The sequence below is a fragment of the Primulina eburnea genome, chromosome 14 (genome assembly GCF_022965805.1).
Source record: "Primulina eburnea isolate SZY01 chromosome 14, ASM2296580v1, whole genome shotgun sequence".
NCBI lineage: Eukaryota > Viridiplantae > Streptophyta > Magnoliopsida > Lamiales > Gesneriaceae > Primulina > Primulina eburnea.
The window spans coordinates 467,752-611,587 of record NC_133114.1 but is presented as its reverse complement, the minus strand read 5'-3'; the positions used below and the strand labels follow the sequence as shown (position 1 = coordinate 611,587).

At 34.9% G+C, this 143,836-nt stretch overlaps 14 protein-coding genes and 2 pseudogenes across 18 annotated transcripts; 10 read left to right on the top strand and 6 right to left on the bottom strand.

Moving 5' to 3' along the window:
• Positions 1–1,484: 1,484 nt before the first annotated feature.
• On the top strand, positions 1,485–3,316 carry LOC140812308 (uncharacterized). The gene is made up of 2 exons (XM_073170544.1): positions 1,485–1,693; positions 2,497–3,316. Exons 1-2 carry the CDS (start codon positions 1,546–1,548, stop codon positions 3,132–3,134), a joined length of 786 nt encoding a protein of 261 aa, XP_073026645.1. The 5' UTR covers positions 1,485–1,545; the 3' UTR covers positions 3,135–3,316.
• Positions 3,317–3,428: 112 nt separating this feature from the next.
• Positions 3,429–5,463, bottom strand: LOC140812307 (pentatricopeptide repeat-containing protein At2g20540-like). Its single transcript, XM_073170543.1, has one exon. It carries the CDS (start codon positions 5,057–5,059, stop codon positions 3,431–3,433), a length of 1,629 nt encoding a protein of 542 aa, XP_073026644.1. The 5' UTR covers positions 5,060–5,463; the 3' UTR covers positions 3,429–3,430.
• Positions 5,464–25,146: 19,683 nt separating this feature from the next.
• LOC140812572 (uncharacterized) lies at positions 25,147–26,349 on the top strand. Its single transcript, XM_073170878.1, has one exon. The coding sequence runs from the start codon at positions 25,163–25,165 to the stop codon at positions 26,165–26,167; it is 1,005 nt and encodes a 334-aa protein (XP_073026979.1). The 5' UTR covers positions 25,147–25,162; the 3' UTR covers positions 26,168–26,349.
• Positions 26,350–28,144: 1,795 nt separating this feature from the next.
• On the top strand, positions 28,145–37,267 carry LOC140811064 (uncharacterized). Its single transcript, XM_073168937.1, is given in 20 exon segments — positions 28,145–28,399; positions 28,854–29,000; positions 29,100–29,190; positions 29,557–29,675; positions 30,787–30,977; positions 31,117–31,327; positions 31,942–32,082; positions 32,084–32,183; positions 32,393–32,595; positions 32,597–32,803; positions 32,987–33,095; positions 33,248–33,435; positions 33,616–33,963; positions 34,267–34,350; positions 34,415–34,633; positions 34,758–34,997; positions 35,395–35,604; positions 35,747–36,016; positions 36,117–36,320; positions 36,832–37,267. Coding segments are annotated over 20 exon segments (3,597 nt in total). The 5' UTR covers positions 28,145–28,249; the 3' UTR covers positions 36,997–37,267.
• Positions 37,268–38,340: 1,073 nt separating this feature from the next.
• Positions 38,341–38,895, top strand: LOC140812372 (uncharacterized). The gene has a single exon (XM_073170619.1). The coding sequence runs from the start codon at positions 38,341–38,343 to the stop codon at positions 38,893–38,895; it is 555 nt and encodes a 184-aa protein (XP_073026720.1).
• Positions 38,896–41,006: 2,111 nt separating this feature from the next.
• On the bottom strand, positions 41,007–42,964 carry LOC140812388 (uncharacterized). Its single transcript, XM_073170642.1, has 2 exons — positions 42,173–42,964; positions 41,007–42,090 (listed from the first exon to the last, which is right to left on the bottom strand). The coding sequence occupies exons 1-2, from the start codon at positions 42,801–42,803 to the stop codon at positions 41,366–41,368; spliced, it is 1,356 nt and encodes a 451-aa protein (XP_073026743.1). The 5' UTR covers positions 42,804–42,964; the 3' UTR covers positions 41,007–41,365.
• Positions 42,965–43,397: 433 nt separating this feature from the next.
• On the top strand, positions 43,398–45,698 carry LOC140813144 (uncharacterized). Of its 3 annotated transcripts, none has more exons than XM_073171596.1 (2): positions 43,398–44,339; positions 45,336–45,698. In XM_073171596.1, the coding sequence occupies exon 1, from the start codon at positions 43,464–43,466 to the stop codon at positions 44,316–44,318; it is 855 nt and encodes a 284-aa protein (XP_073027697.1). In that variant the 5' UTR covers positions 43,398–43,463; the 3' UTR covers positions 44,319–44,339; positions 45,336–45,698. The 3 variants fall into 3 exon arrangements, with proteins under 3 accessions (XP_073027697.1, XP_073027698.1, XP_073027699.1); XM_073171597.1 differs by having other exon boundaries at positions 43,398–44,348; XM_073171598.1 differs by lacking the exon at positions 45,336–45,698 and adding an exon at positions 44,676–45,329.
• A 759-nt stretch (positions 45,699–46,457) lies between these two features.
• On the bottom strand, positions 46,458–49,747 carry LOC140812210 (carotenoid cleavage dioxygenase 8 homolog B, chloroplastic). The gene is made up of 6 exons (XM_073170434.1): positions 49,371–49,747; positions 48,232–48,975; positions 47,949–48,142; positions 47,132–47,321; positions 46,952–47,054; positions 46,458–46,825 (listed from the first exon to the last, which is right to left on the bottom strand). The coding sequence occupies exons 1-6, from the start codon at positions 49,677–49,679 to the stop codon at positions 46,680–46,682; spliced, it is 1,686 nt and encodes a 561-aa protein (XP_073026535.1). The 5' UTR covers positions 49,680–49,747; the 3' UTR covers positions 46,458–46,679.
• A 16,927-nt stretch (positions 49,748–66,674) lies between these two features.
• On the bottom strand, positions 66,675–67,494 carry LOC140812260 (dehydration-responsive element-binding protein 3-like). Its single transcript, XM_073170488.1, has one exon. It carries the CDS (start codon positions 67,421–67,423, stop codon positions 66,779–66,781), a length of 645 nt encoding a protein of 214 aa, XP_073026589.1. The 5' UTR covers positions 67,424–67,494; the 3' UTR covers positions 66,675–66,778.
• A 3,549-nt stretch (positions 67,495–71,043) lies between these two features.
• On the top strand, positions 71,044–72,445 carry LOC140812517 (E3 ubiquitin-protein ligase ATL42-like). The gene has a single exon (XM_073170802.1). It carries the CDS (start codon positions 71,075–71,077, stop codon positions 72,335–72,337), a length of 1,263 nt encoding a protein of 420 aa, XP_073026903.1. The 5' UTR covers positions 71,044–71,074; the 3' UTR covers positions 72,338–72,445.
• An 892-nt stretch (positions 72,446–73,337) lies between these two features.
• Positions 73,338–90,857, top strand: LOC140811510 (26S proteasome non-ATPase regulatory subunit 2 homolog A-like). The gene is made up of 25 exons (XM_073169431.1): positions 73,338–73,668; positions 73,855–73,955; positions 80,971–81,091; positions 81,190–81,249; positions 81,792–81,859; positions 82,171–82,213; positions 83,973–84,038; positions 84,227–84,265; positions 84,367–84,449; positions 84,782–84,896; positions 85,188–85,262; positions 86,102–86,260; positions 86,433–86,540; positions 86,627–86,731; positions 86,817–86,957; positions 87,077–87,181; positions 87,338–87,559; positions 87,933–88,046; positions 88,153–88,368; positions 88,501–88,560; positions 88,673–88,786; positions 88,895–88,980; positions 89,879–89,987; positions 90,085–90,263; positions 90,339–90,857. The coding sequence occupies exons 1-25, from the start codon at positions 73,540–73,542 to the stop codon at positions 90,412–90,414; spliced, it is 2,694 nt and encodes an 897-aa protein (XP_073025532.1). The 5' UTR covers positions 73,338–73,539; the 3' UTR covers positions 90,415–90,857.
• A 624-nt stretch (positions 90,858–91,481) lies between these two features.
• On the top strand, positions 91,482–94,537 carry LOC140812592 (uncharacterized; annotated as a pseudogene).
• Positions 94,538–104,516: 9,979 nt separating this feature from the next.
• LOC140812371 (uncharacterized) lies at positions 104,517–109,316 on the top strand (annotated as a pseudogene).
• Positions 109,317–110,047: 731 nt separating this feature from the next.
• LOC140811780 (aspartate aminotransferase, cytoplasmic-like) lies at positions 110,048–115,136 on the top strand. Its single transcript, XM_073169851.1, has 12 exons — positions 110,048–110,307; positions 110,492–110,563; positions 110,641–110,702; positions 110,775–110,858; positions 111,509–111,608; positions 111,715–111,835; positions 112,260–112,423; positions 112,539–112,676; positions 113,374–113,495; positions 113,679–113,773; positions 114,340–114,460; positions 114,850–115,136. Exons 1-12 carry the CDS (start codon positions 110,119–110,121, stop codon positions 114,932–114,934), a joined length of 1,353 nt encoding a protein of 450 aa, XP_073025952.1. The 5' UTR covers positions 110,048–110,118; the 3' UTR covers positions 114,935–115,136.
• A 399-nt stretch (positions 115,137–115,535) lies between these two features.
• On the bottom strand, positions 115,536–119,433 carry LOC140811891 (protein ROLLING AND ERECT LEAF 2-like). Its single transcript, XM_073170013.1, has 4 exons — positions 118,010–119,433; positions 117,434–117,612; positions 116,764–116,987; positions 115,536–116,462 (listed from the first exon to the last, which is right to left on the bottom strand). Exons 1-4 carry the CDS (start codon positions 119,064–119,066, stop codon positions 115,673–115,675), a joined length of 2,250 nt encoding a protein of 749 aa, XP_073026114.1. The 5' UTR covers positions 119,067–119,433; the 3' UTR covers positions 115,536–115,672.
• Positions 119,434–121,849: 2,416 nt separating this feature from the next.
• LOC140812437 (protein ANTI-SILENCING 1) lies at positions 121,850–143,462 on the bottom strand. 3 transcript variants are annotated; one of them, XM_073170699.1, is made up of 13 exons: positions 143,285–143,462; positions 142,319–142,708; positions 132,391–132,559; positions 131,292–132,263; positions 131,137–131,198; positions 124,442–124,468; positions 123,830–123,922; positions 123,293–123,371; positions 122,972–123,062; positions 122,546–122,654; positions 122,286–122,402; positions 122,102–122,185; positions 121,850–121,878 (listed from the first exon to the last, which is right to left on the bottom strand). In XM_073170699.1, exons 2-12 carry the CDS (start codon positions 142,667–142,669, stop codon positions 122,135–122,137), a joined length of 2,121 nt encoding a protein of 706 aa, XP_073026800.1. In that variant the 5' UTR covers positions 142,670–142,708; positions 143,285–143,462; the 3' UTR covers positions 121,850–121,878; positions 122,102–122,134. The 3 variants fall into 3 exon arrangements, with proteins under 3 accessions (XP_073026800.1, XP_073026802.1, XP_073026801.1); XM_073170701.1 differs by having other exon boundaries at positions 122,102–122,182; XM_073170700.1 differs by lacking the exon at positions 143,285–143,462 and having other exon boundaries at positions 142,319–143,229.
• Between the last annotated feature and the right edge of the window lie 374 nt (positions 143,463–143,836).

Below are 143,836 nucleotides of genomic sequence, written 5' to 3'. Positions count from 1 at the left end.
TCTGAATTATGAGTTATGTCGACTGATTGACATTGATTTTGTTTCAGATTTTGATACATATATCTGTTACCTGATTACATGCTTTATATTGTTTTATATGATTGCATGTTTCATTGATTTATACTGGGATTATATTCTCACCGGTATATCCGGCTGTTGTCTTGTCTGTATGTGTACTTGACAACAGGTGGGACAGGATCAGGGTCCAGGAGATGAGGAGAGATCGTGATTAGAGTGGAGGCTCCGGACTTGGATTAGAGATAGGGTTGAACACTTGACATTAGTTGTTAAACCTTAGTTTATTTTGAATGCATGCAGTACAGGACTCGTATTGTATTTTATACGGATATGTATATGAGTTTGATTTCACTACGTTCCGCATTTTAAAAAAAAATTTAGACCCTGTTTTTAATTGATTAATTAGTCCCAATTATGATTAAGAACTTGATTAGCGTCCGGGTCCCCACATTAATTAAATTCAAATTTGAATTAAATGAATTGATATATTCAATGTAAACAATAATTGAAGTGATCATTTATTACAGTACACACATATCAATATTCATTATAAATCTTTCTGTTTTTAGTAATGACATTTTGACGGAAAATTACTATTTTTGGCAAAAACTCTGTTTATATATATATATAGATATATATAAAGCTAAATTTTTGCGTAAAATAGTGAGTTCTTACCAAAATGACAATAAAAAAAAAGATATTATCATAAATTTCAAAATAGATGTATTACAATAAATGATTGAAAATATTTAATTTTATGTAATTTTTTATTGATATTTCTTTATAAAGATTTCTCTATTTTCTTTTTAAAAAATTCAAATGTGAATTGAAGACATTTAAAAATATAAACTTCAATTATTTTTTGTATTGATTATATCACTTTGTTCGAATTTAAATTTAATTCATTTTATATCAAATCAAATGTGATTTATGAATTAAATGTTTTTTATTTTCTTTATTCAAATTAAAACTGAATTTCATTGAAAACATTAATTACTTTTAAATTTTTATATTTATTATATCAAATCTTTTAATTTAGAATATGATTTTGTACTATTGTGATATATTTAGTTGTTATCATAATATGTATAAATAATTCACTCTGTTTTCTGCATCACGTTCAGAAAAACGAGTGCAATAATGTTCAATATCACTCTTGAGGACGCTTAAAATCTGATTAATTTATTAATACTATCTATCTACATAAGAAATAAATATATAACTAAATGTGAATTATTTTCAATTTATATTTTTTTAATTAGTTGCATCACCATTAATTTCTTTCATAGCTTATTAAAATATTGTATATTATTTGTACGTATCTCATAATTTTTTATTTATTATATTATTTTTATTTGAATATAGATCAATTAATTAATTAAAAAAAATATACAAACACCACTAGATTATATATTAAATTTTTTATATTAAATAATGTTTGGATCGACTTATGTTATGTTGAAAAAGTAGAGATCCAATGCATTAATTAATCCACCGAATAATTTGATTAATCAAACGAGGGGATCTATGGATACGGTGAGCAGCAGAGAAGCGCGGCGACGTCGTCTCTCCGATAGAGGATCCGAACGCTTGGCTCTCATCACCGGCCGTATCCAATCCCTATCTCCTGACCCCGATCTATCACCTGCTTCTGCCATCCGTTCCACGCCCTTTGGTAACACCTCAATTTGTATTTATATTGTTCAAATGTATATTCGTCATTGATTTCAGCTGGACTATGTTTCAGATTGGATTGAAATTGTGAGGTTTCTTTCTGGGTTTAACTTTTTTTAGCTGGTTTTGTTTGAAGAAGGTATTTTTCTTGATTGCATAATTGGTGATGATAAACTCTCATGCTTAGCGTAAAATGCAACGTTTATGATATGTATATCTGCTTCCTTTGTTTGATTTCCTTTCCTTTCTAGGTAGCCTAGCCCGGAAACGCATGGTTACGCAGTTTCCATCACGGTTGGTTTTTGAAAGATGTGCATCTAAATGGAATACTAGCTGTGGACACGCAAAGCGTTTAAAATAATAGCACATTCATATTATGAAATGTATGCTTGCGATAAATATTTATTTTTAAAGCATTTAGCTTAGTTAAGTTGTTTTACAAAATCATCAAGACATGCTTGAAATTGGTAGTTGATTGTAACAAAATAAGGGATATTTATGGGAAAAGATCATTTTAACATGAAGGTTTTTGTATGTTTCCAGCTGATTTCTCATAATAGTTGAAATTGGTTTGGAGAGTGATGTTGAATGGTCTTAAATTGGTAGAAAATTTTAAGGAAGTTTTTGGGATTTAGTATGGATGGTTTAACTTTAATATAATGATAGATATATAGTTTATCAATCATGTGGGGTTGACGTAATTTACGCTGAAAAATCACCACAGCAACTGCTTATTTCATGGTTTTCTGTTTCCTTGTAGTCACCATATTGTGTCGCGAGTTGGTCATTGCATTGATATTGCAGATTCTTCGGAGCGTGAAGATCCATCTCTTCTGAATCGCGACTCTGTTAGAGAACTCAGTCAGCATGACAATTGTGTTCCAGAAGCGGAACCTTTACTGCGCAATGGTGACGAAGGAAAAAGTGTTGCTTCTACTTCCACGACTTTACTCGGCCAGGAGGAACCAGTTTTTCAAGCCCCGCCATCTGTTCAAAATCCTGCAAAGGCACATCGACACGAACATCATAGCCATCATAACCCATTAACAACTGGTGAAATAATTTCTGCTATATCAGCTTCTGAGAATGTTCGAATTCGTTGTGCTGTAGCAGCTGCACTCTTAGTAATTCTCTCGTATATAGGATTTCCCATACTGGGCTGGGGTGTAATTAGGGGAACCATATTTTTCAGACCACTTTATCTGCTTTTGTTAACAAACATGTCAATTGTGATTGCACGGCTTTTGTCTGAAAAAGATGGAGCCAATGCGAGAGCGAGACAGATGAATAAAGTTACTTCTTCTAGAGAAAACGGTTTGGCTGATCAACTGGGGAGAGCTCTTGAGTCAGGGTTATTGTTGCAGAATATTTTTGGAGCACTGCTCATGGACTTCAGCATTTATGTCGTGGTGCTCGTATGTGGCCTTTCCTTGATGCAATGACTGGGCTCGTGATACTTTTGTTTGGACTGATGAAAAAGTTATACGATTTCTGTCTTGATTGACATTTATCTTTACGATCTTTTCCAGTAATAGATGTTTTTTATTTTATTTTCCTGGCTACATTTAATTCAATTCTTGTTGCATTTGCATATTAAGTGAATAATGTGAAGTCATTATATAGATTTATTTGCCAATGCTAGAAAGCAATCTGCTCAAAATCTTTCTGAAGTGCATATTCCTTCAATACATCAATCGTATCCTAGATAGAGTTCTTAGTAGTACATATATTTTGACGTTTAATGGTAGTAACAGAATATAGTTTCGATCCAGTCTTCCGTTCTGTTCTGATGCAAAGCCAACAAATCGAGTATCTGGTAGATATCTTTTAAGAATGGCTTTGAATCGTCCCCTGATACAAATTCTTGAACTGTGCTATTTATCTCAACTAGACTGCAACCTGGCGTCTTTTTCATGCTCTTACTTCTGATGAATTTTCTCATTCTTGAAACTCCATCCCACTTCCCAAGATCAGCATATATATTAGCGAGCAAGACGAGGTTTCCTGTGTCGTGTGGTTCAAGTTCTAGGAGATTCTCCACGGCTATGACTGCAATCTCAAGATTGCGATGAGTTCTGCAAGAACTTAACAAAGAACCCCATATTGCTGAATCTGGCTTCATTTTCATGCTATATATAACTTTTAGAGCTCGATCAAGATTCCCTGTTCGTCCAAGAAGATCAACCAAACAACCATAATGCTCAATTCCAGGCTCTATACGATAGTTGTTTCTCATTGTGTCGAAGTATTTCAACCCCTCATCCACCAAACCAGCATGCCCACAAGCAGACAAAATACTGACGAATGTGATCTCGTTTGGTTCAACCTTTTCTCCCTGCATCTTTAGGAACAATTCAATTGCTTCATGAGCTTTCCCGTGTTGAGCTAGCCCTGCAATCATACTGCTCCAAGAAATAACATCCCTTCTCTGCATCTCGCTAAACAACTGCCAAGCTTGGTTCACACTACCACATTTCGAGTACATTTCAATCAACGCATTACTCACACACGTCTTTTTCAAGGATCCATTTTTCTTGGCATAAAAATGAATCCATTTCCCAAGTTCTAGAGCTCCCAATTGAGCGCAAGCCGGCAAAACAGCAACCAAACTGATCCAATCAGGCTGCACACCCTCTTCCTGCATTCTTCTGAAAACATCGAGTGCTTCACTATATCCACGGATTTTCGTGTACCCTGATATCATTCCGGTCCAAGAAACAATATTCTTATTTGGCATGTCTTCAAATAACACTCTTGCTTTTCTTACCTGACCCAACTTCATGTACCCAAAAACAAGATTATTCCAAGAAATAACATCTCTTTCACTCATTTCATCAAACAATTTGTGGGCGTCCCTTATTTCATCACACTTCACGTACAAATCCAACAATGAATTCTCTGTCACATTATTACAACTCAACCCAAATTTATAAACATGCCCATGTATTTGTTTACCTAAGCAAACATCAAAAAGCCCTCCACATGACCTAATAATAAAAGGGTATGTAAATCTATCAGGAAAAACAGCATCTTCAACTCGATCAAATGAATGTCTCAGCATTTGCTTATAGACACTAATGGTCAATATATACATATGGTGGTGTGTGTATGCTCTAATCATGGCATTGTACAAGTAAACATTTGGTTCAAGAACCTGTTTAAATAGCAAACCTGCATGCCCGATCTCGCCATTTTGATCACAAATTTCTAGCATTCTTGTCACTAAGAAATTGCTTTGCATCAAGGAGAATTTCTCCATTTGAGCATGTAACCTCTTCAAGCATCTCATGCTATTGCATTTTCTTAAGATGGGCATGAACATATATTCCAAGCCTCTCACTGTCAAAACTCCTACTTCTGCCGCCATTGACACTCCTGATACCAAATTTGATATTGGAGCTCAAACGGCCAAAAAGTTGGTTTTCTCAACTTAAAATGACACCTTTGAAATTCGATCGTGGTTACAAATCTGACTGGTGGCTGGGGTGGGCTGCAATTCAAATACCCTCGCCACCATCGGACGCTCTAATGGAACATGATGATAATTCTGATTCGAATACGAAAACCATTACAGGAACGTGCTTGCATCCACCATTGGACGCTCATAAGTTATTTCTTTCATGATTTTGACAATCACTAGCCATATTTAATTCACGACACAAACCTCGTAAAAACCAATTTCAAGGAGTTGGATAGGGTATACTCTTCAGTTTTTAATTCTAAAAGATTGATGCATTAAAGAGTAATAATCAAATTTAGAGAAGTGCCTAAAACTGGTTCCATCGTGCATAGAATTGAATATCATTCTCTTTACTTGTCAGACTCGAGTCAAGCTATCTCATCAATGCTTAGTCAGCTTGTTATTTAACAAAATTTTAAGCCAAATTATCAAATATGAAATGATCTAGCTTAGGAACCGATGAGATCTTTTGTTGTTTGAGGAAACCCTCCACTTCAATTGATATTTTATTAAGAGAGTAAGTCTCTTGTAAGACGGTCTCGTGAATTTTTATCCGTGAGATGGTCTCTCGAATTTTTATCCGTGAGACGGGTCTACCACACCGATATTCACAATAAAAAGTAATACTCTTAGCATAAAAAGTAATATTTTTTCATTGATGACCCAAATAAGATATTCGCCTCACAAAATACGACCCATGAGACCGTCTCAGACAAGTTTTTGTCCTACCAAAAATACCAAAAAAAGCAGACGTGAGATAAAAAACAAAGTGTTTCACTAAGATTATAATTTAGTCGGTGGCATAAAATAATAACTCAAAGTTTGTTGATAACACAATATCGTATTGACGAGGTTTCTCGATATGGCTTCTCTTTGATGCAAGATCAATCTTTTTTTTGTCATCGTCTAATTTCAATGCAACAGATGAGCAATCTTCTTATATTTTTCTTGAATCCACAAAGGCGCGATTTTTTAAAAGAATATGGAAGCTTTTCCTCGTTCACTGAAATCTTCAAGTTCTTGGAGGGACTTGTTGGTTGATGCTATGTCCTTGTTAGATGTCATCTTTTCAGCTACCATCAAATTTTTGTAGCTCCTTCGTTTTGCTTGTCTATCTTTTTCGAGCTTTTCCAACTCTTCATGCCGTTTCTAGAAAAACATCTCCTTATGACGTTGTAGAGATTGATTTTATTTTAACTTTTTGAAAATAATGATTATTTAACTACAACCGAAATCGGGAAAACCATAAAATTTCATCAACTAACCTGACAATCAGAATCAAACACGGAACACCAAAGTGCCAATAAAAAATTGAGAATATTAGCAGAACTTCCTGACGAGAAAATTGATAAACTCGATACAAACGGTTCTCAAAGAAGATACACCCGAACAAGAACTCGCATATCACAGATGGATAGTATTAATAGCACATGCCATAGCTACTTTCAAAGGAAACTAAACACCAAGAGGCTCTACGTTATTTGATATCATAGATACATAAATAGAAATAACTTACTTTGTCTCTAAGAAGTTGTTTCCTCTCCAATCTTTCAGCAGCATCAACTGCCTCTCATTCAGCTGAAAACATGTAAACATAAAAGCCTAATAAGTAAATAACACCTAATTGAAAAGACATGCATGTTGGTCCCACATGCGGCAACTTGAGATAATAAATATGAAAATAAAGAATAAATTGAACACAGAGATTTACGTGAAAAATCCCTAAAAATTATTAGGGTAAAAATCACGAGTAAGATGAAAAAAATTCTACTATAATATTTTATGGTGTACAATCCACTCACTATGTTTCCAAAGAAAATACACACTCTCTTGATATAGGAGAACAAACACGTCATATAGTACTAAGCACTCAAATCCTATAAGGTGAGAGCAAACTTGAAGAAAAAATAATTTCAGAATAAAGGGAGGAAGCTCTATTTATAGAGCTCCCCATAAGTGTGAAACCGCATGTAGGAAATTTCTTTCATTTGTAAAGCCTGCAAAATACGACCCTGATTTTTCCTCACAATTATTTCATATTTGTCTGCCCAATTTTTTCCAATTTGCCGACCCCATCATTATTTTGCCGACATTTCTCCCACTTGATGATTTGATTGAGAATCAAACACATCTTCATGCATCCTTTCAATCTTGCCATTACATGCTGCTTACGTTTCTGCTAGGCCACTTGAGGATCTACACCATTCAAACTTTTCAATGTTCACTGACTTGATCAGAACATCATATATGTTATCATTTGTATGAATCTTCAGCATATCAAAACTTTTTTCTTCTACTATTTCCCGTACAAAGTGAAAATGGACTCCAATGTGTTTCGTCGTAGAATGAAAGACTGGATTCCTTGCGATGTGCAAGGCACTCTGACTGTCACAAGAAAAAGTAATATTCTGTTTTATGTGCCCGATTTCCTCCAATAACTTTTTAATCCATATTGCCTCCTTGCGAGCTTGAGTAGTTGTCATATATTCTACCTCCGTTGTAGATAACGCCACAACTGCTCCCTCTGCAAGTGTAAACATATAACCAGTAGTAGATTTCCTCTTATAAGGATCTCATGCATAATCTCAATCGACATAGCCAATAAGTGTAAAATCCGATCCTCCAAAATAATGCAGCATTTGAGGTATCCTTAATGTATCTAAGGATCCTCTTAACCATGCTCCAATTCTCCCGTCCAGGATTCGCCATATACCGGCTAACTGCTCCCACTACTTGAGCAATGTCCGGTCTCGTACAGATCATAGCGAATATCAAACTTTCCACTATTAATGCATATGGTACTCGAGACATCTCCATCCTCACTGCTTCACTGCTGGAATACATCTCAGAGGATAACTTGAAGTTAACAGGAAGAGGGGTCGAGATTGGCATACTATCTTGCATGTTGAAGCATTGCAAGACTTTTTCAAATAATTTTTTTGGGAAAACCAAATCTTTATGTTACTTTTGTCACGGTAAACTTGCATCCCTAGAATCTTGTTTGTTGGTACCAAGTCCTTCATATCAAATTCTCTAGCCAACTGTGTCTTCAATCCTAGACCTGATTTTTGTTGGGGCCTGCTATCAACATGTCGTTCACATACAACACAAAAATGATATAATTATCACAAAACCTCTTGAAATACGTACAAGGGTCTGCACTCAGTATGCTGTATCCAAGGCTCATGATATAAAAATCAAATCTCTTGTACCAACACATCGGCGCCTGTGTGAGATCGTACAGAGATTTGTTCAACCTGAAAACCAAGTTCTCTTTGCTAGAGTAAAAAGATCTAAGTTTTATTCTTGTCTAATGCTTCCAACTCTTCATGCTTTGCTATCATCCACAAGGATACATCCAAGCTTTGAGTAGATTCGTGGAAACTCGATGGCTCACCATCCTCTGATAATGGACAATATGCAATATTGCTTTCAGTGACATAATCTGAAAGCCAATCCGTGGTCTTCTGTCTCGGTTTGACTGTCTCACATTTGAAACCTCATACTCCATATGTTCTTGTTCTTCGTGACCTTCGTCTGTTTTATTTTTCTACCTGAAATATAGTAGTTTCTGAATTCAGTGTGTCTTTATCTCTCTTTCTTTTATCTTCCTCGAAGAAAACATCTCTGCTGATGGTAAGTCTGTGGGCAGTAGGATCGCACAAGCGAAACCCCTTAACTCCATCACCATATCCCAAGAAGATACATTTTATAGATTTCGAATCCAACTTCGATCTTTCTTGTTCATTGTATATAACGTAGGACTTCCAAATGTATGCAAATGAGAATAATCTGTCGGCTTCTCGGTCCACATTTCCATCAGAGTATTCAGATCAATCGCCATTGAATGAGAACGATTGATAATATAACAAGCGGTTTTGACTACTTCTGCCCAAAATGGCTTGTCTAAACCCGCAATCATCAACATGGACATCGAGATTTACGTGAAAAAACCCTAAAAATTATTTGGATAAAAACCACGGGTAAGATGAAAATAATTCTACTATAATTATGGTGTACAATCCACTCACTGTGTTTCCACAATGAACACACACGCTCTTAATACAGGAGAACGAACACCTTACAAATATTATAGAACTAAGCACTCAAATAAAAATGTATTGAGTTGAGACAAGATTTTGAAAATGAGATGATAGGAACGAGGGGATGGGAGCTCTCCTACGCGTATTGTGGTTGTCATAAATAAGATAGCCACAACCTACTATCTTCAAACATCTGTCAACCTACTTAATTGCATTTTCCAACCTCTGCATTTATTGGCCGACAAAAAAATAAAAAATAATAATAACAATAAATAAAAGGAGGAAAACAGGAAAGAGAATGTGTTGCTCTCAATAAGAGAGATGTATGACAAGGAGATACAAGCACCTTTTAAATCAGGCGTTCTTTCCACCTTTGTCATGTTTAACCTGTTCACAGTCTCATTTATTCGCTTATCCACTCTGGCGGTATGAACCTAAGCAAAAAAGTGACTACGGTGAGATCAATGAAGAATGATAAACTCACCATTTTAGTATTTGGGGCTTGTTTGTTTGGAACCACCCTACCCCGTCATTTCAGGGAAATTTTTTGCATTTAGTCTTTATTTCGGCTTAAATTGAAGATAATGTAAATTTTAAAGTGTATGAGAGTTGTCTTTATTTTGAAAAAAAAAATTACACTTACAATTTCCAAATTCGTCTGCCAGCATAAATTTTTTTAATACATGAGTGTAAGAAACCCCGATTTGTTAATTGAGATTTGGATTACAAGAAAATTTTAATTTTGTCTAGGATTGAAAGAAAGATATCATAATTGCAAATCGTAGAAACAAGACATTAACTATTTTGTATCAAGACTTTGAAACAAGTTACATGCATCTTTCAAAAAAAAAAAAACAAGTTACATGCATCAATGTATTTGAATCAATTGTGAATTACAGAAAGATATACACCATATGCGAGAGATGTGAGCTTGTCTGAATTTATGATAGAGGTGTGAAACAGTCTAGACCTTGTCGAATTACCCGTCAAAGCGAAAATACAGATGGTGATGGCTTAAGAATGATTTAGACGATCGTTAGACCGTTTGAACTTTTCGAGCCATCCAAATACATAATTTTTTTCCTTAGAAATTCTAAGAAAGTGAAATGGGCCATGTTGGGTTTTGGCCCAATTTCTTCTCAAGCCCATTACCTTACCCTACTGTTCCTTCCCTTATTTGAATGTGGGCTGTAGGGCTTTAAATAAGTGAGACGCTCCTTCATTTCTTAAGTCAGCAGCCGCACGTTTTCTTCCCCCGACAGAGAGTGAGCAGCCGACTTCTCGAGAGAAAAAAGAACGAGAGACCTTGCTTCTTGTGCGTCTTCCTCGGTGACTGAGTGTCCTCGGTGTTCTCTCTGTTTTGTGTTCCTTTCTCTCTCGTTTGTTCTCTTGACAGCAAGGGAACGAATTCTCTTTGTGTGTGTGTAACCCGCTGGCCTGAGAGATTTGAGCAGTGAGAGTATTGAGAAACCTTCGTGGTCTTCGCCTTGGTTTACTTGAAAGCGGACCGGTTACGGTGGCCGGAAACGCAACGGAAGCATAAATTTCGAAAAATAGCATAGAAATTTTCGGCCACCTTGATTATTTGTGCAATATTTACAAAAATCAAAAACATGCATAGGATGTTTTTGAATTTTACCTATCAACTTTAAGAAGTTGATGATGGCTCCAACTTAGTTGCAAGCAACTAAGCTCTTCTTGGCAAGATAAGTCTACAAGCTTCCTTCCTCCAAAAATCAAGCCCACCACTTAACAAGGTAAATCCCCTCAAGTTTTGCACTAGAAAAACTTGAGGATTTTTCAAAGAGAAATGATTTTTGCTCTCCAAAATGAAGAACAAAACTTGAAAAATGAGAGAGAAAAATTGATGAATATTTCGGCCAAGTGAGATTGTAAGGGGGAGTGGGAGACTAGCCTAGGTATTGGGAAAAAGTTGTCTCTCAAAAGCAACAAAAAGTTGCATGCCTAGTCTTCCAACCCTTCACCTCCCCAAAGCATGCAAACCCTAGAATGACATGCATATAATATGGTTTTTAATCACATTAAAAACCATGGACTAAATTTTAATTATCTCAAACACATTTGAGATAAATTAAATATTACTTGAATTTACTCAAGTCCCACTAGTTTAAATAATTATTTTTAATTGAGCTCTACAAGACTCAATATTATTTAATTAATTCAACACTTGAATTAATTTAATTATTTTAGACTCTACTAGGTCCACTAGTGTTTAATTAATTCAACATTTGAATTAATTTAATTTAGTCCCCAATAATGTTTATGAAAATCACAATTTTCAACTACATTATTTACTTGGCCAAATTTTAATATTAGGAACACTTCCATAAATTAAAATTTATATTTCTCTCTTAGAAGTCATACTTCTATTTTTCTTCACGCTTATAAACACATTTATAAGCCGTTCAACACATTGAACTATTTTACTTCTCTTCGGGATTTACAAAGCAAGTACTTGTGTGGCCCTCAATGGTTCATTGATACAACTAGCCGTGGGTTCACATCTCAATGTGATTCGGACTAAACATGTCCTTATTCGAGCATACCCCAATTGCTCCATTCTTACTTATCAACTCCTTAATAGTAAGAACGTCAGAACTCAAGTCTGATAGTACCCAACCAATCACGTTAAACGCCTAGCAGCATCGCTTACGTGATTCCCTAGGTATCACATGATAGTGCCTGCAAGAACCATTCAATTATGGTTAGCGTACAGTACGGTCCCTTCAACTCATATATCCCGACCGATTCGACAACTATTGGTCTATCGAGAGTTGTCAATGAATCGATACTATGTGTCATGTTGTGGTTGCATCGATGGTGTAATCTATGAAACCCCTTTCATAACTACCACCATACTCTGATCAGAGATTTCAACCCACACATACATGAAAAACACACAGGATATCCATACCCGTAGGTAAGCGGTGAATCCCCGGCTACAATGCATCGACTCCTATATGTTTCGCCGTAACACCCAACCTTGCCACCTGATGACCCCATAAGAGTCGGTAAACAAGTCAAAGTGAAACGCTAGCATATAGAGTCTCAATGTTGTCCCGGGTCATAAGGACTAATGGTGTACAACCATAAACTAGGACTTTTCCACTCGATAAGTGAGAACCACTTGGAAAGTCCTTTATAGAGGGTTGTTCAGTGCACTCTACAAGGAGCACCTATCTGCATGTTCGGACATCACAATGTCCCCTACCAATGAAACATGGTACTCACATCGCAGATACTAGTCTCTAACTCGAGCGGCCTATATCCTTCTTAGTGGCGGCTGAATCGACTAGGAACCGTTTAGAATATACAGTATTACAAATATGAGTTTCATGATACTCATCATATGAGCATCTCATATTCTTTCTACTATTTGTATATTCAAGGGCTTTATCTATGCAGCTAGCATGGGTATACAGATAAAGATTTGCCAAAATAATAATTTCAAATATTATTAAAATAAAGACTGCTTATTCATAGAGTTTCATTGTGAACACTCGGCCAACACTTGGCTCGACGGGCACCTACTCTAACATTACTGTGATATTGGAGAGGCCATAATCAGTTCGTCTGAGCCCGGTTTTTATCCTAACACATTATAGTATATTGTTTCTTGTTGCACTGAGATTTTGCAGGTAGTCCAGCGAGGAGATAGAGGAAGATACAGCATCACAGGTGTGGGCTCCCAACAGTGGTATCAGAGCCATTGGTTGCTGCCGCTGCCCGCCCTGCTGCCCGCTGCCCGCTGCCCGCCCGCTGCCCGCCGTGCCCCTTGCTGCCCGCCGCACCGTCGTCTTCGGTTCGTTGGAATTTGAAACTCTTACTTAGAGTTTCGCTATGGTATATTGGCTGGAACCTCTTTTACTGCATTTAGTAGCGTAACCGCTTGCCGCGGATTTATGTGCTAGGATTTGCTGCTGGTAGAACTCTAGGTTTTATGTGCTTGTTGTGTTTCCATTTTCGTGGCGAAAAGTTGCTTCCGCTGTGTTCGCTTTGATCTTGGTGATTTAAATTTTCTCTGTGTGAAAATTTGTTGTTTTTTGATCAACTGTTGTGTTTTTTGAAAATGTCTACGACTGGATATCATCTCGAACCTTTTAACGGAAAAACGGATTTTTCAATATGGCAGCAGAAAATGAAAGGTATTTTGGTACAACAAAGAGTTTTCAAAGCGATAGACTTGTCATATTCTGCTGCTGAAACTCCTGAAAAAATTGCTGAAATAGATGAGTTTGCTTATTCGTCTATAATTTTGAACTTGTCTGACTATGTGCTAAGAAAAGTTGGTAAACTTAAATCGGCTAAGGAACTCTGGGAAAAATTAGAAGAACTTTATACTGAAACTTCGTTGCCTAGTAAATTGTTTTTGCTTGAGAAATTTTTCCGGTTCAAACTTGATTTAAATAAGGACATCGATGAAAACCTTGATGTGTTTACCAAATTAGTGCAAGACATTAAGCAAACAGGAGATAAGAATATTGATGATTACACCCCTATTGTTCTTTTAAATGCCATACCTGATTCTTACAGTGATGTTAAATCTGCTATTAAGTATGGTAGAGATCAGGTAAGTTTAGAGACTGTCGTGAACGGCCTGAAAAGCAAAGAGATAGATTTAAAAACAAATAAGGGTGGTAATAATTCTGGTGAGGTTATGTTTGTTAGAGGAAGGTCTCAACATAGATTTCAAAATCAAAAACCTTCAAACAACCATAACCAAGCGTTCGTTAAAAATAAAGGTAAGAGTAAGGCGAGATCCAAGTCAAGACCCAAGAATAGAAAATGCTATAATTGTGGTGAAACTGGTCATTACATTAAAGAGTGTTCTAGGCCTAAGCAAAACCAAAATCAAAACCAAAACTTTAAAAATCAGCATGATGACCATGCAAATATGGCTTCTGGTAGTGAAAACATGGGTGATATTTTTATGGTGACTGAGGTATGTGATGTGTCTATGGTGAATTCTGTGCATTCAAGTTCTTTGTGTGAAAATGAATGGCTAGTTGATTCTGCATGCACTTTCCACATGTCCCCATTTAAAAATCTGTTTTCTAGTTATAAAGAAGTGAATCATGGGTCTGTTTCTATGGCAAATGAAAAATTGTGTCAAGTTGCTGGTCTTGGTGATGTATCACTGAAATTTGATTCTGGTTATGTGTTAACTTTGAAAAATGTAAGGCATGTTCCCGATTTATGTCATAATTTGATTTCTTGTGCTGCATTGGAAGATGATGATTTACAGGGTAGGTGGGGAAATGGGGTTATGAAAATTATGAAAGGGTCTTTAGTGATTTTCAAAGCTGCTAAAAAGAGAAACTTGTATGTTTGTCATGCTGAATGTGAATCTTATGTGCAAAATTCTGTGAATGTTGTCTTAAGTGACAAAACTGATTTGTGGAACAAAAGATTAGGTCACATGAGTTCTAAAGGTCTTGAAATTTTGCACAAAGATGGTTATTTTGGTAGTGATAAATTGTCTTGTATGCCATTTTGTGATTCTTGTGTTCTTGGCAAACAGTCACGAGTTAAATTTCCAAATTCCCCTATTCCCAAACACTCTGTCACTTCTGAAATACTTGAGTATTTGCATGCTGATGTGTGGGGTCCTGCTAGTGTGCCAACACATTGTGGAAATCAATATTTTCTATCTGTTATCGATGATTTTTCAAGAAAATTTGGGTGTTTTTAATGAAAAACAAATCTGATGTGTTTGAGAAGTTTAAAAACTGGAAAAACTTGATTGAAAATCAAACAGGTAAGAAAATTAAAATTCTAAGAACTGATAATGGTCTTGAATTTTGTAATCGATTGTTTGACAATTTGTGTGCTGAATCTGGTATTCAAAGACATAGGACAGTCCCTTATACGCCTCAGCAAAATGGTGTAGCTGAGCGTATGAATAGAACTTTACTTGAAAGGGTGAGGTGCATGCTTGCTAGTTCTGGTCTTTCAAAAAAGTTTTGGGGTGAAGCTGTTTGTACTGCTGCTTATTTGATAAATAGGTCTCCTTATGTGCCTTTGAATGGTAAGTGTCCAGAATCTATGTGGTCTGGTACACAAATTAATTTTTCAAATTTGAAAGTTTTTGGTTGTTCTGCTTTTGTGCATCAGAAAAATGACAAACTTGAACCTAGATCTGTGAAATGTGTTTTTCTTGGCTATCCTGATGGGGTTAAGGGTTATAGATTATGGGTAAGGGATCAACCTGGTTTTAAAGTGTTAATCAGTAGGGATGTTGTTTTCAATGAGTCTGAATTTCCCTGTTTATCAGTTCCTTTACCTACTCCTGAACCTGCCACTGCTCCAAACAAGGTGGAGCATTTACTTGGTCCAAGTCATGATTCTGAAAATGTGCAGAATGTTCCTGATGTGAATATTTTACCTGAAAATCTGTCTGACTCTGTTTTTGATAATCAAGTTGATGCTGATGTGCATGAAGAAATTGCTGAAAATATTCCTGAAACTGATCTTAGTGATTTGAATGATTATCAATTGGCTAGGGATAGATCTAAAAGAAATATTAGGCAGCCACAACATTTTGATGATTTTCATATGACTTCTCATGCATTTAGTGTGTTTGAGTCGATTGATAATGTTGAACCTAAGTCATATGAAGAAGCTTTAAAATCTGAAAATTCTGTGCAATGGTTAAATGCGATGAATGAAGAAATTAATTCGCTGCATGTTAACAACACTTGGATTCTTGTACCTAAACTTGAAAATTGTTTTGTTGTGGACTGTAAGTGGTTATTTAAGGTCAAGAATGAATGTGAATCTGTCAGATTTAAAGCTAGGTTAGTGGCTAAGGGATTTACTCAAAAGGAAGGGATAGATTATACTGAAATATTTGCTCCGGTTGTAAAGTTTTCTACTGTGCGAATTATGCTTGCCCTTGTTGCTCAGTTTGATTGGGAGTTGAAACAATTAGATGTTAAAACTGCTTTTTTAAATGGTGAACTTGATGAAAAATTTTTTATGAGGCAACCTGATTGTTTTGTTGATTCTAAGTATTCTGATCATGTTTGTTTGCTGAAGAAATCTTTGTATGGATTGAAGCAATCTCCTAGGCAATGGAACAAAAAGTTTGATGAATGCATGCTCTCTATGAATTTTACTAGAAGTAATTATGATCATTGCTTGTATTTCAAACAAAATGCTAAAGTTCATGTTTTCTTGCTTATCTATGTGGGTGATATGCTATTGATTAGTTCTTGTGTGAAAACTATTGATCATGTCAAAAATTGCTTAAGTGCTAAATTTGATATGAAATTCTTAGGAGATGCTAAACGTATTCTTGGCATGAACATTTATAGAGATAGAAAACGTTCTGTCATTTTGTTGAATCAGGATACTTATGTTAAGAAAGTTTTGAGTAAATTTTCTATGTTAAATGCAAAACCAGTCAATGTGCCTTTAGCTGGTCATTTTGTTCTAAGGAAAGAGCAATCCCCTAAAACTGATTTTGATGTTAAAAACATGAAGAATGTGCCATATTCAAATGCTATAGGTTCTGTCATGTATTTAATGGTTAGCACGAGGCCTGATATTGCATATTCTGTGAGTTGTTTGAGTCGGTATATGTCTAATCCCGGTGTTTACCATTGGCAAGCTGTCAAATGGCTTTTGAGATATCTGAATGGTTCTGTGAAATATGGTTTAAAATTTTCAAAATCTGATGTTGGTGTTAAATTGGTTGGATATGTGGATTCTAACTATGCACATGATAGGGACAATAGAAAATCAACAACTTTTTATGTGTTTACATTGTGTGGTGCTTGTATTAGCTGGAAATCTCAATTACAACACATAGTTGCTCTTTCAACCACTGAATCTGAGTATGTTGCTGTCACTGAAGCTTTAAAAGAAGCTATTTGGTTGAAATGTTTATTTCTGAAATTGGTTTTCTTGAAGGTGAAGTTGTAGTATTTTCTGATAGTCAGTCTGGTATACAATTGTGTAAGAATCCTGTTTTTCGTGATAGAACTAAACACATTGATGTTAGATTCCACTACATTCGTGATGTGGTTGCTAAAGGCATAGTTTATCTTGAAAAAATCCCTTCTCAATTTAATCCTGCTGATATGGGAACTAAGTGTTTGTCTGTTGAAAAATTTATATCTTGCCTAAAAATTTTAAACTTTGATACTTCTGATTGATGTGTTCTGTTTCTGTTCTGTAGTGTAGCTTACTTAGTGTTTGCTACATATTGGTACTTGTACTAACTTTGTGTTTTCAGCAAGTGGGGCAATGATGATGACTGTAGGTGACTCTCCTGTCCAGTGAACCGGTGTTGGGCCAAAAGGTGGAGAAATGTTGGGTTTTGGCCCAATTTCTTCTCCAGCCCATTACCTTACCCTACTGTTCCTTCCCTTATTTGAATGTGGGCTGTAGGGCTTTAAATAAGTGAGACGCTCCTTCATTTCTTAAGTCAGCAGCCGCACGTTTTCTTCCCCCGACAGAGAGTGAGCAGCCGACTTCTTGAGAGAAAAAAGAACGAGACACCTTGCTTCGTGTGCGTCTTCCTCGGTGACTGAGTGTCCTCGGTGTTCTCTCTGTTTTGTGTTCCTTTCTCTCTCGTTTGTTCTCTTGACAGCAAGGGAACGAATTCTCTCTGTGTGTGTGTAACCCGCTGGCCTGAGAGATTTGAGCAGTGAGAGTATTGGGAAACCTTTGTGGTCTTCGCCTTGGTTTACTGTGATATTGGAGAGGCCATAATCAGTTCGTCTGAGCCCGGTTTTTTATCCTAACACATTATAGTATATTGTTTCTTGTTGCACTGAGATTTTGCAGGTAGTCCAGCGAGGAGATAGAGGAAGATACGGCATCACAGGTGTGGGCTCCCAACAGGCCAAATGCACACAAATTAACCATCACTCGTTATTTCTTCGAAATTTTACATCAACTACCTTAGTTGACCAGCTCATACACTATTGTCTATTCATGTCTAATTTTTAGAAAAATAACTTATAATCTAAAAAAAACTCCAACGTCTGAAGATAAAATCTCTAAAAAAGATGGAGTTTGTGATAAAAGAAGAAAAATGATGGGATATGTACAGAATTGTTGAAAAAAATAAATAAATAAATTATTAAAGGATGTTGATCGAGAAGGCAGATAAGAATTTCGAGGGAAGTTTAAATATGGAAAGAATGATGAAATTCAATTAAAAAAATGAGATTTGGAGATGATAATACGTTTTATCGAATAATTATATAGTTTTCTCATTTTTTAGTCCTTTATCTTTTATTGTAATCATAGTCGTAACCTAACATTATAAACTTATAAAGATCTATTGACAAAGTCAAAATCGTCCAACATTTAGTGGAGAAGGGTATGAATGACAAGCCTATAGAATGTTCATGAGAGATTGAGTGAAAGAGATATGAGCGATACACTTGAGAGCAACCTTGAATTGAAATACAATTGAGAAACACACAACACATGTTTCATTGTCCTGATCAATCCTAGTTAAGGTTTCGAGTTGAAAAGTTGCAGTGAAGGAAAAATTCTTTAATTTTTAAAGCATTTTTCTATCAATCGAGTATGATGAGTTTTTGTTTGTGGACTTGGGCTAGATTGTGTCATGTGTTGAGATGAGATTTGAATAAATTTTTCTGAATTTTGCTCAAGGAACGATCAAAAACTGAAGTGTGAAAAGTTTGATAAGCACAAAAAATATTGTCGTTTTGCACTTCATATTTCATCGTTTTTGTATTTATTTGGCATTTTTGCATCCTAATTTTTCGGTTATTCATTGAATTACTTTTTGTCGTGTAGCGTTGACGAAAATACGAAAAAATGAAAATAATTGATAGAAAAGTCAACAAATAGATGCCACATAATTGAAACCCCTGAGAAAAACCCGAAAAGTTGGATAAATGATCAAAGAAGAACCCACGTGGACATGCATTGGCTTGGAAATGTAGTATGGCATGTGGAATTCATTGTCCAACCCACTCGAGCACCCATGTCCCCCTCGTTGGTCATTCAACATGCGCGCAAACTATGAAAATAAATCATATTTTTGGATTCTATCTTTTTTAAATTCGATTTTCTTCCTTCCAAAGAGATTATGACTTAATATCTACATGTTTTGGAGGATTTTTGTGGGGAATATAAATAGAAAAACCCAAGAACATGGAGACTTTTGGATAACACGCCAATGTTGATGGTTAGAGCAAAAGGAGAAGAAGAGGATGAGGCACAACTTCAAACGTCATTCACACTGATATCTTTCAATCTTTCTCTTCTTGAATATTATTTTCATGGATTTAAAGATTAATTTATTTTCTTGTTTTGAATTGATGGAGTAAATTATTTTTGAGTGAGACCACGATAGGGCCGAGACGAGATTATGTTTGATATTTGGTATTGATTCAATGACGAACTTATTTATTTCAGCATCTAATTATTGATTGATATTTGTTTATCGTTGCATGTGAATTATCTGACCAATTATTTGCCTATTTGTTGTTTGATATCAAACTGAAATGCTATAGATTGAAGTTTAGCCTCACAATATCCTTCAAAATGTGGTTAAACCGACTTTAGTGCAGTTTTAGTACTTAACAACTGAGATTTCGTAACTCTTAATGCATTTTTGTTTAACTAAATTCAAATAGAAATATTTGTACGATTGAATGAAAATATATTTATTAATTCTATAAATAGATTAATAAATAATTTAGGTAATTTCATCATAATTATGTAAGACTTTGAATAAGTGATTGAGTTAACAATACAAAGTCTTGAAGATATAAATAAATATTGTTAAAAAAAATAATATGTTATTGAGTTATAACACGCGTCACATAGTTGAGCCAGTTACCGTTATGTGCTTTAGTCATATTGCTTGAATTTGATTTATTTTCGAATTAATCTCATCTCTTTAATTTAATTTTTTTATATTTCATTAGTAGTTTAGTTCAACTAAAATATTATTTTGGTAATCTCGATCACTCACTTTTATTGATTTGTCTAGATTAACTTTAATAATAAATAATCTGTAATTAAATATCAGCCTTTGTGAAAACGACACTAGTTCTAAATCCAGTTTATTATAATTTGACATAATGAACTTGCTAATACCAACCGATTTCGACGTTCAACGATGAAACAATTTAATATTTATTCCTTGACTCAAAGAAATTCCAATATTGTACTATCAATCAGTCAATCACACTATAAAAACACATAATAACAATGAGAAAAATGCCTGTTATTCTAGTTGTAGATACACCCAATTTTGGCCAACTACCAAATGAGCCAAAATCATCTAAAATTTTTGCCATTATGGAAGTCAAGTATGAACTCCCTCATATTCATATTTGTCTCTTTTCAAGATGTAACGTTTTATTCTCATTTGTCTGATATTTGATAGATATATCATTCAAATTACAAATTATAACATCAGACTAAATCTTTTATTTAAGGTAACTTTGTTATACAAGAGTTATTGCCATACACGCACTTTGGTCATTTCTACATCTATAATATCATGCACTTCTCATTGTTATATTCATTAACTCATTACTTACTTAAATCATATAATATTTGTGCTATTAAATTTACTTTCTGGACTGACTGAAACATCGTAGAGACTACGTCGAAAATACTTTTGGTTCCCTCTAACATTTGTTCGTCCACGCAAGGTTCATCTCGGCACTATCTCATTAATAGGTTTTGCTAGGTCCACGTTCAGCTCGGATCATTCATTATCGACCACTATTCAAGATAATTTTTGCTCATCCGACTTAACCTAAGGTACATGAAACTTTTAGTATCATCAGATACAATTTTTTTTTTCAAAAAAATGTGGTGTGTGGTCATTTTCTTAGAAAACCGTGCTTTAGTCTTGGGATGAATAAAAAGTATGAGATTTTCGTTTTGCATTTTAAGTCCATATTGTTGTGGCTTATTGTTTCAATGAAGCTAAATTGTTTATGAAAATGATGGCTCAATTGAAAAATCTACTCCAAGACAACATGAAATCCATCCAAAGAGACAATTTTTTTTAAATTCAAATCGGCAAACCCACCTAACCCGACTTATCTTCTTATATTATACTAAACTTGTTTATAAAAATAATACACGGATTTCATTTTTATTTATATAGTTGTTGACTCAACTAAGAAAGGAAAATCTTTCAAATTTGATATATACAAATTACAAAGCATTATATATACATATTATTATATATGTGTGTGTTTGTGGAAAAATTATACTTTTGGTCCTATATATTTGCCAATTTGAGATTTTGGTTATCAATGTTGCCAAATTTCAGTCTTAGTTTGTTATATTTATTTTTCCCTCACAATGGTTTTTTTTTCGACGTGATAGCGATGTGGGGTTGATGTGGTGCAAGCACGACACTGACGTGTACAATGTCATGTTAGTATTACTGATGAAAATTACCGAAATCACTCTAAGAAATGAAAGATACAATATTAAAATTAAAATATGATAATATATGTGATCTTAATAGTAAATAAATAAATATTAGAAATAAATATGCGGTTTCCTTATTTTCAAATATAGTGATTAATTAATTTTTTAGGGGGTAATTAAAATTTTTTGCCTTCAACTTAAAATATATCGAAATTTTATGTGTATTTTACTTAAGATCTAAATTATAACTTTTTTTTCATTTTTTTTAATATCGTGACACGAAAATTTATATTAGTTATTATATAGCCCAATCATGAATTTTTTGTTGATGTCACGAATACGTACACTCGTCATGTGATTATTTCACACAGAATCGGAAAACAACTGGTTAAGGTGAGTTTTGGGTTTTACTTGGAAAGTTGAAACAAACGAATAAATACAATGCAAAGAAGACAAATTCAAGCAAAAATCAATGACAATCACATCACCACAAGTCAAATACTTTTTAGGGATAACAAAATTTACTATAATTTTTAAAAACTGTTGACGTTTAGTTTCAAAGCTATTATTATTATATTATTGAAAGGAGAAACCTATTATCTCACATTTTTTAAAAAAAAAAAGTGAATTAGAATTACTATATTTTAAAGATTTACTAATTGTCCTAAAGTGGCAAAAATAAACAATTTTTTTGTCCTAATGCTTTTGGTTGTTTGGAGCGTATAAGGTTTCATGTGCTCGATCCCCTTTGATTCTTATAATGCAATAAGTCGTTTGGATATCTCAGTAACGTCTCTTGTCCAAAATTCAAAATTTACAAGATGCTAGCTAGCTCTTATTTAATATTTTTGTTAGTTATTCCACGTTGGTTGGATAAAATACATGAAATTTGCATATATGAGTTTGGACAATCTTCCCTCCATTGAGTTAACTTTTGGTGTTGAGTTATGTTAAAATTCTAATATTAATTTCCAAATATATATATTGGCAGTTAAGATTGTTACAAATATATATATATATATATATATATATATATATATATATATATATATATATATGTGATCAAAAATCATCTAAAATTAAGTGAATAATTCTTTAAATGAAGTATATGTACATGAAATTTGAACTAATTGTATGTATACATCATTTCATTGTAACGGAGTGATATGTGACTGAAGCTTGGTTTGGAAATCGAGGGCAGATTAATTGTCACGTAGCATTTGGTGTGTTATTATGTATTGTATACGTACTGGAACTCATACTTTGAAATTCACAGCAAGTTTACAGGTACGACTTCTTGTGTCTCCGCTTTCTTGGAACCTTCTAAAGCTTCAAGATGCCTTTTTCTTTTCCCTTCTGCAAATTCAATTAAAACGAGGTGGATATATATTATATTTATACTCCCGTAAGAGTCGGGTCATGGATAATCTGAGATATTAAATGGATTCTCAAAACAGGGTCAATATACAGAGTGCTTTCTTTAGCAGCCGGGCAGGGAGATGCCCGGACTCTACTCCCCGGGCAACCAGAAGCCCGGGCTCTCATGTAAACTCTCAGGCGATTTCTACTCGGGCTACTTCGATAACAGTGTCGCATTCAAGTGCTATCTTATCTGTCAGAACTACACGGGTTTGACGTGTCAGAGAAGCTATCAAATGTAGGGTTGCTTGACAGGAAGTCAACATCAAAAGCTATGAGTTGTAGGTGTACGCGCAAATCGAGGTAATCCTTGATTTTCTTTCCTTTAAATAGCAGATATATTTCTCAATTAATGATTCTGAAAAAATTTGCACTCTCAAGCACTCACATATATCCTCACATATATTGCTCGTGTTCTTCATCTTCAACATGTTGACTTAAGCATCGGAGTGACCACGTCGGACACTCTTCTAGCACTCATTCACGAGTTCTTTTCTTGTTTGCAGGTATTATCGAAGCCATGATCTTTACTCAAATTTCCTAAACACTAAATTATTATTATTATCATGGTCGCCCAAATATCATCATATATGTACTCACAACTTGGTTAAATTCAGCTACCTCTGGAGGGATTGTGAAGAATACAATGATCGCGTTTTAACTAAAATATTTTAAAACTATATTAGATATAGATTTTTGATGATATCTTAATTTACTCTCATTTACAAAATAATAGGAAATTATGTATAATGCCTATACATCCTATCTAATTTTGTGGAAAATTAATTGATTAAATATGATTTTGTGTGTGTTAATGTTTGGTTGCATTTGGAATATAGAATAAGACGAATGCGTACCGACATCGTTTGGTTGAGATAATACGCCGCTGCACACGGAGCTTCAAGCCTTGATACTCTCCTCCACCCACGCACAAATACAAGAATATTTATTATTCGAGTAAATATATATATTTTTTAGCTATAAATATTGTTCGAAGTAGAAATTTAAAGTTATTCATCATAAATATCAATTCCCTAATATGTTTTTTTTTTAAGAAAAAACTAAATTAAAGCATGGGAAATATATTCTATTATATTATTATTGCATTAATGTCAATCGGGAGATCGAGGTTTATATTAAATAATATGTAGATATATTATTGTCAGCTGTTTTTTTTTTTTTTATATTAAGAAATTTAGTAAACCTTAAAATTCCATTCCCAAATTTTGAGAAAATTTAAAACAATGCTTGAAACGTGAATGTCGGAATAAGTTCATGTATGTGGTCTTATATTGATTTAATGTTCATGTCACGTGATTGTTACTATATATATTATTTGGGTTGGCCTTGGAATATTTAAAAGTATATAGATATAAACTTGTCCAGGGCCCTGATTATTCAAACGCCGAGACAGAGATATTCAATAGGAGAGCGTCGATATAAATTCCACTGATAATGATCAAAACCACAAAATTTATGATAAAGTAATTATTATATATGAGCCTCTGAATTGGTGGAGTAGGCTGTGAACACTTAATTAATTATTATTAGTTCGATTTTTCCTACCAGTATGTTTTACAAAGTTTGTCAAGTGCTATTTATCTGGGGCAAAAACTTGTGTGAGACGGTCTTACGGGTCGTATTTGTAAGACATATCTCTTATTTGGGTTGTCCATGAAAAAATAGTATTTTTCATACTAAGAGTATTACTTTTTATTGTGAATATGGGTAGAGTTGACTCATCTCACAGATTAAGATTCGTGAGACGATCTCACATGAGACACATTCTTTATCTGGATAGTATGATTTACAATGTACTGTTTCGTCTTAAGATTTTACCTTGATATGCATCGTATAATAACGACGGTTGGTTCTATTGGCATCGTATGAATGGTAGAATAATAATTTGTGTATAATAAAATTTTAAACTTGGAAAACATGAAGTGGTAGATACGTAAATTACATAAATAAAATCAATTGGTCAATCAAGATTATAAATTTAATTAATAAGAAAGAATATCTAGAGACATATACACAAGACGAGCGTAGACAATTAATTCTTGTGACGTACGGAGGCTGACCCAAAGTTCCCCCCCTATATATATACAAGTTTAAATGCATGCAAAAATTCAAAACCATGGAAAATCATAATTTGATCCTCAAAATTTCTCGTTTGTTTTCTTCTTCTTTTTCTTCTTGCCACTTGAGAACACTGCCAGATGTTGCAGATTGCTCTGTTTCCATCCCCAAAACTAGCGATAGTAGTGTGAGTAAAATTTCTCATGATGAAAATGACCACTCTTCTTTCTTGAAAAAACACAAAAATCCTGGGAAATTTAACGGGATCTTGGTTTCAAAGCATGGTTCTTCCGATGCGGAAGGAAGGAAATGTCCTCCGGTTACGCCTGTTTCAATGACGGCGTCTCTGAAAGAATCTAAAAGGTTTCAAGAATGGAAGAAGATTAATCTTTGTAACCTGCAGCAGAGCTCTTCGTCTAATAGTGGGTGGTTTAGCAGCGGCGAAGAAAAGTTCCCGGAAACAGATGCTTTGTTCAGCTTGTCTTCTTGTTCCGGCGACTCTATTCGTCGGAAAGCTTTCCGGGGAACAAGGTGGGAGGAGATGAAAAGCATCGATGAACTGGGAGAACGCAGCTTCCGATCTTCACTGTCCTCGTCTAATAGAGTCGTCGGTGGAGTTATTACCCACAGTGCGCCGCTGCCTGCGCCACCAAAAACCACTAAAACTCGCCGGAAACCAGGAAGAAAGACCACAGTGAAAAAAACCCACCAGCCAGAAACTGAACTGGGATTTGGTCACACAATGTCAACCCATCTCTACTACGACGAAGATTATGTTTCTTCTGGTCGCCGTAAAACGACCAAGCCTCGCCGGAAAACTGCCCAGTCGAGTAAAAACCCACCTTCGATGATCGAGGAGAGTCTGGCGGTAGAGAAGAAGTCGAGAGATCCCCGTGGAGATTTCAGGGCATCAATGGTGGATATGATATTGGAGAAACAATTGTTTGGAGCCGAAGATTTGGAGAAACTTTTGAGTTGTTTCTTGAATTTGAATGCAGTTCGCTACCATGGGATTATTTTTGAAGTTTTCTCTGAGATTTGTGAAGCGTTATTTACTTATTAAGTGTTTCTTTCAATAATAATGTGTGTATGTATCAATTAATTCCTCTTGGTTTTAGTTCATTCGCCCATTATGGACTCACTACAAAATATTTGTACTGCGCGCCTGCAATTTCATTTGACCAAAAACATGTGTGAGACGGTCTCATGAGTCATATTTATGAGACGAATCTCTTATTTGAGTCATCCATTGAAAAATATTACTTTTTATGCTAAGAGTATTACTTTTTATTGTGAATATGAGTAGGGTTGAGCCGTATCACAAATTAAGATCCGTGAGACGGTCTCATATGAGACCCACTCTTTCATTTGTAATTTGCAAGACACAAATTTTATTTGCAACATTTAGTAGTAAACGTTCAAAACTAAAATCTTGCTAAGTAAACGCAAACCGGAGAATGAGAAGAACTGCTGAAAATACGCGAAACCATCTTAGTATAAGTAAGACGAGTTTGGATACAAAATCTATAACTTAAAAAACCTCTTAATGAATTTCATATTTTAAAGTGTTTCTAATGAAAAATAAAATAGTTGGTCTCATGTGAGACCGTCTCACGGATACTAATCTGTGAGACGGGGCAACCCTACTCATATTCACAATAAAAAGTAATACTCTTATCATAAAAAATTATACTTTTTCATGGATGATCCAAATAAGAGATCCGTCTCACAAATTCGACCCGTGAGACCATCTCACACAAGTTTTTACCAAAATAAAAAATGATTTTTGTCGATCGGATACATATAAAGAATTTATTTTTATTTTAAATTGAAGTAGAAACATAACCAAATTATAGCTTCTACAAAATCACTTAAATAACTAATTTTTAAAAGTGATCAAACCATAATTTTTAAGGTAAAAATTTATGTGAGACGGGTTCACGGGTCGTATTCGTGAGACGGATCTCTTATTTGGGCTATCCATGAAAAAATATTGTTTTTTATGCTAAGAGTATTACTTTTTATTGTGAATAAGGTTAGGGTCGACCCGTCTCACGGATTAAAATCCGTGAGACGGTCTCAACCCACTCAATTTTTAAATGCTTGTGTCCGTTGACTTGTCCAACCAAAACATACCTGTAATTAGTCCAAGGACGGAGTGTATGGTATATTGATTAGAGTAACTAATAATAGATTTAGCGTTAAAAGAAATAACTAATCTACTTTTAAAAAAACACATAAATATTGTTTAATAAATAATAACAAAACCATGAAAATGTTTTGTTTGCCTATTAATATAGTAAATGCTTAATATCGTCCCTTGAAACATATATATTTTTATTATATAAAATAAAATATAATTACCGTTTTGCATAATATTTATGTGGTGCACATGTGCCAGATGTAAACATGCGCCAACTTATGTGAAAACGATAAATTCTAACTTCTAAAAATCAAAACGGCTATAGGTACTAAACTCGATCGTTCTAAAGAAATACAAACTTCAAAACAAAGAAAACTACGATAAATTGAATGATAAACTTTTGACATTATTTATATTTTTAATAAATTGTACAAATTACAAGATACAAAATATAATAAAGAAATATACTAAGATCTGAACAAAAATAACTTGAACTGTTGAAATCTGGAATAAAAAACTTGAAAAGTGTTTGAACTACGACTAAGATTTCTGCAGAGAGTTGCTAGAATTTATGTGAGATGTGTGTTATTGTTTTCCTCATTTCAGTGGACTTGCTATTTTCTTCAAATATTCAAGTCAGTTCCCGAGTCTTTCCATTATTTTATGGTCTCCATGACGATATTTTGCATATTTCTTTTTGGACTTGGACTTGGACTTGGACATGACCAATTTTAAGACTAATTAAAATATACCCCAACAATTATATTTTGTAAAATAAATTGCAAATAATAAGTTGATTTACTTTGGACAAGTATTTCAATGGGTTTACTTAAAATATTGGGCCGGGCTTATTGGGTTATTATCTATAACTAGATGATAGTGGGCTTTGGGCTCATTTGATGTATTCCTTTGCGCCTCCTCAACAGTTAAGTGTCGTCAGTTCCACATCCGCCGTCGAACTAGAGTACGCGCGGCGGCGAGGTTTCTAATCGAATTGCCATCATGGCGAAAGAAAATGATACGAGCAGCGGTCAGGGGCACAAATCTCACAGGTCTCGAAAGTCGGGAGCCTCTGCCAAGAAAAACTTTAAATCAAAGCCAAATACAGGAGAAGGCTTAACAAAGGAGCAGAAGAAGATTAACAATCCTAAGGTTCGAGTTCAAATTTTTTACCTTTCTTTTATGTGCTTCGACTTTGATGTATTGTTCTTTAGAGTTAAGTTGTCTTTATATGCTTTAGTGAAGCACGCTTTTTTAACTTCGTTAAAATTTATCTGGTGAAGCCTTGTAGTTTGAGTGAATTTTGGGTGGTTCTTACCTTTAGCTTGATCTGGCTTGCAAAATACTCCTACATGGAACCGGTTGACACAGTTTTTATTAATTTAGATACGTTGCAACCAATGGAAAATCGTGGTTTCACGTTTAAAAAGTTGTGTAATGTAGGACAAATACCTGAGACTATATTTCTAAAAATTTCAGCGCATGAAGATTTGAAAATATATTCACTGTATCCCATTTTTAGTCGCATCGTGCGTTTAAGTCATCAGTACTGCTCGACTGATGCATGCATGATTAATTAGAGTTATATGGATGGTTTTTGTTTTAGGCATTTGCATTCACGTCATCTGTGAAAGCAAAGCGACTGCAATCAAGAGCTACAGAGAAGGAGCAGCGGAAGCTTCATGTTCCCACAATCGATCGGTCCACAGGGGAGCCTGCTCCTTTTGTTGTTGTAGTCCAGGGACCTCCTCAGGTTTCCGTGCATAATATTATTTTGTTTCTTGGTAATGTACATGCATAATTTTTGTTGCCTTGAATTTTTGAAACTGAGAAGTTTCGGATTTTTCTATAGGTGGGGAAGTCATTGCTGATTAAGTGTCTCGTAAAACATTACACGAAGCATAACTTACCTGAAGTTCGAGGTCCAATAACGATTGTATCAGGTTGAGTTTGATTGTCATGTCTACTCTCTTCCAGATTTATTGTCATAAGAGTTTCTCAGGAGTTGAAACATGGAAAATTAAAGATGCAGAAAAGTTTAGGGTGAAATTTATTGTTACCATTCGAGTAAAAGGAGTAGGTCTCAAGATTTGGGTGGCAACATCTCTTTCCTCTGGAAAAAGGATTACATGCCTAACATTTTTAATGTTTGCTAACTTATGAAGTTATGAAAGCATAGATTCTCTTATTTTGGTTTCTGATTGAATTTATAAAACTAAAACAGACCTGCTTTTTAGATTTCAATGCCTTTTCCATTGATGTTAGGATTAGTGTTTTTTGACTGGATAACCAGTGGATTTGTGGTTTAGGTAAGCAAAGACGACTGCAGTTCGTGGAGTGTCCAAATGATATCAATGGGATGATAGATTGTGCCAAATTTGCTGATTTAGCTCTACTCCTCATCGATGGAAGCTATGGCTTTGAGATGGTAAGCTTTAATATTTTGGCCTTTTTTCTGTTGATTTTTTCTAAGTATTTGGAGAATAGTTCTTGCCTCTTGTTTTATGAGAGCTCATAGCAATTCCAGTGCCACAGTTCCTCATTAGGTTTGGAACCATAGTTATGAAAGACGTGCTTTTTCTCGCCTCTTGAAATCGTTATTTTTTTGCCGGTTATTGATGGGGTATTTACTTATATACAAATAACCCTAGCCCAGTCAATTATTGGAATCCCAATTAACTTGAGGCCATACCATTTGATTATTAAAAACTCAACATGCATGAGCCGCAGTTCTATGTTTCTCTCAGATTTTGACTGCTACACTCTGCTCTCCCAATTCAGCCCATCCTCATCCCAGCCTACTTTTTCTTTTTTTTGTTGCAATCAATTAGAGCTTCTCTATTTCTTTTAATTCTAGCAATATACTTATTTTTACCCTAATTTAAAAATAATTTATCATCCTCTAACGCCTACTCTTGCCAATAAAATTGTTGAATTCTGAATATTTTATTTACATTATTGATTATTATTCAATATTTTGTGAAATATGTTTTTATTTATGTAATATTTAGTCAAAATCTGCATTATATATGTGACTTATAAAAATTTATACTAAATACGCTTCACTTCAATAAAGTGTGCGCCTCAGGCTGCAGGACACCCTAGATCTTTAATATGCCTTGCGCCTTAAATAACTATGTGTGTAACACAAAACAAAGTGGATAGTTTGCAGACGTGCATAGATATTCTTAATTCATTACTTTGTCATCCAATGGATTAAGACTAGGCATTGTGTTTTTTTGGGTCAAAAAGAGTAAATTGTTTGAAATCACAGTTCAGAAGTTAAACATGAAAGAATTCTGGACTGTCATAGGTACAACAAGATAATGGCCAAATAGAAGGATAAGTTTGTATGTGACTTAACATGAGAAAAAAATGAATGTGCAATCTGTATATCTAGTCAAAGAATTGGCAAGATTCAGTATCATCTGCCATATATTATTTATTTTAAGGTATGTTGGGATTCCTCTTTCCGGTTAAAAGATTCACAGCAAATGATTTTTTCCCATTTCCTGCTCTGGGTCTACCTGTGTTTTCAGGAAACCTTTGAGTTCCTCAACATATTGCAAAATCATGGATTCCCAAGGGTGATGGGTGTTCTTACGCATCTCGACAAATTCAAGGATGTAAAGAAACTTAAGAAAACAAAGCAACGTTTGAAGCATCGATTCTGGACTGAGATATATGATGGTGCCAAATTATTCTACTTATCTGGTCTTATTCATGGAAAGTAAGTTGTGTGCTGTTTATTTTAGCTGTCATAGGATTTATTTATTTCGCCTATCTGGTCTCATTCATGGAAACTGTAAATGTCTCATTCATGGAAACTGTAAATTTAAGTAGTTCTGCATTGCCTTGGTTTCGAACAGGTACACAAACCGTGAAGTACATAATTTGGCGAGGTTTATTTCTGTTATGAAATTCCCCCCTTTATCTTGGAGAGTTTCTCATCCTTACATTTTAGTAGATCGTTTTGAAGATGTTACTTCTCCAGAGAAAGTGCGCATGGATAACAAATGTGACAGAAACATTACCTTATATGGGTACTTACGTGGATGCAATTTGAAGAAGGGAACAAAGGTACATGATCTGGACATTTCAGGCGGCAAGTTTCCTTTGTGTCAGACTGTAAATTTACCCTTGAGTACCTACTTTATTATATGATTTGCAGTTTAATGCCTGTTGTCAAAGCCTCTCCAAAAACCTTTTACTCGGCCCAAGCTAATGTGTGAGACATCGGCAGTCAATATGTGCCGTGATTTCTATAACTTGTGTCTGATGCCCGAGTCTCTGACTTTTTCATTAGCTCAGCTAGAAAATCAGGCAACAGTTTTTGCATTGTGATAGAACCAAAAGTAAAATTTCCATCCATTTTGCAATAAATGAAATTCATCGCCTTTCTAAGATTTACTGGATGTAGTTTGTCAGGGGCTTTTTTAATTTATGGTTTCTGGATTGTAGACCTCTGTTGTGGTTTACTTGCATTAACAGGGTCAAGTGCTTTGACGAAATCTACCATTTATTCTGATTTCTCTTCCAATGATGAACCGTATCATTTCTAATTTGACTACAATTTGCACAACACTCCCTTGTTTCTGCGACTTTATATCTCCATTCTTGTGTCACAAACATATAATTTTCCTCTGCACGTTATTCATATAACTGCATTTTGACTAATCTACATTGTACCACAGGTCCATATTGCCGGCGTTGGTGATTTCCCTTCGGTTGGATATACTTCATTAGCTGATCCTTGTCCTCTGCCCTCAGCTGCCAAAAAGAAGGGATTGCGTGACAAGGAAAAGCTATTTTATGCTCCTATGTGTGGTCTGGGTAGATCTCCTTTATGACAAAGATGCTGTCTACATAAATATAAATGACCACTTCGTGCAGTTTTCTAATAATGATGGAGCTAGTACTGGAATGATGCACAAAGGTTTACACTTTGTCTAGCATTATGCATTATCCCCCTTATCATTTGACTGTATGTGGAATTTGGATTGTCATAGGTTGTGCATTGCATTGTACTTGGTGCAAGGTTTCTCAAATTTGTCTGAATTTCATCTTTCTTGGTCCTTTTTGTTATCTTTAAACACCAATTTTATGCGTGACTTTGTTTTCTAAAATATGGCCTTTCTCTTCCAGGAAAAGAGCGTGATGTCGGGGTTGAATTGGTTAAATCATTGCAGAACACTAAATATTCTGTTGACGAGAAGCTGGAAAAGAGCTTCATATCTCTTTTTAAACCTAATTTATTATTAGAAGCACAAAGTGACTTACCTGATCTGGGAGAACCGATAGATCAACATATGCTAGATGACAACGATGACTCGGATGAAGAAAGTGACTGGAAAGGATGTAGATGCTCTTGATTCTTCCGAGAGAGAGACAACTATTCAAAAGAACTCATCCACAGAAGCCACGGATGATAGTTCTGATGAGGAGAACCTTTTTGCATCCGAGAACAAGCCTCCGATTGAGAAGATTGATACTTGCGAGGGAAGGGTGAGGAGAAAAGCTATATTTGAAAATGACATAGATATTGATCATTTGAAGGTATTTATTTGACAAATATCTCATTCTACGCTTGTGCATTTTTAGATATCTTTATATTTATGCCTTATCATGTAGTGGTTGTGGGTGGCCGTATCATATTTCTAACTGTTACTTTTGGAAAGAACACTTCCATTTTAGAAATGAAATGCACACCAATTTTTGTTGATGATACCTTCTACCCAGGATTCTGAGGAAGATGAGCAAGATCCTAGCAATGAAGATGAGACAGAAAATGAAAACGATGAAAATGTATATTCTGATTCTGATTTTTCAGCGGATGAAGAAGATCATGGTAAAGAATTCATCTTTTCTCTCAAAGTTTCCTGATTCCGACAAAGTAACAATATGCACCATAAGCAGTTTTTTTCTCGCTCTCTATCAATAGGGTCCTGATAGTTTGAGAAAGATTATGTTTCTTCCGTACTAATTTTGGTTGCTTTGCAGAAGAGATGGGAAATATTTCAAAATGGAAGGAATCCTTGGCAGAGAGAACCTCCTTGAGACAGAACATCAATCTTATGCAGCTGGTGTATGGGAAACCTGCTTCAAAATCTTTAAATGATATTCCAGACTGCATTGATGAGGAAAGTGAGGACGATGAATTCTTTAAGCCGAAAGCGGAAGGAAACAAGGTTTGCCCCTGAATACTGTTGACTCGATCTCCCTCTCATGTGCACACTAACGTGTTTGCTTGCATGTGTGATATCCTCATTTACGTAATAAAATGGCCTTAGTCGGGTTCATTATCGATGTTGATGCAACTCATATTTTTCATTTCATGTTGTAATCTCTCCATCATTGATTATTTGCAGAAGTTGAAGGAACGAACTGATGTGAATGATGTTGATATTGATGATTGCTCGAAGTTCTTAAATACAACAAGCCAAAAGAATTGGAAGAGTGAAGATCTAATTGCAAGCATTCGCGATCGTTTTGTCACAGGAGACTGGTCAAAAGCATCCTTGAGAAATCAAATCTCGGAAACTACCAATGATTGTGATGATGCTGTCTTTGGTGAATTTGAAGACTTGGAAACAGGTCAGAAATTCAATAGTCATCATGCAGATAATCGAGATGGTGCTGACAAGGATGAAAACTCAGCAGCTGAGGAGCGGAAGCTGAAAAAACTTGCACTTCGTGCCAAATTTGATGCTCGATATCCTTCTCTGATGATGTTACTGTTTTTTTGTTTTTGGGAGCGGTAACTGATGACAGGGTTGCGCATTTCAAGTGTTAGTGTGTTGCGTGTTCTTTTTTGTGACGTGTCATGTGTCTCTGGTTGTTGGTTTGCTTTGTCGATTCCTCTTGAAATTTTGGTGACCACTACCTGGCATGAAAATGAGTATTAAATGGGCATATAACTGTATTGAAATGTTGATATTGTTTGGCCATCTCTTACAAATTTTCACAGCATCCAGTGTGCCTATGTTGAGCTTTTGTGCCCTTAATTTTAGTTCACATATGATGGTGCTGAGTTTTCAGATGATGACAGTAAGGAGACCAAGTCAGACCATGGTCAAAGTAATGGAAGTGGCTTCTTTGATAAGGTAATATTTCTGGTACTAATATTCATGAGCTATATGAAATAATGAATTGAATTCATTTATGCAGTTGAAGGAGGAGATTGAACTTCGAAAGCAAGTTAACATGGCCGAACTTAACGAACTTGATGATATAACCCGCACTGAGATAGAGGGTTACAGAACTGGGACTTATCTTAGACTGGAAGTTCATGGTGTTCCCTGTGAGATGGTTGAAAATTTTGATCCATGTCATCCTGTTCTTGTTGGTGGACTTGCCCTTGGAGAGGAAAATGTTGGATATATGCAGGTTCAGAACTGTGCTGAACACATTATTTTTCCTATGTTTTATTTGATGCTGTTGCCCATTTGGTTACCTTTTATCTTCTTCGAGTTATAACACCATTAATTCTTTGTTTTTTTCCTCTCCGAAGGCACGGATAAAGCGTCATAGATGGCACAAGAAAGTGTTGAAGACTAGAGATCCGATTATTGTTTCTATTGGATGGAGACGCTATCAAACCATACCCATTTATGCGATTGAGGACAGTAATGGTCGCCACCGCATGCTCAAATACACTCCTGAGCATATGCATTGTCTTGCCATGTTTTGGGGCCCACTTGCACCGCCACACGCTGGGGTGGTAGCAGTACAAAATTTATCAAATAATCAGGTAGTATGAATATTTTACTTCACTGTGCTAAGACGAAATCATTTAAATTCTAGTGTTATTGTGAAGCAAACGAAGAACTAGATTAGTGAGATGCTGTGTTAACTGTTAAATTGGATGGATGATATGTGGGAGGAGTGACTTGCCTAGTAACTTACAATGGTGAATCCTCCCAGTGGTTTGTCCAAATTTTAATCAGTCTGGAGACGAAATTATCTTTCTTTATCCTACAACACGGACACCGGAAAGTTTTATTTTTCCCCAAAAAGAAGTGTGCTTTTTTTACCCATTTTATTTCTTATAATGGACAAGTTTTGTTTGCTTATGTTTGGAAACTTTTTTTTTCCTCTAAAAACCTAGTAAACATTTTTCCCTTGCAATATCTTTCTGTATGCTTCAGTCAGCATTCAGGATCACAGCTACCGCCACAATCCAGGAATTCAACCATGCTAGTAAGATTGTGAAGAAGATCAAGCTCGTTGGTTATGCCTGCAAGATCTTCAAGAAAACTGCTTTTATTGGAGATATGTTCACTTCCGATCTCGAAATAGCCAGGTTTGAAGGCGCTGCCATACGCACGGTTAGTGGAATCCGTGGGCAAGTAAAGAAGGTATCTCCAACTTTCTTATCAAGATTTTTGACTGAAGAAAACTAACTGTTATCTGTAATTTTTTTGCTTAGATTATGGTTTCATTTCATTTTCTGCGCCCTTATTTTAAATGATATTTTCTTTTACCACATTGCGTATTTAGGCTGCAAAAGAAGAGATTGCTAACAAGTTCAAAAAGAAAGGTGGATTTGCAAAAGAAGCAATCGCTAGATGCACTTTTGAGGATAAAATCAAAATGGGCGATATTGTTTTTTTACGTGCTTGGACTCAGGTTGATGTTCCTGAATTTTACAACCCTTTGACAACAGCATTACTGCCTCGTGATCAAACCTGGCAAGGAATGAAAACTGTTGCTGAACTAAGAAGGGAACAGAACCTTCCAACTCCAGTCAACAAGGATTCACTATACAAGGTAATTGAAAACATATGGGCTTCTAAGTCTGTCCAATCCGTTTGAGTGTGTTTTTTTTCCTTTATTGACGCGAGTTTTTCTTACCTACGTGCCTACACAGCCAATTGAAAGAAAACCTAGGAAGTTCAATCCATTGGTTATACCCAAGTCATTACAGGCAGCTCTACCATTTGCATCGAAGCCTAAGGTCACACCCTCTCGTAAGCGACCACTGCTTGAAAAGAGACGAGCTGTTGTTATGGAGCCTCATGAGCGAAGAGTGCATGCTCTTGTTCAACATCTTCAACTCATCAGGAGTGAAAAGGTATGGATGTTCCTTCAATCAAAATCGAAGTCTCACAACTGATTTGGTACCTGTTTTTTTAGTAGACTAGCTTTCATATTGATTCTGACGTTGGGGAAGATCCAGGATTTTTGGCTCGAGGAAACGGAGAGCTTGGGGGATAATTTTATATTTGTGTAGCAAAACCTTAAGTTTTCAAAAATTTACAGAATAGATTTGAAATGATCACCTCCACTCGTCCTGCTTGATTCTAATATTTGTTGTCTGCAACATAAATTGAGTTGAAACAAATACGGGGAACCCGGAAAAATAAAGATTTTTTTGCCAGTACACATTTCCTCGCCCATGGATTCAACTTAGAATATATTAAAAAATTAACGAGGCCTCTACTGATCTAGTTAGTTTGTGTCACAAACAGAGGTTGCTTTTTCTCTCGACACTTTTTTTAGGTGTCATCATTAGCATCCAAGCGGATCAAATTTAGCTCTGTCGTACATCTTTATGCGACACTTTTAACTTTTGTTTCCTGTAGATAAAAAAACGTAAATTCAAGGAAGAAGCCAAGAGGAAGGTGCAAGAAGTGGAGCGCGCAAAGGAAGAACAACTGTCAAGGAAGCGACAGAGGGAGGAAAGAAGAGGAAGGTACCGAGAGCAGGATAAAACAAAGAAGAGAATGCGCAGAAATTCCGAGTCATGATTTTGAAGTTCCATTTTCTTCACCTGGCGGCGCGTCGGGCTCATATACAGCTACCCAAAAAATGGTCCCTTGTTTTATCCAATTTGGTATACATTAGTGAGCGGATGTGACGAACTAAGTTGCAGACTCAAATTTTGGGTGATTTTTTGTAAGATTAAAATTTTAGTTCTCAAAACATCTAAATTTTTAAGTTTGTATCGTTGGTTGCTTGGTGCAATTTTTGTAAAAGAATATACTACCCATTTGCACGAAAGGTGCTCAGTTCTTTCTAGTTATAGCAAATACAAAATGCAAGTAGAACATGATATGATGAACAATTGCCTAAAAATAAAAATATATAACCAGTTTGTGATTTTGATACTGTATCAGCTCAATTTTCAGCTTTAGTTATCTATCAAAATAAATTAACAGATTAGGATTCTAAGGCACCGTTTTGCTTGTAAATGACATGATGAAAGATATATAATACAAGGATGATAAATCAGTATATTTGGATAAAACGATGTTGTATGCACTAGTCCTTCCAAGAATCTGAGTTAAACATAAAACAATATAAATATGAATAATCAAACTAAATACATTACAAGTCCCCAACCGGGATTACAACACATGAGTTGAGTACAAAGCTGCAGTAGTGATACATAAAAAAACTTGCTATCTGTGCAATGCATCGATTCATCATCACTGATTAACAAACATAAAAGCCACGTACTACTCTCTTTCAGCTCAAGTCCAAGATTCATGTGAATTGATTTGATGCTTCGTAACTTAATTATATACACATATATATATGTATCGATCCTTTTTCTAATATATTGTTGGGCTTTGATTGCTTTCTCGTGATGGCGTTTGGTGTTTGCATTTGTTTACACAAGAAAAGTAAATATTTTTTTTTAAAAAAAGAAAGAAAACAAGAATTTGATGTCATGTCATGTACTTTTTCATCAAAGGTTTGTGTTCATGGATGCAACATGCATGATTTCCCGTGAATAAACAAAACTATCACAATTCAAAGAATCCATCAACTTATTTGCATGTCAGTGAGAGTACATAAAATTTTCGGACATGAAACTCTTGAGCATAAAAAAACACGAAAATTGATTGTTGTATACATTGATTCTGATTGACATTCACAGAAACATATAAACAAAGTAGTTCATATTTTGTGTGAGTTGCAATATATAAAATTGAAGAGAGAATTTTATTTTTCTTAGTAGTGTTTAATTTGATGGAGAGTAATTTATGACTAAAACAAACAAAATAATTGAGTCCAAACTCCTATTGTCCACACACTCTAATCCCTATAAATTAAGAGCACCATCTCCACATTCAAACAATCTCATAATGGCCCCTCATAGGGATATCACATTTGGTGAAAACTTCACAACAAACAACGTGGTTACTCAAAAATCCTCCAGCTTCTCGATGGAAACCTTACGTCGAACTTTGTCGGACATTTCATTCGAACTCATAAACCAAGAAACCTTAAACTCAAACACAAGCAAGGACAACCTATCATCCATATCGGAGGTAGAGGATGCCAAGTGCGAGGGCTGCGGTATGTGCGAGGAGTGCACTCCCGAGTACGTGAAAAGGGTGCGTGAAAAGTTCTCCGGGATCATGGTTTGTGGGCTTTGCTCAGAGGCTGTGAAAGAAGAGATGGAAAAGAATGGCGGGAAACTAGAGGAGGCTTTGCGTGCCCATGTCTACACTTGTGCAAGGTTCAATCGACTCGGCAGGGCATACCCTGTGCTTTGCCAAGCTGAAGCCATGAGAGAGATGTTCAAGAAGAACAGGGCCAAATCTCTTGGCCCTAGGGACAAGAGTTCTACATCACAGAACAAAAGTGGCATCACTAGGAGCTCCAGTTGTATTCCGGATTATTACAATGGAAACTAACATTTAACATTATCTTTAGATTACTGATTTTGTGTAGATTATTAACAGGATATGCTACTACTATCTGTAGTTGTATGATAGTGCTAAATCTCTAGATATATCTTTTCTTTATTCATTTACACAGGCCTTTCACCAACTTCTGGTTTATATGTTATTTCATGATGGAATTGAGATCTCAGGCTTATCTGATCTGGATTTTATTAAGGTTGGAACTTGGACCTAACTCAATCTCAAAAAGCTAGTTTAATGAGAAGGATTGTCCAAGTCTATATATGCAACTCTCATGTTATTTATCCAACCAATTAGTTGTCCAAGTTCCAATCTTTACATATTTCGAATCAAATTTTTTTATTATGATATGCTATGTATTGGTAGAATTAGAAACTAGAAACCATTTTGTCATTATTCTCGTACCAAAACTCTGCCAATTTTGGGCCAAGATACTTTCACACAACCAACTTTCATCCTCCAATGTGTTTTTTGATGACTTTTTTTTTTTTTTCTCTTGCTATTTTTATCTTCTTGGTGTTGGGTCAAGAGAGAGAGATAGCATGTGTGCTGTTGAGTGAGAAGACTTAATTTTTTCTTTTGTTTCTCTATTATTATTATTTTCAATATTTGCTTCCTATCTTTTCCTTGTAGCAATCCATGTGTGTAGATTTAGACCATGATTAATTAAACTTAATATTATTTAACATGTAATATGAATTAGAAAAGGCTACTTTTCATTCACACTTATAATATAGAAGAGACTTTCATTTTACCAAAAATTATAGCCGGTGACAACGGTATAATTTAAATCTTTTATATTGTACATCATCGCACACACATTTCAATTGGTTTACTCAACATGGACAATTATTGCACTCAATAATATCTCTCCCAATAACTACACTTCTTGCAATCAATAAGAATAGAACGTTGATGGGCAGACGGATGCTTCGGTTGCTAGTTTATGAGTATCATACAAAGCCTCCTATACTGTTCTATACTCTTTAGCTTAGGATTTTCCTCGACTTCATTTCCCATATGATCTTGTACCACTCCACTCTTTGTTTTTTTCAAATACTCTGAAAATTTTTTTTTGGTCCATCACATCACACACTTTCACAACACAATAGTCCAATAATCTCAAATTTCCAACGGCTACATGAAATCATTTTCTTCTTGAAATTAAATGTCATTCTCCATTCTTCGTCATTATCAATTGACCCAACAACTTATTGAAACGATGGTTGAGTTTAATTTCTATGTTTCATATAAACAGTTGCGACCAACTCAAACTCTATGAAATATATTAAAGATAGTGGGGCTATAAATCTCAAAAAGTCCAACGTAAAATTGGGAGAACTTTCAAGCTTTACTCTTGGTAATTTTTGGCGCGTCTCAAATTCACACATGACACCTCAGCTCAACTTGATCACTTTGTTCCGAAGTCTCCGCTCTTGTCTGTCTAGGATTTGTGTGGGTCTTTCCTTATATGACAGATCTGGAGTCAATCTACAACGGCCCGTAGCTCAGAACATTCGAAGGATTAGCTAAGTACTTCCTCAACATCGAGACATGGAACACATTGTGTACTCCGACCAGATTCGGTGGAAGGACAACACGATAAGCTAGTGTCTAAACTCTGTCAAGAATCTCAAACGGTCCAATAAACCTCGGACTCAGCTTGCCTCTTTTCCCAAATCTCATAACACCCTTCATAGTTGCTATCGTTACAAAAACATGATCTTCCACGGCAAATTCTAGATCTCTCCTTCTCTATCAGCATAGCTCTTTACTCTGTGCGGTCTTCATCCTGTCTTGGATCTTGACCACCACATCTGCAGTCTGCTGAACAATCTTTGGACCAAGTTCTGCTCTTTCACCGAATAAATCCCAATGAATACCTCACATTTGAAGAGTTTAGAAAATTGTGTTATATCTAAGTCGGGTTTCATACAACTCTTGGTATCAGAATTGACGCTCTCACTAAATTGTGTGTTCCTCATACCAAGCGTGAAAGTGTTCTTCATGTAACAAGCTGTTCATTTCTCGAGGTTGTATGTTTTTTTCTTATAGGTATAGTTTTAATAACAGTTCCTTAGCACTTATACGAATGTCTAGAATATGAATTTCAGACTATAACGTTGGATTAGTCGTATTTTTTCTATTAAGAAATCGAAATATTATTTAATCCCATTATCTTTGGTTTGGTCCAACAACTTGCAATTTGTCATTCCTTCATTTAATCATTTTAATCCCATTTGTGTAATTCTGGAAAATTTGAAATGGACGAAGGTAACTGTAGCCTAATATTTCTTGGAGTGATTTGCATCTATTTGTTTAACTCGGGAACTTGACTTTCACTATTTGAATAATTTAGATTTGATTGAAGCTTAATTATTTTATGATCAAATCAGACACGTACTTGTATCAGTCAGTATAATTTCACATAATACTTGATCAACAAATTTCTGGGACAATTCTATTTTGCAGACTTATAATCTTTCCAATGACTTTCTTGTGTCCCATATTTGAATCTTGCAGCAGCACAGTCCGTGGAGAACACACTCGAACAGCCAAATTCCCTGTCTCCGCCCAAAACCGGCATGTCGATTCCCATCTTAACTCTGCTTACATAGTTGCTTGCGTATGTTTGGCCCAAAACTCCCGTCACGTCCCCGCTCAAGGAGTAAAATTTGAATCCCAGGTCCAGATGAGCAAAGCAATCGTCGTCTGTGATGTTGTATTTGTGAATCTGTGATTCTTGCTTCGTGATAGGCACGACTGTGGCTTTGATCCGGAAGTTGCCTTCAACTTCGATTACAGCTGCATTTGTGATCCGGGTTCGTGTGATTCTGATGCCAGGTGCTGAGTTTGGTTGCCACTTCACGCCCTCTCCTTCGGTTATATAAACGGGTTGCCCATCGAATGAGAGATCTAACCGGTCTTTAGTGTTGTCCCATGTCGCTGTCTTTTTGGCCCCTACGTAGATTCGATGGTTTTCGAATAGAATTCCGAGGGACTGGACCCATGTGAAGTCCCTTCCCATTTTGATGTTTCTTCTGCCGATGAAATGTGCGTTGATGTGTAGGTTGGTGTCCGAAACTAGGCAGAAGTCTTTGTCCTTTTTTCCATGGAAGTAGAACGTTAATCCATCGGCACCGATGAATCTTGGGTCTTGACACACGGCTCCAGGCATATTGCACTCTGTTTAGAAGAAAAGAAAGAAAAAAGGTTATCATACTTCTGAGAAGTTGAACCATTTGGTATTTGTATTCTTTAAACTCACCGCACACGGGGCTGCAAGTGACACAATTAACCTCACAACGATCAGGACACGCGGCTGGACAACGGTGTTCTTCTTTGCAGTCTGGGAATAACTTGCTTTTGCAACGGACCCTCTTCCCACCTGCAGCCTCCGAGCTGTCTGGTGGTGGTGGGATGTTGGGAGTAGGTGGCAATGGGGTGGAAATTACCGGCGGTGGTGGAGGTGAGCTACTAGTCACAACTGGTGGTGGTGGTGGTGATGAGATTGGTGTGGTTACCGGTGGTGGTGGGCTAGGAGTCACAACTGGTGGTGGTGGCGGAGGTGGGCAAACTGCTTGGCAGGCAGCACAGTTAGCCACACAAGTCTCAGGACAAGAAGCTGGGCACAACAAGTTCTTGCATTTTTTGGGCCCGTCCACACACTTGACCTTACTAGGCTTGGGCGGCGGCGGCGGGAGACAAACTGGTTGGCATGAACGGCACTCGACTGCGCAGTCTCGTGGACACGAATCGGGACAGAAAAGATCTTCCCTTCGTGCACATTGCGGGTATAACTTGTTCTCCTTACACTTGACCTTCTTGTTATTGGGAGCCGGCGCCCCCTCTATGACGATCACCGAAAATACGAGGGCAAGTAGAAACAATCGCGCCATGAACTTGAATGATCTCTTTGCTCAACATTTGTTATACATAGTCAGTTTTTATAGAGTTGTGGCTTTGAATGTTAAAGTCACGTAAGCATGAATCTAGCTGATTCATTGTGAGGTTTCACATTGGCTTTCCTTAAAAATGCCGAAGTCAACCCTCTTTGCTTCAACCATGAATTAATTAGCTGTATAATTATGGACACCCAGACTCCATTAGAGTTTCATTTAATATAATTTTATCTAGTCTTCTTTTTAAGAAAAAGAACAACTTTAAGTGCATTGTAATCAAAAGCAAACAAGTCTAACTTATGCATGCAACTCCAATGATTCACGTATATCAAAAGCAAACAGGTCTAACTTATGCAAGATATAATTTTTTTTCCCAATGAGTCGAATTTTTAACATAATTAATTAGATTATCATGTTTCTTTAAATATAAAAATGATTCAGGTAATTATTGTTCTGAAACCATATTTGGGTTTTTGGTTTAAGACTGCAAATTACGAAATTTTAATTCGTTAAAAATATTTGTACAAAGAAATTAAGAATAATGACAATAAATACATTATTTATTAGTTAGAGTAAAAAATGACTATTCAAGAACTCAAGCAGAGCGATTCTACTAGCCCAAAACCTCGTTTCTCAGTGACTAGCAGAGCTGCTGCAATGTCGATGTCCAAGAGTTCAAAAATGCTTCAATACATAAATTATCGCATGCGCGTCACGATACAAGACGGCCGTCAGCTGGTGGGGAAATTTATGGCGTTTGATCGGCACATGAATCTCGTTCTTGGTGATTGCGAAGAGTTTCGTAAACTTCCCCCGACTAAGGGATCCAAGGAAGAGCGCGAAGACCGTCGTACGCTTGGCCTCGTGCTTCTCCGTGGTGAAGAAGTCATTGCACTTCAAGTCGAGGGCCCTCCGCCACCCGACGAGTCTCGCGTTAAGTCAAACGCGCCTAATGCTGTTTCTGGCCCTGGAATTGGGCGTGCTGCTGGCAGAGGTGTTTCTACGGGACCGTTGATGCAAGCTCAGCCCGGACTTGCTGGGCCCGTTAGGGGCGTTGGTGGACCAGCTCCCGGGATGATGCAACCCCAGATTTCACGCCCGCCGCAGATTTCTATGCCGCCGATGTCTTACCCACCACAGCCTCCGGTGGTGCGCCCCCCTACTGTGCCTCCCCCAGGCGGGTTTCCTCTGAGGCCGGGGATGCCAGGGATGCCGGGGGCACCTATGCCACCTCCTCCGCAATTCAGGCCTGGTGGAGCACCAGGCCAGTTTGCTCCACCTCCACAGTTTGGACAGAGGCCTCCAATGATGCCGCTCCCTCAGATGATGAGGGGCCCTCCGCCACTGCAGGGACCACCAAGACCTGGGATGCCTGGAGCTCCGCCTTCTGGGCAGCAGCCTCCAAGACCTGGAATGCCACCTCCTCCGGGTGGGCAGGTTCCTATGTTTGGTCCCCCGAGGCATGGAATGCCCCCTCCCCCAAATGCCCCGCCACAGAATCAGCAGCAGTGATGGCAGTTGTGATTTCCTCGGGTGAGTGAAGTTTTCCAAATGTCTTGAGAATGCTGCGTCCAAATTGATTGTTCTTGAAATCGTGTTACTTGTTTGTTTAATGTTTGAATTGGGGGGCAATTTGACTTTGGGTCGGTTTTATAAAATTGCTTCATTTGGGCTACATATGAAATCAGCTATCTATCACAAAGCTGCAACCTATGTCTCCATTAACATCGTCAAACTATGAAATGAAATTTGGTCGTTCTTTTCACCTCTTACCGTATAAATTTAACACAGAATCCGGTGCCTTCATTTACTTGCTTTAGTATTGTATTTCTAGTTTGACAAGTCATTTGTCGTTGGACTCATTACCAGAGCCGGACTCAGGCGCAGTGAAAATGACAATGTATTCCTCAAATCCAGACGTGGGGAAAGTATTAACCCTGGAAATGAAAGAAATTTCAAGAGTTCCATTTTCCAGTAATTAATGTGTTCAGCGCTGCTCAAAAGTTGGTTGAAGATGGTGATTGAATTTTAGTCTCCTTGAGAAAAATTGTGCTCTTTATTAAGAGATGATAATGTGTCTCCTTGAGCTTTCCACGATACAAATTTATTCAAATTTTTTTCATCTATCACATATCAATTCTCTAGTCTTCTCCCGGTTTCCATGATTTCCCATTAGCTACACCTACCCTTCTCCCACATACTAAGAAAAATATGAAATATCAATAATTAAAAAAAGTGCATTCCTAGAAGTATCAAGATATATTGTTATTTTTCAATGGTTGATTTGATCTATTATTATCATTTTTTTGTTCAAGATCATCTGTGTTATTATGTATGAACCTGCATCGTCCCATAGCTGCATCCGTCATTGTTGTAGTGTAAACACAAGTATATGTGCTGGTATGAATTGATGTCGTCGTTCTGATGTAAATGCATCAAGCTGCTTTATTGTGTCACTTCCTTTTAATCTAGCACCGATGTCAGCAGTTTCAGTTTTGCTGTGATTTTATTGGATGGCTTGTATATTAGGTTCATTCTGATCGACCGCATCATGGACATCTGAAAGGTTGATCTCATATTCTCCCAGAGGCTTTCTTGAGTTTGGTGGTTCGAGTTCCGTAAAGATTTTCAGGCGAAGCATTACCATGGGTAGTTTGGACCTGTTATGGTTTGTAATTTGTACTAATGAGATTATTTGTTTTTTGAAGTATGGGTCTCCTCTGATGCGGACTTTCACAGTATAACAATCAAAATAGATTTCCTTCTGCTGGATTTGAACTGTGATACTGTTTGTTTACATGGATGATGGGTGCAGATACCTAAAATTTACCTTCCATCACTGACCACATGTTCTCACGCTATTTACAGGTGATATGTTATGGTTTTTTCTTACGGATGAAATTAGTCTATTTGATAATGCAGCTAATGTGTTGCCTTACCAGGACATTGTAGGAGACAAATTGTCGTTTCCTGTATAAGTAGATGCATACGTAGAAGTTCCATCCACAAGTAGGTATTCATATACTCAAACAAATGTTTGGACATGCAAAATTATGTCCACCTTGTGATTAATCTGTCCTAAGATTCATAATATTCCAGTTGCTCTATATATCCTATTAGTGTTTTAATTTTAATGATCTGTATTTGTCGTAGAATTTGTATATATGGGAAGAAAGGTTTCTTGTTGCAAAATATTTCTAGACCCCAATTGACCAAGTGCTACATGGCTGCCAAAACAAACACTTGGGACTCCCTGCTATGCCCCTCAAGTTGTATCCTTCTTTTATAGGTCCCCGCATTCGTTTCATACATTTTACTTCTTGAATGCCCCGGAACAGAAGTGGTATTTGTAGGATCCAGTGATTGATGTTATAAGTATTATAACGTTGCTAATTAGATCTTTTAAAATGTATGTAGTATGACTCGAGAATCATATTTTGATTATTGTGCTTTACTAGTCATTAAAACCCTTGCGCATATTAACAACAAATCTCTCTGTTTTCCTGTATTTCGTTTATCTCTATCTCATCGATGAAATCTTTATCACAGACATGGAAAAGGGGGGGTGGGGGGGAGGTGGGGGGGGAGAGGAAGATTGCTATCGTAAACATGAAATTTACGTACAACAAAATATTCCTAGGAGAAGATATGGAACAATTGCTGCCTGGTGCCTATACTGCATTGCGTTTGACCCTTCTTACATCTTAGTATTTATGATGACGGCACCGATGTTTGGAACGACTTACATATGGAACTTACGTACATATCGATCAACGTGGTAAAATTTAATAAACTGTGATTCGAACTACAAACACATGGATGAACGAGACACAATAAGCATAATATGCCACGAGTATTTTTCCAAGTTCATTCTCATGTCTTCGGAACCCAACATCCATGCAGTCCATATGGAAGACCGTACGGGAATTTTGCTCGGGCGATTTCTTCAAATGTTGATCCATCGAGTAGTAAAGCATATCCTTCCCCGTTTTTGTCGCTGATCATTGAGATGACGACTCCTATTCGGGACACGTTTAACAGTTTTTGTCATAAGAATTCGGCCGAATGTTATTTCAAGATATATTCATATACTCGAATGAATGTGTCAAAAACACGAAGAATGCACAAAACAGGATTTGTCTCACCATCATCTTCCTCTGTCGCGCCGGGCCGTGCTACAAAGAAAGGTTCAGAGGGTATGGAACCCTCGTCGAGCCAGTTCTTTGCCTTCTTCTCCACCAAGTCAATCTGAATATCGCAAAAATGAGCTAATATCCAGAGGAAATATAATCTGTAGCATGCCATTGTGAAATAAAAAACCTGACCTTTGTAAGAGTGTTGGGGAAGTTGCAAGGTCTTTGAGCACCACAAGCATATGCATATCTATATTTCTTGCCCAAATAATTAGGATTTATACTGCACATATCCATTCCTTTCCCATGTTCATTTGGTTCTAAAGCTGCCTCTAGACTTCCATATGGGCTTCCATCCATCGGAATTCTGAATCTTCCAACCCTATTCAAACCAATTAATTTATATTAATCAATATCATGTTACTTTATATTTTTTGAAATTCTTATTTTTGAATATTATAATAGTGTAAAAGCAAATAGACATCAAGAACGAAGAAATATTAGATTAAAAAAAATTTGTAATTTTTATAATTTCGATTAAGTTATCGAATTAAATACGTACACGTAACGTCTTCTTAATCACTTGCATTACATAATAGTAAAGTACCCCATGCATGCAGGGAGATTACGTATGGGGTCAGCAAATCCAATAGCCCCCGTCGCTTTCACCGTTGATATTTTGCATCGAAAGTGGTGGCCTCTTTAATCAATTTTTTCATTATTAGTCCATTAACTTATTAATTAACGGGACGAATCTATGCCGGCCATTTACCCCATTCTATTTTATTTTATATATATGTAAGCAATTTTGTATTATTACTTTCCAATTTTATAATATATATTATGTAACATAACTTGAAAAAAATACCAAGTAATTGTACTGAAGCCTAACTTTGACTAATTAGCTAGATGATCGAAATCCAAGAAGTCAATCCAACTTAAGTTACCAATTAAAAATATATATGCACACGTTCTTGGGAAATATATATAACGTTCATTTAAATATTACCTTGCGTCAGGTAGGACATCTTGGCCGGAAAAGGATCGGAGATTTTGTAGGACGAGCTTCTGCAAGATGGTCGCATCGGCGTTGTGTTCGCAGCAATCGGCGATGACGGCCGTCACTCTCCCTTCTTCGTCTTTCTCTTCGTATGCGTTTATGAAATGGAATGTCACGAACAGTGGAACTTCTACACTTGCCACCTTCATTTCAAATTATTCATTAAATTCTATCAAAATGTGTAAAAATTTATTAATTTCTTTTATATAATTAAAAGACGAAAGGTACTCACAATCTTGGCACTAGCCTTGCACATAACATGCATGTAAGCTTTGGACTTGGGATGCCACTCGAACTTGAAGAGTGGCGCTGGCTCCGCCTTAAGCAAATTCTGCGCACAATACCTCAGCGGCATCTCTGGCACCACCACGTAATGCTCGGTGACGGGGAAAGAATGAACCCAACCAGGTGCTGGCCCGCCCCGACAGCTGACCCGACCGATAACCCGCCTTTCGTTTGTACCCCGATCCATCCTCACCACCAAGTACCCGGGATTTATCAAGTCAGGCAACAGCGTCAAGAATTCGGTATCTGTAACAATGGGATGTGCCGAATGAATCAACCCCCCCAAATTGTCACTGTATTCAAATTTCCCGATTGTATCCAATGAATCTGGATCAATGACGATGGACCCTTTAATGGTTTCTGTCAGGCAAACGACCCGCCCATCTCCGAGTTTCACGACGCCGGTGTTGGCGTTATCAGTCAAAGAAGCGCCAGAGAAGAGTTTTGCGAGGTCCCCTATGTAGGATAAGAAGTTGTCCGATTTCGGGACTTCGGAGAATTCGCGGTAGCAGAGTTTGTTGCTTTTTTTGGCGGCTTTGTAGGCGTCCGACTCGATCTGGCGGTGGCCCATGATGAGACGGCCGTTTTCGAAATGGAGGCGGACGAGGGTAGCATAGCCGTCGAAGAGGTGGCGGAAGTCGTAGTCTCCGATGTGCCATAGCCCGGGGCCGTTCCTTAGGTATGTTCCACTCTGCATGGATCAAACATAATAATTGTTATAATAACAATTAATTAATTTAATCATTGCGATATAAAATATTGTTCTACTATTAGTTATAGATTTGGCTTTACATGCATAAAATAAATTAAATTGGAATCAGCCATCCCATGTAATCTTCGCCTACCCTTGTTCTTTAAAGAGATTGATCACGTATATTATTATTACAAATTAAGTTATCTTTTTTTTTTTTCATTTTTTGCTTAAAAAATATAAAGAAATATATATTATCTATACTTATACATAAAATTTTAAATTTTAAATGAAATAAATAGCAATAGATAACTGGTGCTTCGAAACAAGAGAGATTAAATACGCATTAAAACTTAATTTTTAAAGAAATTTATATATTATTTCCTTTTAATTACCAGCCATAACGGGATTTCTCCTTGAACGTCAAGCTCTCCTTCCCATCTCTCCTGCTGTACGCTTCTCCATGCAACAAGCTTCTGATCATTTCCCCAAACTTTCTCCGTCGAAGGGGCGACTGCCGGAGGTTTTGTCGCGACATTCGTAACAGTTAAGCTCCGATGTTTAACTAATTTCATCGTTTTCTCAGAAACTGCAACTGTTTTCTTGAAAGTGGATTCATCGTTTATCAGATAGGATTTGTTCGAAACCTGATTTTTTGTCGAATAATAATGCGAATTGATGGTAGATATTACAAGGGAAGCCATTGATTTTAGGAGTTGAAAGGAGGTGCTGTGCGTGAAAGAATCTCTTTTTTCTTGTGAGGAACGATGGAGGTTCGAATCACATATATATATAGGTGGTGGGCTAGATTTTTACAATATAGCCAATTCGAGTTATAATAAAATGGGAAAATAAATTGTTTCCTTTTCCATTTTTGCCTATTTTGATCGAAACGTCGGATGAGTCTGCAATTGTCGATACAACATAAATAATTCTAAATATCATGTCAGCACTTCGTGAAAATTTGCCTAAAAGCCAAAAAAAAAAAAGAGAGAAGCATAGCTATTGTAAAACAAAAACAAAATTTAAACGCTTGCAAAACCCTAACACAAGGCAGACAAAAACTTATGTGAGACAGTCTCACGGGTCGTATTTTGTGAGACAGATCTCTCATTTGGGTCATCCATGAAAAAATATTATTTTTATGCTAAGAGTATCACTTTTATTGTGAATATCGGTAGGATTGACCTGTCTCACAGATAAAGATCTGTGAGACCGTCTCACAAGATACCTATTCCACGAGGTAAGTAAATGGACAAAAAGTTGTTTTTCCTAATAAATTACCCTGATTAACTAAAATTTGGAAGTCTTTTTCGTACTCAAATGTGACAAATAATTAAATATTTTGGTTTAAGAGACTGACCATTCCAACCAAAATCATAGGCTAATTTAGTGATAGAGTTATTTTTTTGTGTAACATGAAAACATATACATGTAAATATTTATGTACATAATCTTATAAATATAAATAAAAATTAAATTAAATTAAATTAAATTAAAACTTTTTATTTTAGTATAGGTTTAGATATTTATGATTCAAAACTTAGAGTAGAAGGATGCGTGGTGGAATCTGGATTGGTGGAATTCCATGATACTAGAAGACAGACTAATATTAATCCTGCTGAGTGGGCAATTTAATAAAATTAAATTAAACGTGAGATCCAAAAAATAAAAAAATATAAAAAAAATGGCACCTTCCTAAAAAATGGATCCTTTAATCACAATGGGTATTTTTCCCTATCAAGGTTGACACTTTGTATGACTTTAGGTTACCTTTTTCAGTTATATTTCTTTACAATTCAAATTTTTAAAAATATTTCAAGTATATTGTGCAATGACAATTGAGGAAAATATGATATTTCGTACAAATTCATGGTTTATTATAATATTTTTTTTATGCAGGAGTTGTATTATAAGTAGTTTAAAGATTTTGCAAAGTTGGTGAGATATGTTACTTTTATGTGAAAATTACAATTTTACTATTATATATTTTTATGATATTGTTGGACCCAATTCTTCAAGCTTGGATAAAATTGAAAGGTCATTGAGTTAGAGTCCACGAAGTTTGAAGAGTTGGTTGGTTTAAAGCACCGGTGTTCAAGGAAGTTGACTCACGATCCATGATTGATGATCGTGGAAGGTGGTTGAAACTGCTCGGAGGATTTGAAAAAAAAAAACAGCAGCAATTATTAGAAGAGAAGAACAAAATTCATCCAAAAGCTTCAACAAAGTTTCTGCAAATTTTCTTAATTAGTTGTTCGTTCATTTCCAATAGTTGAATTCCTTTGGTTTTTCACCACAACATTATAGTTTTCTTGTAAAAATGTGGTTCAAATTAATAAAAACATAATTAAATTTGATGATGTTCATAGATCTTTTTTACAATTTTCTCTATGTTCATCAACCAAATTCTTAGTTTATAATTTGTGCAAACAGATATATCTTATGAAGTAGTAAAAAATAAATTAATTTTTGTAATTTGAGAATTCTATTTTTAGTACTATAAAATTAATCAATGACATCAAAGTTAGTTGCAGTAGACCACTCCACTTTAATAATATGATAAAGTAAGTATAAATATAATAATAGAGTGTAAATAACATTTGTAGCCTAAATAGAGTGTAAATAACATTTTATCCCGGGAAATTTTGTTATTTCAAAAGGAATTTAAAATAAAAGTTTAAAAGTAATAGAAAAAATAATATATTTTAAAATATTCGCCCTGTTGAAGATTTGCCCTGCTGATGCGGGCATCAACTTGTAGAATATACCCTTTGTCTTAAAATTTTGTTTAATCAAACTTGAGTTTTTGCGTACATGAAGTAAATATTATTATTTTAAAACTATATTTAAAATTTTTGAGAGAAAAAAAAAATCCCAGCTTCCATGCCTCGGATGTCATTTTATGAGATATTGTATTTTTATTTATTTATTGTATGTTAAATATTTCTTGAACATATTATTGCCTAAAGGTTGATTAAGATTCGCACATTCAACTTCCATGTCAAGTTCCAAAACAGCTCCAGCTTAAACATTATTTTTTTTTCAGGGAAATTGGGGGACATGATCGCCGGTATAAGAAAAGTAAAACTGATCTTTAAGATTATGAGACAACACTAACAGATGGACAGACATATCCCAAAACTCATGGAACTAATAGTTTAACTCATTAGCATCCAAGTATGTGCAATATGCGGTGTTAAGAGTATAAAGAAATAAAGTTGTCTCTGTTGGTATGATATTCTTTTGATTTGGGAAATCTCGGGATAGAAATGGGTGAACCAAATGGCTAGTAGAAAAATAGTCGAGGCAAGAGTTTGACTCTTTTTCCTTAAAACGATATTGCCCCGCCCCGATGCTTACGGTTGTTGGCAATTCGTTTCCCAAGATACAACGACTACGGCTTTAAAATAGTAGCACTACAAATTTCAAAGCCACACGAACTTGAGATGTTTAGAACGCTATCAAGATGGTATGCAAACTTTCTAATTTCGAATTCTAAGCGTTAAACTTAAAAATCCAATTCCAAGAGTTTATATCTTGCAAAACTTGGATTTAAGCGCAAATGCTTAAAAAACTCAAAACTAGAAGACAACTCTCAAATTTAATCCCAAAGTTCGAATTAAGCGTATAAGCTTAGAAAATTCAAACTCAAGATTTTATATCTTGAAAGTTTGAACTTTAAGCGCTAGTGCTTAAAATTCGCATAAAGAATTAAACTTGAGAGAGAAGGAGAAGAAGAGAAAATGAGCAATGAATGCAAATAAGAGATGTGCTATTTATAGAAAATGAAAAACCTCCATTAAGTGATGCACCACTTCATATCATTGAATCAAAACCAATCTTGGCCATTCGGCCAAGACCAAATAGGCGCCTCTTGAAAGAGGCGCCACATTCACTGAATCACACGGCCAAATATGGCCGTGTGATTCCAATTTTTTATTTTTATAAAATAAATTATATATATATATATATATATATATTATATAATATTACAATATAATAATATATTATAATATAATAATATATTATATATTATAATAATATATATGTATATATATAATCCTTTCGATTCAATCTTTTCATTCGATAAAATTTGAACTCAATTAATTTCTCATTCACCCTTATTGGTAATCGAGAAATATTTCCGTTCGCTACGTAGCTCGTTCGAATTATTTTATCGATTCTAAATGAGTACAAAACTCATTTTTCTAACAATCCCCCACATGAATGAAAATTAATGCATGTGACTATGCTGACTCGACAAATAGCGTTCTAGCAAAATATTATTGCATTAGGATAGGTAGCTTTTGGCTTTGAACCTTCCTTAGTAAGATATAATCGGATTTACTTGGCAATTAGTGGACGTGATGCCTTGAACTATTCGCCGTTTTGTGTAAACCAAGACAATTATATTCACACAATAACATTTCTAACATTTCATTATGTTCTCACTGTTGGGTCCATTTCGGCCATTGACACCGCTTGGTTACGCGAGTGCTTTCCATATTTGAAGCGGCCACACTTCGCACTTACGCCGGTGATCTCCTAGGAGAGTATCCCACTATACTCCAACATACGTATTAGTATATCTTAGGAATCATTAAAGGTAAAACCTAGCCTCATACCCCTTTGTGGGTAACACCACTTATCATAGGAATAGGTAGGAGTTTTCTCCAAGGTGTTTCTACCAATCTTGTAATTTAGTTGTCCCTTTTGAACCTAGATCTTGGGATCTCCAGTCAACTAGGTTGGGTATCCACTACAAGATTTAATTTTGGGGTTTTAATCCCATTCCTCTTGATAGACAATTCATTTGATCTCTCGGTATACCTTTTGTAAGTGGATCCGCTAGATTCTCTTTTGATTTTACATAATCAATGGAGATAATGCCATTAGAGATCAATTGTCGTATGGTATTATGTCTACGACGGATGTGTCTAGACTTACCATTATATATAGTGTTTTGTGCCCTTCCAATTGCTGATTGACTATCACAATGGATTATTATTGAGGACACTGGCTTATTCCAACAAGGGATTTCTTCTAAGAAATTTCGAAGCCACTCGGCTTCTTCTCCAGCTTTGTCTAAAGCTATAAATTCTGATTCCATTGTGGATCGAGCAATGCATGTTTGCTTAGAAGACTTCCATGATATAGCCCCACCACCAATGGTAAATACGTAACCACTTGTGGATTTTGAATCATTTGTGTCAGATATCCAATTTGCGTCACTATAACCTTCTAGGACCGCGGGATATCTCGTATATTGTAATCCATAGTTTAAGGTGTATCTTAAATATTTAAGTACCCTTATTAATGCCTTCCAATGATCATTGCTAGGATTACTTGTAAATCTGCTGAGTTTGTTTACAGCATAAGCAATATCTGGACGAGTGCAGTTCATGAGATACATCAGACTGCCTATGATCTTCGAATACTCTAATTGAGATATGGGTTCACCTTTATTTTTGGAAAGATGCAAACTTGGATCTACAGGTGTTTTGATCAAGGACATATCATTCGCATTATATTTTTCCAATATTTTCTCAATATAGTGAGATTGCGACAAAACACGTCCTTCCGATGTTTTGGTGACTTTTATTCCCAAAATGACATCTACTTCTCCCATATCTTTCATATCGAAGTTTTTTGTTAACATCTTCTTAGTATTCTTGATGATATTGATATTGCTTCCCACAATTAACATATCATCGACGTACAAGCATACCATCACATATGCTTCAGGTGTGCCTTTGATGTAAATACATTTATCACACTCGTTAATTTTGAAGCCATTTGACAACATAGTTTTGTCAAATTTTTCATGCCATTGTTTTGGCGCTTGTTTAAGCCCATATAATGACTTAACGAGTCTACACACTTTTTTCTCTTGTCCAAGAACTATATACCCTTCGGGTTGTTCCATATATATTTCTTCCTCAAGTTCCCCATTGAGGAATGCCGTTTTCACATCCATTTGATGTATTTCTAGATTATGTAATGCCGCAATTGCTATCAATACACGAATAGATGTTATTCTCGTCACTGGCGAGTATGTATCAAAATAATCAAGACCTTCCATTTGTCTATATCCTTTGGCTACTAATCTAGCCTTATATTTTTCAATAGATCCATCGGTCTTGTATTTTCTTTTAAGAATCCACTTGCATCCTAATGGTTTATTTCCCGGAGGAAGGTCAACCAATTCCCATGTATGATTTTGCAAGATAGATTCTATCTCACTGTTCATTGCCTCCTTCCAAAAGGGGGCTTCAGGACTTGATAGTGCTTCACTAACTGTCCTTGGTTCATTTTCCAACATATAAGTTAGAAAATCAGGGCCAAAGGTCTTTGCTGTTTTAGCCCTCTTACTACGTCGTGGTTCTTGTTGTTCTTCTTGAACTCCACCGCTCGTAGTTTCATAAGTCCTTTTTCGAGAACTTATTTCCTTATTTTCTTTACAAGGAAATGTTGTTTCAAAGAAGACAGCATTCCTTGATTCAATAATTGTTCCTTCATGCACATCGCTTATTTCAGATTTATGTACCAAAAATCGATATGCACTACTATTATTTGCGTATCCAATAAATATGCAATCTACTGTCTTTGGTCCAATTTTTACTTGTTTTGGTTTTGGCACTTCAACTTTTGCCAAACACCCCCACACTTTTAAATATTTGTAGGAAGGCTTGTGGCCTTTCCATAATTCATAAGGAGTTTCGTCCTTAACTTTGTGTGGTATTTTATTAAGAATGTAGTTGGCTGAAAGGATTGCTTCCCCCCACAAGTTTTGGGGTAATCCTGAACTCAATAACATTGCGTTCATCATTTCTTTAAGAGTGCGATTTTTCCTTTCAGCAACACCATTTGATTGTGGTGAATATGGTGCAGTAGTTTGATGAATAATGCCACTTTCGCAACAAAATTCGTCAAATGGTGCTCCATATTCTCCACCTCTATCACTACGAATAATTTTTATTCGTTTAGTCAATTGGTTTTCAACCTCATTCTTATAGTGTTTAAACACTTCGAGAGCCTCATCTTTGCTATGTAGCAAATAGACATAACAATACCTTGTGCAATCATCAATGAAAGTAATGAAATACTTTTTTCCTCCTCTAGTTTGCACAAACTTCAAATCACATAAATCAGTGTGAATTAACTCTAGAGGAGTTGTATTTCTTTCCACGGATGGAAACGAGGCCTTTTTAAATTTTGCCTCAACACAAATCTCACATTTGTGTTTTTTGTTTATGTCAATTGAAGGCAATAAATTTAAATTTACTAGCTTACGTAGTGAATTATAACTTACATGACCCAAACGATCATGCCATAAATCACACGACTCAACCAAGTAAATTAAATTGGTACTTTTATTGCTTTCAATGGTACGAAGTACATTCATCGCATTCAGTTTGAAAAGGCTCTTTTCTAGATAGCCTTTTCCTACAAACATATCATTCTTAGATAGTACAAATTTGCTAGAATGAAACACTAGTCTAAATCCAGCCTTGACAAGTGCTGATCCCGACACAAGATTCTTTCGAATATCCGGAACATGTAGCACATCAATAAGAGTTAGTTCTTTGCCGGATGTCATCTTGAGCACCACTTTTCCAAGTCCCACGATTTTTGACGTAGTAGAGTTACCCATGAAGAGTTGTCGTCCACTAATCGGGGTATAGGTAGAGAACATCTCCTTTTCGGCACAAACATGCCTTGTTGCTCCTGTATCAATGAACCATTCTTTTGGATTGTCCACTAGATTGGATTCAAACACAACAGCAGAAAGCATGAGATCCGTCATGTCATTTGACAATTTCTCATCTTCGGTGATGTTCACTTGGTCCCTTGACTTCTTTTGATTACCTCGGCAATCTCGTGCCAAATGGTTAGGCTTGCCACAATTGTAACAATTGCCTTTAAACTTTTTGGTCTTTCCTTTCTTTGGACCATTTCCTTGGTGCTTTCTTTTCTTGCTAGCATTTTGTTCCACCAAATTTGCTCTCGCCTCAAAGTTGCTCTTTCCGGCCTTCCTTTCGGATGCCCTGTTGTCCTCCTCAATTCTTAGGCGCACAATCAAGTCTTCAAGATTCATCTCTTTGCGTTTATGCTTGAGATAATTCTTAAAATCTTTCCACATAGGAGGCAACTTTTCAATCATGGCCGCCACTTGGAATGAATCACTAAGAGTCATTCCTTCCGAATGAATTTCTTGCAGAATTACTTGTAACTCTTGCACTTGGGCCATAATTGATTTGGAATCAATCATCTTGAAATCCAAGAATCGTCCGACAATGAATTTCTTCAAGCCGGCATCCTCGGATCTATACTTCTTGTCAAGTGACTCCCACAATTCTTTTGATGTTTTCACTTGACAATACACGTTGTATAGTGCATTGTCTAGTCCATTCAAAATATAGTTTTTGCATAGGAAGTCGCTATGATTCCATGCATCAACGGCTGCCCTCTTTTGAGTATCTTGTTCTCCTTCATCAACAGTAGGTGGATCTTCTTTGAGGAATTTCGCCAAAGCTAAGGTGGTCAAGTAGAAGAGCATTTTTTGTTGCCACCGCTTGAAATCAACACCATGGAACTTTTCAGGTTTTTCTCCATGATGGACAGTTGGAGGAGTCGTTGTACTTGTTGAGGCCATTTTAGTTCAAATATCGTTTTAAGATTGTTGGTATGATATTCTTTTGATTTGGGAAATCTCGGGATAGAAATAGGTGAACCAAATGGCTAGTAGAAAAATAGTCGAGGCAAGAGTTTGACTCTTTTTCCTTAAAACGATATTGCCCCGCCCCGATGCTTACGGTTGTTGGCAATTCGTTTCCCAAGATACAACGACTACGGCTTTAAAATAGTAGCACTACAAATTTCAAAGCCACACGAACTTGAGATGTTTAGAACGCTATCAAGATGGTATGCAAACTTTCTAATTTCGAATTCTAAGCGTTAAACTTAAAAATCCAATTCCAAGAGTTTATATCTTGCAAAACTTGGATTTAAGCGCAAATGCTTAAAAAACTCAAAACTAGAAGACAACTCTCAAATTTAATCCCAAAGTTCGAATTAAGCGTATAAGCTTAGAAAATTCAAACTCAAGATTTTATATCTTGAAAGTTTGAACTTTAAGCGCTAGTGCTTAAAATTCGCATAAAGAATTAAACTTGAGAGAGAAGGAGAAGAAGAGAAAATGAGCAATGAATGCAAATAAGAGATGTGCTATTTATAGAAAATGAAAAGCCTCCATTAAGTGATGCACCACTTCATATCATTGAATCAAAACCAATCTTGGCCATTCGGCCAAGACCAAATAGGCGCCTCTTGAAAGAGGCGCCACATTCACTGAATCACACGGCCAAATATGGCCGTGTGATTCCAATTTTTTATTTTTATAAAATAAATTATATATATATATATATATATATATATATATATATTATATAATATTACAATATAATAATATATTATAATATAATAATATATTATATATTATAATAATATATATGTATATATATAATCCTTTCGATTCAATCTTTTCATTCGATAAAATTTGAACTCAATTAATTTCTCATTCACCCTTATTGGTAATCGAGAAATATTTCCGTTCGCTACGTAGCTCGTTCGAATTATTTTATCGATTCTAAATGAGTACAAAACTCATTTTTCTAACAGTCTCTTGGCTGATAGCTATAGTTTTTTACCTGATGATAAGCACTTTGATCCTAACAATTGGTATCGGAGCGAGGTCATGAGTTCAAGTCTCTTAAAAATCTTATTTATATAAGGGAATGTTAAGTTAAACGTGCATAAGTGGGAGTAGTACTGAGATAAGCGAGCTAATGAGAATTTCTAAATCTTGTTAATGATATATATTTACAGCTACACTATAGACATCTTTATCAACAAAAATTAAAGTTCGGGAACTTTCACTTTCTTCTTACCTGCCCATGATCATATTTCAACTATAGGATTTTACTACATTCCAAAATTAATAATTTTTAAAAATGTCCAATTTTGAAGTTGACGAATTATCATAAATTAATCTATTTAATTACTTGTCTTACGTTCATGCCTTCATTTTTTTTGTGGGATTGAATGTTACGTTTCGTTTTACATGGTTTAATGTTATTTAAATCTTCGATTTTTTTGCAAGTACTTCTTCTGCTATTCATAATCGAATAGACTGATGGATCAAAAAAAATTACTACTTGCCCAAAAATATAGATATGTTTTGTTTGGTCTAATGAAATACATATATGTAAATTAAAAGGAAATTTTATATTTTTGGTCTTGTAATTCATACTTTTTTCGTTTTTTGTCCTGTTAAAAATAAATTTTCATGTTTAGTCATTTGCATTTTTTTTTGTTATGGTAGAGATGTATTGTGTTTTTAGTGTTGTTAATTTTTTTCATTTTTGATTATATTAACGATGAATTTGCAATTATAAACTTGTGTGTTTTTTCATTTTTGGTCTTTTTTAACTCGAATCATTCATGTTTCCTTTCAAATAATATTAAAAAAATCACAATGCATGCATGTTTCCTTCCAAAAATCCATGTTAGGATCCATATCCGTAAAAGAAAGACCAAAAATGAAAAACAAGAATGTAAAGTATAGGACTAAAAATGAAAATTCATCGTTAACGAGACCAAAAATGAAAAACATGTAAGTTACCCGACTAAAAATACAAATAGATCGTTAACATGACCCAAAAAAAAACATGTAAGTTAAAATATTAAAAATGAAAATCACATTTAACATAAACAAAAATAAAAAAATGTACAAATTACATAACTAAATATATATTATCCCTGAATTAAAGTATTCTACGTAGTATAATAACATAACACAATAAGCTGCAAATGCGTATGACTATTACTTTTTGTATATTTCTTGGCTAATAATTTTTGAATATAAAACCTGGTTTATATTGAGAAAGTCCCTTCAAGATGGAAAAATTGGCTTAAATTGATATCAACTTAGCTATTAACCAAACAAAAATTTGTTCCTAATTGCGTGCATCGACTTATATGAAATTTGACTCGTTAATACTAACCACCCTGATGCTTAAGTTATGATGTAATTATTTACCGATATGTTTGAACTTTGCTACCACTGACATTAAGTAACAACAAACATTTGTGCGTATTAGGATTATGCGATTTTTTCTAATAATTCCGAGCTTAATCTTTTTTGATATTTAAAATTATAAAAAATATTATATTTTTTATGTGATATTACATAATAATGGGTTCATTTTATGTTCAAAGAAATGATGATGATGATGACCATTTTCCTCAAGGACATGATGGGGGCTTTCCAATTCTCTAATATTTCTTTTTTCCAAGTCCATACCCCTTTTGAAAAGTGGTTTAACAAGAATCTTACAAATAATAATAATATTATTGTTGTTAATTTTAATATATAAGATTTATTATTATATATAATAATATCGGGCCTGTAATATTGATAAAGTTAAAGTCGTGTCTGCCACCATAATATATTTCTATATACTATATATTCTTTTTTCGTCAGTTTCATGAATCTAAATTTCACTATCATGAACGATCAATTATTTGACTGTAATGAAATTGGATATGACTAATAAAATATTGTTTCATTTAGGTAATTCGTATATTGAATTTGATGATCTTTATTCGTTCCAAGTATAATTTCGAAAAATTGTTCACTCACGTTTACATACTCCACAAACTCAACGATTTGTTTGATTATGAAACATACCATGAAATTTTGATAAAAAAAACAAGTGATGTCATGGATGATTGGGAGCAAAGGAAAAGACTACACGTTGATGGAGCTAATTCCTTAACTATTTTGTGGGCTATCTAAATAATTGTAAATGTGCGACGTTAGTGTGAAACTGCACAAGTATCGCACTGACGTCAAGTCAATGTGACATTGAAAACAAAAGACCAAGTTTTCACACACACACAAACGAAAATAACAAATTAAAACTGAAATTTGACAATATCAAGAACCATGATCTCAAAACCACATATTTACTTGTAAATTGCCCTGAAATTTTAAATTACTTCTTTTAGACATATTGGAAGAACTAATTGAAATTAATGTTACAAACCAAAAAAAAAAAACTATTTACTAAGTAGATAAAAATTGTGTGGTAAAAATAAATGATTTCTTGTGGTTATTAATTTGAATAAATGCCCAAACTTTGAAAGTGGATGCTCTAGTTTAATCCACTAGCTACTTCAAGTTTATTTATTGTGATTGTGGGAAATGAAATGGGAAACCATCATTCAATTTAACTAAGGGAAAAAAAACAATAGTAAGTCACAATTACGACTCCACTCGCATTAAAGTGCTCGAATGTCATTACATATATATATGGTGATCGTGGACTTCCAATACACTTTATATTTTCACACCCATGAATTATACTATTCGTATTTTTTATAATTATAAAATTACCCTTTTATTTATTATTAATTTTTTTATAATTTGCTTCTTCAAAATAAATTTTTGATAAATTATGCATTATTAAGTACTCTTCTTGATTGCTGGTCGTTTAGATTAAATTTTGAGATCCGCTCTAGTTGATAAATATTCGATTTCTCATATTAATTCGATAATTTTTTATAGAACGATAAACAATATATTATTAACAATTAATTATATATATTAAAAAAAAATAGGACGAATGTCAAAATATAATTCCTAGGGTCATGTCGTCGAGTGCAATGGGGGGAGAGAATCATCACTATGACTTGTGTCCTTTCATGTTTCATGGATTCCCACAAATATAAAACAGAGTTGCGATTTATTAATCTCATTTTGTGGCAGACAAAATTAGGCCGCCCGTTTCTCTCCACACAAGGCAATGTTATACGCAACTTTATTTATTACGTTTCTGAAGAATATTTAGGTATCCTATTATTAAAAAACATTTAATAAGAAGATATGGAACATTATTTACAAAATTATGAAGGGAAGGGAATTATGGTAATGAAACAACAATTTGTATCTATTTAATAAATATGTGTTTTTTGTGAGACGGTCTCACTGAATCTGATATTGTTAAGATCAAAGATTGATTTAGAATAAGTGAATAAATAGTCTCAACGATTTTGAAAATAGTTTGGTTGGGTTAGTAACACGTGAAATAGAATTTTTGTTAGTTGGGTATCAGTAAGTTAACCGTTTATTATTACAGCCAAAATAGGCTAACTGAAACTGTTTGAACATAAAATGACTTAAGGTTCAAATTAGTTGAACTATCACATGAATGTAAAAATAGATAGGATGACTGAAATGTAAATGACACAAGTTTGTATCTGAATGTTCAGAGAATTCAACACTCCTACATCACCCATTTTTCCTTGTGGGATGAGTGCACTAAATGACTTGATAATTCCAACAATTTAAAATGACCAATTTTAATAGGGATTATCATTGTCTAACAAAAACTCTTAGTAAATTTACTCTTTAATCAAATGAGAAGTAAAATTTCTTACTCACAATTACAAGTATTTCACAAAGAGATCTGAGCACAAATTCGTTTTTAAATGATCAGATTACAAACTAACAACATGTGCTTGCTTCAATCGGTTGGGTTCTCAAAGAATATTTTGGACTTAGAATAAGGATTTTTCGGAGATAGCTTAAAGCTAGTTTAACTTATGTATTTATACTCTTTGCTTGGAACGGTCGTATTTTTGAATCTTGTATCCATTTCAAAATACAGACGTTGTTGTCGTCATGTTATCATCTTTTTTGACAGATCGCATACTTCGGATAGCGCGCATGGACTTTGACAGATAGTATACTTCGGGCATTGGCAAACAAGTGACATGTTGTATATAAACACATTAAGAATATAATTTAATTAAAAATTAGAAAATTTATTATACTTTTATTTTTTTTATAAAAACATTATTTTAAGATTTTAATATAAATATATAATTTTTATTGTTGGATAAAATAGTACATTTTTTATTTTCCAAAATTTTATACATCCCAATACCTTAAATATTTTTGTAAAAAGATTTAAAAGTTAATTATATTAAAATTTTATGTTCCTCTACTAAAGTTTGAGATAAAATTTTTGTTTTTTTTTTTTTTTTTTTGCTTTATATATACAAAAACATGGAAAATTTTTAAATTATTAAATTATCATTTATTTTTTAGAATAAAATATTTAGTTGTTGATGTAGAAAAGTTTCGGATTTAGATCTTCTAAGATAAATCAAGATTTTGATATTAAAAAAAATTAGTTGTAAGGGTAAATATGTATAACAGTAAACTAATTAGATGAGGTATAGTGTTGGTAACATTTTTGGAGTGTTATTATATTTGATACTAACAATGCAACTCGAAGCTAGTCCAAATGTTATAGAGTAGGTTTTTTGTGAGACGGTCTCATGAATCTTTATTTGTGAGACGAGTCAATCGTACCGATATTCACAATAAAAAAAGAATACTCTTAGTACAAAAAGTAATATTTTTTCATGGATGATCCAAATAAGATATATATTTCACAAAATACGACTCGTGAGACAGCCTCACACAAGTTTTGTCAATGTTATACTTCAATTGCTTTTTAGCATAGATAATTATCGTACCGACTTATCAACGATAAAGAAGTTATGGCCGATAGCATATAAATATCATTCTATAATTCTTGTGGCTTCGTTGTCGAAGCAAATCCAGTCAGTTAACTTGTATATATTTTTACGACACTATCTCACTATATTAAACGTGAGATTAACTTTTAATAAGTTAAACTACTGTTTGGTTTGTTGAATGAGATAAATGAACAACATATAATTAGAATGATAAGAAATAAAAGACGAAGAAAAACAATATATCGTGGTAAATGTGCAACAGTATTGACCGAAATATTCTTCTATTGTGGTAGAATTACAACATCACCCGTACTTTTCCATCTCCATCAACGAGTCACTCGATTTCAGCATTTTTTTCCCTTAAGTTCCAGTGTGTGTGTGTGTGTGTGTGTGTGTGTGTGTATTTCTTATGGGAGAGATTTTAAACCAATTTGTTTGGGCTTTTTAAAGAAATCCTCTACACATCTTGGGCAAATGTTGCCTTTAAAAAACTGGGCCGTCGACTGGGGTGGCCCATTACATGCGAAGCACTAAAATTGATCTCCACATAAACGTCCTTGGAGTTTTGTTTGCAATCGCAAGAACAATTTATCGAGTTAGGGAGCAATCCCGTCGAACGCCACTCTTAGAAATAATTTGATCTCAAATTCGAGTTATAAAATGTCAGTCTCAAATCCATAAAGTTGGATTGTATTCTTACAAAACTACATTTCCCTTTGTTTTTTTATTGAGGAAAAATTAGTTATAACCAGGTTTGAACCTAAAACATCGTCCCAAAATTGAGGCTTTGCATCAACTTAACTTTAAGTCATCATCATTTCAAAAAAAAAAAAACTTTAAGTCATCACGGAAACCATCTTTCAAATTGATTTTTTTTAAAAAAATCCAATTGTTATTACACACACACAAACATATATATAAAATAAAACTCACGGGTCGTATTTGTGAGATGTATATCTTATTTGGGTCATTTATGAAAAAAATATTATTTTTTATGATAATAGTATTACTTTTTATTGTGAATATGTGTAGGGTTGACACGTCTCACAGATTAATATCTGTGAGACGTTCTTACATGAGACTGACTCTAAAATAAAAAGTAGGTCAAATCTTGATTATTTTTAGTCGATCATATTCAAATCTTGATTACATTCCATCAATGCATGCCCCATTCTCTATTTTGCGATTTAATGTTTTTTTTAAAATATCTCAGAAATCATTTTAATTATTTATGTTAAAAAGTAATAGATTTCAAGCCTTTTAATAAATCAAACATGAATTTATTAAACTTTTTGAAGTTAAATAATTTATTTAAATTTTGGGATTATATATATTATCTCCAATGATTTTTATTAAGATTTATAGTAAATATTTGTCAAAATATATAGTTTGGATTGTTATATGTCGTCACTTGTTCAATATATTAAATGATAAAATCGAGTTAATTAAAAATTCATCTCCAACTTTGGTGGTTCTTAATCTCTCATACGAATGGACAAATGCAAGAATTTATACTTCAAAAAAGAAATTAAAGGGCGACTCCAAACTATTCTTTTATAATCAGATTTAATTAATATGATCAATCATATAAACGAATACTTTTTTTAGCTATCTTTTTTCCAACGAAAAAATCGATTGTGAAATAAATAAGACCAAATTAAATGTATTTCCTAATATGTAAACATAAAAACAAATAGAGAAGATTATGGAAGATTCCCATTCTTCTTTCCAATCATTACGAATGTATATTTTAATATATGTGTGTGGACTCATCATAAATTAATCCAAGAATATTAAAAATAACTTCTCAAAAAGTGCATAAATCTAAAATTCAGAATCTTTACGTATTATGTGTGTATATATAATATGATACAAATTTGAGGGTTAAGAAAAATGACTCTATAATAGTAATAGTAATTATAAAAATATCAAGTAAAATAAAAAAAATACCTTTGCCCTCGTAGGACAGTTTGTCCCTTGCAGATTCCCCCAACTCCCAATATTAAAGCAATTAATTAATTAATCCCCACCATAACTAGAAAATGACATTGGAGTCAAAATCATTGCATGCAACTATCTATATTAACCATTTTCCTAAATTACCCTAAATATACATGCTTTAATTTGTTCCCATATCTTACTAACATTATCTTGACATTATATATATATATGATATCTATTTCAAATGAATAATCACGTTTTTACTTGGAGGTTGCAAACAGTCACTCCTAGGAATGTAAACAAACTAAACCAAGCTCAAGCTCGATTTTGAGCTCGACAACTTAATCAAACAAAGCTCAAACCTAAGCGTATTCGGCTCGTGAGCTCGCAAACATGTTTGTTAATAGGCTCGCGAGCTCGAACTCGGCTCGTTTAGGTGGCTCGTAAGCTCGAACTTGACTCATTTGTTGATTTGACAAATAAAAATATTAGTACTAATAAAATTTAAACTTTTATGTCTAATATAAAATTAGTTCATAGATATATTTAATTTTAACAAGCTCGAATCAAGCTCAAATTCGAGCTCAATTGTATGCTTTACGAGCTCGAAAACGAGTCGGGCTCAAGTCAGGCTTGTTAAATATGATAAACGAGCTATTAATAAACCAAGCTCGAGCTCGGCTTGATTAAAATGATAAACGAGCTTTTAACGAGTCGAACTCGAGCTTTTTACAAGTTTAGTAATTTCAAGATAAGTCGAATTCTAGCCTGATGATAAAAGCTCGAATAAAGCTCGAGCTCCATCAATCTTAAACGAGTCAAAATCAAGCCAGATGATAAAAGCTCGAATCAAGCTCGAGTTCGAGCTTGAGCTTGAATTAATGTTAAACGAGCCAAGCTCAAGCCTAATATTGTTCGGCTTGGTTTGGATCATTTACATCCCTAGTCACTCCGTATCTAAATGAGTGCGCGGGGGTTGTACACTTAGATTCGGGTTAATATATAAATTTCAATATCATTAAATCACGTAAATATAACTCATTTTCATGAAAATTTACATATATGTATTGATGTAAGGACTAACATTTAATCATAATCATAGAGGGAGAAATATTTCGTATGTAACATAGAATAATTTTGTTCCATTCATTCATGAAAGCTCATAGTTTAATTTATTGAGAACTAACATTTTGAAGAAAAATTAAACCCAACAAACTATACAAGACAGCAACTACATTCATCACGATCAGTAGTAGTTCCACGTCAAATTTTCGAAAAATTCGACGTCTTCGCCACCGCCGTACCACGGGGGAGGAGGGTCGACCAGCCAACCATCCACCACCGAGTTATCTACGTGAACAAACTCATTCTTAAGTTCTAGTAGCGACGGTCCCAGGCTCGGTAGCTCAACAAGCTCGCTCAATTCTGTTGTTAGATCCGTGGCGGAAGAAGAAGGAATGCAGGAGGATGAAGATAACAGATCGAATTCCTCCATGGCCGCCGCCTTCACGGCGGCAGCCTGGACGTCCCTTGGGCTGAGAGACACCGGTCGTGGCAGAACTGCCATTAGTTCAGGAAAATTGAGCACTGCAGAGTTACCCTTTATGCTCAACGCCGCCACGTCGTGCGCACGTGCAGCCATTTCGGGGGTGGAGAAAGTCCCCAGCCATATGCGCGATTTCTTGCGGGGCTCCCGTATTTCAGACACCCATTTTCCCCAGTTTCTCATCCGAACACCCCGAAAAACCGGGTGCCTGGTTCTGGTGGTGGGCTCGCGGCTTCTCTTGGCCCCGTTCACGGCGGAGCTATTAGTACGTTGAGCTGGATTCGGCCCCGTCGGGGAGGAGTTGGAGCTTGTATCTGATTCCGAAATTTGATTTTCACTGCTCATTCTTGAAATCAGGTACTACAACACTATCTATATATCCAGTACAACGGTTTACATGGAAAATGTGAAATATAATTAGTCTTGAAAATGTTATGTATATATAAATTGACAAAAATTTGTGTGAGACGGTCTCACAGATCGTATTTGTGAGACGGATCTCTTATTTGTGTCATCCATGAAAAAATATTACTTTTTATGCTAAGAGTATTACTTTTTATTGTGAATATGAGTAGGGTTGACCGATCTCACAGATTAAGATTGAAAAGTCTCACATGAGACTCATTCAAATAAATATCACAAGTCTTTTATTTGGTCATCCATGAAAAAATATTACTTTTAATGCTAAGAGTATTACTTTTTTATTGTGAATATGAGTAGGATTGACCCGTCTCACAGATTAAGATTGAAAAGTATCACATGAGACTCATTCAAATAAATATCACAAGCGTTGATCATATCTAAAATAGAATTTATTTACCCTAATTTTAATCATCTCCACAAATAACTATTAAAAAAAGAAATTTAATCTTATATCTAACTCACTATCATAAATATAATTATTATTAATTAATTGATAGATCAATTTAGATTATTCAAATATAATATTTAAGTGTATGGATTTATCTATTTTAGATTATTCAAATATATTAATATTAAGTACTGTATGGATTTATCTATATTTGAAAAATAATATATATGCATAAATGGCATTAATAGCAGGGTAGTCTCGTTGAAAATTCTTCCATGGACTGTGTTTGTGTTGTTGGTCCCGGATTTCAGGTTCCATACCTGAATGAATTAGAATAATAATTATTTTAAATGATTTTTTTTCCATGTGTCATATTAATTATTTATATCTTATTTTAAATGATTTTTTTTTCCATGTGTCATATTAATTATTTATATCTGATATATATTTTGAAAACCACAAAAAATTATTCTCTATTTACAAGTTTAAATGGTTCCTATGAAGAAATGGTTATATTGAAATTTAAATAATAATATACGTGTAATCACATTACTTACAACTATTTCATACGAGAATTTGGGTCACTTTATAAAAAAAAATAACACAGATAAATTAATCAAGACAATAAAATTTACATTATTGGAAGCGTTCTTACATTAATTATTGCAAAACATTTGATACTAATATTTTAACTAATATAACATAAAACCAAATGTGAAATTAAATTATTACAGGCGACTACTATTTTCTTCCTGATGCAATTATTGCAAATATCAAGTAAAATTTACTAATGTCATATAAAATCTTGTTTTCAATATTGGTTTCTTTATTTTTCTAGATTACAATATTGTCATATACCCCCGAAATCCACGGAAAACGTTCGATCTTTGTTACTTGGTTGGGTTTTTATTCATTGAGCTAACTGCATGCATGTTGGGATATACAATTTTGATATCCTGCACACCTACCGTGCACACTTTTGTGAGCACCGATGAGGTGTCAATCACCTATTGGATGTGATGAAATATAGAAAAATTACGCATCAAATAGGTGATTGACACCTCATCGGTGCTCACAAAGGTGTGTACGGTGGGTGTGCAAGATATCAAAACTATATATATATATATATATATATATATATATATATATATATAGTTTTGATATCCTTTTCATTCATCGTGCTCATTTTTGTGCATACTAATGAGATATCATTATATATTGGATATGATGAAGCATATTCATCTAATAGATTAGCGACACTTGAGTATGAAATTGGGGTACGGTGAATGTACTATATATATATATATATATATATATATATATATATATATATATATATATATATATATATATATATATATATATATGCTAATTGAGTAATTATTGTGAGGATAACTTAATTTATCTAACAATAATTCTTCTTGTTTGTTTCATTTCTTTGTATATGTTTCTTCCACTAGCATTGTTGGTACCAAAGAGACTTTTCTAAAATAAAAAATAAGGCAAAAATTTTGGTGAGAGGGTCTCACGGATCGTATTTGTCAGACGTATATCTTATCTGGGTCATACATGAAAAAGTATTACTTTTTATGCTAAGAGAATTACTTTTTATTGTAAATATCGATAGGGTTGACCCGTCTCACAGACTAAGATCCGTGAGACGGTCTCACATGAGACCTACTCTAAAAATAATAGTAGAATTTGAAATTGTTAATTAATTAATTATTAGCTAAAAAAAACTTTTAAGCTATCCCCCAAATTATTTATAATTATCATTGGATTAGAAAAAGAACTTTTAAGTTATCCCCCAAATTATTTATAATCATCATTGGATAAAATCGATCTCTGTAGACAAGAGATCGCATTATATGTCAAATCCTATTACCAAACAACTGTTGGCCCCTACCCCTTATTTATTTCTGAATGAAATAAATCGCTTGTCAATTGTCATTAACCCAGGAATTTTTTATTTTTTAAAAAAGGCAGAAAAAACTTATTTCTTTGGATAAAATAATAGAAATTGAATTCCCGACCAACTTTTTTGTTCTCAAAATTTTAAAACAACTTTTCAATTTAAAATTTTCCAAATCTATTTTTTTCAACCAATATGTATGTTTTCATGTATATCCTATAACCCTAATGAATTAAATAAGCTTCAATAAAATTATGACATAATAATTTTTCCTGGTCCACTGCTTTGGACTTGACTCCTCAAATTTTTTAAGAATGAATAACCGGTGATCGTAAAAAATATAAATCCAACCCTGAATATTTCTTTGTAATGTCAAAAAAGCCATTTTTTTAATCACAATATTCGTAATTATGTCAAAATTTTATATTTGATTAATTAGTTTACATATTTATATCTTTAATTATATGTTATTTTTTAGGCAAAAACTTGTGGGGGACGGTCTTACGGGTCGTATTTTGTGAGACATATATCTTATTTGGGTAATCCATGAAAAATTATTACTTTTTATGCGAATAATATTATTTTTTATTGTGAATATCGGTAGAGTTGACCCGTATCACAGATAAAAATTCGTGAGACCGTCTCACAAGATACCTACTCTATTTTTTATTTATAAAACAATACCCAATCATATATATAGCTAGTTATTATTATTATTATTATTATTATTATTATTTTATCAATTACTTTAGTTTTTTACAAGTAAATTCTTGATTGATTAAAAAAAAATTGACTGGAGTGCGCATGCAAGGGCGGGCCCGGTCTAAAGCAAGTAGCGATTTAATTAAAGGGTCAAATCCGCGGCTGGCCTTGTTTTTAATACTTTATATGATCAAATGTAGGCATCGTTGAAAACAGATAAAACTTTGTTATATGCTGTCAAATAATCCAAATTTTTATATATGTCACACTTTTTGGCTTCATGTTTCAAGCACATTTCAACCTGAAAACTCCTCCAAGATGCTCTTTCAATTAAACTAAGTTCTTGACTCAAAGACACAAACAAAATTCCAGAGGGGAAACCAAGTTTAATTCATTATCCATACACTAGCTGTTCTAAAAATTATATCTTAGTTTTTGTTTTTTTTAAGACAATAACTCGTCCTCAATTCATTATATTTCTTTGTTTTCAATAATGGACCACTCTATTTGATCTTTGTATCAACAATAAATACGTACAAGACACACGAGTAAGTTTCTTGAAGTCAAATGAATGGATATTTCAAGAAACATGGTCATCATTCTATTCATTTTCACGACTGTTAGAGCTCAAACAACATCGAATCAGGGCGATATGAATCCGCTCCATCCGAGCCTAGCAGTGGTACTGGTTGTTCTATCTATCATGTTCGGTGTGACTTTTATCATAGTAGCCTACGCCAAGTTCTGCCACAGGCACGCGCCATATCCTGTAAACCAAATCCAGGATCCACCAAGGGTAGTAAGATCAATGTCTCGTTTTTCGGGTGTCGATAGGACGATAATCGAGTCTCTCCCATTTTTCAGATTTTCTTCACTAAAGGGATCAAAAGAAGGCCTGGAATGTGTCGTCTGTCTGTCGAGCTTCGAAGATTGTGAAATTCTTCGTCTGCTGCCAAAATGTCGCCACGCATTCCATATGAACTGTATCGACAAATGGCTCGAAAAACACTCTAGCTGCCCTCTTTGTAGGTATAGATTTGATGTTGAAGACCTCAAATACTTTACATACACAAACAGCTTCAGAAACCAGCAAACTAATCATTCATCAGAAGAGCAGCAAAATCTTGAATTCTATATCCAAAGGGAGGAGAATCCTCTTCAAGGAAATTCGTCGAGATTCAACTTGGCCACCACATTTCAGAAACTTTCCAGATTAAAAGGAGAAGAACCCTCGATTCGAAAACTGGAAGCTGATCGAAATGTTCGCAGATTTCAGCACAAGATCATAATATCAGACGTGCTCCAGAAAAGCCGGTGGAGCGAAGTTAACTCATCAGACCTGATGTCCTTGAGTTCTGATATGCTTAATGCTTTTTCGAGTAAACGTTTCTCGACAGCAGGAACGAGCAGAGACAGTTTTAACAAAGAAACTTTATCGAAAGAACAAAAGTTGAAGATTAAAGACGACATCGAAAGGAAGCGAATGTATGAATCCATGATGATCAGTACTAGAACTGGAAATGTTGTATCCGACCATCCAAGCTGTAGCTCTCTTTGTGCTGGAAATGTTGAGTTAGATGAACATTGTGGAGTTTCAAGATTGCTGGATTCGGATCAAAGGAGATCGATGTCAGATATGACAAATATTTCGAGATTTGCGGAATTTGGTATCAAAAACAGCAGCGTGAATGGAGCGTCAACACATGGAAACGTAGAAAAGAATGACAGGATTAAGAGGCTCTGGCTACCTATAGCAAGACGTACGATTCAACGGTTCGCGAGTCAAGAAAAGAACTTGTTAGATACTCACAATCTAGGACCAGATCATGTTTGAATTCATTGAAGTTCATAGAACAAGTATCTTCCTATTACACTGTAATTTTTTTGTCAATAAGCTTAAATTTAGTAAAAAAATTCTTTGAGAGGGGCATGTAACTCACTATATGGCATCATCCTAAGATATATATATTTTTTTGTCAATAAGCTTATATTTAGTAAGATTTTTTGTGATGTGCATGACTTGGTATCGATCTCGGTCGCGAGAGCTGGCGAGAGCGCGAACTCGAGTTCGGTCAGTGCGTTGCACCTTGCTCACCTTCGGTTAACTTTGACATGATTGATTTGATCATAGTAATTACTAGCATTATACAATTGTATATAAAGAAGGTTTCATAATTGGATTGATTTTCCAATGCAGAACAAGTTCCTTCTCCTCCCTTCATTAACGGTCTTTTATTTACCAAATTCATTAATTAATTTCTCATTCATCTGAAATCAGTTTTGAGCAATCAATATTGTAAAATTATATACTTGAAATTTAGATTTCAATTTTCAAATCAGTTTCAACTTTTATAAGAGAATATGTCCGATTAATTTTTAAAGTTAATATAACTAAGAACCCATTTTTCCAATAATCATCATCAAAGTAAAAAAATGCATGAATCATGGGGACATGTCCTTTAAATTCGGGTATTATATTCCATGTATCATGATTCACCATGTTTCTCAAACAAATATAACTTAATGAATAACCTTTATATTTATTGGGGGTCCAACTTTAGTAATATTCACCATCAATTTTTAGAAAAAATTATAGTAGATCTCCTTAAGTTGTATCTTGAGGAGCTTCTTGATCAATAATTGTTTCTTATTCGCATTTTATGGATATAATTGGACAATGTTTTTTTAGAAAATGAAATATATAGAGAAAAAATGGGTCAAGTATAAATCAATTTGAATATGGTCCATGTTAACTGTTATAGACTGCAGGGCTCGAAAAGTTAAAAACACTTACTGTCGGGTAGCCCAATATATTTGGGCCACGTAGAAGCCCATTGCGCAGAAGAGATGTTCTTGCTTGGGGAAAGGGAAACCTTAGCTACGCCTCAATATTGAATCCCTCTAATCGGTTCAAACTTATTTAACTGCTCCATAATCATATCCTAGATTTCGGGTTTTTGGTGTGAATTTCGTTTCCAATACAAGAAATCTTTTCACCACTACTCGGTTCCAGAGTTTTTGTTGTAGGCATTATAGATGGCACCAGCTGAGCCAAACAACGGTAGCGGCGGCGTCGCTGGCGATGGAGTCACTAAGGATCAAGCTTCAGTGAAGGCGCCTTCAAAAGACCCAAAAAAGAAGGATGAGAAGAAAGACGAAGATCTGGTGAGTGCCAAAATTAATTTAAACATTATAATTTTGTTGCCAGTTAGCTGGGAAACTTTAATTTTCCAAGTTAATTGGAAGTTATGTATGTAGTAGCATAGTTGTTCATTTGAATGTATATTTCTTGTGTATTTGTCTGTTATCATGGAATTGGTGCACCTTTTATTTGCCACTTTTGTGTTGTAGTCGGAGGAGGACTTGGCTTTGAAGCAGCAGTTGGAGTTGTACGTGGAGAGGGTGCAAGACTCTGATCCCGGACTGCAGAAAGTTGCTCTGGAGAGCATGAGGTTTGTAGTATTTCCATGTTAAATTATATTTTCCAATGAAAGACAGCATGCTATTTGGGTCTGCTGGAGATTATTTCTTTGTCTATGAGGCCATTTTCGTTGTGATGGAAAATGGCAACTGATAAATGGTTGTCATTTGGGTACATGATTTTGGTTTCAATGCCCGCAAGATTACCTGGTACCTTGGCATCAATTCCCTGCACTTTAATCTCACGATGGTTATTAAATTATGGTGTTTGATATCACTGAGTTTATTGCCGAGGCTGAAAAGCTGAGAAAATACTTGTTTACTTAGTACCTTTTTTCCTGGGAGATGAATGGAGTTCTGAATCTGGTGAGCGAATGGAACATTTTGGGTTTCTGATCCTTGTGGGAAACAAATAATGTAAGCTTGTATAAACTGAGGTTGCACGTGATAACATGATGACCAGATGCATAAGGTATTTGAAAAATGCTACTACTACTACTACTTTTGGGGGAAAATGATTTGTTGTTGAGAAACAGAGAGCACATGAATCTGTTGAAATATGGCTTTCTTAATGGACTTAATTGGTTGGCTTTTCTTCTATTGAACAAAGACTAGGATTTGAGTTAGAAATTGCCGAGTTGCTGACTACTTAATTGTTGCAACTTACATAGATTTTGTTAGACCAAGGACTCGAAATAAGATGATTTGAATTATCCCAAGATTAATTAATTATGTGACAAGTGAAATGTGAAAAATCCAAAATGTCACTGAATGTCTGGTTTTATTGAAGAGTGGCATATTTTTTGAAGAGTGGTATAAGTTCATGAAGAAACTTAAAGGATTAAAAGTTCAGGTATACAAATGGAACAAAGAGGTCTTTGGGATGTGGATGTGAAATACGCCGAGTTAGTTAAAAAAATTATACAGTTGGACGAGCTAGAGACATGGGGGAATTGGTCGGATGTTTTTACTGAGGAAAGAAGGGTAGTGAGGTGAGAAGTGGAAGAAATGTTTTTTAGAAAGGTTTCAAATGGAAAGTGAAAAAGCAGAAGTGAGATGACCGAGGGAAGGGGACCAAAACTCGAAGTTTTTTCACGCCTTACTAAATAATCGAAGGAATAGATCACTGGTAGATAAATTGGAATTGGGAGATGGGTCTGTGGATACGAAGGTTTGTCGGATTGAAGAGTCTATAATCAATTGTTATAGAAATCTTTATAAGAAACTGGATGGTGGGGGTGGGGGTTCGACGGGCTTGAGTGGAGCCCTATAAGTAGGGTGGATGCATAGGAGTTGGAGATTCCGTTTTCAAAGGAAGTAATTATAAAAGCGGTGTTTGATAGCAATGGACCGATGGCTCCAGGGCGGGACTGGTTTACATTGGCTTTTTTATCGAAGTTGTTGGGATACACAGTCAAAGATGATTTAGTGAAGGTGTTTAGCAAATTCTTTGAAGGAGGCGTGGTCAATGAGATTACCAATACGACTTACATTTGACTAATCCCTAAGAAACAAGATGTGGTCAAGATTAGTCTGATAACGAACTTGTATAAGATTTTGGCTAAGGTCGTAATGTATAGGTTGAATATAGTCTTGAGCGAAACGATAGTGGATAATCAATGTGCATTTATACAAGGGAGACATATTCTAGACTGTTGTCTTATAGCTAATGAAATAGTATTAGGAGTGTAGACGAAAGAAGAAGAAAATGGTGGATATTCAAAGTTGTTCTTGAAAAGGCGTACGATAATGTGTATTGGAGATTTTTGGATTTTGTGCTACAAAAGAAAGGTTTTTGTGCTAGACGGAGAAAGTAGATAAATGGATAAAGGGTTGCATATCGAATGTATCTTTTTTGATATTTATTTATGGAAGGCCACAAGGTAAAATAAAAGGGAGAGAGGTCTTAGGCAAGGGGATCCATTATCTTTTTTGCTATTTAATCTTGTGATTGATGGATTGGGGTGGTTGGTGGATAGGGCTAAGGCTGCGAATGAAGTCAAGGGGTTGGAAGTTGGTAGAGATAAATAGAGATATCTCACATCCAATTTGCGGATGACACTTTATTTTTTATTAAATCTAAGATGCATTTGCATTGTTTGGTGGAGATACTTAACTCTTTTAGCAAAAGTCAAGACTGAAGATTAACTTGGAAAAAAGTGTTTTGTTGGGATTAAATTGTTCGGAGATGGAAGTGGAAGAGGGGTTGGCTTCAAAGATTGAGTGTAAAAATGAGGAGTGTCCAATTAAATATCTGGAGGTACCGTTGGGAGGTAATTCTCGTAATTATGACTTTTGGGAACCTGTGGTATCTAAGATGTCAAAGAAACTAGCAAGCTGAAAAAAAAAACGTTTTTCTCAAGGGAGAGACCGATTAACCTTGATAGCGGCAGTGTTGAGTGGGATGCCAATGTATTTCATGTCTCTATTTAAAGTACCATTAGGTGTGGTTGATAGTATGGAAAAGATTATGAGGGATTCTCTGTGGGACAGAGCCGACAAGAAGGTGCATTGCCATTTGGTTGCTTGGGATCAAATTTGCTAACCAAAAAATGAGGGTGGTTGGAATGGGGAATATTTGCTTGAGGAATAAGACTCAGGGAAATGGTGGTGGAGATGTTACGTGGAGAAGGAACCTTTGTGGAAAAAAGTTATTTAGAGCATTTATAGATTGTAAGATAATGGTTGGGACATGAGGTTGGCAAGGAATATGAATTTTAGAAATCCCTTGAAATTTATCGCTCGATCTTATCTGGATTTTCATCTTTTAGTTAGGGCGGTGTTCAAAGTAGAGAATATAATTCGTTTTTGGGAGGATATTTGGTGGGGGGTTTCGTCGTTCAAAGATCTCTTTTCATCTCTTTTCCAGATCTCATCGAGTTATAACAAACCTATCAGCAGTTTCATTAGTGAGGTGGACCTTCTGGTTAATTCCACCTATGCCTGGGATCTTCGGTTCAAAAGGGCTTTGAATGAGGTTGAAATTGATGAGTTGAATAATTTGTTAGGGATTTTAGAAACTGTTCATTCGGAGTTGGGTAAGGCGGATTTTAGGGTTTGGTTGGGGGACTCTTTAAGGTCTTTTTCTGTCAAATCCTTTTAAGAGTCTTTTTTTCCGGTCACTAATTTTCATAATTTCCCTTATTTTTATAATATCTGGAGAGAACCTATCCCACATGAGGTTCAAGTTTTCTTGTGGGCTAGCTTTGGGAAAATTGCCGACTTGCGATTCTTTGCCAAAATGATGGCTTAACTGTGCATTATGTCTAAACTGATGTACACTTTGCGGAACAAAGAGCATAATCAAGATCACCTAATTTTGCATTGTTTGTTTACGAGTGGAACTTGGAACATAGTATTGCAAGAATCGGGTATGAATTGGATATTTCAAAGAGCGGCACACGATATGTTTCTTTTGGACCTGAGATTACCTAACAGATGGAAATGTCGGACCTTTTGGAATGTGGTATACCATTGCTTATTTTGGTCAATCTATTTGGAGCGGAACAAAAGAATTTCCAACGATGTAGTAGAGTCTATAGAAAAGATTGGGAAAAAAATCAGATTTACGGTTGCTAGTTGAACGAGAAAGATGCAGAGTTTAATCTCAGATCTAGTCAATGATTAGAAATTTTTATGTTATTGACGATAGCGTATTCTTTCTTGTATTGTGCTTTTGCGGATATCTTATCCGCCTCCCTTTACTCTGTTTTCCTATTTTAATATAATTTTGTTTCATACAAAAAAAATCACCGAGACTCACCGCATTCATGATTACCTAGAAACTGTGTTGATGCATTATGCCCCAACATCCGAATTTTTTCAAGCAAATTGTCCATCCTAGTAGTATTTTATAAAAAATTGTTGGAAATGTATTATTTGGATCCAGACATACTGTTCCAATTTAATTGAACTTAACGTAATTCTCGTAATTACGGTTGGATTTTGATGTGATTTTTTCCTTATAGATTTAGAAGTTTTTCGTTTATGTTAGGACTTGTAGTATAGTAACTTGCACATAAAGAACATAGATAATATACACTTCTACTAAATTTCGCTACTTTGATCTATTTTGCGCACCTACAACTCTTATTTCAGTTTCTAACTGGCCTTCTGTCCCATTTTTTGCTCGTCCTATATATTGGAACATGCCTTATTAGTCTCAACTGGGTATAAGAAGTAGAGGTGTACAATCGGTTATAACCGAACCGAAATGAACAAAACTGAACAAACCGATTTTTTCGATCAACCGAACTGACCGATTTTAGCCATTATAACGATTAAACCGGTGACCGAAACAACCGTTTTTTATTTTTTAAAAACTAGATTTTTCAATTTTTTTGCGTCGTCTAATTTTTTATCGAATTCCGACAATCAGTTATTTCTCAAAGTTGAAATGAAACTTGAAAAATAGATTGCTTGAATGTATATGCCCACCATCAAAGTTTTAACTAAAAAACCCCAACAAAAAAAAAAGTCACAATGAAAGTCAAGCCCAAACTCTTATAATTTAATTTTTTTAATATATATAAATCTATACCGGTTTAATCAGTTTAATCAAATTTTCAAATTCAAAATCGAAACCGAACCGATTAAACCAATGTTTTTGGAAAAAAAGCCTATCGACCTATCCACTCTCACCTCTACTCTTCAATTTGGTGATAGATGTTCTGGGACGAATTGTCAACAAAGCCAAAGTTAAAGGATTCGAAGTAGGTAGAAATAATGAACATATAACTCACCTACAGTTTGCAGATGACACTATATTTTTTGCAAATTCAAGACAGCATTTGTTGGAAATTATAGACCTTCTGAAATTCTTTTGCATGCTCTCGGGTCTCAAGATTAACATGGAAAAAAGTATGGTTGTGGGTTTGCTCATTGATGACGAGGAAACAGATGCAATGGCTTGTAACATTGGGTGTAAGAAAGGTACCTTCCCAATTAAATATTTAGGACTGCCGTTGGGAGGCAATCCATTGAAAATGGAATTTTGGGATCCAGTGATATCGAATATGAAAAGAAGACTAGCCAACTGGAAAAAATCTTTTTTATCTAGGGGGGGGGGGGAGACTTACATTGATCAAGGATGTTTTGAGTGCATTGCCGTCTTACTTTATGTCCATTTTCAAAGTTCCGCATAACGTGGAGATTATTATGGAAAGATTGATGAGAAACTTCTTGTGGGATGGACCGGATGGTGAGAAGCATTGTCATGTGGTGGGATGGGAACAAGTGTGCAAACCGATGGTGAATGGGGGTCTGGGAGTGGGAAATATTCGACTCAGAAATAAATCGCTTCTCGGCAAGTGGTGGTGGAGAGCTTCGGTGGATAGGATGGTTATGTGGAAGAGAGTTATTACTAGTATTTTCGGTACTCATGACAATGGATGGGACTTGGGGCTAGCTGGGATCTCTACTTTCAAAAGTCCATGGAAAGGAATTTCTAAATCGTTCCCGGCTTTCAATCGACTGGTTAAGGGGGTGCTTAAGGAGGGGAATTTTATTCGGTTTCGGGAAGATAAGTGGGTGGGAGGGGCTCCTTTCTGTATTCACTTTCCTTCATTGTTTGCCATTTCGAGTCTTAAAAATAAATCAGTTTCAAACTTTGTCGAGACTGTCATTAGGGATGGGATAAGTGATCAGCGTTGGGACTTAAGATTTAGGAGAAATCTGAGTGTAGAAGAAGAGAGTGAGTTTACCGAGTTGTTAGGTGTCTTACATAATGTTCACTTAGAGATGGGGGTAGATGATTATAAAAATTGGTTGGGGGACTCCTCGGGGATATTTTCGGTCAAATCTTTCTATGCATCCTTTTTCAATTCCAGTGATCCTTTTCCTACGTCATACTATTTGAATATCTGGAAAGTACCTGTCCCGCCAAGGGTGCAAGTATTCTCGTGGATTGTGGCGTTGGAAAAACTTCAAACATGCGATATGATACAAAGAAGATGGCCAACATGTGTCTTACGCCCTCTTTGGTGTTGTCTATGCCGTTGTGCTGAAGAGAATCAACATCATTTTCTCATTCACTGTCATTACAGTATACAGATTTGGACTAAGGCGTTCAAGGAATTGAAAATGGTGTGGGTAATGCCGGCAAAGTCTAAAGAGATGTACAAAGTCGAACCAAGCTTACATAATGGAAGGAAAAATCTTCGGTTCTGGTATACTATCGTCCATTGCATTTTTTGGTCGATTTGGATGGAAAGGAATAACAGAGTATTCGAAGACAAGGAGGAGACGGTTGAAGAGCTATGGGTTAGAATCAAATTCAGAGTGGCAAGTTGGGCGAATTTACAGAAAGATTATAAACACCTAAGTGTCTCGGAGCTATATAGGGATTGGAATTTTATTTTCGATTAAAAACTGTGTTTTAGGGGTTCGAAGTTTTTTTGTAAGCATTTCGTTCAGCGGATATCTTATCCGCCTAATGTATTGTAAGCTTCAATATTTTAATAAAATATGTTTCTTATAAAAAAAAAAAAAAAAGATTATGGTCAAAAAGTCATTTGGTGGTGAATCTCGGTATTCTTAAGGCTGAAAATCTTATGCAATGCTTGGATGGTTTATGAGTAAATTTTTGCAGAATTTTCGAAATCTTTCCAGAACATTGAAATAAATCAACCCGAAATTTGGAGTTTATAAATTTGGTCAAGTATGAATCAACGTCCTAAACTCTAACAACCTGTATTCACATGACTTTTATGGGTTGGATTTCTTTCTGTTATGATGATTGTTGAGTTGTTTATTTTAGATCAACTGTAAACATAGTAATTTTTTTTCATAATTAACCAATTTTAGATCGACTGTAAACATAGTAATTTTTTTTTTCAAATATGGATAATTATGCATGATTTTTGGTTTATATCAAACCTATCATTAAAAAATACTAAAAATTTTAGCCTATTTCATAAAATTTTTGAGGATTAGCCACTTCCACTTCCACTTCCACTTCCACTTCCACTTCTTAACATTGGAATAAAGTATGTTGTGCTAATTGATGACATGATCTCTCCGGTGGTTGATGTATGTTTTTCACTTTAGGCAAGAAATTCGTACTGCAACAAGTTCTATGACTTCAGTTCCAAAGCCCTTGAAGTTCTTACGTCCTCATTATGGAACTCTACAAGCACATTATGAGAAAATGGCAGACTCTGACCTCAAGGTGAAAAATATCAGGCCATTATTCCATTATCATATGGTATCAAACTATCAGAGTGTCAACTTCTCTGATTTAGAAATTTTTTAAATTATTTTGTGCAGAAACTCCTTGCAGATATACTCTCTGTTTTGGCCTTGACAATGTCCCCTGAAGGAGAGAGGGTACACTTTCTCAACCCACTGCATTAGCATAGGTTTTTTAGTTTTTTTCACAGTATCACAGTTATTGTCTTATTAGATATGCAGCTTTACTTTTTTCTATGCAATTTTGTGAAACATTGAATGAAAAAAACAAAACAAAAGAGTTCATTTCAGGTGATTACAGTTATGACTTGATATTTTGTACATTTACATTAACCTCTTATAAACTAATTTATTCAGCTATCAATTATTTGTTGCACATCCAACCAGACTTTAAGTTCTTCAAAACAATTATCATTGAATTTCTTTCCAAATTAATCCACACAGTGAAGCAGTTTTGTTTCTTTGCAAATATCTGCATTTGTTTCTTCTCCATGAAATAACAGCCTTCTTCATCGAGTATCTGAGGACAGATCTCCTCCGTACAATATGAAGTCTAAATTAGTTTTATTCTTATAAGTATTATAATTGGGTTTGGATGCGGAATAGTGTACTGGAGTCTAAGTTTGTGTTTTGTGTGTACAATATGATGACCTTTTAAGTGCAAATGCCGAAAATTGCAGGCGAGCTTGAAATACAGATTGTTAGGGTCGGACGGTGATATTGGTTCATGGGGTCATGAGTATGTCAGGTGAGAATCCCTATCCATTTAGTCCTATTGGTTGGTAACCTGTGACATTAAAAAAGTACTCCTTCACTAGGCAACCTTCACATATCTTGTTTATTTCTCGTGTGTTCCTCATTCTTGCTGTCCTATTTATTTCATTCATTGGTGTGCATATTGTATCAAGGTGAAACATGACTAATCGGGGAAATTTTGTGCATCTCATGATGATTTTTTTTTTTCTATTTTATGTTTTAGCCAGTTGAGTTCTTACAACATTGTTTGAAGAATTTATAATTATTTTTAATTATTTTGGTATCGATGCCATGCTAATGCAGGAATTTGGCTGGAGAAATTGCTCTAGAGTATGGAAAACGGCAGGTTAGACCGTTTATGGGACTTTTCACTCTTAAACGCATGCAAATGCTCAGAGTACTTGCAAATTTTGATTGATTGTTCTAGTATTATTTTCCGCCTTTATGTATTTTGATACATTGTATTTCTACTACTCAATCCTGAACAGTTACTGTGCTTGATAATTGAATTGATTCAATTGAAACCAACTTAATTTGGTTTGTTTTAAATTCTCTATGTTGATTTAGGTGTTCTGACACTGAGAATTCTGTTTTAATCGAGGTTGTAATAAGAATCTCAACTTGTTATAGTTTGTTCGAATTTTTTCTTTATCGAACTTTGAATGTTTTCCATTCGAATGTTGACATCATCAAGTTGATAAAAGGCAATAATTTTGGTAATTTTTGGTAGTGCTCTGAGAAAATGTATTTTGGGAGTTTGCAGTGGAGAATGTAACGAGTGACTATTTTTTATTTTTGGTATTAAACATTTTTTCTAGTAGATGTCATGCCATTAAAATTTGGCATCGGGCCCTCGTGTGAAAAGTCTAAAAAGCATAAAATTCCCATAAAAAATATTTATAGGCTACCGTATCCTCATTTTATTTTTTAAAATCGAGCACATTTAATGCCCGTGTTAAAAAAAACTCGAGCACATTTACCCAATTTCTATGGGTTTTTATGTCTGCTTTTTTAAAAGCACATGGTTTTAAATAATTAAGTTTTTAAAGGGGTTTTTTACTTTTTTGAATTTTTATTGGGGTGCTGAGTTTTTCCTTAAAATTTGTTGGGTAGCTTATAAAAAAATTGTTGGGTTATAGCTAGTCACTTCAGTCATACACTATGGAATATAAGGAATTTTAAAGTTTTGAATATAAACTGAGTTTTCAATAAAATATAATAATAGAGTATTTTCAGGCCATGAAAATCAATTAAGAATAATGGTTATGTTGAAAAATATAAAAATAAGATAAAAGTATTTAGTCGGGAGATTGTATTGGAGAACGTGATATATGTTTGTTTTTGTTTTTGGTAGAGTGGAAATTGTCTTTGAAAACATTATCACGAATAGCCTCTGTTTTTCAACTTCAATGAATTAAATGCACAGCCTTTATATGTTTTTGTTTCGGTAGAATGGAAACGTTCTTGAAAAACATTATATCACGAATAGCCTGTCTTTCAGCTCCATTTAATACAGCCTTTTTATATAAAATCATTGTGAGAAATAGCCGTGGAAATCATTGTAGGAGGAAAGTAGTGGTCGAATAATTCCGTTTCTTTTCTGCATTACTTTACAGCCTGATATGTAATTAATTCATGTTATCTTTCTTACAAAACAACACATAAAAAACTTATCTAGCCTTCTAGAAGTATAAACTATTTATTTAACTTTTAATAATTAGAAGCTTAGAGTAACCTACGGGTATAAAATGATCTAAATTCGAAAATTATCAGTTGTAAAAATATGATGAAGGTTTTTATTATAGATAGAAATGCTGAGCGTGACGTTCAGAGGAGGATTTTGTGGTGACTCAGGATTCTGTCATGGACGTCGTGATTTGGATTAATGAACTAGATGAAGTGTGGGATAATGTTAGTAGTAATAATAGTGTACAAAACAAAACCAAAAAATAAAAAATATATCAAATCTGAATGCAACAACACCTTTTATTACAAAGCAGAAAAGAGATTAAAGTTTGTTACAAGGAGTCAAGGATCTTGTCGGTTGGTTTCTTTGGATTATATGGATGTCTGAACAAGTTTCTTTGCTGCGTGATCAATTTCAGGGTGAAGAAACCTCAATAGATGATTTAATGGACCTGGTTGTGCAAATTGTTGCCTTCCATATGAAGGTACGATCGTTGTCGTGTACTGTTATTTGTTTAATATTAAGGTAGAGCAGTTAATAGTCTTCTTTGATATATGTAATTATTACCTTCTGTCTACACTGTAAGCAGTAAGTTTTTAATTCAAGTTGTGTATATCTTCTTTTATTCTTAGAATAAAGTTTTTGGATTGGTTTTGTTCATGTCTTTTGCAGCATAATGCTGAGCCCGAGGCAGTTGATCTTTTGATGGAGGTATTATTGCCGATCCTTAAATGTATTTATTCTGTCATGAAGAATTTAGTGACCATCACAAAAACAGAGAACAAATTTTTCTATTCCTCTTTTTTATCCAGGTTGAAGACCTTGATCTGTTAGTTGAGCATGTGGACAGCACAAATTATAAAAGGACCTGCCTATACCTTACTAGTTCGGCAAAGTAAGTGGATGTTTGAGCGTATTTTAGATTTGTGTCACTCTATTGGCGGCCATTTGCATTGAATAGCTACCTCTTTCATTGATCACAAGCCTCTTCTGTTACCCTTTTGCTGTTTCCATGGGTATATGAGACCAAAAACTTAACCGGGAGTTCTATATTAAATTTTAGATTGATGGAGTGTTCTAGTTGATTTGGTCTGGCTTGATCTGTTGGCTATTGAAATTGATATTGAAAGTGACAATTTTTTATTGCGCTCCTCGTTGTTTTGGTGGTCAAGTTTGTCATTTATATTGCAGCTTTACATGTTTTGTTGCTGTATATAAAAAATTCAGGTATCTTCCTGGACCAGATGACATGTTGGTTCTGGATATCGCACACACTATCTACATGAAATTTGAAGAATATCCCAGAGCCCTGCAGATTGCTCTGTACCTTGACAATATGCAGGTTTGTATTTAGTGTGATTATGGTATTCTTACTTCAGGACTTCTAATCGAGGAAACTTTGGATGGAAGTTTGTGGTGTGAGATTGTATATCATGTATCAGATGTGAAATCATAGATCCAAGAATAATATACGTGCCTTGTTTACTTGACAAAACTTTATATTTAGGGACAACTTTTTTTAAAGGCCCACTGTGTATATTTTTAAAATCAAAAGACACGGTGGGTCTATTGGGCATACTTTCCTCTTATGATGTTTATTCCTCTAATATTATGTCTGGGTTTTCTTTTGCAGTATGTGAAACAACTCTACACAACTTGTAACGATCTTAAGAAAAAGCGGCAGTTTTGCTTTATACTTGCTCGGCATGTAAGTCATCTGCATTTTTTCTTGCAGTTACTTCGTCGTCAACCTTTCTTTTCTTTTCGTTGTGTATCCTTCATTTCTGTCTCTGTTTACTTTGTTCCTGCTTATATTTTTAAGGTTTTGGGTGTGTATTTTGGGTGGTAATTGTTTTTACTTTGTATTCTGCTGCACTGCAGAACAGTTAACGGTTGAACTAGAGGTCTATATGATAGCTCTCAGAGTTGAAAGGGTTATTGTCACTAAAGCATATGTAGTCGTATTCTAAATCTTAGAATAATATTATATCCGACACTTGGTGAAGGAATTACTTACTTTCCTCATATGGCTGAACCACTGTGAGAATGTGCATAATCTTCCGATTTTGAGCTTTGGTTGAGATTTAATTGTTGGTTACAATCTGCTGTTGCATTTTTTGTATTGCTATTTGGCATTCTCCTTAATGCTCACGCCTCTCATGTTAAATAGGATGACTGTGTGTGTCTGTGGGTGGTTAAATAAATAATGGATAAGCGAAAGCGAAAGCGAAAAATAATATATGTAAACCAGTATATGATATTTTTCGTCTTTTATTAAGAAAGTTTGCACTTAAATATTTGTTATAAATCTGTCTCCACACATTATTAAACTGATTGTATAGAAGGCTTAGAGCATTCCTTTGAGTTTTGGAATTGAGGAAAACAAGTGGAATTGCATTTTGGTTCTTGTGACCTGTGGGAAAATGTCATCCAGCCCATTTTAGACAGGGCAGTAGATGGAAATATAAATCGATCAATCTTTTATGTTACATTGGTGCTCTCGGTCCTTGTAGATTTATTGGTGCTCACTCTCTTGTTCTTATGCAGGGAATTACATTTGAACTTGATGAAGAAATGTGTGCTGACGATGAAGAAAGAGAAGCCTTGCAAGAAATCATTAATAACTCAAAGTTAAATGAAGGTTATCTTGCACTTGCGCGTGATATTGAAGTCATGGAGCCCAAATCTCCGGATGATATATACAAGGTCTGTCTGGTCTTTGATGTGTCACTTTTTTTCACTATCTTTGAGGTTCTTGCCTCTTGCATATTTTTTATCACCCTTGCTGGTAATGTGTATTTTTCCCGTGTTCCTTACAAGCATGATAAAAAATAAAAAGTTCATTGTCTTGATTTTAATATTTTTCGTGGATCTATAGGCACATTTGCTTGACGGCCGAGGTAGTGGTGGGGGAACTGTTGATTCTGCCAGGCAGAACTTGGCTGCAACATTTGTCAATGCATTTGTAAATGCTGGCTTTGGTCAGGTATGCCATTGGTATAAATAATTTTTCTACCAGGAAAAAGTCAAGGTCATCTCTCTACTTAAAGTGGTGTCATTATATTCGTGCAGGATAAGTTGATGACACCTTCATCGGAAACATCAAGTGGTGGTTCTTCAACGAGTTGGCTCTTCAAAAATAAAGAACATGGAAAAGCCAGTGCTGCAGCTAGTCTGGTGTGTACTTTTCCTATTTGTCTATGTTTATTCTGTTTATTGATTTTCTACTAGCTAGAAGGTCATTACATCTGAACCTTTGCAGGGCATGATTTTACTCTGGGATGTTGATTCTGGGCTTGCTCAACTTGATAAATATTTTCATAGCACTGACACTCATGTCATTGCTGGAGCATTACTAGGAGTTGGGATTGTGAATTGTAATGTCCAGAATGATTGTGATCCTGTAAGTTCCAGTTTCATACCCGTGGGATTATTGTGCATCTACTGACACATAAAATTCGTTTGTTCGATTATAATGTGGGCTTGTTACTTTCCTAACCTCTAATATATTTGTACTCTCAGGCATTGGCTCTTTTGGCTGAATACATTGATAAAGAAGATTCTTCTACCAGAATAGGTGCAATTATGGGCCTTGGTCTTGCATATGCAGGATCTCAGAATGAGCAAGTGAGTTCGTTCAGAACCATAAAACAGCAGTTCAAGATTTTTATAACTTGATCTGTGAAATTTGATCTCTCTTGTTTTTGCATCCTCCCATCCTTGGAACAAAATTCGGTCTGTGATGCATTACATTTTAGTTCTAATTAGCTTTGCAACTTCCAGATTCGCAGTAAACTAACTCCCATACTTGGAGATTCAAAGGATTCTCTCGATGTGATTGCATTTACTGCAATATCGCTAGGCTTGGTGTATGTGGGTTCTTGTAACGAAGAGGTTGCACAGGCAATCATATTTGCATTGATGGATCGAAGTGAGTCAGAATTGGGGGAGCCCCTCACTCGCCTCTTGTCCCTCGGTCTCGGTCTTCTGTACCTTGGAAAGCAGGTAAGAGATACTCCTGAATGTGGCTCAAAATCAATTGACACTTAATTTACATCAAGTTATTAGACAATTCGGTATCTAATAAACCTCAATAAGAGTACAGTTTATTCGTAATTTTCTTGTATGGAGCCATTGGGTGTAATGGTAGCATAAAAATTCCCATCAAATGCAGCATAAAATCAAGCCATTGCAACCATTGTTGGAATTGGATCTGACACGCTTGTGCTCCTTAGTTAAAGTTTTTAATTTGCTCAAACATTTATTTCATGTTTGATTGGGATGAGCTCTCACAAGCACACTGTAAAAAGAAGCTGGATAAATTTGTTTGCTTTTAATGCTCAGGCTAGATTGTTTTTCTTTCTCTTCTGTATGACAGGAAAGTGTGGAAGCTACGGCTGAGGTTTCAAAGACTTTCAACGAAAAAATTAGAAAACATTGTGACATGACTCTGCTTTCTTGTGCTTATGCTGGAACTGGGAATGTTCTCAAGGTAATAAACCCTTGTTGCGCATAAAGGCATTTTAGTGTGTCAGTTTTGGTGGTTCTTACCATTTTACTGTGTCAATTTTGATTCTTATTACCTTTTCCCATTATAGGTGCAACACTTCCTTGGTCAGTGTGCACTTCATCTTGAGAAGGGTGAATCATACCAAGGACCAGCTGTTCTTGGAATTGCTATGGTAGCAATGGCAGAGGATCTGGGACTTGAGATGGCCATTCGGTCATTGGAGCATCTCTTGCAGTATGGGGAGCAGAATATTAGAAGAGCTGTTCCTTTGGCTCTAGGTCTCCTCTGCGTATCAAATCCAAAGGTACTTTTTTCTTTCTTTTCTCTTGTTCTTTATCCTGTTTCTTTTCTTTTCCTTTTTTTTTAAATCAAAATTCTTAAAAACCCCTTCATTCGTGCCTATTAATTTTTGGGGTCCCTTTGGTGGTCTGATCAGGTCAATGTCATGGACACATTAAGCAGGCTTAGTCATGATGCAGACACAGAAGTTGCAATGGTAGTTTGATACTTAAGCCGACGAGTTTTTGGTTGATTTTTTGTCATAATCATTGTTGTGCATTTCATGGTTTGGACTTTGGTACTCAGTGTATACTTCTTGAACTATGTAGGCGGCCATTATTTCCTTGGGATTGATTGGTGCCGGTACCAATAATGCAAGAATTGCTGGGATGCTTCGTAATTTGTCAAGTTATTATTACAAAGATGCCAGTCTTCTTTTCTGTGTAGGGCCCATGTTGACCATTCTTGCATCTTGATGCATTTTTTATGCTTATTCAAATGTTGGTTATTTTTGCATGAGTCAAAAATTATCTGCATTCCTAATTGTGCAGGTGCGGATCGCTCAAGGTCTTGTCCATATGGGCAAAGGGTTGTTAACACTTTCACCCTACCATTCTGAAAGATTTTTGCTATCCCCGTAAGTTTTCTAGACTTCAACTCCTATTTGTAAAGAAAAAACGTATCTATGGTATTTGATGGCAGTTTTCATATTTTACTTGATGTTGGACTCATCCATTATTTTCTAAAAATTTAAAGCCATATGCGGTCTAAATAATGATCATGCTTTGAAAATTTTCTTAATTTTTTACGTGGACCATGCTTGAAAATTATCGTAGAACTTTTGTATGGTGCAGCTGAGATAGTGGGGGTAATTTAACTAGTGTAATGATGACCATTTTTTGTTTATTTGAACGTAGAGAAGTGCAACTTGTTTCGACACGTGCTTTACGTCATTGCCATGATACTTCTACTTTTTATCATATTGTCGTGATGTTCACATGGTTGCCATTGTTTCTATCCTTTGATTTTGGGTGAAGTACGAGTAGTGAAGTCATTGTCATATATGTGGAGCTGGGGAAACGCTTTCTTACAATTTCCTGCTGCCTGTTCAATATTTAGGGTCTGCTCTATACATCACTTGATAACCAATTATTCTCCTTGACCATTTGCAATAGAATTTTATGTATGATGATTACAAGGCCTAAAAAATCTGGGTGGTGGTGATTGCTTTTTTAGAGTGAATTTCAAATCCATTTTTTTTATCAAGTTAAACAATTTCAATATTAATTCTGGTTGATCCAAGATTATTTCTCAAATCAAATCCTCAGTCCAAGCTCAGCCTCAAGAGGCATTACGGTTTATTCGTATTTGACTATCTGTATATTTTCATTCTAATATGATGAAGCACTACGATTTTATTGAAGGATTTTGCTTGGCTTTTACTGCATTATATTTTATGAAATCTTGAGCAGCCCCACCCCCGCCCCTTCCTCGCAAGTCACACCCACACTCACTCTTCTTTTTCCTCCTTCCAGTACTGCCCTGGCGGGACTCGTGACTATGCTGCATGCATGTCTTGACATGAAAGCTATCATCTTGGGGAAATATCATTATGTTCTTTACTTCCTTGTTCTGGCTATGCAGGTGTGACATTGCTCCATCTCTTGTTCTGTTTGTTATTCTCCTTCCCATTATATTTGTTATGTGAATGCCCTTCTGTAATAAAAACGTCTGTCTGCAGCCAAGGATGCTGATGACAGTGGATGAAAACCTTAAACCTCTGTCAGTGCCTGTTCGTGTTGGCCAGGCTGTCGATGTTGTTGGTCAAGCAGGTCGGCCCAAGACCATAACGGGTTTCCAAACTCACTCAACTCCTGTTCTTCTATCTGCTGGTGATAGGGCAGAACTTGCAACTGAGAAGTAAGATATGTGCTCTAATGCTGGTGTTCACAGTTCAATCTTCAATCGCATGCTAACACACGATGGTTTTTGCAGATATATACCTCTTTCGCCAATTCTCGAAGGATTTGTCATCTTAAAAGAGAACCCCGAGTACAAAGATGAAAATTGATACTGGTATGGAAGTGTTTGCAAACAAGTCTTACGAAGAACCTGGGGCTTGTGATAAACACGTAAATTGAAAGCCAAATCGATCAAGAATCATGCATCAGCGAAGATGGCAAGGACACTTTCTTTATTTCAGTTTTCTTCAGATTTGCATCTATGGTGGGTGCTTGACCGGACTTGTTGTAAACATTGTTAATCTGGTGACCTGTTATTTTCGGTAAATTACAACTGCCGCAAAATCATGGATGATAGTTATGACGTGATATCATCTTAACAAAGAGGTTCGGCGGATGAGATTCATTTGCAGCAGCTCACCTCTTTGTTTCGTGGAAAAAGGTTCCTAGGAAGGATTGCTAGGATTTGGTGTTCATTCATTTGACTTCACCTTTTTCGATGATAATGATATTTAATTTCCAAATGTGAAGGAAAATATATTAATAATTTGTGTGACAAGCTAAAGCCCGAACAAGATGATGTGGGTTTGTTTCAAAGTATGAAAACATGTCTTATAATAAATCTTGAATTTGATTTCCAAAGCGGCTAAACTTTATATTGTCTCGAGTGAATTAAAATACCCTCATTTTTACCAGTTTTGGTCATTCCTCTCAATTATTATTAATTCATATTTAAATATAATTTTTCTGTAATTTCTTATAAAATCGTCGGAAACCCGCTTGTGTTCCTTATGCGAGACTAGATAATTGTAATATTTCCTTTAAATATAACATTCTATTGCATCTTTTACTAAAAACAAAAATACACTTTGCAATTGGGCAAAAATTTGTGTGAGGCGGTCTCACGGATCGAATTTGTGAGACGGGTCTCTTATTTGAGTCATTCATGAAAAAGTATAATTTTTTATGCTAAAAATATTACTTTTTATTGTAAATATGTGTAGGGTTGATCCGTCTCACATATTAATATTCGTGAGACGGTCTCACGTGAGACCCAAGAGACTCTTGCAATAGAATGTATTGTCTACATATTTTAACTAATATAATAATTTATTGTTCCCATATTCAATTGTCCATTGAATATTTTATTATTTGATTTCTTGTCACGCAATTTAATTACACTTGCTAAATATGCCGTTAACCGCCCAGCTCAAAATCCCATTTCCAGCAATTCTTCAAACCCTAAGCTAGCTCTGCTTCTGAAATAAGCAGAAACACGAGAAAAATCATCTTATAATAATGAGCGGAATCCCGCACAATTGAGATGGCGATAATTGGAGATGCGTTGCGTCAGGCGTTCATGCCGAAGCACGAGTATCAGAGCCTACGTGAGGAGGAAAAGGCGTGGCACAACCTCCAGAAGCCGTTGATTTTGATTTCAGTGACCTTAATTTCTCTTGCTATTTTTATTTCCTCTGCTATTAGCTTGAGCATCGTGTTTCCCGCTGATAATTTGCGGCGGCCTTTCTGCCGTGACCTAAGGATACAGCCGTTGTCGATTAATTTCACCGCGCAGATAGCTGCATCTGGAGTTGATAGAGGTGGAGTAGAGTCTGATCTTCTACCCGGAGCATTTGTTTTGACGGATCAGGAGACGGTTGATTATTACTGGATGGTTGTATTTTTACCTTCTGCTATGGTTTTTGCTGCTTCGTCGGTTTACTTGATTGCAGGTTAGTGAAGCGTATGATCTCAGTGAAACAAACTCTTTATCAATGCTTCGATCAAATGCATCTTGGTAATCTTTGTGCTATGCATCTGCTTGGGAATCGTTCATATTTCATGTGTTATTTTTTGTGGAACGAATTGTGGCCGGCATCTGTTGAATTATGCATCTCGATTATATATGTCAGTTTATTGATAAAAGGGGAATATTAATTGATTAATTTTGCCATTTGTGAGATCAAGCTGAATGAGGACAGTGATTTGAGCGTATATAGACAACTTGGAATTTGTGAAGCAAATCATTTTATTATCTTGCATCCAACTTATAAGCAATCTGGTAATTAGCTTTCCACAGAACCATGTCATGTTCATGCCTTGTATTCGAAGAAGCTCAACTTTGCATAGCTTCACTCTGTACACACTTAGAAGAACAACATTTCATTTTATGTACATCAGGTACATTTGTTTCATTATTTTCCATTTATTTGATTTTTTGGAGTGGAAGACAAGGGAAAAAATGGCATTTAGGTAACATACTGCATGTGGCACTGTAAGATAGAGTTATATGGGAAGAATATAGAAATGTAGGTTTTGTTAGATGGAGTAACGACCATACAAGTGCAATGTCTGGTTTACGATTTGTATTTATCATGGTGTTTTTTATTTGAACTGTAACGTAAATCAATTGTTGTACAGGAATTATTGTTGCTTATAATGCTCCCATGAGACATGGATGCTTGAAAGTGGTTGAGAACAATTACTGTGCTTCTAGAAGAGGTTCGGATATTAGTGTGTTTAACATTTTTGTGCGGCATGCAGTTTAAATTTATAACCTATGTATAATATGTGAAAACATTCAAATTATACTGAAGCTTAAGAGGACGGTTGGTGATTGCCCTGGCCCCCTTTCTCCCCGACTTGGGTATGGTGCATGCTTGGGTTCTCTTTATGGTTATGGATTACTTCAGAGTGAGAACAGCAATTTTTCACCAGCTTTAGGTGCATGTGATTTTTTAATCCAAAATTATGTGTGTATTCTTATTGTATATCTTTTTTAATAGTGGATATTTTAGTCCTCGACTTTTGAAGGTTGAAGTTGTTTTTGCCATAATCAAACTATTATTAAAGAATGATCCAAATCTTTATTTGGAATATTTTTCCTAGTATTTCTATGGATGTGCTGTTCTGCCCTGAACAAGAAGTACTACTGTCTGTTTGAGCTTGTCATATGCAACTTAAAGCTGTGGTTGGTCCAATGCAGATGCTATAGAAACCCTGCTGTTTTCTGGTCAAATAGTATTCAATTTGCGGAAAGAAAATTGCTAAGAGTGGAAACAGATGTGTTAGAAGCGCATGTCAAAGAGGTGCCAAGACTCATTGTAAAACATAAATCAATAAATAAGAATCTGTCATTTATGCTTGAACTTGATTGAAGGAAAAAAAGATAATGAAAATTCTTGTGTTACTAGTGGTTTGTGAATGTCAAGGTGTGTGAAGCATAGCTTTGTTTTTTATGCCAGGATTTCATGTAGAAGAATTCCCATTTCATTAGTGCAGTCTTGGGTATCCATGCATGTCCCTCTGCTTGTGATTTGTGGTTTTCAGATTTCAAAGAATGTGTTTTCATTGGCATTTATTGTTTAGTCTATTTTCAAAATGCTTTCTTTCCAATTTCAAGCTATCATCAGAAAGTACCTCGTCTGACATTGGTATAGGAAATCATATCAGCTATAATTTTGTTGCATGGCTGAGGCTATATTTTCAAATAAAAATTGTGCAGTGTCTTCCTTTGCTTTCCAAACGAGATTCACTGACCAAATTTTTTTCTGTTCTTTTCCATTTACAGGTGGAGTGCGATGTCTATCAATCCTAAACATTGCATTTACCATCATTTTTGGCCCTTCTTGCTCTATTTCTCGGTTCAACACTTCTCACACTCGGTAGCAGCTGCTCAGTTGCATTGTTTTGGTGCTATGAAATAACCACATGGGGCTTGGCTGTTCTCCATGGAGGAGCCGCCTTCTTCCTCAGAAGAAAAGCAGCAACAATTCTTGATGAAAGTGACTTTGCTGGGAGGAACAGCGGGCTTGAAATGCTCGAAGCAGACCCAATAGAATTCACCCCAGATGTTGAGAGACGTGTAAATGATGGTTTTAAAACGTGGATGGGTCCGTCTTTCCTGTCCTCTGATGAGGAGGACGAGCCTGATGATGGTATCGAAGTTCCAACCATGACTCGAACAAACTCCAGTCGTCAAAAAGTGTGAAACTTGTTGATGTTAGGTGCATCGCTCACACCTTGGATGTATTGTCCAACTGTCACACAAGCATCGAGTTCGATTCAACTGACAAAATTAGGTGCCAGCTTGTGTTGATGCATTTACACGATTTGTAGAGTCGTGGTGCTTTGGCGTCGAGTTTTGTACCAACGTAGGAGCAGTTTATGTTTTACTAAGATGTAGTCACGAGTTGTACATTTTTCTTCCAATTCATATATTACATACATACAAATTAATATATATATATATATATATATATATATATATATATATATATATATATATATATATATATATATGCACACACTAGAAAGATGCACGTGCGTTGAACGTGTGATAATAACGAAACCGAGTTTTTTTAAGACAATAAAACAATTTTTTTTTATAACTAATTATATTATATGATATGTTGAATTCATACAAATAAGACAAAAAATATAAAAAGTAAATAAATAAAAAGTGAAATGAGTACTTTAAAAAATTAAACTGAGTGTTGATAACACAATGAGAAATATCCTAACGTCTCCGTTATTTGGTCGTCATAGAAGCATTGTTTGTTTTTTTCATGAAGTAAGTCGCTTAATTTGTTTTGTATACTCCTTAAGAAACTCGTCGTCCTTAAATTCTATATTAGTGTCGTGTGATTCACTTTTATCGGGAATGTTTCTCTTCGAAGATGTGGATGCGTAGCTCTTTGATCCTTCTTTGCTTGCATTATTTAGCTTTCTTAACGATCTCTGTTTTTTTGTTTGGATATTTTGGAGTGAATCCGGCGTGGTTTTTGAACACTTTCAGCAATTATTGAAACCATGTATGTCTTCACTGTTTCTGACAGTCCTATCCAATTTTAACAGAAATATATGGCCCTCTATGTTGGGAGTGATGATATCATCGATGTCCTGTACCATATGTGAGATTTATAAACATTAGATTATATGCTTGCAATGATATGATGAGGTAAAAATGTTTTTTTCTTTCCGATAAGCAGTAAATGTAATTTATACGTATTTTTTCCTATTTTTGCGGGTTTTGATGTATTATTCAATAGGACTGCCAATGAACAATGTGACAATTTCTCCGAACATAGTTACTTGTGCAATTTCAGTTCCATTTTCAATCAATACAATAAGTTTATACCTGATAGTGTATATAATAGGCGCATCATTGTATGTAGTCATCAGGATATATTTAACAAAGATCGAAAGTAGAGTTAATTAAAACCTTGGAACTATTTCAATGGGTATATTTGTACAGTCAAGGCAAGACATTCCACTTGTTGTTTTGTGGCTGATTTTTTACAATGGTTGCACGCATCATAAAACAAAGATGAGTTGTTTTCGATCTTCTTTATTGTTCCCTGAACACAGTAGTAGTTGTTCTAAAAAAACAGAGAGAGCAGATTTAGTTATTTTGTTCATATATTTTTTTATGATATTTTATATTTTCATGCATAATATTTCGAGAGCACAAAGTTGATATAAGTGAACAAGGATCATCATAAATGTTGAAGAATGAATGAAAGTATGTAGAATTGTGGTTCTTATTCTTGGTGTTTTAAAATGTAATTTAAATAGTTAAAAGAGAATTGATAAATGCAACTATACTAATAATGAGATAGACCAAGTCAGTAGCTTAATTTCCCCGCTGCTTCGCATAAACTCGTCAACATAATTTTATTCTTTATGTGCAATAATGTAGTCGTAGTGTTTGTTGATTCCATAGTTAAGCTATACGAAGTGGTTAATATGATGTAATGATTCCGAAACAAAGAATACCTCAGTCAGCGTGTTCTTTTTTTTGCCGAGTTGTTCTAGAGTTACTTTGACTGCTTCCACAAACTTTTTCTTGGTCCAAAGTTCATTCACTCCATGTATAGTGTCAGTCGTGTGCAACCTGATATTTATATCCCGTTATGTTTTAACATAAATCAAGACCGGGAATATGTCACACGACACGCGAAAGAATCGTTTCTTTTAGATTCATATGTTAGCTCGGGGCAAAAGTTTCTGAACTTGAAACATAGCTACAAATAGATGCAATGCTTCACGATGAAGAGATACTAAAAGTGATCTTACCATTCGGTAAGTTAAACTGTTCTGGAGCATTGTTGATTGAGTATAACGTATGTTGTTGGTGTAGATTTCAATTGAGAAACATCTAACATCGAAAGCAGAAATGAGAGTTATAATTTGTAAGCACGATAAAACAATAAAGAGAGTCTATGGGTAGTATAACTATTGTGTGTTTGCATTCTGAGGTTGCATATAGCCGCAATAGGTGAACGAGCCTCATATTTTTTCATCAATTGGCCTTCATTGACAGCTAAATCATCTCATATTCCAATATCTATAGTTTCGTACCTGTTGGAAAATATAACAATTAAAAGTGTGCACCAGAAAATGGGTAAAGTACAGTAGCAAAGAAAATGATTTTTGTATATGTATTTAGTCATTGTTTATCATGAATAACCGTTCATTCATGAGGACGATTTCTCTTAGATGACCAATTGTTCCAGTCTTCGGTCTCGTGAAATTACGAAGTGGTCGAACGTTTTTGACAAAACCAATTATAAATGCAAAGTTATCACAGAGTTGATTAAGCATTTTTTGAAAACATTTTGAAATAATTTTCGAAGATGAATCTTACGTTGGTCTTCATTTGCATTAAGTTTAGGAGTGATTTCATTAAATCTCTTGAAGTTGATATCCATTGGCATCGTTGGCTTGAAATTCAGTAATCACAGACCTTGTTTGGACAGTAAGTTCGAAGCTCTGGTTGACATTAACATAGTTGGGGTTTATTTCTTCACAAGTGGATTACAAATCAAGTAGGTTTTATTGGTGTGCAACAAGGTCTTAAATTGGAAAATCACATTCGAGAACACAATAGCGTACGTAAATCATATTCCCCTACAAATGTACAGAAAGCAACGGTAACACACATAAATGATAAAGTACGGTTACTATAAATATATTTGAAGATGATGTTGATTTCAGTTAAGCGAAGCGATAAAAAAATTTGTGAAGACGGTTCTTTTTTGATATAGGTGACGATATTACGATGCGTGGTCGAAATAAGATATAAATTACATACATTCTTGTCAATGAGTATCAACTTTCTAATTCTTATGGAAACTTTATTTTTTTTGAGTTTCATAGCCTTGTCGAAGAACGAGAGCTTCGATGACGACATCCGATTGGTTCTTCTTAATATCTTTAATCATGACCACGTTGTGTGTAGCGATATGAGTTTCTTGGTTGTGTGCAAAGATGTTGGGTTTGTTCATGTCAGATTAAATTGGATGTTTGCAATGCTTCGAATGGGATGTTATAATTGGTGCCAACTTGTAATTGCTATTTATATGTAGCAGTGTTTACACAAACAACAATGGTTAATCAATTCCACAAAATAAATTAGCATAAATGTTTTAAATATGTAAAGAAACATTTTCTACATAACGGTATCAAGTGTATGTAATATATTTTTTTAATAATAGTTGGGACCGTCAAATTTCAATTATTGAGTAACTGTTGTATACAATATTCAAAAGGGCAATTTTTTTAAGTAAAGCTCATTCATTGTTTGGTTTTGCATCAAGGTGTCCCATTATTTTTGTTACTGTTTTGAATATGTACCATTCTTCTGCATAAGTAACATTTATATATAGGATGTGAATAAAAATTACATTGAAGTAGAGATTATGCATATTTTATTTAAAAATTAGTATCAAATATAGGTTTTAAAAGAAGCCTTTAAAAAAATGAAAAGGTAAAAAAAGTGACATGATTGTAGGCAAGTAATCGAGATGAGCGGAACTAAAGTTTATAATGTTTGAATTTGACTCATTTATAATGGTGCTGAGGTCAAACTTTGTTTTAAGAATATATCATGGCTCAATCTTTTATTTTTAATTCCATAAAATATATTATTTTTTAAAAAAATTGAGAGTAAATTTTATTCCAAAATAAAATTTAATTTTTCTTTAAAAATTAATAATTCATGAAAAAATAATATGTACTTATTAATAATATTTAAGGAAATTAAAGATATACAGGTAAATTCACATAATTTATGTTATTTATGGATGCTAATTTACTCAAGCAAAAAATATAAATTAGCACAAAAACTCATGCGAGGTTGTTTTACTGGTCAATTTTTTGAAACATGTTTCCTATCTGACTCGAATAATGAAAAAACATTATTTTCACTCCGAAAATGGACTAGGTCGACCTATCTCAGGGATATATATCCATGATAACAGCTCACAGAAGAATTACAAAAAAAAATAGAGCACTATAAAATTTTGAACATAGTGTATATTACATTTTCATTCGATTTATTCTAAATTCAATAATTAATGGAAAAAAGAAATCAAACATGACATATCAACTTTCTAATTCGTATGGAACCTTTATTTGTTTGGGTTTCATAGCCTTGTCAAAGAACGAGAGCTTCGATGACGATATCCGATTGGTTTTCCTTAAGATCTTTAATCATGACAACGTTGGATATACAGGTAAATTCACATAATTTATGTTATTCATGGATGTTAATTTACTCAATCAAAAAATATAAATTAGCACAAAAACTCATGTGAGGTTGTTTTACTGGTCAATTTTTTGAAACATGTTTCCTATCTGACTCGAATAATGAAAAAACATTATTTTCACTCCGAAAATGGACTGGGTCGACCTATCTCAGGGATATATATCGATGATAACAGTTCACAAAGACTTACAAAAAAAAATAGAGCACTATAAAATTTTGAACAAAGTGTATATTACATTTTCATTCGATTTATTCTAAATTCAATAATTAATGGAAAAAAAAATCAAACATAACATATCAACTTTCTAATTCTTATGGAACCTTTATTTGTTTGGGTTTCCTAGCCTTGTCAAAGAACAAGAGCTTCGATGACGACATCCGATTGGTTTTCCTTAAGATCTTTAATCATGACAATGTTGGGTGTAGCTATATGAGTTTCTTGGTTGTGTGCAAAGATGCTGGGTTTGTCCATGTCTGATTAAATTGGATGTTTGCAATGCTTCGAATGAGATGCTGTAATTGGTGCCAACTTGTAATTGCTATTTATATGTAGCAGTGTTTACACAAACAACAATGGTTAATCAATTCCACGTAATAAAGTAGCAAAAATGTTTTAATTATGTAAAAAAAACATTTTCTACATAACGGTATCAAGTGTATGTAATATATAATTTTTTGATAGTTGGGATCATCTAATTCCAATTATTGAGTAACTGTTGTATACAATATTCCAAAGGGCAATGTTTTTAAGTAAACCTCATTCATTGTTTGGTTTTGTATCCAGGTGTCCCATTATTTTTGTTTACTGTTTTGAATATATATCATTCTTCTGCATAAGTAACATTTATATATATGATGTGAATAAACATTTTATTGAAGTAGTGATTATTCATATTTTATTTTAAAATTAGTATCAAATATAGGTTTTAAAAGAAGCCTTTAAAAAATGAAAAGGTAAAAAAAAAGCGACATGATTGTAGGCAAGTAAACGAGAGAGCGGAACCGAAGTTTAGAATATTTGAGTTTGACTCATTTATAATGGTGCTGAGGTCAAACTTTGTTTTAAGAATATATCATGGCTCAATCTTTTATTTTTAATTCCATTAAATATATTATTTTAAAAAAAAATAGACAGTAAATTGTATTCCAAAATAAAATTTAATTTTTCTTTAAAAATTAATAATTCATGAAAAAATAATGCGTACTTATTAATAATATTTAACGAAAATAAGGATATACACGTAAATTCACATAATTTATGTTATTCATGGATGTTAATTAACTCAAGCATATATATAAATTAGCACAAAAACTCATGTGAGGTTGTTTTACTGGTCAATTTTGTGAAACATGTTTTCTATCTGACTCGAATAATGAAAAAACATTATTTTCACTCCGAAAATGGACCGAGTCAACCTATCTCAGGGATATATATCCATGATAACAACTCACAGAAGACTTACAAAAAAATAAAAAAATAGAGCACTATAAAATTTTGAACATAGTGTATATTTCATTTTCATTCGATTTATTTTAAATTCAATAATTAATGGAAAAAAAAATCAAACGTGACATATCAACTTTCTAATTCTTATGGAACCTTTTCATAGGCCTTGTCGAAGAACGAGAGCTTCGATGACGACATCCGATTGGTTTTTCTTAATATCTTTAATCATGACAACGTTGAGTGTAGCTATATGAGTTTCTTGGTTGTGTGCAAAGATGTTGGGTTTGTCCATGTTAAATTAAATTGGATGTTTGCAATGCTTCGAATGGGATGCTGTAATTGTTGCCAACTTGTAATTGATATTTATATGTAGCAGTGTTTACACAAACAACAATGGTTAATCAATTCCATGAAATAAGTAGCATAAATGTTTTAATTATGTACAGAAACATTTTCTACATAACGGTATCAAGTGTATGTAATATATATTTTTTTTAATAGTTGGGACCATATAATTCCAATTATTGAGTAACTATTGCATACAATATTCTAAAGAGCAATGTTTTTTAGTAAACCTCGTTCATTGTTTGGTTTTGCATCCAGGTGTCCATTGTTTTTGTTTACTCTTTTGAATATATAACATTCTTCTGCATAAGTAACATTTACATATATGATGTGAATAAACATTTTATTGAAGTAGTGATTATGCATATTTTATTTTAAAATTAGTGTAAAATATAGGTTTTAAAAAAAGCCTTTAAAAAATGAAAAGGTAAAAAAAAAAAGCGACGTGATTGTAGGCAAGTAAACGAGAGAGCGGAACCGAAGTTTAGAATGTTTGAGTTTGACTCATTTATAATGATACTGAGGTCAAATTTTGTTTCAAGAATATATCATGGCTCAGTTTTTTATTTTTAGTTCATTAGATATATTTTTTTTCAAAAAATGGAGAGTAAATTGTACTCCAAAATAAAATTTAATTTTTCTTTAAAAATTAATAATTCATGAATAAAAATAATATGAACTTATCAATAATAATTAACGAAAATAAGGATATACACGTAAATTCACATAATTTATGTTATTCATGGACGTTAATTTACTCAAGCAAAAAATATAAATTAGCACAAAATCTCATGTGAGGTTGTTTTACTGATCAATTTTGTGAAACATGTTTTCTATCTGATTCGAATAATGAAAAAACATTATTTTCACTCCAAAAATGGACCGGGTCAACCTATCTCAGGGATATATATCCATGATAATAGCTAACAGAAGACTTACAAAAAAAAAAAAATAGAGCACTATAAAATTTTGAACTTAGTGTATATTTCATTTTCATTCGATTTATTTTAAATTCAATAATTAATGGAAAAAAGAAATCAAACGTGACATATCAACTTTCTAATTCTTATGGAACCTTTATTTGTTTGGGTTTCATAGCCTTGTCGAAGAACGAGAGCTTCGATGATGACATCCAATTGGTTTTTCTTAATATCTATAATCATGACAACGTTGTGTGTAGCTATATGAGTTTCTTGGTTGTGTGTAAAGATGTTGGGTTTGTCCATGTCTGATTAAATTGGATGTTTGCAATGCTTCGGATGGGATGTTGTAATTGGTGCCAACTTGTAAATGCTATTTATATGTAGCAGTGTTTACACAAACAACAATGGTTAATCAATTCCACGAAATAAAGTAGCATAAATGTTTTAATTATGTAAAGAAACATTTTCTACACAACGGTATCAAGTGTATGTAATATATATTTTTTTTGATAGTTGGGACCATCTAATTCCAATTATTGAGTAACTATTGTATGCAATATTTCAAAGGGCAATGTTTTTAAGTAAACCTCATTCATTGTTTGGTTTTGAATCCAGGTGTCCCATTATTTTTGTTTACTGTTTTGAATATATATCATTCTTCTGCATAAGTAACATTTATATATATGATGTGAATAAAAATTTTATTGAAGTAGAGATTATGCATATTTTATTTTAAAATTAGTATCAAATATATGTTTTAAAAGAAGCCTTTAAAAAAATGAAAAGGTAAAAAAAAAGCGATATGATTGTAGGCAAGTAAACGAGATGAGCGGAACCGAAGTTTAGAATATTTGAGTTTGACTCATTTATAATGGTGCTGAGGTCAAATTTTGTTTTAAGAATATATCATGGCTCAATTTTTTATTTTTAATTCCATTAAATATATTATTTTTTAAAAAAAATGGAGAGTAAATTGTATTCCAAAATAAAATTTAATTTTTCTTTAAAAATTAATAATTCATGAAAAAATAATATGTACTTATTAATAATATTTAACGAAAATAAGGATATACACGTAAATTCACATAATTTAGGTTATTCATGGATGTTAATTTACTTAAGCAAAAAATATAAATTAGCATAAAAACTCATGTTATTTCACTGGTCAATTTTGTGAAACATATTCCTTATCTGACTCGAATAATGAAAAAAACATTATTTTCACTCCGAAAATAGATCATGTCAACCTATCTCAGGGATATATATCCATGATATCAGCTCACAGTAGACCTACAAAAAAAATAAAAAATAGAGAATTATAAAATTTTGAACATAGTGTATATTTCATTTTCATTCGATTTATTCTAAATTCATTAATAAATGGAAAAAAGAAATCAAACGTGACATATTTAAATTCATAATTAATAAGAGTGTCAAAGTAAAATCACATTAGAAATGACTTATTTATATATAAAATAAAATAAATTATATATAATTTCATCTTTTTAAACAGTACACATTCCTAAAAATTATTTCTCTCCATTATAAAAAAAAAATCTCTTTATTTTCGTGGAAAGGACTATGGTATATGATAAATAAGTTTGGCTATAAGTTTTATCATTGGAATTCAAAATAATGTCGAGGCGAATTATTTCTGAAATCAATCGAAATTTACATACACGTCATGAGTAAAATATTTGAGATAAATGAAGTCATCGAATCAATTAAATTCGACAAGAGTGAGTATCATGTCATGAGTGATCCAAATAAGAGATCCGTCTCACAAATACGACCCGTGAGATCGTCTCACACAAGTTTTTGTCATTGGACAAAACTCAGTTTTGAAACAGAAAATCATTTCTTCTTCAAAAAAAGGAAATCATCAATATATATTATATTGAATTAAATAAAAAAATTAATAAACTAGATATGTGCTGTTAATAGGGAAGATTTAATTAATTAACCTCCATTTGACTCCTGATTTGAAATATAACCTTCTCATTTTAATACATATATTTTTTACTATTTTACCCTTTTAAAACAACTTTTCTTTAACCAATATATCTTCAAATTCATCTAAATCATAAATTGTCAACAAATATCACTTTACGTAGAAACAAAATTTACGTAGAAACAAAATTTCCAACTTTCTCTAACACTGCAGCCTTCCCAGCCATTCACCAATAACACAACGTTGTAGACTAATATGTACATTTTCTTCTTTACAGTCTGCAGACGTGAGGTCTGTTTCTTTCTTTTTTAAATGAAGAACTGATTATTAATGTATTTAATTACTTTGAAAAATATACACAATAAAAAGATGTCTTGTCTTGAGTTATGCATTCAATATTTTCTTAGCGTGGACCATGCATTTAAAATAAAAGGACAATGTCAATACTTACTGCATCATAATATTTAGAATTTATCAGTAAACAATAATATATATCAAAACTTATCATCCCCAAGTTTGAGACTAAGTTTCGAGTTTGAGACTCAATTGTAATAAATCTCTTCTCCAACTCAAAAAAATATTGCAAAAATCCTAAAAATAACCAGCAACATCCAACAGTAAAAATATTATCTTTGTTATGCCTATACGAACTTTAGCATCATTACCAAAATTGAGTCTACCCCTACCCCTGTATGCATGTGTTAAGAAGTATTCATTTAAAGGGAATTATATTGATTTCAATTATTTACTTTAATTTGTCTCTTGTATCCAAATTCCTAAATCCATGCATTATCATTTATGAATGTTTAATCTCCTTTTTTAAAACTTATGTACTCTTCATGTGATTAATGAATAAAAGAAATGGAGGGAAAAATAGATTGCCAAAAACAATTCATAGTAGAGACATAAAAGCGAGAATGATTTTGATAACAAACATTTTTTTGAATACAGAGGAGAATGATTAAATATTGTAGGAAGATATGAAAGCACGATTAATGGAGTGGGGTGGGAAGGTGGAAAAAATTAAGATTTTGGGTTAGGTTAGTTGGGCTTTAGAAGGCCAGGGCAAATTTGGAAAAATTAGGATTAGATTTCTAATTGAGGGTTAATTATCAAAGATTAAGGTAAAGAAGGTCAAAAATCAAAAGAAACTGGGAAAGAAGGTTATATATCTAATAGTCCCGCACGAGGAAGATGGATGTTTCAACAAAAAATGGATAAAAGTGAGTTTCAATTAAAAATGAGGTCAATTAAATAATTTGACGACCATTGAAAAGTTAGAACATGTAAATGAGTTTTTTCAAAGAGAGAAAATATACCCGATTATGTACCCGATTCGGTGAAGTCTTTCGTGGTTCATATGTACCGCCACATAAGGGAGAAGAACGTCTACGAGATCCACCAGATGTACGAGAATTCCTTTCAGAGCATCAGCGACCGCTTCTTCAAGGATTCTCCTCGGCCTTCCGTTGATGACGTCGCTCCCTATGTTGATAACGACCATGTCTTTTGCTTGCTTTATCGCGAGATGTGCTTTCGTCATTTGTACGCTAGGCTTTCGCCTACGCTCAAGCAGCGTATTGATTCCTGGGATAACTATTGCTGCAGCCTCTTTCAGGTTTGAGAAATTCATGTTTTATTGATATGTTCTTTTTCAGGAATTATTTATCATTTTTCATTCAGTTTTGCAAGCGCCACCTTTACGTGAGAGTGTTCGATTATTAAAATTTTCCTGGGCTAGCTTATGTAGCGTTTGTGAAGTTATCCAGTTTGAGCTTTATATAGTGTTGTAGACTAGAGCGTGGTCACTAGCTATATTGACGGTTTGTTGTGAAGAATTAGCTACAGACGAAATATTCCTATTCCTTGAAGTGAATATATGATCATTCAGCCAAGCTTCACGGGCCCAAGCCACGATAAACGTCTTCTTTAATGTGAGTGGTCCATCGAATTGAAGCTCTCTTCTTAGTTGTGGTTTTAATCTAGTGATAACAAGCCAAATCAACTTGTTCTTAAACGCCTACGACCTAATTCATCATATTCTCAAACATAGATTGAAATTCAGAAACCATACTGATTTGGCTAAGTTTGGTCAGTTACCTTCATATTCCTCGCATTCACTGTTAAATTGATATTCGAGTAGTTTCAATCCAGTGTTGTATTTTTATCCCAACTGGTCGTCTCTTGGAGCAGTATGCCCAATCATTAATCTTCTGAGTTAGAAATAACCAAATCATTTTCCAATTGCAAATCCTCAAACATAATTCCAAGAGATTGAGGTCCAAAAGTTGAGGCTTAGGAGAATTGTCATTTGATTTTCCAGACTTGTGGATGGCCATATCTGATACCATTGTTCATGTAATTGTCTTTTAACAAATTGTCATATTGCTGAACTTTTTTGGTCTGGCCAAGAAGGATTAGGTCACCAGACTCTAACAATGCAAGTGGGATTGGGAGAATTATGTGAATGGTGAATGAGCGTGTGCTCTTCTTAGTTTTTACAACTGCAGACTGCTAATATGATGTGTTGGTACCGGTTGAAGCATGGTGTAGAAATCCTTGAGATTTCTGAGGTATACTTGACAGCTTGAGCAATGCGGCATCGAATGCCACTTCTCTGCATAGTTACCAAAAGTTCATAAAACATATACCGAGACTCAAGGTGCAGTCCTTGTGCCTGGGGCATGGATAGGAGCAGGCCTTTAATTAGGCGTGTACCTTGTCCTGAAGTTCATGTCTTGGTGTGCCTTAAATGCGAGAGGTTCATTTTAAGTGCACCTCAAATGAAAGAATGTTTAATTTTAGTAAGATCTAAGTACCAGTTATTTGTATTTATTTGTACACAAGTAAACAAGTGTTAGATGATATACAACATAATATCTTAAAACATCTAAATTCCAAAATGCTGTTCTTTAATATGCCTTAGTTCATTAAAGCCACCACCTTGAATTGCGCTTTAGCTTAGGTCCATTGAGACGTGTACTTATGTGCGCCTTGAATAACTATCATTCTCAACTTTCAATAGATTAAATAAATTTCCCGCACTTGTTATTTGGGGAGAGTTCTGTATATTTTAGGGAATCTACACAGGACAATCGGATGAGATGATTGAGATTTGGCTGTGATGATACTCATGCATAAGTCGCAAAGAGTGATTCTTTTTGGTTAGTGAGGGGGGTTTTGTTTGACTTACAGTGTCAGGTGCACTGTGAAGCCTTGATTGATAATTTTTTCAATTGTTTTTTTTTTAAGAAATGTGGATTGGCTGAGTCCACATTGATTATGGAGTATGAATCGATGGTGATATAAGCCTCGCTTTTCAGCAGTGTAGGGATTTTGTGTTGACTGATTTTGACTTATTTTATTATAATTATAATTATTAAAATTGGAAGTATGTATTTGTCATTGTTTGCAGGTTGTGTTGCATGGAGTAGTGAATATGCAACTGCCAAATCAGTGGTTGTGGGACATGGTGGATGAATTTGCGTACCAGTTTCAGTCGTTTTGTCAATATCACGCCAAGATGAAGAACAAGACCGAGCAAGAGATTTCACTTCTGAGACAACATGATCAGGTTTGTTGAAGTAGACGATTATGTATTTGGGCAGTGTCTGTGTCTGTATGTGAAAGTTTTCCTGAAAAGGTACTACTTTTAACAGATTTTTTTGTTCGATCATTGAAAGAAAGATGGACCTAATTAAACTAATTATAAGAAATGAATCTCTTATGTTCTTGTTCTGGTTGTCTATGCATAACATTTAATCCAACTAGGATCCTGAGAAAACCATCTCTTAATGTTGTTTCATGTTTTGCCTCTTAGGCTTGGAATGTTTATGGCGTCCTCAATTATTTACAAGCCCTCGAGGAGAAGTCTATGATCATTCAAATCCTGGAGCAGGAGAAGCAAGGGCTTGAACAGTTTACTGCTACTGATGGATATGACTACAGTGGTGGTAGTAATGTCTTGAAGGTGTTGGATATTTTAGTATGATAGGTCTACTTAGAGTCCATTGTTTACCGGGTGATTATCATACCGGCCTGAAGCGTGTACTTCCAATTGACACAAGTCAACAAGGCGTGTACACCAGTGTAATCGGAAGCCACAATAGCTACTATATATCATTATGGATTTGCAAATCTTATGCTAAGAAGGTTGGTTTCTCTGTATTCACCTCTATGCATCTAGCTTTGTGATGACATCGGTTCCCAATAAATTTTAATAAATGATTCTGACGCAGAACTAGTTTAACTAGTTTTTATTTTCAGATTTTATTTGCTTTAGAAGTAGTAATTTAATACCTTAGGAGACTTGGCATTTCAATCGTGTTAGGACTAGTATGTTTTAATGAGGACTCGTAACGTGTATTAGATTAGGACTAGGATTAGTATTCTATATAATTTAGTTACTCGTATTCAAACATTCGGGTTCAGCATTAATAATATTTCAGATTCATGTTGTTTTTTCTCTCTCAATTGAGTATCTGCACCAGTTTCTTAATATTTCATCCTATAAGATAGTTTTTGATTGTTTGCCATCATGGTTCAGATTTTGATTTCTATCTATTTGTTCCATTATCTGGAGTCATATTGTTGAATTCTCTGTAATCCATCCTAATACATACCCCATTCGATTCTTAACAGATATGTGGAGGCAATTCGAGAGTTCAATAAAATACTTATTTACATTTTCAAGACTAAGCAATATCACCAAAAATCTCCTCAGTATGATCAGATTTTGAAGAAGACGAGCAGATGTATGCCTTGCTTGCCATTTCACTTTCTCTTTGCCCTCTGGTTAAGCTTGTCGAGTAGACCGTGAACTCCCAATTGCGGGAGAAGTACGGTGAGAAAATGTGGATGCAGAGGTTTGATGATGATGGATTTGCTCTATATGATGAGCTCTTCTCTTATGCATGCCCAAAGTTCATTACTCCCTCTGCTCCGAGATATGAGGATCCTCTAGTTAATTACAACCAGGTTTGAGATCTTCTTCTAAATATACTCTACTCAAGTGGCTTTTACTAATCTGGCATGACAGCCGTTTTCCCATTTTTCTTTAATCAACACATTTTTATCGCCTTTACATTGCTTCTGGCCCCGTGAACTACTTGTAATATTCTTTTTGTTTTTCTTTGGCCCGTAAATTACCTCAATTCCTCTACTTTATCACGTTCAGAAATGTTTTTTGTAATTTTGTATCACCGTCATTATCACATTATTTTTAATTAAGTATCTCAAGAATTGTGCCTCTTTTATGCTTGGCTGTTGAAAATTTGACGGTAATTGATGGTGATACGTGCTTCAATTTTTTCTATAGGCTACAGTTGAAGTTATTTCTTTATGAAGTGAAGCAGTAACAGCTATTGTCAGGGGTCCGAACTTTCTTGAAAGTGTACTCCACAATATCCCTTGGAAAACTCGCAACTTACATGGATGTAGATGAACCTACTTTAAGGTCAGATTCTGCATTTATTCCAATTGAGAAGCGTGAAATTTGATTCTTATCTATTCCTCAACCGACGTGGCTACAAGGTTTTTAGATTTTGAATAGTCAGACTTTAAATGGAGGAGGCAATAATTTCATCGGGAGACGTGCCGTGTCGGTGTGGCCACCTCGTCTCTTATCCTTCAATGAATGTAAAAAACTAATGTGAAACGATCTCACGGATCGTATTTGTGAGACAGATTTGTCAAGGCACGCTGTGATCCGAACGTTGCAAATATTGTCCAATTTTCTTTACATTTACGTCCCCGTGATATAATCTGTTATTTTTGTTTTGATTTGATCTGTTATTTTTGTTTTTTTCCTGCAGCTTGAAGGGTCGATGAATGATGTTGGCGGGATAAAACTGGAGTGAGCGTTCTAAGTTTTGTTCTAGTGCGATTTTGTAGATGTATGTCTGGTAGAAATTCATTCGGATATGTGTCATCATTGTTTGAGAAGCGTGAAACTTGATTGTCTTATCTATTCCTCAACCGACGTAGCTACAAGGTTTTTACAAAGGGGAAATTTTTGAATAGTCAAACTTTAAATGAAGGAGGCAATAATTTCCTTGGGAGACGTGCCGTACTCGTTTCTTATGATCAACCGTAATAACTACATAAAATAGATATAATAATAATTGGAATCTGGACAATTATCATAACAAAAAAATCATTGACAGATCTTAAAAATATAAAATATCATATTATAGTTATAAAAAATGAAATCATATCGTATTTTATTCCAAATGTTAATATTCATTTAGTTGATGTTAGTTAAATTTATTTACAAAAATTTGTGTGAGATAGTTCTCACATATCAATTTTGTGAGACAAATACTCTATTTTAGTGAACCACAAATAAATATTTTTTTTATGTAAAAATATTATTTTTTATTATAAATATATGCAAGATTGATTGGTGCCACTGAATAAAGATAGACTTACTCGTATTTATTTGGGAAAACAGGAAATAATTTAAGATGTTAAATAAATAGTGCCACGTCACGGAGAGAAATGTTTACATGTATGGTGAAGCGGAGGCAGTTTGCATGCGCGCCTGGCGTAATTTAGCACAAAGGAAAAGGCAGAATATTCGTCTTTTTGATTAGTATCATGCACAAGGGCCACATTGCACCATCACCCGCTGATCGGAGGCTAACTACTTTGGCTGGACATCTCCAAAGCTCTCCTATGGACTCCGCCAACCAATCCATCGACGTTTCGCCGACTTCTGGATTCTCCGGCGGTCAGAGTTCTGTCTTTCACAACGTTGTTCAAGCTCCCGAAGATCCTATTCTCGGAGTAACTCTCTATGTTTTGGAAATCTGCATGATCTGTTCGATTCTTTATAATAAATAATAATAATAATTATTTTTTAAAATTATCAATGATTGATGTTTTAAGATGTTGATCAGATCTGATAGCATGTTACGAATGCTTTGTTCCACTCAGTTTTAAACTTTCTTAACCAATTTTGAGTATAAAGGTGACTGTTGCGTACAATAAAGACCCTAGCCCGGTGAAATTGAATTTGGGAGTCGGTGCATATCGGACAGAGGTGAATTGCTCGGTCTTCAATTATATATAAATACTGATTTCATTAGCGCGGATCTTAACTTGATCGTGTAATCACAGGAAGGAAAACCTCTTGTTTTGAATGTTGTTAGAAAAGCAGAGCAAATGCTAGTCAATGACAGGTATATGTCGTAGTTTTGTGTTTGGAGATTTCAGGATTGTTGAATGCGGGGATAAGTTCAATTCTGACGCAGCTCTCGTGTAAAGGAGTATCTCCCCATTGTTGGACTAGCAGATTTCAATAAACTGAGTGCAAAGCTCATTCTTGGTTCTGACAGGTAATCTGTGTATTAAACTCTGCAATGACTGTCTGCTTGTTTATCCATGAAGGCTTCAAAGTTTGATTCAACCAGGTTTGACGATAATAATAGAGCATTGGTTTCTTTTACTAGCACTTTTGTAGCCTATGGTAGCATCGAGTGTTTTTTTTGTAAACAATACTGTCGAATAGAAATACCATATCTACTTTCGTTCTTCTCGTGAATCCTAGATGTTATGTTGAATGCATAATTACGTCAAAACGACATACCTTATCAACTGATTTTTCCCTTTAGGTATCACATTTTATCTTTTACTAGCTATCATGGAAATGCCGTGTCTCTCCGAAGAAATAACATTTATAGATTAATGCAAGAGGAGTGTTAACAATATAAATGCCCTTGATTTGTTGTCTTATCACCAGATTTATTCCATTCGTGTTGCTTTACCCAACTCCTGTTCAGTCCATAGCTTCTTGCTCCAATCTGGCTTGCTTAAACTTGATGTTGGCCACTCTTATCCTTCATTGTATCACTATACTTGTTCTTTCTAGTTGTGAGCTGAACCTTATTGGCCACTGATAGCTTTCTGTCCTTGATTGGGTTGCCTTCTGTTTGACTTGTAAAATAGTAGATCTTTGTGAATCACTTCTTTGTGTTCTTGCAAGTAGTCCTGCTATTCGAGAAAACAGGGTCACAACTGTTCAGTGCTTATCTGGTACTGGCTCGCTGAGGGTTGGTGGTGAATTTTTGGCACGGCACTATCATCAAGTGAGTTTAAATCCTTTAGGTTTAGCTCTACTTAAACCTTTCTCTCCTCTTTACTTGTGGCAATATGGATTTAGTCATCATTTCGCCATTGCCCACGTGTTTGCAGCGTACCATATATATTCCAGTGCCAACATGGGGAAACCACCCCAAAGTTTTTGGTTTGGCTGGATTATCTGTAAAGACTTATCGCTACTATGATCCTGCAACTCGTGGACTTGATTTCCAAGGTTTGAAAATATTCTCTTATAATTAAATGTACTGCTTTTGCACTTTGGGATCGAGTTTGGCTGCCATATTTTACTTTGCGTCCTTACTTTGTGGAAGACTCTGTTAAACTGATATTTACCCTGCAGGTATCTACTAAGTGTGGCTCCTGTTCAGTAACACAAAACATGCATTAAAATGTGTCGAATAAACTTTTTGTTGCAGTGTTTTTTAGTTGAAAACTGCCTCGGATAGTGTTCTAGGTAGTGGGTTTCTATGAATACATGGCCATATATCTCCGTTTATTAATGTTAAACTGTAGCATCGTTTGTTTACTGTTTCATTGACTTAGAAATGCATATGCTCATAAATGCTTTACCACATGGATCTCTTGTTTGTTTGGATGATATCTAGGGACTAAGATATGTAGGTTTGTGAAAACAACAGGCTTGGTAGAAGACCTTGGATCTGCTCCTTCCGGATCCATTGTGCTTCTGCATGCATGTGCTCATAATCCAACAGGAGTTGATCCTACTACCCAACAGTGGGAGCAGATTAGAAATTTGATGAGATCAAAGGCATTGCTGCCTTTCTTTGATAGTGCTTATCAGGTGATTGAACTGTCATGCATGGAATTTGAAATTATATTTATAGTATCTAAATTTGAGTCAGACTGCTCTGTAGTATCAATTCGCACATGCATTAATTTAAATTTCTTTGATTTAGGGTTTTGCAAGTGGAAACTTGGATTCAGATGCTCAGTCTGTTCGGATGTTTGTAGCAGATGGGGGTGAATGTCTTGTGGCTCAAAGTTATGCTAAAAACTTGGGCCTCTATGGGGAGCGTGTTGGTGCCCTAAGCATTGTAAGTTCGAAAGACAATGACATCGGTAGCAGATTTGATTTAGTTGTGATCACACACTTTATTGAATATTTTAACATTAAAAAATGTGTCATATGCGGTCTTCCCCAATCTTCTTGTTGCTAGTGATTTTAAAAGTCCATACTAATCAAAGAAAGAGGCAAATGACTTGATTTTTCTCACGTAATCATCTGACCATGGCATCATTCAAATGTTAAATTTGTGAGAACTGATCAATTCATTCTCGCTATGTTCGACAGCATCTCCATTTTATTTCAAGTATTACTGGAAAAACACTGATCTCCTTTGTCAGTGAGAAACCTATTTTTTTAGGTTGCTCTTTTATGCTGCTAATGTGTCCTTGATTGATGCTGAATATTGTATTGCTACATGAAATTAATAAAGTATAGTAAGGATTCATTTCATCCTCAGCGTTGTCTGTTTTTCTTTTTATTTTTTTTCTTTAAAGATCTGTTTTCAATTAGTATTGATGCATGTATAAGATGTTCAAGAAAATTCAACACTGGAGTGGAGTGGAGAAAATAGTCCAAAATTAGCATTTCTAGGAGGCTTCAAGCACCAATATCTGTGTAGGTTCATAATATAAACTAAACAATTAGCACCATATCTGCATATTCGAGGTGGTCAAGTATAGTAAACATAAGTGCGGAGGTATTATTATTCTAGAAAATTTTTCCAGGTTTGCAGAACTGCGGATGTGGCAGGTAGGGTGGAGTCTCAATTGAAGCTGGTGATCAGGCCAATGTATTCAAACCCACCCATTCACGGCGCATCAATTGTGGGAACGATCCTCAAGGACAGGTATGAAATGTTGTGGTTTACTGTTGTAACATATGCGATGTACCACAAATGTTTTGAGCCCTTGGGTATTAAAATGGAGAATTATACATATTTCACATGATATGAAAAGAATGTCAAAAAATATATGTACCTGGACCGTGGATGTCTTTACTAATATAAGGTCACTGATTTACGAACCTGCAGCTCTATGTTTCAAGAGTGGACAAATGAGCTGAAAGCGATGGCTGATCGTATTATTAGCATGCGCCACCTGCTTCTAGATGCTTTACATGCTAGAGGTATTTAAGATTTAATTCTTTGTGCTTTTTTTTTATCTTTTCTCCACACAGGAGCCCCCACACTTGTTATCAGTTGCACTTCTCATCTTTTACTGTGTCTGAGCATTTCTTAATGTGTGAACAACTATATGGCAATCGATAGCACCCGCAAACCATCACATTTAGAAATGCATGCCTATTTTGGATTCTTTCTGTCATTATATGATTCTATTATGTCAAATCTTGTGAGTAGAGCCAATCATTTAGGTATCCATGGCATAAGTCTCCCTTGTCTAAATTTGTAGCTGTAACGTCTATTTTATGACATGGAAAATTAGATGAGGAGGATCACTTGCATCTTTTGTGATATTCGGCTTCGCTTTCATGTGGCTTTTAACTTCCCGTTACAATCACCAAATCAACCCAGGCTTTCTGCTAGGAAAAATGCTAATTAGTTATTGAAGAGGATAAAAGTCTAAATATTGCTTCTCTTTGCGTATTGGTGATTCACCAATTGCACTATTTCTCATATTTAGAAGATGTTTTGTATTGATATTAATTTGGCACGTTCCATCTCATGCTGGCAGATACACCTGGTGACTGGAGTCACATTATCAAGCAAATTGGGATGTTTACATTCACTGGACTTAATTCAGAGCAAGTAGCCTTCATGAGAAAAGAATACCACATATACATGACATCCGATGGGTAAAAATTATTTATTGGATATTTCCGGCTACTCGATATTGTATTCTGCTACCCTTGTCTAACCCCCCCGATCACACACACAGCATTTCTAATCTAGTGTTACTCCCTGCACTGTCCATTACTCTAGATGCTCATGGGACGTGTCTGGTAAAAATTTAGTGTAGTGGAGGACCCCAGGAGCATTGTGTAACATGATAAAATTCTGTTTAAAATCGGTGCTCGTCATTGACTATGTCATGTATCTGTTTGTGAAGTGTCCTGAGGTTCGCTGTATTCTCCATCTCAATGAAAATCCAGTATAACCAACAAATAATAAATTCTGATACGATACTACGCATATGTGAAACTCAGTGCATCAGGATAATCTATTAATCTTGTTAATTGTGCAGGCGAATTAGCATGGCTGGGCTGAGTACGAAGACCGTGCCACATCTTGCAGATGCAATGCATGCTGCCGTCACAAAAATGGGCTGACCGTATTACAACCATTTCTTTATTGTTGTAGACTAATACTCATACGAAATAAGTTGCTTGGTCTTAGCGAGTACTTGGAAACAGAAATTTTATGTTATCCATATTCGCCATTCATATGAATGTGGTGGTTTGATATGTACTCTGTACTCGTCACCGGAGTTTGAATCTGTTGGAAATAAGAGTATCATTAGAATTATCAAAACTTGAGTGGAGCTCAGATATGTTTTTAGGTTTAATCATAGCTTAAATAATTATATTTCATGACTCGAGATGTTTAATATATTTATTAGTTTTTTAAAAAAATTCCCTTAGATGAAGAATCAATCTTGAACATATTATTCGAGTTATTTCTTAATAGAGAGAGATAAAGTTGAAACCAAATTAATTCAAGTTCCAATGCTCTGTGTGATTCTATTTCCTCGGCCTCGTTGATATTCTATAGGCTGGTTATGAACCGATACTATAAGCCGCAATTCTGTGAATCAACAATTAATTCACGAACAAAACTCACGCAGCATACGTATAGGCGTGTGGTCCTAAGGAGAATTAGCTTTGTAAAAACTTAAAAAAATAAAAATCAATAGACTATGCTAGTTACAAGTTTGCACATTAAAAGACGATGAGCCTAAATACGCCACATAAATAAGTCTGCAATCAAAACACAATCCCAGTTACCATCAATGAAAGACAACAAGACTCCAAACTTAAATCTCCTACAAAAAGATCACACAGGGCTGATCATTTGACATGCTGAGACTCCGTAATCAATCTCAGTCTCTCATAAGCATCGTAGCATGCATGAGCATAGTCGTACAGGGCCCGAAAAAGCTCAGGTAACCTGATTTTCAAGCTCCCGACCGACTTTTCCCTCACTTGAAGACAGTGCTTTTGATGGTCTTCCATTTCATCTTCCATCTTCTTCTTCAAGCTTTCCACCACAAATTGCCTCTCAGAAACAGGGTCTTTTGCACCTGTTTCTATAGCTTTAACCGTGTCTTCCTCTGGCGGTGTCCTGCGTAGCATGTATTTTTGATGCCATTCATCGTAGGCTTGTTTTTTCCGAAAATACTCTTTTCGAGTTTCTTCATACTTGTCCTTAAGCTTCATTTCCTCTTCTTGGTGGATAAAGATGGTCTTTACAACTGCTGCAAAGGAGGAAATTGCATTTTTCGCAATTTCATCAGGGAGTTTTTCGAGGAGGTCCTGCCAGGCATGGAGTAGTGGTTGGATAGGAGGATTTTGAGTTCTAGGAGGCGATGAGATTTTTTCTTTCAAGCTACTCTCGATTGGTATGAGGTTTAACTTCAACCAGCTGTTGAGAGAACTGATGTATTGTCTTTGATTGGTTACGAGTTTTTCAAACTGTGAATGCCATTCGTCCACCACCGTTGAAAGCTGTTTGGTTCGCTCATGATGGTGTTTGCTTGTTTCAATGTGGACCCCAGAAACATCGAGGAATTTGAGATCTGTAACAATCTTGAGCTGACTATCATGATGTGAGCACATGGATTCCCACATATTTGTCATCCTTCAAGAGTTAAAAGATAATTGATTTTAAGAAAATAGGTAATATACATCTCAACAGAACAAAATCTCACGGTTTTGTATCATAACACGGCCTAAACTAGTCCAAATAGTTAATTATTTGGAGAAAAAACATAAAAAATAAAAACCAAAGGAAAATATCAGCCAAGAACACATGATGCAGCACAGCAAACTAAAATCCCATAGAAATACTACTTGTTTATTAAAAAGTGAGCTATATAGGCAACAAGAAATTGAATCAGAAATATGAATTCATAAGTATAAGAGAAGATGAAGGAACTTACCCACGAATAAGACCGATGAGCTTTGGATGCAACTGTTTGTCGCGAATATCATTCACTTCAGAGACAGTTGAATCCAAGGATTGCATGTCGACTATGTAACGAGTGTGCAAATGGCTGACAGCGGCTTTTGCTTTCTCGAGTTGTTCAGAACTAGCTTTCCGTTTTTTCAGTTTGTTTAGAACAGCAACTTTTCGCTGATACTCGAGTTTTATAAGCTCACCAGCCTATCAGCGGATAGGAAAAATAAATCACAAGCGGTATCTCAATTTCACAAAATATGCAGTTAACAATCAGAGCAGAACAACATATAAACGACCCGGAGCTTGCATTCATCATAAGGATAAAAGAATTTGGACAGTTGGGGACTTGGGGTGACCTCAGTGGATTTGGGAGGGTAAAACTTGCAATTTTAGAAAGATTTTACATAAAATTTAAACCTTTTCATCCAACAAAGGAATGCATAACAAATAAAAGGGATATTTTTTTCATCCCTGGATAAATTGCAAAAACATTTCTACACATACAGTACTGGAAAAGAGATGTGAATTGATCAAGGCCTAAAGGTAGTTAAAGTCAACTTCAATTGTAACTAACTAATAAAAACAAAATGGAAAAAAGAGATCATGGATGACATTCAAATACATATATCGTCGGAGAGTTATCAATGCACCTTGACTTCTTCATAGAGTTTTTTCTCCCATGCGAGCAATTTATCTAAAACAGTGGCATGTGTCTCATAATCTTCAGCATCGACATTATCCTTTGTTCCCTCACTACTATTGTCCGCACCTTTGAAAGATTTATTCCATGTTATAACTTGCATGACTCTCGCAGCATGGTCAATGTGCCCTGAAAGATAAGAGTGACAATATCTGTCAACTTCAAGACAGTAAAATCTGATCATTATATCATGCCACGACTAAACAAAGATATTCTTCACAAATCTTAACAAGTCTTTCAAATTCAACAGAGACTTGACAACATGGTATTTGTTTTTTAATAGCTTTAAACTACATTCAAGTTACAAAGGTTTAAGTTTTCACAAATCCAAGTGTTTGGGTTCATGATTCAAGCTAAGGCCTTCAATAAAGGTAACTCGAATTTTTCAAACAAGTCTCCCCTCTGTGTATAGTTCAAGCATCAAACTGCCTCTGTGAATAAATAAAACCGATCCAGGCATATTATAATTGAACATGACTAATAACAAGCAAGAATTGGAGCCAATGTTACGAAATTCTATCATCACCTCGATTGTCTGCAAAATTTGAATGATAATGCAATCGGGTGGCCTCCAACATCTTCGATACCTCCTGTGCACTTTGAGAAGCCTTGAGGAAATGGTCATCAATATCACTCAAAACTTTCAGCAAATCCACACTGTTAGTATTTCCCACCAACTTTCCAACACCAAATCCAACTTTATTAATTCCCGGTGGCGCTGTTTTTGAGTGCAAAAAGTGCTTCTCCATTGGCACACTTACCGGTGTCTCGTCCGGTGTCTTGAACTCTTCAATCCTCTCAGATCCCACTTGCTTTTCCGGAGTCTTGAACTCCACCGTCCCTCCAATACTATTGAAATTGATATTTCCGCTGTGGTTGCCACTTCTCTCTTCCATGTAACCTCGCTCTTCATCTTCATCTTCAACCTCATCCAATGGCTGTTGAGGCATATTGTCCATAAAGAAATAATCCCAAGCCATTCCTTTAATCTCCGGCGGAGTCATTTGATTGGGAGTTCTCGTCGGAGTTTCCGATCCCACCTCCACGACCTCTTTCTTCGTCCTACGAAACCTTCCTTTGTCTTCTTCCTCCTCTTCTTCTTCATAAATATCACTCTCATCAATGGAAATCCTCTTCATTTTCCCCTTCTTCTTCTCCATCTTTGACACCACAGCTGGCATAGTAACAGAACGCTGAAGGGGTGTGATGGGTGAAAAGCTTGGAAGGGGCGGAGGAGGGGGAGGAAGGGTTGTTTCCACCGGAGGAGGGGGTGGTGGCGGAGGATGGTCGGAGGAGGAGGGCTCCTGTTGCACCACAGCCTCCGGACGAGGTGGCGGCACCTCTCCTTGTGCATAATCGCTCAAGGCGGCACCAGTATCTTTAAGGGACACAGAGAAACCAGAATGAGCTGAAGCGAAAGCATTTCTCAAGACCACAGCTTCTTTCATCAAATTTCTCCTCTCTTTGCACCTCGAAACAGACTCCTCATTGTCGATTTTCGACTGAGCACATCCCATTTCGTTCCTCCCTCTGTCTAATCCAAGCTCAAAACAAATAGGGTATCGCGGATTAATTTCGCTCATACAAGATAAGTATACTCTCACACAACCACAAACAAAAAGCACAAATCACACAGAAGCGGTCATTTCTTCGCGTAAAGATTGAATCTTTCTTGATTATTCCACCAAGGGTAGGAGGATTTAGTAAATGGGACTGAAGCAAAGCACTAAAAAATGAAAGCAAAAAACAACTCTAGGAAACTCCGACTATATTTTGCAAGAGATACATTCGCTCCAAATTTACAATTATTTTCTTCCTTTAACGAATTCCTTTTGACAAAGGGTGGATGAAGAAATGATGAATGCTGAGGAGGAAAGGAGAAACAGACAAAATGTCACGTAGAGAGAGAGAAAGAGAGAGTTTTCTGCGGTTTCATTCACCCAGTTACGTACAATTCCTACTGATTTGATTTGGGGAACCACTTAAATCAGGAAAATCGCGTTTATTATGTTTTTCGAAAAAGGAGGGAGCAACGGTCACATTTTTCGAGGTGGAACGGCGTCGTCCTGATCGTTTAAGGGACAACTTGCTTCAACGAACGAGTTTAAAATTTCTCCATACTAACTTATTTTAAATCTATTTTTAGGTTCTCCAATATTTATCCAGATTTCATAGTTTTATTTTTTTAAAATCTTAAGTCTCTATGTTGCATTATCAAAGTATCTTTATCGATTAATTGATCTCAATCGACTGAGTGGAGTATTAACAAAAACTGATTATTAAATTTTTATTTACAATTAAAAATTTAATTATCAGTTTTCTAAAAGTTGTAAACACTCTCTAAGTCTATCGAATTTTGTTATATCAATGGATTTTAGATTTTTCACTCAAATTCTTAAATTCTTGCTTGGATTATCAGTAATTATTGATATCGAGATTTTATAATGGTTATTTTGTGTTATCAACTTTCTCGATTAAATCTCTCTATGGATTGATATATTAATTGATTTTAGATGTATTCCTATAAGAATTCTACACTTTTGCTTGGATGACCAATAATTACTGAAATTTTACTCTTTTTTAGACTAAAATTTTACAATTCATCGCGCCTCATTTGATTCATGGAGTAAATCAATATTCAGGATATATAAAGAAAATTATTTTGCGAAATTTATTTATCTAATATTAACATGGCAAAAACTTGTGTGAGACGGTCTCACGGGTTGTATTTGTGAGACGGACCTCTTATTTGGGTCATCCATGAAAAAGTATTACTTTTTATGCTAAAAGTATTACTTTTTATTGTGAATATCCATAGGGTTGACCCGTCTCACAGATTAAGATCCGTGAGACGGTCTCACATGAGACCTACTCTATTAACATAAGCTAACTTTACTATAATCAAAGATAACTATTTCAATATAATTGCAATGCGTCGTTTAAATTATCACATAAATTGTTTAAAACACGACATATTTTTAAAGGCAAAAACTTGTGTGAGACGGTCTCACGGGTCGTATTCGTGAGACGGATATCTTATTTGGGTTATCCATGAAAAAATATTATTTTTTATGCTAAGAGTATTATTTGTTATTGTGAATATAAATAGGGTTGACCCGTATCACAGATTAAGATCCGGGAGACGGTCTCACATGAAACCCACTCATTTTTAAATTATCACGAGTCTTTTTTAAAAAATCTTTTTAACCATAGATAAAATTGAGAAGAAAAAATAAAGTAAAATTGACTTTTTAAAAGAAGTGTATTTTGATCTCTCAAAGTGAAGACATTGAGATTGACAACTAATTGTGTCAAATTAAAACTATGATGAAAATAGTTATAAAATATTTTGAAATGATATTCAAATCTCTCACTTTTCTAAAATCAAATAACTAAAAAGTTGTCTCTTTTGCAATTTTAAAGTCAAATTTCTATTACATCAAAAGGGAAAGAAGGGACCAGCAACTAAAGGCGAGGATTAGGTAAAATGGAAGATTTAGCTTTATTAATTAAAATTAAATGGTCGATTACTTGTTGTAGCTCACCTGCCAAAAAAAAAAAATATCAAGTTTAGCACGCGATGTTTAATTTAAAAACAAATTTGAGAATCCTCTCCCCAACTAAATAAATTAATTATGCTATGCCCGTATATCAAAATTTTAATAGTTATTCACTTATTTTCCTTGAAAACAATAAATAAAAACTACATCAGAGATAAAATGTAGAAACATTTGAATCCACTAAATTTTGGTAGACCGTAATTGCAAATCCCTCACCAGGAGAATCATATTTAAAATCTTCGTCGGACTTGCGACACTGGAAACAAATTGAGTGGTGCTGCTTGTATGTTATAATATGAATTATATCGAATAAACTGATGCGGATTTGATCGGACATCTTGTGCCACACGTAGAAGATTCATAGCATTATCAAACTAAGAACTACATGACATGTAAAATTAAACTATACAGATAAAATTCCTAAAGATAAAATCAAAATGCCAAGGAATATATCGATCGAAGTGCTATGGACTTCAGGACTCGGATAAATACTAGAGTACCTAATCTTTTGATTGCTCCCATGCATGAATCATATTGTATCTGTATTTTTGTCTATGTCCAGAAAACATGCAACATGGATGATAAATTGAGTACTTGTTGAATCTCTAATAGTACGGGCAATAACTCCATTTTCCAAAATGCAACTCTTTTGCAAACCTTGAGATATTGCAGAACGAGTTAACAATTACATAGAATCTACCAATATCTGTTCAGAATGCACAACAGTCTTCGGCAACTCTCTAAACAACCAGTAAAGGCAATACCCTATCAGTGTTGCTAGACAAGGCAGAGCCACATAATCTGGAAACGTATGCACAAGAGATTAGCCACGGCTCTCACCTGAATTACGAAGAAATAAAACATGAACATCTTCAGTTTATGTTGTAGATGAATATAAACAAGAAACTTCTTGATCAAGTATGTTGTGTATGCAGAAGAACTACAGAGCACTATTGTTTATGCACGTGTATCTCAAGAGAGAAGGAGTGCACCAAGATCCAAAAATAAGATGATAATATTTTCAGACCAAGAGTTGAGAACTTTAAGGGTGGAATTACTAACCAAAAACGACACTGCTTCCAAGCTGATATTCATTTCGACTTGAGATCACTTGTCAGTTTCTTTAAATTAACATTTTGCTGCTGATAAAAGCACAACAATATACATAGAATTTTCAATTGAAATGTACAGTAGAAAACATTCGCTAGATTCAGCAGGATCGACTCAATTTCTTTCACGCACCTCATAAAGCTTGATCCACCATCTATCAGCTTTCGATTGTAGTAAGCACCAAGACATAGCCATCTCATATTCAATTGTGTTAGTCTGGGAGTAATGAGAAGTAGATACAGCTTCTTTCTGGGCAGTGCAAAAAGTGACATAGGAATAAAAGGAATTTCAGAGTTGTCTAAGAGAACCATGCGCGACACAAGTCACGCAACAATAATGTACTAAAATTGTTTGATATAACGTAGACAAGAACGTGAGGGGAGAGAGAGCACCATATCCCTCTGCACTTGACGTCTAACTTTGTCGATAGCAAAATGACCAACAAACGTCGTCTGCTTTTCAGATAAGTTGGGAAGAACAGCAATGCCACCTATCAGCGGCCTGTAGAAAGAATAGTACTCAGGTATGCACTTCCTAGTAACAGGAGATCTAAACATTTTTTCCATTATCATCTGAGCTTTCTATGGACCAACTGTACTCATAGACATAGAATAACAGCTAGGGGAAAAATGTAATTCATTATAGTAAACTATGCAGAAAATTTCAGAAAAATGTGCAGTATCTGCTAGACTAATGGGCTATGCACTTCAAAGAAAAAAAGATCAGTTATGAGTCTTGTGACATCAAACATTTCTACGAAACTTTATGAACCCAAGATCAGCATGCTTTCTTCAGAGAATATTAATTTTTTAGCAAACCTGTTGTTTGGTAGCATCAAGCAACAGTCATCAAGTTCTTTAACAATTCTCTCTGCAGCTTCCCTTGTTTTAAATATAGCAAAAGCTTGACCTGAAAATTATTCAATAGAAAGACAAAACAAAACTACCACGATCATTCTTGAGACAAAAAAAGATTAAAAAAAATGGGAATGGGACCAAAAAAGGCAGTAAAACCAAAAGAAAGACAAAAGGAGCCAGTCATAGAATTAGCTTCACCTTATTTACAATTAACGAATAAGAACTCAGAAATAACAAAACTCTACTTACTGAAGTCATACCAATTCTAATTTACCTACATACCATAGTGTGGATTAGAAATAGCAATATGCTGCACCATTCTTGCTGCACAAATTTCCTCAAATGCATGAAAAACAATATCCTGAAGTAACACCATTCATTAATCACATCAGAGACTGCTTAAGAATGAAAACCCAAAAGCAGATAAAGACGCAGAAAAATCCCTTGTAATGGCACTCAACCCACCTGTTATCTGACATTTAAGAGTCAAAAGAGCCCCACCCACCCCCTCCCAAAACAAAAAGACATCAGGGATGTGAGGGTAACAAAAAATTTAATGCTTATTTATTTCTCTAAAGGCATCGATAATTCAAATTCAATTCAAATTCCACAAATGAAAGTAGATAAAGAGAGTATATTTATTGATACAAATGGAAAATGGAAAACAAATAAGAATTTGACACAAACAAACAGTTCAGAGCATCTATGAAGTGCCTTATTGAATTTAAGAAGCAAAAACGACCTAATAATATAAGCCAACAAGCAAGAAACCAAAGAGTTGGAAGATATAAAGATTCATTAAAATAGGTAAGATCTTACCTCCACTTCCCCTGAAGTAAATTCTGGATCCAAATTCTGGAACAAAACTAGTGTCCCTTCATCATGAGAAGTCTTCATTCTCTGCTCCCAAGGCTGTAAGCAGCATGAAGAATAGACTGAAGTGATGGAAGACATCTAACATAATCATAAAACTAGAGAAGTAGACAGCGAGTAACATATCTCAAGGTATCTGAAGAGATTTAAAAAAATTTACCTTAATTCGTAAATAATTTTTTTATTTATTTTTTGAGTCTGATATTTGCTATTTTTACAGAGACTACACATTGCAGATCAATGCTCACGTACACAATGTTTAACTGGGAAAACAATTTAAGATACTAATTGCCAACATGAAATCAGATATAAGACTATATAAATCCCACACCTGAAACTAATCACCGGAGAACCAAAAACAAAACACTATGAATTTTTCTTAAATGAAGCCAATAGCATAACCAAAAGTACAGTTGTCCATCCCAAACATGTCCCCTGAGCACTATCAAAGCGAAAAATCAAGAATAAACATTCAATTGAAAACCAATAGAATATTTCTACTCATCATTGTATCAAAATATAACAAATGAAGCTCAAGGCAGATGTCGTAGAACTCACCAGTTCTTTAAACCACTTGCTCTTTTCCTGCAAAAACCAAATCATCTAGCATTAGAGGAGAAACTTACCAAAACAAAATTGCAACTGCCTCTGAGACAAAATATAATGCAAAATCTTTTACACGACAGGTACAAAGTGAATATCTCGTCAGTTTTGACTACGAATGAAAATAAAATGTACTGTACGAATCATGTATCAGTTATCACTCACAGATTGCTAAAAACATAAAACTCTATCCTCACATGATTAAATGCATAAGCAAGTAAGTAGGTTCAACTCATCTTCACTGATTGTGTTGTAATGTTGTGTTTCAATTGGAAGTTTGAGTCTGCTGTCAAGACCGAGTGTACTCATTCTATGGCGGTGTAGAAAAACAAGATGTTGCATTCCAAGATTGGTTATCTTACTTGAATAAACATCATAATTAAAATCAAGTAGGTTTTTCACCAACAGCTAAGCAGAGAATATCTGGTACATTATCTTATAAGATCACCCCTCTGAAAATACCCAAGCAACATTCGACCACAACTTTAGGAAAAACAATTAGAAATTTCAAATCATAGAAGCCAAAGGAAAATAATTCATGCCCAATACACAGTAATGATTTAAAATTATTCCATGAACAAACACAACCAACATTTTATCGAAATTCTGGTAAAAGCTATCAGAAATCAAAATACTCAGCACCAAAAGTAATAATCAATGCCCATTACGCATCAATAACACTGAAACCATTGGACATACAATCAACATTTGTATTTAACTGTAAACAAGATGAAATTGTACACAAATATGAAACACTGCAGAAAAATAAGAATATCTATTGTAAATAGGAATACAGATATTTTGTGAAATTTCATAGGATTATTTTTATCCTTAGTCAAGAACTGTATATGATTAGATGCATTGCACCCTAATTATCAATAGAGTTGAAAAAAATAATAAGCAGCAAATAATTTCTCTAGCTCTTGCTCTACATTTTCTATCCATGTTTACTATTCAGGAGTCAACAGGATATTTTTTTTTTTTTGGTTACAAGAGAGGGGGGTCACCCAAGATTGTTCCCTGTCAAACAGCTATTCTTCTACACGAGCCAAATCCCGCCTTGTCTTCCTGAATGATGGTGTGCATGCCTACAGGAGGATTCCTCATCGTTATATAGCCTCTTTCCATTTTCAGAGCTTCTGCAGCCAGAAAATCCGCAGCCCTATTTTGTTCTCTGTAAATGTGCTGGGTCTTAACCTCCCAGTTTCTAGCCGGTAGGCTAGCACACAGTGAGATCAAATTGAGGAGAGATGAACACGGCATACCCTGATTGTTAAGCCATTTGATCACTAGGGTTTGCAGCAACGGTGGTGCAGTAGACGCAGAACCATAGAAACTAGAAGCTCTAAGACCATGACGGTGGTGTAGCCATGGAACCCTCACGACAAAAATGTATAGTTGCAATTCCATATCTCTTGAAAACAATATGGTGGTGTAGCCAATAAACCTTTGCAGCAGCACTAGTGTTGTCACAATTCTCTGTAAGCGAGGTGTTATCGTGATCCTTCTGTAAGTGACAGGACTTGCGCTGCAATTTCTGTCTTGGAGCTTGGAAGCTCAGTGAGCCCAACTCAATGAGCCTAAAAATCCAGCTTTTTCAGAAGCCCCAAAATTCCAGCCATAAATGCACGATGTCCTTGGAGAAAGTCCATGCTATGTAAATTCTAACGGAAAAAAATATTGTGCAAGGTATAATTCATGATTGAAACTCAATTTAAAAAATAATAGGGCTTTGAAGTGACAACGGAAATGAATATTTGAATAACATTCTGGGGCTATTATTTCAATGAAAAGGTATAATTCATCATAAACTTGTACCAATGCGCCTCAACAAAATGGGATGACTAAGAAGAAAAATATAGGGTATATTGCATCAGCACCCCTGAAAAAATTCAAAAAGCGAAAAACCCGTTGTGAAATCAACGGGCATTCAAAACCATGTTTTTTAAATCGTGCATAAAACCCCTTGCAAATGGAATGCAAACGTGTGGTTGCAATTTAAAACTTCATTAAAAGGTTTACTAAATTTCTTGCAAGTCTAAACCCTGAGTGTTCAAATTTTAGGCAAAGCTTAAATACCATCTCTCAATGAAACAATTTCATTTCCAAAGGCTAAAGAAAGTTGTCCAGTGATCATGCTCGACTCTCAACCAGTGGACGCTCTCATAACCACTGGTAACTAACAACAGTCTTACCTTAGAAGTTAGAACAGTCATCGAACTTGAAGAATGGAAAAATAGAAAACCGAGATGAACTAAGGTGTGCTCATTGCCAAAGACAAAACCGCAACAGGCTCGGATTGCTTCACAAGCAAGTCTAGATTAGAAACAAGGACATGGAAAATTCAATGGTGAAAAAATAAAGAAGATGAGGAGTCTGTTGGGTAAATTGAGAAGCTTTCATCCAATGGTGCTCTCAGGTAAATCTCTATCACCTCTTAGTTTACACGTCTTTGATGAAGTACTTGTGGTTTGATTGATTGATTTTAGACTCAGAAGCCAAAGACCATAAGGCACATGCCTCAAGTCAGTCATGTTGTATCGGTCTTACTGAGAATTTCACAACCGGGTTCGGGGAGAAAGATCGGACTTGCTGAAGAGAAGTATGGACACTACTACGTAGAAACATCATGTCAAATGTGTGTTCATTGGATACTCATCTAAATCTCAGAGTTTCCAAAGAAGAATAATCGTTTTAAAATCACTTCCAGTATAAGTATGTGTACGCGAGGAAAACGATCTAATTCCGGATCCAAAGCAAGTGCAAACTACCAATCCAACTTCAGAAAGAAGATAACAGCATATGAACCTAATTCACCTTCATCGCCCCATCCTTATAGCTAAAAATTCCAATTAAGACCTGTCTATATCCATAAGGAAAGGACAAGCTGATTCAACTTCAGAAAGGAGATAACGGTATATGAACCTATTTCACCTACAAGCTGTCTACACGGTGCTTCACTACTTAAAGACTTATCCCATAACGGAAATAATGTTCAAAGAAACTCAGAACTCGTTCTTGAAGCCTACACGAATGTGGACTACACAGGATAACTAGTGGATCGGAGGTCTACTTCAGGTTATTGTATTTTTCTAAGAGGCAGCCTAATGGCATGGCAAAGCAAGAAACAGAGTCGGACAATCAAGTGCCGGATTATTAGGGGTGAAAATCAAAATGGACGATAGGCCAATGAAACTATACTATTATAATAAACCAGCCATTAGCATTACATACAACCCACTGAACCCAGTGCAACATGACCAAACTAAACAAGGCAGACACGTTTTATCAAAGAGAAGCTAGAAAGTGGATTAATTTGTACTTGATGTGTTGCCATCAGGAGGTTAGTTACCAAAGGGACCCAACAGTATCAACTTTCAAGAGATCATTACCAAGCTAGGAATGGAAGACTTGTGTTCACCAAATTGAGGACTGTAGAAAAATTTCCTAATTTATGGATACATTAGTGTTAAAAAACTGTAAATAATTATTTTCTAAAGCTTAGGAGGGATACGACATATAATTTCCCGATTTAGTCATGATTTTCTTCCATATTTCAGATTGTGATCCCTTTATTTATGGTAGGAGTTTCTTGTACTTTAGCCTATAAAAAATTGTATCACACAAATTAAACATACAATAAAATTCACCTATAGTTTCAACTATAGGTATTAGGAGAGCAAGGCAGAACAGGATTTATCTGTATCATAGAGTTTAGACACGAGGAGAGGGGCACACTCTATTAAAGGAAGCGCTCAAAATAATGATATGCTGGAATCTAAATATCTGACGAAAAAATTTCATCATATATCACAATGTATAATGCAATATTTAGTTGTAAAGAAACAATAAAACAAAATTTATTACTAAGAGAAAATAGATGTTCATTGTCTTGCACTACATCATAGATTTACGATCTCTACATTGAAGGCACACATAAAAATGGCCTTGAACCTTTAAGGTGCACCAAAACTTGGGCTTTGTGGTTAATGTGTGGGCTTCACTAAAGGATTGCGCTTACCTTGTGTCAAGGTACAAAGGCAAGGATAGACGAACCTTGAGACTATGGGCACGCCTAGTGGGCTTTTAATCACTATGGTGTTGACCCTCCTTCACTTCACAGTTGTGCTCAACCGGTGCCATGAGTCGAACCTTGAGACTACGGGCACGCCTAGTGGGCTTTTAATAACTATGGTGTTGACACTCCTTCGCTTAACATTTGTGCTCAATCGGCGGCATGAGTCAGCTTTGCTTGTAGTTATACCACACCAAACCAAGTACGCCGGCGGTTTTTTATGGTTACTATTGAGATTTGGTCGTGTTTTTTTGACCAAAATTGTAGGTAAGAAATCGCATCCATGTTCACATGTGTCGTCCATTCGTCCAAATGGTGGCAAGCAGAGTTTGAATTTACATTTGGCTTTCACACTTGAGGAATTTGCTATATACAAACCTCATTTGCTAGATAACCCATCCAAGCTTTTTAAGCATTACAAATTGAGAGAAAAAAACATAATAAAATGATTTTTTTCTTGAGTGTTGGGAGATTCTCTTGTGTGAGTCACAAAAAAAATTTTCTTGGTTAGAACACGGAAGGTGTGATGGATTCACTGTCATCCAATCAGTTGTCAGAACTTCCGGGAGGTAAAAAAGTTTTATGTAACAAGTGGGTGTACCGGTTAGAACACGACGGTAGCATGCGGTACAAAGCAATACTTGTTGTAAAAAACGAAAAGGACGTCATTATTACACTGAGATTTTCTCACTGGTGGTGAGGTTAATCACTATCAACATTGTACTTGGATTAGTGACAATAGAAGATTTACATCTGGAACAGTTAGATGTAAAGACGGTATTTTTTCATGGTGAGCTAGACGAAGAAATGAAGAAGTCACAAGAATTTGAAGTAAGAGAGAAAGAGAAAATGGTGTGCAAACTTCGTGAGAGCTTGTACGATCTCAAACAAGTTCCAAGACATTGGTACATGAAGTTTAATGGATTCAAGAGTAATAATGGTTTCATGAGGTGTCAGGCTGATCCTGTTATGTGAAGCTTGATGGTTCTTATATCATATTACTACTATATGTAGATGATATGTTAATAAGAGGAATTTGTCTGAAGGAGATTGATAAAATCAAGAAATAATTGGCTATAAAGGATTTGGGAGCTTCAAAGCAAATCCTTGAAATGAAGATCTTAAAAGATCAGGTGATTGGAATTTTGATGCTTGAGAAGATTCCTAGAGGCTAGATGTATGAATCCAACCGATATGCTTACAAGGTCGTGATAATTGAAAAACTGAAGTAGTGTTCGACTTCAGTTGGACTCCATCTATAAACTCGTGGGGAGGGGGGTATGAGCTACTGCATTGACTGGTGTGAAGACATGATTGAAATTTAAGTCTTCAAGTAGGAGAATCGTTAAGATTGGGACATGTGTTTTTCTTACCAAAATCGTAGGCAAGAAAATTGTGTCCATGTTCATGTGTGTACTCCAATGCGAACGTCCACACTACCGTCCAAATGGTGGCTAGCAAATTTAGAATTTACATTTGGCTTTCACCTTGAAAATTTTGCTATATATTTATATATAGCTCATCTCCTAGATAACTCATCCAAGCTTTCTAAGTATTGCAAATCGAGATAACAAAACATAAGAAAATGATTTATTTCTCGAGTGTTGGGAGGTTCTCATGTGTGAATTAAAAAAAAATATTTTCTCGATTATACTCGGTTTGAGATTGTGAGATATTGAGTGTTTTGATATAAACTCTGTAAAAATTTTCCTTTTTATTAAATTTTTGCAATAGCTCCGTTGACGTAACTTTTATTGGGTTAACCACTTAAATCTTTGTGTTTTTTTATTGTTTTATTTCGCAAGTTTTGATACTATATTATCATCATGATCGCCGTTGCTTCGGCGTAATCCATAACAGTTACAATGGTTGCGGCGAGATAAAGGTAGGAATGTGGACGGATAAAAGTGGGAGGCGAAAAATTTATTAGGTAGAACCAAATCTAGATTTTTGACAACATTTTTTTAGTTAAAATATAAAAGTGTTCAAAAAGGTTCATGTCATGTATCTTTTACTTCTACTAGTTGGGAAAATGTGTTGTGTAAGTACATATATATACTCAATAAAGTGAATGAAAAAAGTGGAGAGGATGCTATAGCATTGTGTTTCAATCATGTTTATGCAAATGATCACATTATGGGAACACATAGCATGAATAAATCTAATTTGGGTTTTTTTTGGGAAAGGTGCACTTTTCTTGTGCCTATTGCCTTCCACAAAGGTGCAAAATGGGGCTCACCTTCATGAATGCTAGAGCCCAAACCGATTAAAGTGATAAACGTAGTGCTTGCATCCATCTTCCACCTAGGTAACAATCTTTGATAACATCGTTCATCTAAAATCAAAGTTCCAATTGTTGACCAAAAGTTTGAACTTTACAATATGAAATCTCAATCATCCAAGTGCTCCATCTTATTCAACATAAAGACCATTAATTTAGCTATTATAGGTCATCATGTGGATTAGGATGAGAACAATCTATTTTTTATTATCTCAATTGAAGCTCCATGTGAAGATAAACTATTAAGTTTAAAAAAGGTTCAAAAAACATAAGAATGTTCGAAGCTCAACTTACGGCAATTGGTCTTCTAGTTGCTTCAAATATTTGGCCATCAACTTTCCGATCTTTGCCTTTATCTAATGCAATTGACGATTTATATAAGTTGCCATAAGGAGACTTGCTCATAGATTGAAATTGATCATCTTTAGAAGAGTTGAAGTCAAGCTTACCCAAGGTTTTAGGAAGTCTTGATTTATTCTTGTCCTCCTTGATAGTCACATGAGTATTTGACTTCTTCATTTCACTTGGAGATTGCTTAATTTCACTAGCCGGCCTTTTAATTTTGATGGATTTGGGAGAGCTTTTATCCTTATTATTTTCGGGGGAATTGTTCAATTTTGCTATCCTTGAAGACTTTTCTACCGACGGACGCAAATTTTTTGTCGTCGTTGGATCATTTGTGTTTCCGACAAAACTCTTCTCATGATCCACATCATGTCCAACACTCGATTTTTTGTTGGATGAATAAGCATCCGCCTTTAAAAGTGTATTCTTCATTTCAATCGAACCTTTAAGTGATTTTCCAGCCAGTTTTGAATCCTCCTTTCCCGTCCCAACAAAGCTATCATCGAGTTCAACTTTTGCTTGTGTATTAGAGGAAACAACCCGAGCCACCGGAGACATTGCATCATTTCTAGGAACAATAGAATTCTGCACCCCATTTGTGCATTGGTCCTTTGCTAATGTGACCATGTCATCAATTCTCACCCTCTTTGAAGGTTTTTCATCTATATCACCTAATTTTCTCGCAGATTTCATACCCTCTTCAAACTGAGCCTGAATGACAAGTGGTTTCACCTTGCACCCAACATTTTTTGAACCCAAAACCTTTAGCTTCTCATCAGTCTCCATTGCCTCTTCATCTTTACTGGAATTTACATGAGCATCCAAATAAGATCCCCCAGATGCCGCTTCTTTACTCGATGATACACCTTTTGTCTCCCCAAGTAAACTTTCCCTTTTAGTCTGCAGTCGTTTCACATCTCTAACCTCTTTTTTTTCCACTGTATGATCAGAGTTTTCATCAGGCGTCAGATTTTTCAATTGTTCGGTTGTGTTTTTACCTGCAAACATCGGTATTTCTCCACCTGCAGTAACTTCAATAGTCTTGAAGCTCTCTTTACTGTTAAATACAAACTCGACTGTGACAACAATGACAAGACAAAGGCGTAAGTGATGTTAATTTTTAAAAATAAATGAAAATTACAACCAAAGAGAAACATGCATCTAAAGTTTCAAACACATAAAATCAACATGATAGAGAACAACCTTGAGTCCCACCAACAGTATCATTTAACTGGTCTGATATTGTCAGGCTTTTAACATCAAAACTTCGGTAGTAAACATAATTGGCCATTTGAAGCTCTTCTGCAGTAGGTTGTCGATTTCTCCTGTCCCTTGAAATACAGATAATGTTGCATTTGCCAGCAATTGCTTCCTGTTTTTATTAATGGAGACATGGCAGCTTCCCAAGTCAATTCACAATTGAGTAAATGGATGACAATATCACAGAAGCATAAACTGAAGTTACACGAGGTTTTCGCTCAAAAGGACCTGATTACTAGAAGATCACACAATTATAATGGAACCATTTTCAATCAAATAAGATTTGAAGAAATGGAGAACTCAACCAATCACATCTAGACCCCACATAGTTATTAAAAGCGTTCGCCTGTATGTCGCCTAGCCAGGCGCACCCATTGAAACCCAGACGCAGCACTTGAAACAAGTGCGCTTAAAGCGTGCGCCTCTGCCTAAGCGTGCGCTTTAAAAAATGAGCTGATATTTTGTAAGTAAATAAAAATTAACTCGAGCTCAACCAATGTTGAAGCTCAATTAGCAAAGTTCATGATTATTTAATGATAAAAGAACTCTGTTGTCACTCTTTATCCAAGACTTTTTTATCAGAAAGTTCAGAAGTCTTCTATGCAAACTTTTACTGTCATTTTCCCCCTGTGATATGATGATGATATAGTTGAGAAAGATAAGAAAAGTTTGATGATTTAGATGATACTGTAATCTTCTATACAATCTTTTACTCTAATTTCTTCTACACTCATGACTCACCATGGTTATGGAAGATGATGATAATGATGATGATTATATAGTTGAAGAGGATGAAGAGGAATTTGATGATTTAGATATTTTAAGTTTTTTTCCCTTTATATACTATGAATTGATGACTTACTAATGAATTTTAGATGATTAAAATTTTTTCCCGGTTATGATTTACGCTACATTATCTATTAATGAATTTTTATTTATAATGTTTGTTATCTTTGTGAAAAATATTTAATTTATGTAATAATATAGATTTATAGTATAAATCCCTTTATATATTGAATTTTAAAATTTATGTCAAATGTTTACTTCGATAAAACATGTGTTTCGCCTTGCGCCTTAGCGCTTTACTGCGCCTTGCGTCCTAAATAACTATTAGACCACAATCCGTCAAGGAAACCACATAGGAATTCAAGAGTAAAATTTGAAGGGTAAAAAGGTAGAGAAAGATCTATAACTGCATAAAAGCTCCTCACAACCCTGCGAACAAACTTGCCATCTTTCCACTCGCAGGATCCTAAAAACCTCACCATACTTTATGTTCCATCTTAATAAAAATCCACCTAAAAAACCAGCAACCCCAACAACAATGCAAATATAATTATCTAAGATTGTGTCTGGTTCCAAGATTTCATTTGGATTGGTTTGTCATCTATCTTATTACGTTTAGTTACCAAATGCAACATCCTTGATAAATGTTGGGCCCATATTAAAACACTGTTTTTATTTTATTATGAATCCTTTCAATTTGGAGTGAGTTTTAGTCTTTATTTAAATAAGTTCTTGACAAGAATGCATAGATCTTGAGCCTGCCTTGGAAATGCCCAATGAAATCCCAGCTCGTTTAAGGCTTTTATCCAAATAGCACCGGAGAAGGAGCTATGTAGGAGTAGATGATCTTGATTTTCCTCATGCTTCCGGCATAGACAACACCAATGCGGCCTTAATACGTAGTCAGGCCATCTTCTTTGCACTGATTCACATGTCGGTAATTTCTCCAGGACCACGATCCATGAGAAAATTTGATCCTTTTGTAGGACGTGTACTTTCCAGATATATTATTAAAATAAGGGAATAATGCGAAATTTGATAATGGAAAGAACGAGTTGTAAAAAGATCTAACAGAGAACAAACCGGAACTATCTCCCTCCCAAACTCTAAAATCTTTAATCCTAGACTCTAATCTTCCCCTCTCTAGTACTCCTAAAAGAGAAGTGAACTCAAGGAACTCAACGTCGTTCAAATCTCTTCTAAACCTCACATCCCAACTGAAAGACTGACTTTCACTGCTATCGACAAAATCTACGAAGTTGCAAATAGGTTTATTAGTTGAAGTGCATATTTGAAACAAAGATGGAAAACGGTCTTTGAACGATAACTCCCCATCCCAAACATCCTCCAAAAAACGAATGATATTGCCTTGTTTGAGTACCGCCCTTATGAGTTGATGAAAAGCCGGGTAAGAACGAGAGATACATTTCCAAGGGCTTCTGAAAGTCGCTTTCCCCGCCAACCCCATATCCCACCCGTTACCCTGAAGACCATATATGCTCTTGATTACTTTTTTTCCACAGCGTTTTCTTTTCCACCGAACATCTCCACCACCACTTACCAAGAAAAGCCTTATTCCTGATGCAAATGTTCCTCACTCCCAATCCTCCTCTGTCCATCGGTTTACTTACTTGCTCCCACCCGACAACATGACAACTTTTGTTATTGAATATTACATTAATTAGTATAAATCATAAAAAATAAGAAAATCAATTCTAGAATTCAAAATTTCATAGGATATTAATAAAAAATAATTAAATGAACAATCAGCAAAAAAATAAAATTTTTGAAAGAAAATATGAAAATATATATCGAGACACATTTCGAAAATTTGAGAAGGTGATAGAGACAGATGAGAGGAGAGAAGATAAGAAGAGATGTTATGTGAAGCGACAGAGAGATAAATAAATAGCTTATGTATGAGTTAGAAGTTTTAAAAATCCATTCAAATCTTTGGGTTGGACCTAATACAATTTTTGACAATTTATAGTTGTACCTTAGGCTTTAATGTTTGTATATTAATGAATTACATGAAGTTATTAAAAGACTATTGAAAATTTGAATACCTCTAGACTTTCATAGAGTTTTTAAAAGCAATGTTGAATATGACTTGACTTTTTAAAAGTCTATGAAAGTCTATTTTGAATACCACTAGACTTTTATAAAGTATGCAAGGTTGTGAATGGCGGGAGGAGGTGGCGGGGCGGTCACTACCGCCTCGGCCGCCTAGGCGGTGTCCAGACGGTTGAATTTTTTAAGTAATTTTTTATAGATAATCATACAATATAATCATAAATAGTCATTTTTTTTTGTAAAATATGCAATTAAATAATATTTAAGCACAAAAAAACTTCATACAATATAATATCATCTAGATAATGTGCAATTAATAACGATTCATCATCATATTAATTTTATTATGCTAACAAAGTAATATAATTACTTTTACCAAAAAACTAATTTTAAATTTTAAAGTTTCAATCGATTATTCATCATTAGAACAAGTAGTCTCAATCTTTTTTTGTCCTCATCGGATGCTTTAGGATATGCTTCAACTTGTCCTACAATACCCGCAATATGATGCTTCATCCTATAAACTCCTCCTTTAATAAACCTCTTACACAACTTGCATGTGATCCAATCCTTTTTCTTTTTATTATACAACACTCCATATTCCCAAACAATATCATTAGACTTTAGCTTAAATTCCAACTCCAGTTGTTTATCGTTTTCCGCCATTAATCTTCAACAATAAATCAATAATAAAATAATAATAGGAAAAAAATTTAATTTTTGAAATCACAAAATCTGAAATATTATAAAAAAAGTATGATAAATAATAAATATGCAATGCCTAACCTAAATATTTTGACTGCTGGCGGCGGCGGGTGACAGACTGTGTGGTGGTGGTTGAGACTTGAGAGTGAAAACCAAAAAATAAAATAAAGAAAATGAGGTATGCTAGGGTTTTGATATTTAAAATTAGTTGACTTTGACTAGATTTTTAAAATTGTTGACTACAACTTCAAAATCTTGATTGTCCGCCTCGTCCGCTTGCTCGTCGCCTCGCCCGCCTCACCCCGCTTCCCCAGCGCCATATAGCTTAGGCCGCCTAAAACACCCGCCTCATATATAGGTGGTGCGGTCGAGGGCCGCCTACCAGGCGGCCGTCTCGACCGCCATTTAGAACACTGAGAGTATGCAAAAGTCTTAATTGAATACCTCTTGATTTATAAAATCTACAAAAGTCATTAAAAATCAATAAATCTCCTATATTGAATACACCCCCCTTAATAACTTCATGGAATTCATTAACATACAAACACTAAAGCCTAAGGTACAACTATAAATTGTCAAAAATTGTATTTGGTTCAACCCAAAGATTTGGATGGATTTTTAAAACTTCTAACTCATACACAAGCTATTTATTTCTCTCTCTGTCGCTTCACATCACCTCTCTTCTTATCTTCTCTCCTCTCATCTATCTATCGCTATCACTCTCTCAAATTTTCGAAATGTATCTCTATATATATTTTCATCTTTTTTTCAAATTTTTCATTTTTTGGCTGATTTTTCATTTTATAATTTTTTTATTTTAATAGCATAAAAATTTTGAATTCTAGATTTGATTTGTGATTTTTAATTTATGATTTATACAAATTAATGTAATATTCAATTATAAAAAAAGATGATCCAAAAAAATGACGCTTAATTCTTAATAATTGAATATCCTCAAAACAACCATGATTTTTTAAATTGTTTTTATCATTTTCAATTAATATGTAAGCTTTGATATTTTTATACAAAATTATATCCGCAAAATGATAAATAATATTCTTTTCACATGTATATTATCAATTCGAAAACAAGGTTACAGATTAATCAATTGACGTATTTTTAAAAATTTACAAACATGCATACTGTAATGCCCGAGAATTTGATCCTAATAATCTGTAATTATTAAATTATAATTTGACATGATTATAAGAAGATTAATCGGAACACTGGTTTGAATTCGATATAAAAAGATGTATGTGCGAGGGCTAAGCTCTCGCGCATATGCGCAGCCTAGCAGGGCGCATATGCGCGAGATGTCCAGAGGGCCTCGCGCATATGCGCGACCTGTACCCGCGCATATGCGCGAGACAACCCGAGAGTTGGCAATTTTGAGTAAAGGCCTCGCGCATATGCGCCAAGATGTGTCGCGCATATGCGCGAGCTACCGTGGAATCGACGCGCTGAGACATTATGTCTCGCGCATATGCGCGGAGGAGGGTCGCGCATATGCGCGATACGTGCAGCACAAAGGCATGGCCCACGTTTTGGAAAACATGCACGGTATATATATATATATATATACATACGAAAGTAAAGAGAAAATCAGAAGAAAAAGAAGAAATCGAGACCCTTTTTCTAATTTGATTTTAGAATTCGATTTGCGATCAATCCGTCCGTTAGATTTTAAATCCGACTTCGATACTATGATTCTATCGACGTGGACTACAACTGGACGTAAGTTTTACTACGTTTAGACATGTTTTGAAATTATGATGTTGTTAGAATTGAATACACGTCATATATGTTGTTCTTGACATATTAGACAGCGTAGAATCGAAGTCAGATTAAGAAACAGACTCAACATGGAATTGTTATGATTTTCAGAATGAGATTGACTAGAATTGATGTCAGATTTGTATGGGGATTGATTATAAATTATTGGAACTGGTATATACTGGTTTGGTATTACCGGTATCGCAAGATTGTACTGTTATACTGTCAGAATTTGATAAAACAGATATGTCGTGATTTGATTAGAATATTGATACAGTATATTGGTATTGTCATTGCCAGATTGAACAGTGACAGACTTTGAGTCAAGACTTCGATTGTATCAGAGCGACAGCAAGAAAGGTATAAATAAATGTTGATTCGGGATTGCACAACTCGAGTTAGGTTTGACTTGAGTTTCCCTAAATCACATACTTTATTTTATCGCATTGATATTTGCAAATTATCATATGATATGTTTAATTTGTTGAATGATAGCAGAGCCAGAGTTTGAGTCTAGGGCAGACCAGCCATAGCTAGGGCAGCAAGCCATAGCTAGGGCAGCATCGCCAAGTCTTGACAGAACCGCTAAGACCCTAGACTTACGGTGTATCGATGAGCTTAGATGTAGATCGACGTCTATTGTAGACATTCGATACAGCATACCAAAGTCTAAATTAGATCGGGATCCCTAGATTAGAAATGAGATATGATTAGATAACGAGTCATTGATTCATGTAGTCAGATTAGATACATGTGTTGATGTTTGTTTATGCTTTTATATATGTTTTATATGATTGCATGCATACATTGTTTATACTGGGATTTTATTCTCACCGGAGTTATCCGGCTGTTGTCGTGTTTGTATATGTGCATGACAACAGGTAGGACAGGTTCAGGGTCACAGAGGTGAAGAAAGATCGAGATTAGAGTGGAGACTACGGACTTGAACTATAGATAGGGTTTAAACACTTGATAGTTAGTTGTTGAACCTGAGATGTAAACGATTGTATGTTGTATCAGATTTATACTTTTATACTGTTATGTATAGGAGTTTGATTCCATTACGATTCCGCATGTAAAAAAAAAATTAGACCATGTTTATTATAATTGATTAAATTAGTCTCAATGACGATTAAGAAGATGATTAGCGTCCGGGTCCCCACACATAAACACATATAAGGATTAAATGATTTAACTTTTAAATAAGTAAACTTATTTATTAATATAAATATTAAAAAATTATTTCAAACTGAATATGTTTATATGTCAATTAATTATTAGTTCATAATATGTTATAATTAAGTACAAAATTTATAAAATTTATAATAAAAAATTCACAGAAGTCTAAAAAAATCTTGCAAAAAAATCTACATGAATCCACATAAATCTGTTTATAAATATGTGAGATTCTGTAAAAGTCAATAAAAATCTCAAATCCATAAAAATCTATCATTTGAAAAAGTCATTAAAAGTCATCAAAAGTTTGAATTGAATACACCCCACTAATAATTTGATTGATTGAAACTACATATTCAATTGTACCCTTAAGTTGAAGCGTGGAATATGCCTAAATCTTGGAAGAATAATAAAACACGATATCAACACAGATGCAGTTCCTTCATAAAATAGCAACCATTCTTTAGATTCCGCATGAGTTCAACCTTGTATAATTATTCCAGAAAGTTCTTTACTGATGTTAGCCCAAACATTTCAACAGCCAACAATACTTTATGTAAAATAGGCTTAAAGGCAGACCGAACACTCCATACAGCTTGCGTGAAATAGAAGGCAATCCCCACTACAGATCAGCACTATATGTTTCTCGTGTCATATGATAGTCGTTCTCTTTTGTATGGATGCTATTGTAGTTATTGAAGATGCAAGATACAAGATTATCATAAAGCCTAGGAGCAAAGTGAGGAATGAGCATTATTGAATGATGCACACTTTATTTGGTATCTAGTTTGCCAACCATCAAACTACAACAAAACAAATATTTGTTAAGAGTGCAAGAGAAAATGAATATCACCTTTAAATTCAATTTGAATTTAAAGTATGCACTTAAAGTATGCATTGAGCCTTTTAGTGCATCAAGGCTTATGCTTCTGTCCAAGGCAGGAGATGTACTAAGGGTTAAGCATTGGCTTCCATCCAGAGCAAGGGACAAGCCATACACACTGAACCTAGGTGGAGAGTTATGGAATTTGAATAACTATGAAATACTATATATTCTTCACCTCAAATACTAATCACTCTACTGACTATCGAAGTTGTCTACCAGTTTTGCATGATAGCCATTCTTCCACAGAACAACATTTCATGTGGCCCATCTTTTATGGCAATATGCATTGGAGGTCAAAGAAGTGATGAAAAACACATCAAGTGCAAAATAGAAACAAGTTTTATGACAGAGCAGGTCATCAAATTTGCTTCACGCCAAAACTAAAAATAAACAACAAATATTTTCAAAGGTAAAAATTTAATATTGGCTATTGACTCGCCAAATTTTGACGGGTAGAGTTTAGTTGACAGGATGGACACGTCACATTTGGGCTCACATAAAGATGAAAAAATTCAGCAGCCTGCCCATCCAACAAGTAACTGTGACAGCCCAACATAAACCAAACACAGTGGCCTAAACCTAATTCACTATTGACCGCCAAATCTAACCCAAAGACTTGGATACCACTCCTTCCTCAACTGCAGGGGATTAACTTACCAAAATTCAGAAGCCCCTACCCCCAACATAAACCAAATAGCAGTCCAAACCTGGACACGAAATCTCGTTTGAATCCGCTATTGCCCGCCAAATCTAATGAAATAATTATGATGTCACTCCTTCCTCGACTGCAGGGGATCAATCGTAGCAATGAAACAGAGCATTTGCTCTTCAAGGAAAAATAGAATTCTGGGAGAGTTTTTTAATCACTCTTAAGAAATCAACACATTGTTTGCTTTTGATTTCATTTCCAACCCCTTCCCCAAGAGTTTCGATCATCTTACACAAAGGACTTGAAATATCAACACAAATTTCTTTCCCAACGCCTCCCCGAGAGTTTTAATCAGCTTACACAAAGGAATTGAAATCTCAACACACTAAACCTTCACAAGTTTTTTCAGTTCTATGACTTGTAAATGAGGAATCACAATCCCAATCTCAACACGAAAGGTTCTAGCTCCATTGTAATGGATGAGCATGACCAACTTAGAGAACTACAAATTGGATCGCATTTTACATCTGGAAACTATCTATTTGGACTTTCATGATTTGCAGAACTCCATAGCAGAACTCCTTATAAATTTCCCATGGCTTTACAGATATTGAAATGAGCAAAATATTTCACTCTCAATTTTAGATATGATGGAATGAGTGACAAGGAACAACCATAAATAAGCTTCTTAATGGCTTCAATGAAGCGATAAGAGGAAAACGATTTAGCAACCGAAACTAGGACTCAATGTCCTTCATTGGGTTCAGTTAGAAGCGCACCCCAATCAGTAACAACACAACCAATCAAGTAACGACACTTTCTTCTATGATCCAACACAATTGAAACTACAATTTATAATCCTTGTTGAGTCTTTTATCCCTTGAATGTCCAATGATTGCACCACGTGGAAACAACATGAGGATGAAGTCACTCGAATGTCTTATGCAGAAGAAGTCCACGTGCAAACAAAAATCGATTACATTGAAAGATGATAATGATAATGCGCTCTGATCTATGTCATTGCGACATTGCCACACCTTTAATTTTTGTCACAAAAATCTGAGCTCCACCAATCATTTGAGTTAGAACCAATGACATAAATACCACACGTACTATTGAACATCGTACTATTGAGGATACACAATCTTTTCTTCACGTTCCGATCTTATTCTTTACGTCATTTCCAAGCTCTACACTAAAGCAGGTTTACTTAAAATACCGATCCCACCTTGATCATGAAGATTTTTTTTGTTATTGTTGCTACTCGTGTAGTCCTGTTGGTTCGCCTGATACATCCACCTGAAACTACCACATTTGGACTCTTGTCTACTCATTCCATCTCTATTCCACACTCCACTTTGATGACATGGTAGTTTTAAATCGGAATGAATGATACGGTTGTTTGACTACCAAGCATATCTACATAGTTTATAGTTCTATTCTACATTCGAACTTTGTAATTAGTTTTGACTTTTGTACTTGGTTTTGCAAGCCGTCACTGGTTAAGATGAGTCTACATAAATGTATTCGTTGTTACAATTGGAAGATAAGAAAAATGAATGGTTCTAGTTTCCCTGTGGTTTCGTTTTCTTATTTTCTTCAATTCTTGGTGTCAAAACTCGCTTGAAGAGTGATCCCACAATCCACTTACTCAAATCTTTAACTGTGTGATTGGATCATATCACACTCACGTAAACAAAATATGAAATATATATGTATAACAAGGGAAATGTCGATTGAAGTACAAAAATAAAGGAATTAATAGACCAAAATCAATAATTTAGCATAGATTTCAGACAAAAACAAAGTTCATATGAAAATACCAGATGATTGACATTTGCAAGACCGCTGCCATCACCACAGGCCAGAAAAATTTCGTTCTCTAGCGTTACAGTATCTCCTAGATGATTAGAAATCTCCCTGGGCCGGAAAAACCAATGAACCTTCACCTTTTTTGATGTCCCAGAATGTTCCCAAATTTTTACAAGCTTTCCAATATAGGGGGGCTGGCCGTGCTTGTACATGTACACGGAGTCATATAAATGGTATTCCTCGCCATCATAAACAAATGATTCATAAAACTGTACATTTTTATTTTTGTTCCCCACGCCCTTTTTTTTAATCCACCTAAACTCGGGCTCCTCCATTTTCTCCTCTGCGAGACCAGAAGACATGTTTTCACACAATTAACAATATACTCTGCACTTATGAACCTGAAAAGTCGCAAAAAGAAACAGCGAGACTTTGGGCTTAGAGATTTGTTTCTAGCAAGGGCTCCAACATTGCACCACGAATTTGCAGCTAAACACATATAACTACATTATAGGATGATCTTAGCTTTTATTTTGTATTAGCCAACTGTAATAGTGAAAACATGAATCAAAATCCATAAGCATGTAATAAAAAATTAATGATATTCTTCAAACGTTTTGAGTGTAGGTTGAAACATATAAAAGAAAACGAATGCAAAAAGGAATGTGCTAGTCAGCCGTCGGCATAAAGATCGACAATTCTTTAATAGTCCTGGGTGAAAAAAAAAAGAGAAAAGAAGGCAATTGCTAAGAATAATGCATATGAAACTTGCAGACAAAGCAGTATTTGGGGGCGGCGACCAAATAAACCCTAAAACTGCAGAAACGTTGAGATTTTCAATTTTACGCTCAGCTCAAACACACAGCAGAAGATTGGAAAAATCAAAGAGCACATTAACTGAAATTATGATGCTCCATAAAAATGCAAAACCATGAAAAATAACTATTAAAAAAAACAAAAGGGCAATTGATGCAAACCGCTAACAAGCACGCGAAAACATCGATTGATTGAGGACACGGTAATTCGGACACCTCCAGGAACCTTTAAACCGCGGGGTAATAATGGTTGGAGTATTCGACGAATGTGGTGAAATTTGAAGGTGTTTTTTTTTCAGATACGGAGGATTAGGTTGTGTGCAACAGCGCCGAGGATTTACAATATTCAAGTCAGCACGTAGCACGGATGTATATATAATATTTTTATAATTTATTTAATTTATATTTAAACGATGATTAAAATACAATTATACGAAATAGCGAGAGATTAAATTATAATTTTAATATATACCAAAAAAATCGAGAGAAATTAAAAACAAGAGTAGGCTACAATCAGGGTTGATGTTTCAGGGAAATATCCTAGGATATGGATAAAACCAAATTCATATCCAAAGAGATCAAAGCATGATATGAATCCAGGGCTCTTGTCTCAGTTTATACCACATCATCCAGCTTCCCAGAAATTTCAGAAGTACCTAAATAGATCCAAGAAGCTGTTCATAAAACTTAAGCAAATAACGATTATTTGTCAAG

What these genes read in the sequence shown, in the direction of transcription:
- LOC140811510 (XM_073169431.1), top strand. Translation starts at nt 73,540, where the DNA reads ATGGCACCAGCTGAGCCAAACAACGGTAGCGGCGGCGTCGCTGGCGAT. An exon ending in GTTGCTCTGGAGAGCATGAG is followed by an intron (nt 73,956 to 80,970) that starts GTTTGTAGTATT and finishes TTTTCACTTTAG; the next exon opens with GCAAGAAATTCGTACTGCAA. An exon ending in CAGGATCTCAGAATGAGCAA is followed by an intron (nt 87,182 to 87,337) that starts GTGAGTTCGTTC and finishes TGCAACTTCCAG; the next exon opens with ATTCGCAGTAAACTAACTCC.
- LOC140811780 (XM_073169851.1), top strand. Translation starts at nt 110,119, where the DNA reads ATGCACAAGGGCCACATTGCACCATCACCCGCTGATCGGAGGCTAACT. An exon ending in TCGTGGACTTGATTTCCAAG is followed by an intron (nt 111,836 to 112,259) that starts GTTTGAAAATAT and finishes TGAAAACAACAG; the next exon opens with GCTTGGTAGAAGACCTTGGA. An exon ending in GTGTTGGTGCCCTAAGCATT is followed by an intron (nt 112,677 to 113,373) that starts GTAAGTTCGAAA and finishes AAATTTTTCCAG; the next exon opens with GTTTGCAGAACTGCGGATGT.
- LOC140812572 (XM_073170878.1), top strand. Translation starts at nt 25,163, where the DNA reads ATGGAAAATCATAATTTGATCCTCAAAATTTCTCGTTTGTTTTCTTCT.
- LOC140812388 (XM_073170642.1), bottom strand. Translation starts at nt 42,803, where the DNA reads ATGGCGCGATTGTTTCTACTTGCCCTCGTATTTTCGGTGATCGTCATA. An exon ending in CACTTGCAGCCCCGTGTGCG is followed by an intron (nt 42,091 to 42,172) that starts GTGAGTTTAAAG and finishes TCTTCTAAACAG; the next exon opens with AGTGCAATATGCCTGGAGCC.
- LOC140811891 (XM_073170013.1), bottom strand. Translation starts at nt 119,066, where the DNA reads ATGAGCGAAATTAATCCGCGATACCCTATTTGTTTTGAGCTTGGATTA. An exon ending in AAATTTTGCAGACAATCGAG is followed by an intron (nt 117,613 to 118,009) that starts GTGATGATAGAA and finishes CTTATCTTTCAG; the next exon opens with GGCACATTGACCATGCTGCG. An exon ending in CTCATCGGTCTTATTCGTGG is followed by an intron (nt 116,463 to 116,763) that starts GTAAGTTCCTTC and finishes TAACTCTTGAAG; the next exon opens with GATGACAAATATGTGGGAAT.
- LOC140812437 (XM_073170699.1), bottom strand. Translation starts at nt 142,669, where the DNA reads ATGTCTTCTGGTCTCGCAGAGGAGAAAATGGAGGAGCCCGAGTTTAGG. An exon ending in TTACTTCAGGGGAAGTGGAG is followed by an intron (nt 123,372 to 123,829) that starts GTAAGATCTTAC and finishes GTGTTACTTCAG; the next exon opens with GATATTGTTTTTCATGCATT. An exon ending in GTCAAGTGCAGAGGGATATG is followed by an intron (nt 122,403 to 122,545) that starts GTGCTCTCTCTC and finishes TGCACTGCCCAG; the next exon opens with AAAGAAGCTGTATCTACTTC.
- LOC140812308 (XM_073170544.1), top strand. Translation starts at nt 1,546, where the DNA reads ATGGATACGGTGAGCAGCAGAGAAGCGCGGCGACGTCGTCTCTCCGAT. An exon ending in CATCCGTTCCACGCCCTTTG is followed by an intron (nt 1,694 to 2,496) that starts GTAACACCTCAA and finishes TTGATATTGCAG; the next exon opens with ATTCTTCGGAGCGTGAAGAT.
- LOC140812372 (XM_073170619.1), top strand. Translation starts at nt 38,341, where the DNA reads ATGGCCCCTCATAGGGATATCACATTTGGTGAAAACTTCACAACAAAC.
- LOC140812210 (XM_073170434.1), bottom strand. Translation starts at nt 49,679, where the DNA reads ATGGCTTCCCTTGTAATATCTACCATCAATTCGCATTATTATTCGACA. An exon ending in TCCCCAACACTCTTACAAAG is followed by an intron (nt 47,055 to 47,131) that starts GTCAGGTTTTTT and finishes TGCGATATTCAG; the next exon opens with ATTGACTTGGTGGAGAAGAA. An exon ending in CGCGACAGAGGAAGATGATG is followed by an intron (nt 46,826 to 46,951) that starts GTGAGACAAATC and finishes TGTCCCGAATAG; the next exon opens with GAGTCGTCATCTCAATGATC.
- LOC140812260 (XM_073170488.1), bottom strand. Translation starts at nt 67,423, where the DNA reads ATGAGCAGTGAAAATCAAATTTCGGAATCAGATACAAGCTCCAACTCC.
- LOC140812517 (XM_073170802.1), top strand. Translation starts at nt 71,075, where the DNA reads ATGGATATTTCAAGAAACATGGTCATCATTCTATTCATTTTCACGACT.
- LOC140813144 (XM_073171596.1), top strand. Translation starts at nt 43,464, where the DNA reads ATGTCGATGTCCAAGAGTTCAAAAATGCTTCAATACATAAATTATCGC.
- LOC140812307 (XM_073170543.1), bottom strand. Translation starts at nt 5,059, where the DNA reads ATGGCGGCAGAAGTAGGAGTTTTGACAGTGAGAGGCTTGGAATATATG.